Raw genomic sequence first — 102127 nt, forward strand, 5'->3', positions numbered from 1 at the left:
CCAACGACTGCACAAGGAAGGACAGCAGACAGCAGATCTCTCTCTCTCTTCCCCACTCACTCTAAAATCACTCAATCAATGAATAAAGTGCAGCCCGTGTAATTCCAACTTAATGACTTTGGAGAGGGGGAGAAACTCACCGACAGTGATTAAGGATGCTTACTCGGACGGCAAGGGGGGAAAGGCAGAAAGGGTTACTAGGAAATCAGATGCCTACTACTACTTTTGGAAGAGGGAGGGGCTTTGGTGGGAGGGGCAGTGAGGAGTCTCCAAGGAGCAGGAGGTGTTCGTTCCATCTCAATCCTGCGTGATGGTTATAAGGACATTTGTTACTGCAATAATGTGTTACGTTGCAGGCGTACACTTTGTGCACTCTTCTCTGTGTGGTATGCTTCACGGTGGAAGTATCTGAATAAAAGAATAAAAGGATACAGCAGAGAGGAACTTGATACTTATTAGGCACCAAGCACTGCGGACCTCAGATTTTGAACCAGCAGCCTCTGCTCCCAGCCCACACTGCTTCGTGATGCTAAATCATTGCAGGGACTTGCGGGGGGGGGGGGCGGATAGGGGGGTGGTGGTTACCTGAAGGTCAGGCTGCAGACGAGTAAACAGTGGAGACCGAGACACGTCACACCACCCCTAGCATGGCGCTCTGACACTAACCCCCAGGAACAACCATGCAGGGTGGACACTGAATTGGCACCAGCTACCGGGGCAGGGAGAGCCTGGCAGGTGCGGGTTAAAATACACACGTAGAAAATTGTCGGGCGGCCTCAGTTCCTCATCCCTGTCATGTGCCTTTTGCCACGCGACACTGCAGTTCCTGTCACCATGGAGGCCAGGTCAGTTTCTCCACCCGTCACATCTGGGCTGTCCCAGACACTTGGCCAGTTGGATGTGGCAGAAGGACAGTGTGTGGATGCGGGAAAGGTCTCAAGGTCACAGAACCCTGGAGTAGAAGGGAGGGCTGACACTTGAACTCAGACCTCCGGCCTCCCGCCCCCGGGCTTGCTCTTCGATGCCCAGGATTCAGGCACTGAAACACTCCTCTGAAAGGAGGGCATACACCTGATTTTTTAAAACAGCTACAGGGTCAGGCAGAAGGAAGGCCTGTTTGGGTGTGGCTGCCAGGGTGATAATATGGGTGTCGTAATTTATAGTCTTAATTGGAACATTTCACCTAAAATTTCATTCGGTTGCTTGAGTGTGATAGTGTGATGTTCAGAATTACATGCTCATGATTTTGTAATAAAAGCTTTTGTAATTAAAACAGGGGTGTTATCCATACCAGACCCTATATTTAAAAAATGGTGCACTTGGCATTCCATTTAGTCACTAAGAATTGTTTGCTCATCAGGGTCCTGGCTGGTGGAGCTCAGTGGATCGAGCACAGGCTGCGAACCAAAGAGTCACCAGTTTGATTCCCAGTCAGGACACATGCCTGGGTTGCAGGCCAAGTCCCCCAGTGGGGGTCACATGAGAGGCAACCACACACTGATGTTTCTCTCCCCTTCTTCCTCCCTTCCTCTCTCTCTCTCAAAGTAAATAAATAAAATTTTAAAAGAGAATTGTTCAGTCATCAAAGGTCAGGGTCCTATTTATCGCTTTGTCATTTTAGCTTGGGGTCCGCTGGGACCCTGGGATCTTCTCCCTTGACTCTGCCCCTGTCCGCCAGCGCACGGCCCTTGTGTAGCTGGCTCCCTGCAGAGCAGCTGCCCTGGGAGCTTTCCCCAGTGTCTTCACAGGCTGCGGGTGTCTACAGATGTGATGATATGTTTCGGAATGGGCCCCGGGCCCACGAGCAGCCAGAGACACCAAGGGAGGAGCTAGGAGTCATGCATTCATTGTTCTGGGGTTTGCTTCCTGGCTCCTTCTGCAAACAGCACCTGGTTATGACCCTGTGAGGAGTGACCCCTCTGTGGTTCTCCACCGACGTGCTTTGGGTGGGCTGGGCACTGGCTGCCCTCGAGCCCGCTTCTCCACTCACTGAGCCTCAGGGTCTCTTCAGGGAAGTTCTACTAGTTTCTTAAGGAGGCTCTAAGCCATGGCCAGAAGCTGGGTGGCTCAAAACAACAGAACTGTGCCCTAGCTGGTGTGGCTCGGTGGACTGAGTGTCGGCCAATGAACCGAAAGCTCACTGATTCGATTCCCACTCAAGGCACGTGCCTGGGTTGTAAGCCAGGTCCCCAGTTGGGAGCGTGTGAGAGGCCACTCATCGATGTGTCTCTCCCTCTCTTTCTCCCTTCCCCTCTCTCTAAAAATAAATAAATAAATAAAATCTTTGAAAAGAAAAACAAAACAGAAGTATTTCTCTCACTGTGTCAGCAGTGACCCCGCTGAGGTCTCCGGGAAGCATCTGTACCATGCCTCCCTTCTGGCTTCTAGTGGCTTCTAACGACCCTTGCTTATTTGGGGGGGGCTATAAATGCAGCTCTCCCATCTCTACCTCCGTCCACACGTGGCCTCTCCCCCCGGTGTGGGTGTCTGTGTCCAAGTTCCCCTTGCCTTATGAGGACACCTGGGCCCATCGCAACCCAGTGTGACCTCCTGTCACGGTGACCACGGTCTGCTGAACCCAGCCCGTGACTCACGGCCAACTTCCACCCCCCACCTGGAAACCCCCTTCCACCAAGTCCCCTGGAGATGCCTCCCCAACCCCGGGGCTCCTGGGCCCGTCGGCAAACCCGAGCGGCAGGTGCATCCCGAGCTGTCCCGACAGGCGGGTCTGCAGCCTGAGAACCGCACTTCTGCTCTGAACACGGCCCTGGACAGCTCCCCGCCTCGTGCTCAGCAAACCTTCGCTGGCTGTTTTAAAAACTCGCCCTCCTTTTGCTGTGATCAAAGCACCAGCTTGTTCCCCTGACAGGTGACAAAGAAGTCAGAGAGACTCGGGAGAGAGTGTGGCTGCCGCCGCTTTCCTTTCTGCTGGAGGAGGGGTGCTCACAGGGCGTCTGTGCTGGGTGGCCTTTAGGATTGGGGGGGTGTTGCAGAGTTAAGGGTAGAGGCTTCGAGCAGGGGTGGAGAAGGGGACACAGGGCAGGCTGATAATTTGGTGCCGGTAGCCGACATGGGTGGGGGGAGCCTCCCAGCATGCATTTCTCCTTCTTCTGGGCAGAGCGCCCCGTTTCGCTTTAGGGTGGCACACACAGAAGAGGGCGTGGCCCAGGGGGTGAGCGGTAGGCAGGGTTGACCAGAAGGCCTACATATAGCCTGATGCCAGCCAGCTCCCTGACGGCAGCCCTCCCTCTGTCCTGAACCCCAGTTCAGTAACTGCACCCCGTATTCGGCAGGGTGAGGCTGGGTTCAGTTGTAATACATCACGACTCACTTTCTTGTTCTCGTGGAGTCCAGAGCAAGTCGGGGATTCTGCAGGGTGTTTTTCTTCTGTGCGACATTTCAGCAAACCCCGTGGCTTGGCTCTCGTATGCTTTAGGCAGGGGTGTCAAACTCATTGTCACCGGGGACCACAGCAGCCTCGGGGTGCCTTCAAAGGGCCCAACGTAACTTTAGGACTGTATACATGTAACGACTCCTTAACTGTTAAGCAAAAGCTTGGTGCTGGGCAGAAACAAGGTGGGGGGCAGATAAAACCAGGTGGAGGCCGGGTTCAGTCTGCGGGCCTTGCGTTTGCCGCCTGTGCTTTAGGGGCAGACAGACTGGAGGGACGTGCACAGGCTCCTAGGTCCTTCCACAGAGGTCACTGCCACTTGCCACCCACTGGCCTGGACTAGCCATGTGGCCCCGTGTAGCCACCAGGGGCTGGGACATGTGGGGAGTTGCTGATCAAAGAAGTCTCTGCTATCTGCCTGGTGGACGCTCCCCGCTGTGGTCCCCTCTGCCGCCCCCAGGGCATCACGCACTCCCTCACCAAACATCCAAGGAGCACGTCTCCGACCTGGGCACCAAGCGCAGCACAGAGTCCACCACCACAAGCGGCAGAGGTTTGGGCCCAGGCCTCAAGGAGCTTGTGGGCGGCAGGGGCTAGAGGGGGGAGCAGACCCTTATCAACATTCTCCAGGGCCTCGTTTCTGTGCTCCCCCCACTTGGTTACAGCGCCCCCGTCCTTCCTGACTCCCCCACCGAGTTTAGTCAGCTCTCAAGCCCTGAATGAGTCTCAGTTTTCTCATCTGGGCAGCGGGGATAAGAAGAGACCGACAGGTGTGCCCGTGCCGGTGAGAACAGTGAGTCTCGGGTTGGTGAAGCCGCACAGCTTCACGCGGGCGGCAGAACCGGGATGCAAACACCCTCGGCCTCATTCCGCCTCCAGCCTCTCCTCCTCTTCCTCCCCGGGGAGTGGCCCCTCAACATTGTACACTTCCTAGGAGAAGGAGGACGTCTGAGTGCCCACCTCCCAGCCACAGCTAAGGTCAGCCCAGCCGGGCCCTGAGCCAGCTTGGTCCCCTGGAGCCTGCGCATCCTGACCTGCAAGGCACCCCAGCACTCAGGTCCTTCCAGAAAGGCCAGCCCCCCGCCCCCCCCGGGATGTGGGCAGGGCCAGCGCCCAGCCACCGCCCCCACTGCCCTTTCCGCAGACTCAGCTGTGGTTGAAAAGTTTACCATGGGACCAGCGAGGCCACTGCTGCCACCAGGAGAAACCTGATCCCCAGTCGCTGATTGAAACCAGGAGGGGGTTTTAATCAGCCGGAGCCATATGCCATGTAACCAAAGATGAAAGTACTGATGATAGCATCATCTCGGAAAGGATGTTGTTCGAGGAAGAGCAAGCGACATCTCTCATCGTCTCAGCAGCCCCTTCATGACGCTCTCGTCGGGGGCCGTGGTGACCATCTGGGCCCCGTCTTTATTAAGCTGGGGTGCCATTGTGTTTGACAGCATCTCCGTGCCCACGCCACACGCAACTTCTAAATATACAGTTAATGTCTATTAATTATAGTTTTCAAACCAGCCAAATGATCCTTCATTAACTTAATCGCCTCTTCTATTTTATTAGGAAATTGTATTCTCTCTTCTCGTAATCCCGGCATCTGAAGCTGCCCGTTGGCAAGCGGCGCCTGAAGCCAGGCTGATGCCTCAGGGGAAGGCCTGCCTGTGTTCTGACCCCCCTGATGCCCCCCATCCCCCACCTGATCCTCACCACCGCCCAATCTTACCCTCCACCAGGAGACAGAAAGCTACCTCTGGCCTCCAGAGCATTCCACAGGACGTTTGAGCAGGTGTGGGGCCCGCGGAACGGTGGCAGAGGTGAGTCTGGGGCAGCCGGACCCCAGGCCAGACAGAACAGATCTGATCAATGTGGGGGATGGGGGGTGGCATGTGGCAAGGATGCTGGAGTCAAGCGCCTTTGGTGTCCCTGTCCACAGTGCTCGGCCCTGTCCTCATGGCCAGCAGCCCAGGGGACCACCCTCTCAGGCACATGAGCCAGAGACTCATGCGTCACTAACCCCAGAGCAGAGATGAGGACACAGAGACCCACAGAGGGGAAGCGACTTCCTCAAGACCCCAGAGCAGATGGGCAGTTGAGCCGGGACCGAGACGCAGCTCGTCAAACTCCCGGGGACTGGGCACCACCCAACACGTACTCACGGGACAGACAGCACTGTTGTCCCTCGGTGTCCACTCTCCTTGCCTCCCTGGACATGGAGGGCCCTCCCGCCCTGTTGCCCTTGGGCTTGGCTGTGTGACCTGCTCCCACCTACGGGGTGGGAGCGAGTGTGAGGCCCACCACGGCTCCCTCATGAGTGGTTGGGACGTGCTGGGGGAAGAGAGACAGACAGATTGAATTCCACGAGGCACAAGCTTTGCACCCTGATTGGGTCAAAGGGCGTAAAGAAATTCCATGAGCTCCCAGCCTCACCCTTCTCATCTGTAGAATGGACGTGATAGAAAGCTTGCCTCCCTGAGTTGCTGTGAGCGTTGAATAGGCAGCGCGTTGCCTGAAGAGCACGCTGCGGTCTCAGAGGGCCCGGAACCAGGAGGGACTCTTCCTGCCCCTCTCGGTGGCTCCCAAGCCCATCTGGACTCCGAGGAAACCCCATCACAGCTTCCTGGAAACTGGGAGCAGCGCTCCAGTTCTCCCCTCTGCCCCAGCAGCGTCCCTACAGCCTTATTTTAAGCCCCATCCTCCCATCTCGTTTGTGCCGTAAAGGCAGCTCCCCACCAAGCGGGGCGGACAGGCATGTGGTTGTGGTATGGGGATGAACGGGAGTGTGGGGGGGCATCTGTCCCGGATGGGGCATCGGGGAGGGCTTCCTGGCGGAGCTAGCCTTGAGGAGCTAGGCAGATTCGCCGTAAACCCATGGTCACCTGCAGTTTCAGCCGTGGCTGCGAGGGACTGTCCAGCAAGCACAGTCTCACCGCGCCTGGCGGAGTCACACCTTACACTGCACCTTCTTCCTGCAAATCAGGAGTCATCTCCAGTCCTGCAGGAGCCCGACAGCAGGCACACACCCCAGAAGTGAGGAGACAGCAGCACCCCCGGAAAAGCACCCCAGAGACACCCCAGGACCTGAGAACACATGCGCCAGCCCTGGAGGGCTCAGCACACACCTCGAGACGCCCCCCGCCTCCAACCTCGGCAACACCCCCTCACGCCAGCCGCCACCTGCCCTCTCCACCCTTTGCTCTGCCAAACGCCACATCCTCTCCTGCCCCACACCCCCGTCTCAGGCCCCAGCAAGGGGAACCCAGGCTGAGACTGTGCAGGGCAAACAGGCATTTCGGGGAGAAGGAGCAGAGCCCTCTGGGACGGAAGGGGAAGCAGAGGCCTCCTTGAGTGGTGACCACCAGGAGGTGCGGGTGGCATGTGGCGGGCAGGGAGGGAAGGTAGGAACTTACAGGGGTAAGGCGGGAAGTGGGCAGGGCTGCTCCCTGAGGACCGGGTCAGCCTGGCGGGGCCAGAAATCAATCCTCTGGTATCAGCAGGACAACGGTGTGGCCGGCCTGGTGTCTGAAAATGCACTTTCTGTCTGCAATGTGGAGACCAATGGGAAGGACCACGGCTGGCAGGGCAGCTGATCGGGCCAGGGGACAGCTGACAACTGTCCACCAACAGGGCAGCAGGGACAGAGGGACTGGTTAGAGGTGAGCTCTCTTTCAAAGGCAGAACTGCAAGTTCTCAGCAACTGGGTTGGAGGTGAGGAAGGAGGAGGAGAGGAGGGCACCTGGTGTTCTACTTGGCGGGTTGTCTGTCTGCTTACTGAGCTCGGAACAAATTTGGGGGTTGCGTGCCAAGTTCGGGGGCATGAAGCTGGAGCTCCTTGTCAGCAGCCCAGACAAAGCCACTGGCCTTGACAGTGGTGGAGACCCCAGGAAGAGAGACCTTGGAGAAGACAAGGGGGCCAGACCGGGGATGAGGCAATGACACCATCTTGAAAACTTTGTATTTCGATATACAGGCTCACGGGAAGTTGTGCAGAGAGGTTGCATGTCCCCAGCTTCCCCGTGCTGCCATTTCTAAAGGAGGATTAGGCAAAGCTGACTGCTGAAGTGGCCCAGGGAGGCCAGAGAAAATCTAAGAGGGCTGGATGTCAGGAAAGTGATTTCACTTATGATTTCATTTGGCTGCAAGTGAGAGAGGCTTACAAATGAGAACTTGATTTTTCCCCCCTCATCTCATAGTCTAAATACAAGTGTCCAGGTCCGGAATAGATTTCCCGCCCCTCTATGTCTGCTGGGACACAGGCTTCCTCCAGCCACAGCACCATCTCTAGGGTGTTGCCTCGTCCTCATGGTCCAAAATGGTGGCCAGAGTTCCAGCCATCACATCTGCTTTCCAGGCAGCAGAATAGAAGAAGGGATGGAGGGAACCAAGGGGATGATGGGAATAAACAAGATATCTTTTAAGGACAAGTCCCAGGAACTGCCACATGACCAGATTTTGGACACAGAGTACAGTTGCAAAGGAGTCTGAGAACTGTAGTCTTTCTTGAACTGCAGACCAGCAGTCTCTGACCCAGGAAGAAGGGACGATGGATACTGGGGAGCAACTAGCAGCCAGGACACAGAATCCAAGGGCAGAGGGCGTCTGTGGTTGCCATCGAGGAGCACCGCCAAGAACTCAGGAAAGGGAGCCCCTGAAGTGCCCTTTGGATTTAGGGACCAAAATACCACTGGCAAGTGGGTAGTAATGACCACTTTCCACCAACCCCAGAGCCCTCCATCCTGAGCTCTCTACTTTTTCCAGAGCTGGCGTCTGGTGATGGCGGGGAAGGAGTATGGGCACAGCCCCACAGGTGACGGAGTGGAGGGTGTTAGACCGGGTGGCGGGGACACAGGCCAGAAGTGGCAGCAGGGCAGGGGTGGGGCAGAGAGAGGGCAGGCGTGTTGGGAAGAACCAGAAGGGAAGGTGAGAAGGACGGGAGTGAGAACAGAGGGAGGGAGGTGACTGGCAGAGATGAGCCCCCCCAAAAAGAACAGAGGAGGCCCCAACCTCTCTGAATGCGTTGAAGGTGAGGAGGAGGAAGAAGAAGAGGAGGGGAGGGGTGAAAATAAGAACCAAAAAGAAGAAGAGAACCTCGCCTTGGTAACGCCAAAACAACTTAACAAGCTCAAAACCACATATTTGGTTATGTTGTAAATATATAAATAGTTGAAAAAAAACAAGACTGGCTTAGACTAATCACCTGGGTGCAGAAGGGTCATTGAAGTCAACCACAGGGAGTGAACAGCCCTGCCTTCTCTTCCCGACTGCATCTTCCACTGGAGACCCGGGAAGCAGTGAAAAGATAGCGCTGGCTGACCACCCCCCCACGCCACTCACTCATTCATTCACTCACTCACTCATTAATTCACTCATTCACTCACTCATGCATTCATTCATTCACTCACTCATCATTCACCCACTCATTCATTCACTCACTCACTCATTCACTCACTCACTCATTTACTCATTAATTCACTCATTCACTCATCATTCACTCATCATTCACTCGCTCACTCATTCACTCACTCACTCATTTACTCATTAATTCACTCATTCGCTCACTCATGCATTCATTCATTCACTCACTCATCATTCACCCACTCATTCATTCATTCATTCACTCACTCACTCATTGATTCACTCATGCATTCATTCACTCACTCTTTATCCATTCATCCATTCATTCGTTCATTCACTCAACAGCATATATTGAGTATTTACTGTGTCCTGCCCTTGAGCTCACAGGCTACTTGCTGAAGGTGGGGTGGGGGAGACCAGAAAAGCACCGAGGGCTGAGTGTGGAGGCGCTGAGCACAGAGTCAGAGCCCGGCCCCTGAGCCAGCTGCTTCCCCTTCTAGAATACCCCTGCCTGCCGGGGTCGTGCCCGCCCCCCACGGCCACTCTCCTGCAGGAGGTTTCCTGAGTTCCAGCCCCAAAGCCCCTAGGACCTCGGTGTGGGGCCAGGCCCTGGGCAGACGGGGCCTTGGCTGACTCTGAGGTGTCCCTGTGTCCACTTGTGCTCCCCTTAAGGGTGAGGGCTCCTAGAAGGAGGGGACTGTGTCCCCAGGGCTGGCCCACAGCCTGTCCTGACCTGCAGGCCAGGGATGGGGGGCGGCCCCAGCCCCCACACCTGCCTCACGGCCCCTCCTCCTCTCCCTCGTCTCTCCCGTCCGTTTCTTGTTTCATAAAAATCAATATCTGTCCCGTTTGTGCCGTGGACATGAAAGACTCCGGCATCAATTAGCCGTCCTTCTCCCTCTCCCCTCTCCCTTTCTCTTCCTCGTCTTTTTTGGAAACCTCTTTGTAGGGAAAATCTCGAATTTCAGCAATTTGCATGATCCACACACTGAGCTTTGAAGTTCTAAGTTATGGTAAGAAAAGGACCCACTTATCTGCCCATAAAAAATGTTCAAAGCTTATAAATTCCCTGAAACAGATGTACATTATCACTGGATTTGCCTCTTTTTTGCTAGAGCATGCCTAATAGAGTTTCGGCCGCCCCCCGCCCCCGCGAGCATCTTGTCTCCGCAGAAGCCCGCTCCCCACTGGGCCCGACAACTTCAAAGGTCCCAGGCCGGCTGAGAAGCAAAACACAAAGTGGGGACACCGGGGCCTTTTAAATCCCCCACATTGAAGTCAATACCGGGCCTGCCTTCTTCCCCTCCCCTGGCAGAGGGCTGCGCGTCGGCCATTCCTTTCCGCCTCCCGGAACCAGCTGAGCCAATTGCGGGAGGAAAGGGAGGCCTCCTTCTCTCCGGGGCTCTTCCCAACTTTCCTTTGCGTCCCTGCCCGCACTGAAGAAGAATATTAGTCAACGGTCAGGGGAGGTGTTCCCGATCTCCGGTGCATGCCCGGCACTTTTATGGGTAGCCACAGCACAAGTGACTTCTATCCGACAGGTCGCCGCTGGGGGGGAGCCCCCTCTCCAGGTTACTCTTTCTAATCCCTTCTCCAGGAAGTGGCCAGTTGCGTCCTGTCCCGCCCACCCCACTGACCCTCCAGCTTGCTGATGCTCCTTCCCCCAGAGTAAAGAGCAAATGCGCCCCCAAGCCCCCGGGCTCTGCTCCCCTGGGCTCCCCGCCCGCTAGCTGTCCACGCTCAGCCTCACTGGCCTCTGGGGTCCACTCAATGGCCTGCCCACCTCCCACCTCAGGGCCTTTGCACCAGCTGTTTTTTCCAGCTTTTCACCTGGCTAAGTGCCCCTCCTCCTCGAGGTCTCCACCTAATATGGCTGACCAGAGAGGCCGCCTCCAGCGCCCACCCCCATCGTCCTTCCAGCGGTTCCCTCCCCCGTCTCCCCAGGAGTGATCACTGTTGACTATGACGTAATTTTTTGCATGACAGCTGTCCCCACACTGGGCCACAAGCCCTGCTGTTGGGAGGGTGTCTTACTTCACGCTCAACGTGGTCCCTGGCACAGCAGTTGGTCAGCAAATATGGGGCCCGGCGGAAGTAACCCCCACTCCAGTGTGGCTGCTCGGGTAATACGGTGGGTATAATGATTTAGAGTTTTATTCTGAACATGCCGCCTAAAATGTCCTATCATTATGTTACAGAGTGACATGCTTATGACGTTGTGATAAAATAGGGCTGTTATTTGTGCCGGACCCTGTATTTGAAAGTACAGGTAGAGAGAGGGCTCTGGAGATGAACTTGGAACAGGTGCGGCGCACGGAAAGGCCAGCTGGGTCGGGGCAGGACCCCTCTGGGCAGCGAGTTCCCGGTTTGGGTTGTTGCCCTTTGCTCTTCCCAAGCCTTGAGCAAACTCTATCTGGACAGCTTCCTGTCTACAGGGAGTGGTCCAACCCCAGAGACTGAGTATATCTCTACAAGACTGAATAAGATACCCAAATCCTTTCTCCACAAGGAAGGGAGGGAGGATGGAAAGAAAGAAGGAGGGGAAAAGGTCACACGGACCACTCCAGAATGTTCTATGCTGGTCAGGATTTTCTGAGCCAAATCACAATCAGATGCTGCTCTTTGAGGACAGAGTCAGAGGAAATGGGTCAGATGACTTCGGTTCAAGATGGCCAGGGCCCCCTCTGCATCTGGAAAGGATCTAGCTGGGGACTGAGCCACTCAGCGTCACCCGGGACCTGGACTGCGCTGAGAGCCCCCAGGCCGAGCCCAGGCACACCCCCTCCCTGCATGCGCACATTCCAGGTTCCCAGTTTGTCCTGATGAATCCGGTCCGAGGGGCTGTGCCCAGGGCTGAAAGCAGTGCTGAAAGCCTGGGGCCAGGTGGGAGGCCCCGAACGCGCAGTTCGGTCGCTCAGCAGATCCCCAACCCCCCAATCACCTCTCTACGCTGAGCCTCTGAGATGACAAAATAAACTTCGGTGACCATAGTCGGGCTTTAGTAGGGACAGATGCTCACTAAACAACCAAAGGCCCAAAGCAGCCCTCCCAGGCCCTCCGGATCAGTCACAGATTATTTGTGAATTCACCTGCCCTCTCAGATGTCTTTGGAACCCCCAAATCAAGACTCGCAGTGCGTTCGTGGTCACGGGTCTTCGTGCACCCCTCACACACGTGTCCCCAGGTGATACTTGGTGTGGCCCCATCTCCCTGCTTCTGCTCTCAGGTCATTGGCACGTGTCCTGTCTATTCAGTGCCACGTTTTTTGTATGTTTGTGCTTTGTGCCAGCCTGTCCCCCTGTCCCCCAGTGGGCAGCTGAGGCCACAGCCTGAAACGGGCTGAGAGTGGGACTGGGCTCAGCTCCGGGTGAGAGAGACAGTTTATTCTGCACCCCCAGCCCCATGAGCCTCGGTTCTCCAGTCTGGCCAATGGGAGGTGTAAGTTCACCAATACCAGGAGCATCTGGCCAGAGTGTGAGGGACGTGAGCACGCGGAGACTTTCTCCTTTGGAAATAAAGCTAAATGAAGTTCTCGGTTTGCATCAACACAGTAAGACACTGTAGTTTTTCTTTATGTTTTGATTTAGTGAAATTAGAAGTTGGTGAGGCTGCGTGGCTTTGTCCAACTTCTGTTTGAAGGGTGGCTGCCTCGTGCAAGTCCACAGTCAAGGACAGGCAGGCAGGAGGGGGCCGTGCACCCGCCAGCTGAGTAACGGATGGGAAATCCTCCCTCCGCTCCCTCCAGCCTCCTTTAGCTTTCATTCCTTCTCTTCCACTTCCTGACCACCTACTACGTGCCATGCCCGAAGGAGACAGGCACACGGGGTCCACACAAACTTTGCAGACCGGAGGGAAGGAGATGCACCCACCAGGATGCCGCTGACCCCCGTGAACGGCCCCGAGGGTGGGCACCAATGAGGGCGGCTCCCGGAAGTGGGGCCTGGTTCAAAAGGAAAAAATATCAAAGATCAGCTTGGATGGGCGTATCCAGAACTGTGCCATCCAGAATGTCTAGAAAACAGTTATTTTAGTGGAGAAGGAAGTCAAACTTCCCGCTCAGGGTGGTGTGGGGGTGGAGGTTGGTAAGCCTCTTGGTGCTTGGGGTCCGACACTGCTTGTCACCCTGAGAGCCGAGCAGTGGCCCTGGAGGTCAGGGTTTCTGTCCTCTGCCAGGGCTCCTCCAGGGACCCCTGCGCGCCCCTCTGGTTGCCTGTACCTCACTCCTTCTCCTAAGCCTCCTCTCCCCTCCCTGCACACCTCTGGACATGGGGGCTTGGGAAGGACCCTTCGAAGGCTCTGCCCAGACATCACCCCCAAAGCAGGTCCCAGTAGGAGCGGGGCACCCTGAGTCTCCGGAACCAAGCCTGAGTCTCCAGCACAGCAGGGCAGGGCAGCTGGTGGTGGCCCCAAGCCCCAGGTCCCCCAGGCCGGGCTGGGCCACCTCCCCAGCGAGCAAGGGCCCCAAAGCAAAGTGGGAAGACCGGAAAGAGGCCACTAGCACGGTCTCCCTAAAGGGCCACGGGAGGGAGGGGTTAGCTGGACCCGCCCTTGTGGAAGGGCACCCCTGGGAGTCTCCCCACGTTACAGCTGGCTCTCTTCGGGGCTCCGTCACTTCATCACATGGAGAGGCCGGGCAGGTCGAGGAGGGCCCCGGGGGGCTGGGCAGTTGGAAGAGAACTCAGCTCACACACGGAGGACTGCGGGAACTTTGGTCCCCTCCACTGGTGCGGTCATGGCCACTCGCTGCAACCTCATGCAGACTTGTGGAGGTCCCAGGCAGGACAGGGGCTGGCAGGGGGGACTCTCTCTCCCTCTCCTACACCCTCATACATATTCTGCTTGAGGCTGGGCCCTGTGTTCCCTACTTCCCATAGGCGGAGCCCTTTGGGTTCTCAGCCACAGGGACCCCCCAAGCCCTACTTCCTGCAGGGGGAGCTTGTGAGAAGCACTGGCCCCAGCCACCCCCCTCCCGGGTCCAAGTCATCTCACTCCGGGGGTGGGCCTGGGTGCCTGCCTTTAACAGGCTCCCTGGGAGAATGTTGTCACTCTCAAAGTCAGGAACGCCCTTCAAGGGCTCTCTGAGGCCATGTGGGGGAGACTCAAGGCGCTGGGTTCTTGGCCCGGCTGCCCAGGAAGGCACCGGGGGGCCTGCGACATCCGGATGCCTGGACCACATGTCAGGCCAGCATCTCAGCATCATCCGAGGGGAGGCCCCGGCATGGTCTCCCCAGGTGCTTCCGAGGCACCCGGAGCAGGACAATGCCGGCTGGACCTCCCCCAGCTCACGCCCCTCGAGGTCACTCACATCGGGCGGTCTCAGGTGCAGGTGTGGGGCTCTTCCACTTTGTGGGAGGGACGTGGAGAGGAGAAGGCATCCGTGGGCTGGCGGGTCAGTGAGCTGGTGAAGGGAGGCTAGGCCAGCCAGTGCCAGGTCCTCCCGAGTCACTTCGGCTCCTAGAAGATGGGCCTCACCCCCAGCTCCCCGCTCCTGCTCAAGGCAGCTGCTTGTTGTCGAAAGCTTTCGCAGGGCGGTACACTAACCAGCAAAATTACTCACAGGCGTGAGCCCCTCAGACAAGGACTCCGGTTCGGAGGTCTGCTGGTTTGGGAGAAGGTGACGAGACCAAGAGCCAGATCAGAGCCCCAGACAAGGCCACGACTGCGGGAAGGGACAACGTGAACCCCTCGGGAAGGGTGCTCAGCACACCGCGTATTTAGGAGTCAGTAAAGTGTGTGGCTGGGCCATTGGTACTGACGGTGAAACAGCCACACGCACCTCGGGAGAAAGGGCCGAGCCCATGAGCCTTGGGGACCCAGAAGAGCCGGGACGGGTCCCGGGGCTGAGCTGGGCCAGGGCGCAGCCGCCCAGGGGCCGCTGGGGCGTGCAGGGCCCAGGTGCCTGCTGGGTGGTAGGCAGCCCTCCCTTCAATGCGCGGTAAGAAGGGAGGCGCATCATAGCTCACTGACGGGAAGCACAGTCTCAGGGGTCCCCCTTCATTCCCCCGAGCGTTGACAGGTGTCTCAGAAGCCGGGTTATGAGTGTGACAGAAATGCCACTGGAAGTACACACAGCCTCCCCCGTCCCGCTGCTCTGGAAAAGCCTTCCCTCCGGCCCGAATGATGGGACATGTAAATGCAGAGGGGGAAGGGCTGCAAAAGAAACTGCTCCTGGCTGTTTCCTGTGCCTGAAAAGTGTCACTGGCTTGGCCGGGCTGGAAGTGCACCCCCCGCACCCCCCCAGGAGAGGCGGGTGGGCCGAGGGAGCTGCAAACCACACGCCAGATGTCCTCAGGGCCCAGTGACAGGTCAGCGGAAAGGGGCAGCCGGACACCAGCTAGTGCTAGTGTGCAGGTGGGTGTGAGGCCAGAGTCCAGCCCCCCCAACGACCTCTGTGCCCCCGATGAGCCGGGCGCTCAGAGCTCAGGGGCTAGGAAGCAGCGGCATCGCCTCTGGCTTGGGCGTCAGCTGATTTGCCAACTGCACCAAACTCATCCACCCCAGCTGCGGAAAAGTGGGCTGGAAGCCTCACCGGGGAGCAGGGTTGACTCCTTGCAGTCACCCCCACCCCGCCCTCCCCCTCCTTGTCTCTCTCTTCTTCCTTCAACTTCTAATCATTTGGCACAGCTTCTCCAAGAGGTCAGTGAGAATAGCATCAAAACCGAAGTCACACGTGCTCTTGAGCCGGCAGCACTGCGTGGCTGCTGTCTCCTGCTGGCGGTCACCAAGCCCTTGGGTGAGCCCCACGTGCCTGCGGGGAGGGGGAGGGGCAGCTGAGAGCCGTAGGAGTCTGAGCAGCTGTTAGAGAGAAGGGGGCAGAGCCCCGAGACCCAGGGAGGCAGACCTCCCAAGACAGGAGGTCGCAGAGAGAAAGGGCCTAAGTATGAATACGATGCCGCTCCTTGGGTAAAAAATAAAAGGGTGGGACGGGAGGCAGGCGGATTAGGCAGTGGCTGCAACGTTTTCTTTCTTAAAAATAGATCTGAAAGAAACACTGCGAAACGTCAGCGTTTGTAAAACCTGGAGGAGCCCACAGTGACTGTTGTACAATCTTCTGTTTCAAATGGCGTTTGAAACAGTTTTTTAAGTGAACGAGTTGGGGGGGGGGTAAGGGAGAGGCAAACAGGCAGAGTCCAGAGGATGTTTCGTGTTTGCTGAAAATTTTCTGTCCTATGAAGGTGGACACATGTCACCACCCATTTGTTCAAACCCACGAATGTACAACCCGAGTGTGAATCCCAAGGCAAACCATGGGCTTGGGTGACCGTGCTGTGTCAGTTTAGATTCATTCTCGGTAAAAAGAAAAAAACACACCAGGCGTTGATAACGGGGAGGTGATGTGAGTGTTGGGGCAGGGGATAGTCTGTGCCTTCCTCTCAATTTGGTTGTAAACCTAAAACTGCTCTGAAGAAAAAAAAAGTATTTTTAAAAACGAACAAATGTAAATGGGGAGATAGCTTATATAAATGCATTTATTCTTGTAAATAATGGCAGCTAACACTCGGATAACGCTCCCAAGGGCGAGGCACAGCTTTAGCTCACTGAATTTTCACCGTACGTCCGGGGGGGTGGGGATCCCCTTTATCAAGGAGAAACTGAGGCCGCAGAGGGACAGTGTACAGCATCACAGAGCACCCAGAGAGGAAGTCCGGACCTGAACCCAAGCCCCCGCCACAGTGAACAGCCCTGGCAGGTGCTGGGGGGGACCCCTTTTCATGGTGCACCTCTGTACTATTGGATTGGCCAAAAAGTTTCCTCGTTTTTTTCTGTGTGATGGCTCTGGTAGCATTTAGTTGTCTTGAATGTCTTGAGTTGTCGAAACAGTTTTGTTAGATCGGATTGTGACAGCTGTCCCCTATCAGCTGTGCGTTATTTTTTAGAAAGTATCAAAATTGGTGAATTTTTGTGCAGCCGTTTTAAAATGGAAGATGGAAGAAAATACACAACACTGTCGGTATATTCTGCTTTGTGATTTCAAGAAAGGTAAAAAAACACAACCGAAACGCAAAAAAAAAAAAAAAGATCTGCATGGTGTATGAGGAAGGTGCTGTGACTGATCGACTGTGTCAAAAGTGGTTTGCAAAGTTTCTTGGTACTACTGACGCTTTGGCCAAATAATTCTTTGCTGCGGGGCCGTCTTATGCATGGGAAGATGTTCAGCAGCACCCCCAGCCTCTACCCACTAGCAGCCAATAACAGGAGATAGCTGATATACTCAAAGTAGCCAAATCAATAAAGTTATTAGTGAAAATGAAAAACGTGTCTTATTTTACAGGGGGAAAAATTAAACTTTTTGGCCAACCCAATGTCTGAATCTTCTACATGTGCACGTTACTGCTTTCCTAAATTTCTAAAACCCCAGTCAGCATGAAACAGAACCCTGACAGCGGGGGTGGGGGAGCCAGCATGGGGGCTCCCGTCAGAGGCTGAGGAAACGCTCTCCAGCCGCCTAGCCACAGAGAGCTCCTTTCGTGGACCCAATTCCTGGTTCGTTTCCATGGTTGCAGCAACGCCGGGCCTGGGGCGTCCACAGCCCTTGTCCACTCCGCACCTTTCCTCCCTCTCAGGTGCATACCTCGCTCCCTTGCCACAGGTTAGCCATGTGACCCCACTGGGCCACAGTGATTGGCCCAGAGATCGGTATTGGCCCTGAGCCTATCCAATCAGTATCTTCCCCTGGTCCCCTAGTGCAAGATCCTTTTCCATTGGATGGTGTAGCCCAGAGAGCCAGCAGCCCCAACACCATTGCAAAGCACGCTGGCATGGGGGCCTCCCTGCTCCCTCCCTCCCTTGGCTGCATTGCCAACAGCTGGGTGTCAGAAGCCCAAACACAGTGGTTAACATTCAGTGGTTAAGGGGCCACAGGGAAGACTAGAATCCCAGCTCTGCCATCTGCTGTGTGATCTCAAGCAAGTCACTCAACCTCTCTGAGCCCGCCATGCCTTCTGAGCTTCCATTGGCTGCCTCGTAGGGTTGTCCTGAGGATCAAATGTATTAATCCAGTCCCAGGCACACTGTCCCTAATCCAATAATATATGGTGACAACAACTAAGCCCACTATCTTTAAAAATAACTCCTCACCAACCACACTGAACCCAAAGCAGAGGCTCTGGAAAAGGGGACGATGCCGGGAGGCCAAGCGGCAGAAAGGCAGACAGCCGGAGTTGCTGGGCCCAGGAGATGTCCACAGAAGCAAACACTGACTTCAGCACAGGCGCAAAGGTACCTGAGAGTGTGTATTTATAGAAAGATACATAGAAATGGACAGATGGCATCTAGCAATAGAGACAGAGAGCTGTCGCCGAACCCCAACAGGACGCACAGATTTGCCGAGGGCAGGACTCAGGCTTCCCCATCTTCTGGCACAAGCGGCGCACCCCACTGCCCACCCCGGGAAACCCCCCGCTGGTTCGTCTGGCCGGATCCCTCCGCGGAGTTTTCCCCCCGTGAGAAGGCTGGTTTCGGGGGCAGTCTTTAAAAGTGTATCTTTCTACAGAAGCGAGGAGAAGGAGAAGGAGAAGGAGGGGAAGGAGAAGTGTATGTTCCCGTGGTGCTCGGCGGGAAAGAGGGACGCGTTGGGGCGAGGGCATGACCGCCCTGGAAAGGCATGAACGAGAACTCCAGAAAGGACAGCTAGGGGTCCCAGGTCGGGACGTGAAAACACAGCAGCCAGGAAGGGGGCGCGCCCACAGTCCGCCGAAATCCTTGGAGCGTGTTACAGTCAGTTAAGGGCAAAATAAAATCAGAATAATACTAAGAGGTAGCAGCTGTTTATCTTCTCGGAGATTTTGAGGGTCTCTGGAAGAGATGGGGGGTGGGGCGGAGTTCTGGCTGAGGGGCTCCCGGAGCGGAGCGGGGCGGGGCTGGGTAGGGTGTGGGCCTGCGTGGAAACCACAGCCGGAACCGAGGGAGCCTCTGCTGGCTGCAGGCCGCTGCCGAACTCAGAGTCGCCCCCTGGGGGAGTCGCGCAGTCCCCACACTTATAAATAAAAGTTGACTTCTATGTTTCCACAGATCTTCTACATGGAGCCTAGCGGAATATTAGTGGAGTAACAATCATTATTAATAACAATAATCGTCATAATAACAATAATTAATAGAATAAGAATGCCTGGGGGGCCCGGGGCAGGGCCCCTCGCGGCGGGGCACCAAGGGCCTAGGTCTGGTAGAAGTGGTGGTGGTGGTGGTGGTGTTCGTGGTGGTGGCGATGCTCGTGTCTCTGGACCGCCTGGCCGGCCGGGCCGTCATACACCACCACGGTGGGCAGCTCCCGCACCTGGTCCCGCCCCGCCAGGGCGCTGCCCACGGCCGGCGGCCCCTGCAGGCCCCGGCCCCCCTGCTGGCTCTCCTTGGCTCGGTGCCTGTGTTTCTTGTGGCCAAGGGGGGCCAGGGTGGGGAGGAGGGCCGCGCCAACGGTCAGGTGGGTGGACGGGGATGCTGCGGGGACTGTGGGTCCCAGAGGGGGTTTGCTTCTTGCCCCTCTGGCCCCGTGGCCCACACCCACGCTCTTGCCCTGGGCCTTGGGGGACCTCACAAAGTGCTTGCTCCCGTCCTGGGCGCCCCGGAGCCGCTGCTGGGCCTCCGAGACCTTGGCAAAGGGGGCGTCGGGGCCGTGGGAGGAGCCTGGGTCCGCACCCGGGGGCTTTCGGTGTGGGGCGTGGACGGCTTCTGGCTCGTGGGAGCGGGACCGCGTGGGATTGGAGGTGCGGGGGGGCAGTTCGGACTTCTGGGCCGTGGACGGGGAGCCTAGGAACCAAGCAACAGAGAGTTGAGGGGCACCTACTGTCAGCAGTGCCACCCTGTGCCCTGGAAACTGCTAGGTGCCAGCTCCCCGAGACTCAGCGGCCAGCCTCAGCGGCCAGCCATGCTTCCTCAGAGTGCACCCCCCCAGCCCCTACTGCCCCCTCCCCCTGCCTCCCCCAGGCCATGGATGAGACCACTCCAGAATGGAACTTCGCTGTCTGCTAAGTGGGAAGAACTATCTCTTTGCTAGGGTTTTAAAACCCATTCTTCTTCCTGGACAGAGCTGGGAGACAGCAGGAGACAGAGGCTGACGACTGAGGTCTCAGTGGGACGGGCAGGTGCAGGCAGGTACAGCCCTAACGGGTGCGCAGGGGTAGCCCACAGAAGAAGGGAGCCTGGGGGGGAGAAGCGGGGAGCTGGGCAAACTCCCCGGAGCCCGGTGTTCATTTAGTTTGGTGAGAGCTAAGGTGCCAGGGCGGAGGAAGAGAGATCAGCAACTGGCTTGAGTGGAGTGGGGGTCTCCCTGTGGGAAACAGCCAAGAGAGAGGGACAGGGGAGGGTGGGCGGGGTGAGGCACGGGACTGTCGGTTTCCGTGGTGTTTTAAGCCCTCAGATGCTGTTTGACTGGGTTCATTCTGTGCGTGGTTCCAGCACTTCCCTATTTTTAATGCTTTCAGGGTCATCTCCTCCACTGACATCTGTGACCTTGTCCCATCCACACTGCGCCTGCCCCCAGCCCAGGGGGCCGGGGACCACTGCCAGCCTGACCCACCTACCAGCCCAGCCCCCCGCCCGCGCCCCGCCTCACCAGGCCCAAACTGGGAGGTGTAGTTCTCTATCCCGGCCAGATCCAGGTAGTGGTTTCTCCTCTCGATGTTCTCGTCCACACAGTGGTGCTGGCAGCCAGGCTGCTCCGGGCGGCTGTCTCCCTGGAACCTGCGGCAGGACCAAGGCAGGGAGTGGGTGGGCCCGGCCCCCCGTGGGGCAGCTCCAGGGCCAACTGGGAAGCCACAGGACAGGTCCTTCCGGACCCTTCGTTAATTTCCTTCTGGGCTTTGGCGGGGACAGGGGGGACTCTGGCCCATTCCTTCCGCTTCTTCCTGTCAGTGGAGGCAGATGCCTGCCTGGCCTACCTGGGCCTTCTGGGAGGACTGGAGAGGGGCTCTGCTTGAACAGACCCGGAGCAAGGCACAAGGGTTACTGACCAAAACTTACGGATGTCCCAAAGCCAGGCTTCGAGTCACGTGCCTGCCACTCCTGCCTGGTTCCCCAAGGGCTGTGGGCAGCAGAAGCCCCCAGAACATTCACACTGAGGCTGGTGGACTCCTTTTCCTGCTCCAAAGCCCAGAGTGGACCCTTCCTCTGGGGGCCGGGGGCAGGAGAGGGGTGGATTCTGGGTTCTCTGTCCCTCCCCTGGCAGGAACTCTGCGACCTGGCTGCACCCCACTCCCTGCTCCCCTGCCCCCCAGCACAGACTGCACACCTGCAGCCAGCCTGGGCACCTCCAATTGTCGGCCTCCTGCCCACGTCATGCCGAGTCCCTGCATCGCCCTTCTCTCTGGCCCTGTGGGCTGCTTCCCAAAACCCAGACTTCTCCCTCCCATTTCCACAAAAGGCAGTAACTATCCTGGTCTCAGCCAGCACTGTTACTTCGTATCACTCTGCACTGGATGCCTTTTTTAAAAGTCTCTTTCTTTTCTTCCCACCCTCCCTCCCTTCCTTGAAGTTAAGGAAATAACACCAGGTGAACGGTAACTGCAGGCTGATCCACTGCTCCGAGTCCCCAAAGCCTGAAAACAGAGGTTCTTCATGACCGATTCTAAACAATGCCCTAAATGATGAGACGGTCCCCGAGTCTCTATGTCACTCGGTGCGAACATTCATGCGTCTCCCTGTAGAAACCGAATACTGCGGAATTACCCAGACCCCAAACAGAACACATGAGAAATAATACACGGTGAGCACCTCTGCAAACCCAGCAAATGCAGAATTCCAAAACGGAGCTGGTGGAATGCGTTTGGATTCAGTGACGCAAACCCATCCTTAGTGATTTTTAAAGAGCTGGAATCTGGGCGTCTGCCTCCAAACCACTGCCCACTGAAGACAGCACGGATGGGAGCCACCTGCCCAGGTGCACACCCCACCCCTGGTTCAGGCACACTGCCGGTGCTAAACTGTGCTCAGTTGCATGGGTTGCCCCTCCGCCTGATCGCACCCTACCTGAGTGGGGCTCGCTGCTTCTTCTCCCAGCTGCGCAGCTCCTCTGCCGGCTTGGTTTCCGCTCTGGGCCTGGTGGTCTGCAGGTCTGAGGCCCGCCCCAGAAACAGCCTGGTGACACGCAGCTCAATCCCATGCCCGCTGGCCTCCTGGCCATGCCCGGATTTTCCAAGCTGCCTGGCCCCTTAGAAAGCTGGCCCTACCAGCTGCCTTTCCATAGCTCTGTGGCCGGGGTTCTGAGCCAGGACTGCTAGAGGGGTCTCCCAGCTCCCTGTCCTGCTGACCTCCTCTCCATACTCCTTGTCTGGGCTTCAAGGCCCTGCCCACCCACCCCATCACAAGCCAGGCCTCGGTGGTGGCTGCCTGCGCACACAGGCCCAGCCCCATGCTTTGCTTACTCAGGGGCCTTCCATTCAGAATCCCTTCCCTGTCTAAACCCTACCCCTGCCAGAGCGGCTCCAATCCCGCCTGGCCACCAAGCTGCGCCCAGCGCATGCACCTGGGACCCGCCGCCCCTCACCGGGATGGCTGAGAAGGACGCTCTTCTTGCCCTGGCTCCCATCGGGGGCCACGGTCAGCTTCACGCGCAGCGTCTTGCTGGACGTGGGGGAGTGGTTGACGGAGGAGTCGACCACCTCGTAGATGGTGTGCAGCAGGCTGGTGATGTCCTGGGGGTGGGGCAGGAAGCAGAAAGCACACGGGCTTCAGCCACGGTGCCTTTCCAACGGGAAGCAGAGGGCCTACTGAACCCGCAACGCTGAGCGCCTCGGGCTCCCCAAAGCCGAGCCTCAGGCAGTGATGTGGACGTGGAGGTTTGTGTGGGAGGGGCCCTAGAAGCGCGGAGAGGGAAGGGCAGGGAGACCACGGAAAACCTTGCTGAGCAACTCACAGCCAGGGCCCCCCAGGGAGACTGTGTGGAACCGGCCTGGGAAAAGTCTCATCTCAAGTCACGAGCTGCCCTGGGGTGCCCGTGCCCCAGACGTCCGGGCTGTCCAGTGCAGGCCAAGCACCAGAGGACACTCCAGCGATGGGCACTGTCCCCACAGAGAACAAAGCAGCGGGGGAACTTAGAGGCGGGCAGGGGGACAGCACAGCACCTCTGCAGGTCTCTGACTGAGGAACAGAAAAGCGGTGTGTCCCTAACGATAAACTGTGAGGACCGGACCAAACCTCATCTTCTCTCCGGGCCTTGGGGAGCCCCTCGCCAGGCACTGCTCTCCAGTCCGCGCTCCCCCGGCCTCCCAGAGACTCCCCGCTGGGGCGGGAGGGGCGGACCAGGCCCCCTCAGTAGGCCTTTCTGTGCTCTGGGCTCATGTAAGGTCAGGGTCTGAGGGGCAGCTTCCTGCTGGATGTGATGCTGGGAGCCTCTGGAAAAAGGATTGGCCGTCCAGGGGTCACGGCCACAGACAGCCAGCTGTCTGGCCAGCAAGCCTACTACCTGAGCACAGACTCGGCCCTCCCTCACCCGCCGCCCCACCACAAGGCAGGGCTGACAACAAGCTCTGCCCTGGCCTGCCCAGCAGGTGTGTGCATGGGCCCCGCCCCCAGCAGGTGGCAGCCACCTGCTGTCACCATTGACTGACGACAATGCAGGGGCCTCTCAGAGAAGCTGGGTCCGGCTCCTGTTAAAGCTTAAGAACTTTTGATACTGGGGACTGATTTGTCTTTTCTTCTTTTGTTTTTTTAAGATTTTATTTATTTATTTTTAGAGAGAGGGAAAGGGAGGGAGAAAGTGAGGGAGAGAAACGTCAGTGTATGGTTGCCTCTCGTACGCCCCCTACTGGGGACCTGACCCATAACCCAGGCACGTGCCCTGACAGGGAATCAAACCAAAGACCCTTCGCTTCGCAGTCCAGAGTTCAATCCACTGAGCCACACCAGCCAGGGCCTAATTTGTCTTTTCAATTCCCCATTCCCCTCCTCCCCAGCCCCTGGCAACCACCATTGGACTTTCTGTCTCTGTGACTGACTACTCCAGGTACCTCACGGATACGGTATCATACAGGATCTGTCACTTTGTGACTGGCTTCCCTCGCTCAGCCTCGTGTCCTCAAGGTTCGTCCTGACGTAGCACGTGGCAGGAGCGCCTTCCTTGTTAAGGCTGGATGCTATTCCATTATTTGCGTGGAACATGTCTGGTTTATCCATCCACTCACCTGTTGATGGGCACTTGGGGGGCTTCCACTTTGGGGCCATTGTAAATAACGCTGCAATGAACGTGGGTGTGTAAGTATCTCTTCGAGACCCTTTTCTCAATGGGGGAGGATATAGACCAGACGTGGAATTGCTGGATCCTGGGGGAATTCTACGTGTAACCTTCTGAGGAGTCCCATCCTGTTTTCCACAGCGGCCACACCATCTGACGTCCCCACCTGCACGCACGGGGGTCCCAGGTTCGCCATTTCTGAGCAGCCCCTGCTATGTATCGTCTGCTTGTCTTTCTAGCATCCCTCTGAACAGAGGTAAGGCGGGCCTCGGGGAGGTTTGGACTTGATTTCTTGCACGGTTGGTGATGTTGAGCAACTTTTAGTGTGTTTATGGGCCATCTGTATAACTTCTTTGGAGAAATGTCTATTCAAGACCTTCGCCCATTGTTTGATCAAATGACTTCTTTTTTTTTTAATGTTAAATTTTAGGAGTTCTCCATATGCTGTTTTCTGGATATCATCCCCTTATCAGATAGACGATTTGCCAGTATTTTCTCCCATCCTGTTGGCTGTGTCCTTCGATTCACGGACGTTTTAAATTCTGACATAGTCCCACTTACCTACGTTGACTCCTGTTGCCTGCGCTAACTTAATTCTTGACAAAACCCTCCAGGAGCAGGGGTGAGACCAGGACTGAGCGGGCTGCCAGTTTGAGACGCAGGCTCAAGTCCCTGACTCACTGGCTCGCTCGGTGACCCCACCCCTCTGGGGACTACAGAGGACCCCTCTCCCCTCTTCTCCCTTCTTTGCTGGAGCTGCTCTGCCCGGCCACGCCTGCCCCCCACCTTAGAAAGCCCATGAAGGAGGTGTGGTTGTCTCCATTTTACAGATGAGGAAGCTGAGCTCCACCATCATCCTCCCCCAGGCATTGGGCACCAGACCTGGGACCCCCATGTGTGTGACCCCAGAGGGTCCCAGCTTATTTGGGTGTCAGAGCAAGCAAACCTCGCCACAGCCAGCTGGAAGATCAACACCGTGGGCTGCACCAGCTCCTGGCACAAAGGCACAGGTGCAGGGAAGGCTGACTTAACGCACCAGTTAGTGTGTGACGGTGACCAGGCGCTTGCTTCTGATTGGGAGGTCGGCATGTGGACCCAGAACCAGCCGCTGTGAGTGCCACTGACCCACGGCAGACAGAAATGCCTGGTTCGGGGCCAGGCACGTGACTCCACTGAGGCCAGCGCAATCCGGTCCCGGCATGTCTGCTGACATTCTGAATTTGGGGACCCGCTGACGGGATGGGGTGTCGGTTAAAACCGTCAGCTGTCATCCCTCCACTGCCAAAGCCTGCCTGATAATAAAGAGACGCAGAGGAAATAGGACGGTGATGACTTGAAGACACCGAGCCTCGGGGCCTAGCCGGGCCTGCGGTCAGCGCCCCGGCCCTGCTCCCCTGCCGAGAGCTGGCACATTCCTCTCTGTGACAACCTGTGCCGAGATTCTGTCCCTCACACCCCGAAGCCACTCAGCGCTGCCTCCCCTCCCCGGTTCCCACATCCCTGAAACCTCGGCCACAGGAAGAAAGGGGTATGGCCTTTCCAGCCCTGGAGAGCAGAGCAGAGTAGAAGAGCGCCTGTCCCTGAACTGGGTGGGTGACGAGACAGCAGAGCTTCCGAGCTCTCTACCGACGGGCCTGAAGCCCAAACATGCCGGGGGGTGGGGGCAGGGGGTGAGGAGCCAGCCGGCCAGTCTCAGACGGCTGCAAAAATCTGCCACCGGCCCAAGCCGACCCCCGGGCCTCCTGGGGAGGGAGAGGGTGTCTGAGCAGAGCGGGAAGGAACAGCAACACAGACGCCGAAGGCAGGGGCCCGGGGCCCAGAGCACGAGGGAGGCAGCGTCCATCTGCAGTCATTCGGGTTCCATCCCATCCACGGACCCTCCACGGTCCTGTTGCACCTCCACCCAAAGCCTCTGGCCCGGCCACAGGCCCCTCCCTGCTGGCTCCGGGCCTCGGCCTCCTCCTCCTCCTCGAGGCTGCCCCGGACACCCCGCCCATCCCCATGATGCCGCTCTGTTATTTCCTTCACTGGACAGGTCGCACCTTACAATTTCCCTCTAATTGCTGGGGATCTGCCTGCCTCGTCAGACGGTCAAAGCCACAGGCCAGGAACTGTCAGCCCGGATCCCGCTGTGGTCGCACACCCAGTGTGTGGCAGGTGCACACAGTAGGCACTTAGGATGCAGACACGGGCATGGAGAAAGGGTGGAGGAACACAGAGAGGAGAGGGGTGTGGGAGGGAGACCCGGAACACTGGGGTTGGGGGTTTGGGGGAGGAAGGACAGGCCCTGAGCTGAGCCACTGCAGGGCCTCGGGGCGTGGCCTTTGTGTGCCCACCTGCCCCAGCTCCTGGGCAGACAGACGGGCTGTGGGGGGCGTGGCCTGGGCACTCCCAGTGCACCCAGAGCTCTGGGCCACAGAGGGGGAAGCAGCACAGGGCTCTGTTGGGGCCCGAAGCCCCTCCTCTGGGCAGTCCCGGGACACCCCTCCAGCTCCAGCAGAAGCTCCCAGGAGCCTTGTTCCCACCACACCCGCACCCTGCACCACTCCTGTCCCCATTCCTGCGCAGGGACAGGCCCCTTATCCGGAGGGGAGCAGCAGCAGTCAGGTACACAACCAACGCCCCTGGGACCAGGGCATGGCCAGCAGCCGGGGCCAGGTGGGCGCACTGACCTCGCGCGTGACCTTCCCATTGTTGTCAAAGTCATACAGCGTGAAAGTCCACTCCTGCCGGCTGTCCTCCTCCACGGACACGTCACACTGTAGCTCCTGGACACAGACAATACACGGACATGGCCAGTCAGTCGGGGGCTGGATGGGACACCTGGAGGCCAGGTCACGGGGCCGCCGCCTCAACACTGCTGAGTAATGACCAAGAGACCAGCTAGGGAGAGAGGCCACAGTCTGGTCCAGGCGGGACGGTCCGGCCCTGCAGAGTGGCCTGCCAGGAAGCCACCAACTCCGGGTCCTCGCGGGCAAAGGAGACACACGGGAGGGGTCTGCGAGGGGCCTTCGTGGCCTCAGCCTGAGCTTGAACCAGAGACTAGGAGCTCCCCTACACACACATCTACACACACATGCATGTACATGTGTGCCCACAGGTGCACCCACACACGCACTCCTGGGCATGCCCATACAAGTGTGGACACCGGCCGGCACACGGAAACATCTGACCCACGGCAGCAGCTGCTACGGTCTCTGTGGCAGCTCACAGCACAGTGGCCGCCCGGCCCCGCTCCCACAGCCCCAGGGGGCTGCCGCAGGGGCCGAGAGGGCAGAGTGGCTCTGTCCCCAAGCTCTGTCACTGGTGGGGCGTCTGCGGGACAGGCTGAACCTCAGACAGATGGTTCCAGGAAGGATGGCCGTTTTGGGAAAGGGAGTCCACAGTGGCCTGAGATCCGTAAGATGCGACCCCAGACCACCCTGTTCCACATCTCGTCCAGATTGGCACAGCAGGAGGACAGGCCCTGCGTCAAGAGGGGTGGTGCCTGGCCTCAGGATGCTGGCAAAAGTGTGACTGAGCGTGGTGTCCTTGCCCCAGCAGCCACGCCAAGTTCAAAGCCGGCCCTCCCCCAGGTGTGACATGTCTGTCTGAGACCTGCCAAGTGCCCGCTCTGCTCTCTGAGGCAGTGTTTCAGGGGGTACAGCACTCACCTCGCACATGCATGTACATACATATCTACACACACGTCTGCACACAGAACACACTCAAGTGTGCACAGAATCTACATACCACATGCATACTGAACACACTCACACATACACATCTACACACAACACATACATGCACACTAAACACTCTCCTGCATATGTGTGCATGTCCCCACGTGCATTCTAAACATTCATATATCTACATATAACATACATGCACTGACCACATGTACAGTACACACGTCTATGCACATGACACGTGCATGCACACTGAATACACACACACACACACTCAAGCCCGAGCACCCAGCATCTACCCAACCCCCCTCTCCCCGGCCCCTCTACTGAGCTCCAGAGAAAGCTCAGGTCTGAAGCTCACAAACAGGTTGAGTAGCTCTCCCCACCCCCACCTCTGCCCCGTGTGTCTCCCCCCCACCACCTGGGCCTCTTGGGTGAGTGCCCGCCATGGAATGGTCCCAGGGAGTCAGCGGCCCCTGTCCAGAAACAGACCCTGTAGGGCTTGCAAGGAAGCAAGTCGTCCACGCTGGGCCTTCCCTCTCCCGTCCACACAGGAGGTGGGCAGCCTTCGCCTCCAGACAGGCCCCCGCATCTCCGCAGAAAGCCCTCTTCTCCAGGGAAACCCACCTCAAACTTCAGCTGCTTCTTGGAGCCCGGGCAGGACTCGCTCGGCTTCTCCATCCTCTTCTCATCTCCGCTGGCCAGCCCGTCAGTCTTCTCGGGAGGCAGGGCCACTGTGGGCGGAGTTGGGGAGGATGCGTGAGAGAGGCCCGGCCCCAGCAGGCGCCCATGCGGGGCTGCACTGTGCCTCTGTTCCGGGGCCAGCACGGAGGACCGCCAGGGTGCTGGGGCCCCTTCCCGCCCTGCTCGTTGCTGAAGTCAGCGTTGCTTTGCTCTCCAGGGCTGTCCAGGCTGCTCCGGGGGGACCCCCCTCCCCGGGTGCGCCCATGCGACCACCCAGATCACCCCAGTGGGCCTCTCAGGCCTCCGCTCTGGTCTCTGCCCCGACCTGAAGCCCATATACCCAGACTGTGGGCCCCCACAATGGTGCAGGCCAGGGTGGGGGCAGGGCTGACTCTGGAGCCCCAGAGCCACGGCCACGGCCTCACTGACTTCCAGGCTGACACCAGCCTCCTCAGGGGTGCCACCTGCCTGGGCTGGGCACCCCACCCACTGTGGGGTGGTCAGGAGGAGTGACAAAACACAGTTCAGTCAACAGGGCTGGTGAAGGGAAGGGCGCGTGCGCACACCGGCACGCGCGTGTGAGAACACGCATGCGCACAGGCAGATGCTATCTTCAGGAGAAGGCTAACCCTGTGCTCTTCATTCAGCCTGTGTTCGCCTGGGGGTCAGCCCCCTGCCCAAGGTCACAGTCCATTGTGTATCCTTCGAGGAGCGGGGAGGAGGGTGGGCATCAGCCCCCATGACTAGGCACCCCATTTTCCCATGAACACCCCCAAGGATGCTGGGAGCGCAGCCCAGGGTACCAGTCATCACCCTTGACCTGCACCCTGGCCTATGAGGGTCTTCAAATCTTCAAACCAAAAGTGTCAGCCCCTGCCTCTGCCTGAAGAAGGGGATGCGGGTCTGCCTGGGAATGTGCTTTCCTGGGAGGGGTTCCTGGCCCTCGTCCATCTTCTCAGATCCGCTCAGCTGCCCGGGCCAGTGACTGAGCCCCAGAAACACTCAGCATCCCTGATGGGCGGGCACAGTAAGCTCAGCAGGAGGGTTCAGGTTGATGGGGCACATTTGGCTTCACATCCTGACTCCACCATGGACCTGGGGGAGCTGGAGCCAGGCACCTGACTCCCCTGGGTCCCAGTCTCCCCATCTGTAACACGGGGATGAAGTGGGCTCTCCCTCACAAGGCCACTGGGGTGAGGGGACATCGAGGAAAGTGCCTATTGAGTACATTGCATGCAGTAAGTGTTCACTAAATGCTGGTTTGGCAAACAATGAAGAGGAGCCGCGGCCCCAGCCGACAGCCCCAATCCAAATGATCCCTGCACCCCAGCGCAGCCCCCCCCCCCGAGATACATCACGCTATCACGAACCACCACATCCTCAATTCACTACTGTTCCCCCACGAGCACCCCAGAGCGCGGGGTTGGGGGTTGCAGAGGAGAAAAAGAAGACAGGAAAACAAAGACCGGCTCCATCTTCAAAGCCACTGCCTCCCCCGGCAGAGGTCCTGGCTGGAGATGTAAGCCGGCCAGGCTTATCGAAACCAAACTTCAAGTTCAAAGGGAAGTTATCAGAAAACCACCTTCAGGTTCAATGTTGCCTTTCAAGTTCCACTTGATAAAACCCAAAGAAAAGAAACCTCTGTCCCTGCTCCCTCCTTCCCGGGAGCCCCCCCCTGCCCACCGAACAGACAGCCGGTCCTCAGCCAGGTCCCCTGCCTCCCTCCCTTTCTCCTCTCCCAGGGAGGAAAGAATACCCCTCACCCCCACCCTTTCCGTGTCTTCTCCGGAGACCACGGTGGCCTGGACTGTCCTTCCTTCACCAGCAGATCCTCACCCTGTCCCGGCTCAGAAAACCATCCAGACACCCACAGTGGGGGCCCTTCCCAGCACGGGGCTGGGCACACACGGGTGGAGGACTGGGAGCCATCCTGCCCTGGGGCCCTGGGGGCCAGGAACGAGGACAGTCAGCAGCCCCAGCCCTACCAAAGGTGGCCTTTCACCCTCTCACTGTCCCCTGCCCAGTGGCCAGAAGAGGTATCAGAGAACTGACCAGAAAGCCTCGAAGACCCCCATGTCAGAATCAGAGGCTGAGACTCGGGGGCCAGGCTCCCGCATCCACACGGACCCTCTGGAACCAAACAATGCCAAACCACCACCCGCCCACACTCACCCCTGTGCAGAACAAATCACCCCCATCCATCTGTCCGTCCCTCTCTGCCTGCCTGCCTCTATCCATTCATCCCTCCCTTTCTCCCCCCATCCACCCATCACTCCCTCCATTCAAATGTCTATCTGTCCACTCATCCATACGTCCATCTTTCCCTCCCTCTCTCCCTCCATCAATCCAACCTCAGCAGAGCGAGTAATGCTGCTTCGAGATTCCGAGCCCCTGCTGACTCCTGTTCAGCCCAGCGGTTTGTTTTCCCAGAGATCATCTGTGGGGGTGTAATTTCAGGGGGACTCTGGTAACTCTTCCATTACGAGTCACAGCAGCAACAGGAGATACCGGTCATTTGAAAGAGGAAAGGACAGCAGGAAAAAGTAGGAGAAAAAGGAAGAGAAGGGACAGAGTAGGAGAAAAGCAGAGCCTTTCATTGCCTCTGGAGAACCTGTGGGTGACCACAGAGCAGGGCTGGCAAACCACGCCCCCGTGAGCCAAAGCCCGCCCACTGCCTGTTTCTGTAAATAAAGTTTTATTGACACACAGTCAAGTGAACGCACAGTCCATAGAGCCCAAAATGTGTCCTCTCCTGGCCCTTAGTGAATGCAGCCTTCACCCCCACCGGGGTACCTTGATCAGCAGGGTGCAGGCGGGGTCTCACCCGCTGCTCACCTGCTTGGCGGGGAACCCTGACACAGTCCACAGCCTGCCCACCAGACACCATGGCCATGGAGACAGGAAGTGCCAACTCTGCTGCCTTGAACCCATTCTCAGCTCAAAAGAGTCTGGGGTCTTTCCTTTGGAAACCATGCCCCGTCTGTCCCTCCTCACACCGTGGTGTGGCCATGAGGAGGGGCGGGGTGGCTGTGTTTACCAGATGACGCTGCCACCCTGTTCCCCGCCCCCCTGCCGCGTCAGCCCCAGCCTGGCATTGCTCCGCCCCCAGCAACTGCCAGATTAAATGCATTACTTGACCATCTTCACCCGGCTCCCTTTGATGTTCCCTTCTCAAGCTTCAAAATACCTTTTGGAGGGAGATCAGACAGCATTAAACAGAATTACTAATTAATTAAGCAAAGTTAAATTTTAAACACTGTTTGTTGTGTTAGCCAAAAGCCTGAACAGAACAGACATTTTTCCTCCACTGAGATCAAAGACAGTCTCTTCCCCCTCCCCTCCCCCAGTTTAAAAAAAGTGGGGGGAGGAAGACGGGAAGAAGAGAGAAGGGAGAGGGTGCCTTGAGGGACACAGGGCACAGAGAGGGGACACTGGAATGGTGGCAACGTAGGTCCCGGTCTAGACCGCCACCCCCTTCCCCACCTGTGGGCGCACAGGGGCACACTGGGGTCATTTGGGACCACACACCAGGAGGGCCATGGTCACTTCTGAGAACTGTCCACCCTGGCAAAGAGCAGCGACCCAGGCAGCAGGACAGCGCTGCAGACCCGGCACGAGCTGCCGACAGCTGGCGCCGCCCGAAAATCAGAAGAAGGGCTGTGAATCAAACAGACCGGCCAGCAAACCGGCTGGCCAGCCCCTACCCCCGGGGCTTGGCGGGGGAGGCACTGGGGTCTCGGGAAGACTGGCCGAGCAAGGCAGGCTGGGGACCGTCCGACGGTGGCAGGCGCCGTGCTCGCACTCGGCAGCACAGATGTGTGGACTGTGCGTGACATTTTTTGGACAGATGATGAAAGGTGTCCTGAGCGGGGGCCCCTTTGTCTAACGTGCACAGATGGTGCTCGCTGCTAGCAGGGTGCTGGTGACTCTCATTCCATCCAGCAGTCTGTGCGGTCCTGTCTGGGATCTTCTGATGGCCTCACGGGACCCGCCACAGCCACACAGCCACGACGCATGTCTCTTGAGCGCTGGGGCCCCACTGGCTCATAGCTGGGGGGTGCCCACCATGGACGGCGTGCACCACGCACAGACCACCATGGTGTGCTGAACTGCACCGAACCCCGCCGGCAGACGGGAGGAAGGCCACACAACAAACGTGCCATAAATTCTGGCTTGACTGAGCCTGGGGCCTGGGATGGGGAAGGGGATGATGGGGAGGGGGTGGATCATTCGGGAATCTTGCGTTTAGGCTGCCGACCAAACCCCAACGTTGCCGGCAGAGGCCCTCTTCCTTCAACACAATCCAGAGAGGCCTGCTTGACGTTCCACTTTGAAAGAAGAGACAAACTGGAAACCCAGTGGTGACTGACTCAGCCCCACCGAAGACCAGAAAGGACTCCAACACTCAACGCACGGCAGACGCCCCTCCCAGCCCGGGTACCTGGCGAGTGCCCAGCTTACACCGTGTTACGATCTAACACAGGCCAGGGCTTCCTGGCTGGAGCTTGGACACGTGCCTACCGTATCCACAGTCCTTTCTCAATGGTCCACGCACGGATTATCTGCCGCAAACATTTTCGTCTCAGGATGGCTGGCCAGGATGCTTCTGACTCCCCAACCCCCCAACAGCTGTTAGAGGGAAGGCAGATGAATTTTAATATTAGCCTATGCCAAATATAATTAGGCGGGTTAATCTGCTGCTCGTAAAAGGGGAAAGAGATCGTGTGTGCATTCCAGGCCAAATGGTTTCTTGCACTACGTGCTGAGGCCCTCCTTGGGGAGGGTCTCAGAGACACGCTGATCTGCACGGCCCTCGGTGCTGGGGACAGGGGGACATGAGTGGGGACACCCATTATTTCACAGACTCCTTTGTGTTACTGTTTGCATTCGACATAAGAGGAGAGGGAGCCTGAAAAGCAAAATGAGGCCCTTTCGCTCCTGAAAAGGATCTCTCGCCTGCTAGTGCCTCTCAGCCCCACCCCTCGGCTGGAACTGCTTTTCCCCAACCTCTTGACCCTGCCACGCCCTCATGCGTGACCTCTGCCAAGGACCCTCTTTCTGTCTCTCCCACTCCTGCTCACTCCTGCTCGTCCTTCAGGTGTTCCCTTCAGCCTGCGCCTCCCCCACCTCTGGGAAGCAGCTTCCCTGCCCCTGCCCGGTGCTCAGAGAGCCCAGACAGGCCCTGCCGCACCAGACGGAGTCCACCACCACCATCAACACGCAGTGAGAGGTGCAGACCCAGGATGTGAACCCAGACAGTGTAGAAACAGAACCAAAACCCCACCTGCCTACCCGGGCACTGGTCTCTCCACTTTGTCACGCCACCATTGTGGACACCTGTCCCTGCCTGTCCCGCCACCGTTCTCCTGCTGATCACCACATCGGGGCCTCATCTGGGGGGGCCACCGCTTTCCGTCTCAGCCCATGTGGTTTAGGGGGCTGATCCCACTGCGGCTTCAGGGGAGCACTCGGGACCCGAGCCTGGCTTCTCTTCTCTTGTCTTGACGGCCACTGTGGCTGGCCCTACATCAGCACCCAAGTTCATGGTCACACAAACAAGCTCTGTTTCTGTACTCCTCGCTGGCATGGGCCCCTTTCAACTTAGAACCAGCAATGTGCTTCAAGGACATTTTCAAAATCAGGCACTTTTGTCACCAACCGGGGAAGACCGTGGTCCCTTTCCCTTCTGACTTCCCGCACTTCCTCACTTCCCTCGGCACCGAAGCGGCATCTCTGGAATCCAGCTAGGGGGAGGTTGAGTCGCCAATGTATTTATTTAGGTTTAGTGGGATATATATAGTTCATAGTTCTAAAAGAATCGGGTATTCTCTTTCTTAAAGAAGGCCCCCCAGGCCGGGATGAGCTTCGGGTCCCACAAACCTACGTCCAGCTTGGCAGCTAAAGCGAGAACCAAACTTCTGCGGGAAGGATTGGGACTGGCACTGGGGGGTCGCCTTTGCCACCTTCAGGGGAGGGGCTGACAGAGGGCAGAGGGAGAGGCACAGAGGCAGTGGGTACGTGCAGATGGCGCAGTCCGAGCTCTCCCATCCAGCCCGTCCTTTTCAGGAAAGTTCTACCCTAGGATTTTTCAATTCCATGGGTCCAGGCTTAAGCGAATTCGGGTAGAGTATCCAAAAGAACCAAACGAATCCTGAATTAACAATCCACCACTTAGAGCCCCAGCTTTTCAGGATGAACCACCACTAAAACAGTAATTTAACCAACGCAGGGCTCGCTAAGGTGGTTTCAGGCCGCTCCCACCCGTGAGTGCCCACCCTTCCGGGGACCAGCCACGCCACCCCGGGGTCTCTCCAGCATCCTGCCCCCCACCCCCACCAAAAACCGGGCTGCATTTTATTGTAAGTAGGTTTCATTCAAGGGCCAGTTGTGACTGAAGAAGAAGAAAGGAGAAAAAAAAGAGGGGGGGGAACCCTTCCAACAAAACGCTCTCCGGCCTTTTTCCCTCATCAGAGCCTAAGGTGACGGCCACTCTACTCTGAGGTTCAAACAGGACTGAGACGAAACATCTGTTCGGGGCGGGAGGGGGGACACGCCGAGAGAGGCACAGGGAAAGGGAAAAAAAAGCCTTCTTTGGGCTAAAAATATGTCCCTTCCACTCTCTCCCGTCCCCGCCCAAGTTAAAACATGTGATGAAATACAACTTTTAAAACCTAACCCCGAGCTACTTGAAACTATGAAAGCCTCCTCGGTATGTGTCAGGAGTCAGAATTTCCACTGTTCACGCTGAGCTTTTATGAGGAGCAGACTTGAGAGGAGCTGCTGTCACTGCCGAAACCCGGGCTTCTGGGGACTGCCGCGGAGTGGAGTCGGCCGAGCGACAGCCGGCGGGACGGGCTCGGAACGGAGGGGGACGAGGCAGCGGGTGTGGCCCACCTGCCCCCAACCCCCGGTGATGGGGGGGCGCCTCTCCAGTGAGCCCCCCTTCCTCTCAGACTCCAGGGGGCCACCAGCCAGCTCCTTTGGAGGCCCAGCCTCGCCCAGCGGTCCCGCGGGGCCCTTGGCGCCCTGGGAGGAGTTGGTTCTCTCTCCCGACGGCCCACTGAGCCCCAGACTCAGCGATCACCTGTCTGCTAAGCATCTCTACGCGCATGTCCCACAGGCCTCTTGGTCCCAACACATCCAAAACCCAAACCAGTTGTCCCCTGCGAAACGTCTGCTTCACAAGTGACACCAGCGTTTTCTTAGTTCCTTAAGCACGAATTCTAAGGTGTACCCAGGACCCCGTTCTCTCCCTCACCCCCGCCCCTCTCCACCCTGAGGCCTACCTTCTCCTCCCAACCCCGCGCTCCCACGCAGGGCCAACGCCCCAGCAGCCACCCCACCTGCTTCCCCGAGTCACTTCCTGCCCCATGGGCCTCTGCCTCTCTGGTGCTCCCTGGACCCCAAGTCCCTTCCATCTCGGGGTTTTGCTCGCTCCCCCTGCACATCCGCCCATGACGGGCGTCTTCCTGGAATCTGCATCTCAGCTAAAATGTCACCTCCTCAGAGAGGCCTTGTCCCATTCAACCCTTCACGGGGCTTTACCCCTTTGCAGAACGCCACTACCAGACACCTGCACGCTCCCTCCCAGCTCTGCCCACCTACCAGCTGCTTCTGCCACCTGAATGCACCGACACCCACCTTGCTCGTGGCTGAGAACCCACGGCCCACCCAGCAGGGCCCCCCACCCCCGCCCCGGCAGCAAGGGCTCAGTTAACACTCGCCAAACGAGGAGGACTTCGAGGCCTGAGTTCCGTTCTCAGTCTGCTGGGTGACCTCGGCCAGGTTGTGTCCCTCTCTGGCCTCAGCCCTCCAACTACAAATGAAGGGGACGAAAGGCCCCCCAGGGCTCCTCAGCTCAGACGTCTTACACCTGGACATCACACCTGGGCGTCTGGACAGACCGGCCGGGGCCTGCCGGGCACTCCCTGGGCCAGAGGGAGAGGGTCACCTGACTTCAGTGACTTCCTGGGATTCACGTCACTCTCCTAGGAGGACTCACTGACCACGCCCTGCACGCCAGGCCCTGGGCCACGCACAGGGCGTAGGAGACGTTGAGAGACTCTAATAAGATTAGAGGCGCTTTGAAAACAGGCTGTTTGATCTGGACAAGTAAAGGGTCATAACTGCTGGTTGGCCCCAGCCAAGGAAGGTGGACCCCGAAACCGCACAAATCACGACTGCTCACATACCCCGGGCACTTTCTCTGGGCCAGGGCAGCTCTCTGGGTGCACGGAAATGACCTGTCTTCACAGGAGCGCCAGGGGAAGAGGTGCTCTGACTGTCCCCAACGAGGAAACTGAAGCACAGAGAGGTTGAGCGGCTCGCCCAAGGTCACACAGTGAGTTGCAGGAAAGCCCAGCTGGAATGGGGTCTGACCCTCGGATCCCAGACAGGCAGTATAAAGGGGGGACTGTGCTGGGCAGCAGGGCTCGGGGCCTGTGCACTCTGGGACAGGCCCCCAGGTCTCAGTCCCAGCCCCACTGCAGGGCCAGCTGCCCCAGGCACAGCTGCCTTAGGGGCCGGGGAAGCAGAGACGCGGCAGGCTCTGTCTGCCAGGCCCAACCCTGCGAGGTGGGGAGGAGAGGACAGGTTAGCTGGATCCCCAGAGAAAGGGGCCACCTAACTGGTAGCTTTGAGGGTTCCTTCGGGTTTTACGAAGTCAGCTTTCTACAGAAGACATCACGTGGACTATACCCTGCCTGTGTTCACCCCCACGCAAAGAGGTCGGAAGACCAGAACTAGGCACTCTGGGGACACTGGAGGCAGGGGGGTGGGGGGTAGTGGGCAGAGGCAGGAGCGAGCCAAGAGGCTGGGCAGGCAGCACTTGGCAGAGGGGGGGACCCATTTTCCTTCTGAGGGGTGCAGAGCAGTCGCTGTCGCCTGAGCTGGGTCAGGAGGAGACCCCCAGACAGCTCAGAGAGGCATAGGTCTGCCACACAGGCCTGGCACCAACCGTCACCTCAGGTCCCAAGCCACACTCTGCCTGGCCGGAGTAAAGCGCAGGGCTGAGCGTCCCCTCCCCACCTCCCCACCCCAGCCACGGGGTGCCCCTGCCACGCCCAGCCAGCACTGAGCTTGGGACTTTGGGTGTTTACTTTGTTCTCACCACAGTTCAAAAGCAGCCCAGCAGCCCCAGCCCAGCACCAAGCCCGGCCTTAATCTCCCGGCCTGCACGCTCCCAGCCGGCCGGTTAAGGCGGTTCAGACGCTGGATTAGGGCCGGCTTTCCCTAACAACGCAGGAGCTAAAGCCGCCCTCTCCTGGGACGGCTAAAAGACTTCTTTTTATCTTCATGCCTCAGATGGCCTTTTTTCCCCTCCCTTAAACAGCCCTCCAGCCCGCCAAGAGGCAATGAACTTGGCCAACAGGAAGACAAAGAAGAGATTCAGGATTCGAGCTTGCTCTCCCTTGGCCAGTGCACAGAGGGGCGCCCCCAGCACCCCCCACCCCCCGGCCAGGTGGAGGCATCCCAAAGGCCAGCATTCACTGCACCTGCGCTCATGGGCCTAGCAGCGCAGTGGCCTGGGGGTCACAGCCACATCCCCCACCCTGAGGTGGACACTCAGAGAGCCACAGCAGGTCACTGAGCCCAGCCTCACTCCCGGGCAGGTGGGTGGGGTGCAAATCAGAGCAGCCACTCTTGCTGCTTTATTTACTTACTGTTTTCGAGTTTTAAATCTGTCGTTAGTCTTTCATTTCACGAGGAATACATTCTTGTCAAAGTCAGCACGGTATTACAGGTAACGCTGCGGTCCCCTGGGACTGTCTTTTCACTTTTAGGCCCCTCCTCCCGTGTCCAGGACACTGCTGTCTGTCTCCACACTAACACACGTATGTGGTGTGCACACACACACACAAGGAGATACAGAGTCCTGTCTTTGTGACATGAGAGGTCACACACTGTCTGTAACACGCCGCATCTTTCCGCAGCCTGCCCTGACTGCTCCACATTTTGTGCTCCCGGGAAGCTTCAGTGTGAAAAAGGTGCTGGACAACTGGACCACCACGACCTGGTCCAGCCCCCAAGTGGGAGGCTGAGGCGGGTGGTGGCGCCCCACCCCTCCCCCGTCGGTATCCGTGACTGGCAAGGCGCCCAGGCTGCCTGGGAGCCTGGCATGCAGCTGAGGGGTAGGGGGTCAGCCCGATGCCACCAAGCCCACTCCCTGTCGCAGACCCTGGGGCATCTCATATTCACCCCTCATCCATCAGCCCAGGTGGGTAAGCACCGACCCCACCAAGGTCCATCCTCCCCAAAAGGCTCCCGCTTCCTCTGAGCACCCACCGAGTCCAGCTCTGTGCCCCCACCCATCACAGCAGGGGGAGGGGCCCGGGGTTGGCAGGGAGCCAGGTCGATGGGCTCCTAGGCCGGGGTCCCTTCTGCTTGACCACTTCTGGGCTCGGGCCCTGAATGCAGACACAGAACCCAGTGACCCTCCCCGTCGGGGGGGGGGGGCAGGCCATTTCCTGTCTGCGTGTCAGTGGGGGGAGGTGGGGGAAGACACCTCTTCTGAGGTCAGCTCCATGATTTCAGGCTGAGCCTCAGGGACGGAGGAGGGCCTCACTTGGGACATTGCCCCGGGACTCAGTAGAGGATGGACAGCTAGAGAGAAGATGGAGAGGCGGAGGGATGAAATCCGGACAGAGGGATGGACTGTGGGCGCTGGGTGACGGGGAAGGGCCGGCTGATGGCTGGGTGGGTGCTGGAGGGGTCATGCACGGGGCAGTCGGGGTTCATGGGTGGGTGGGTGATGGGATGGCGTTGGGCAGACAGGTGGGTGGACAGACAGAACAGTAAATGGGTGATAGAGAGATGGGCGAACAGGAAAAGGAACTCGCTGGGAGGCTGCCCCGTGAAAGAGCAGAGGAATGGACAAACGCAGTAAGTGCTGGGTTCCAGGTGACCCACGTCTGGGGTCGGCTCGGACCCCAGGGCTCCATCCTGCAGACCTTTACCTGACTCCCCAGATCTTCCCGGGGCCCCAAGTCCTGGCATCTGTCTGTGGGGTCAAGGGTGACCACTGGGGCTGGGGGGAGCACCCAAGTGTGGCCACCAGCTCCACAGGCAGACAGGGTCGAAGAGAACACCCCACAGCCTGGACAAAGCCGTCTGCCCGCGGACTCCTCCTCCTTCACTGAGAACCTGCTCATACACGAGCAAACCTGACAGATACCGGGTCCCCTGCCTGTCTCCTGCCCAGCTGAGAGACTCTCCTAAAACAGCGCTTCTCATGGGGCCGTGTGCACACACATCACCTAGGAACCTAGGAGAGGGAGACTGGACTCCTCAGGTCCGAGTTTCTACCTTTACAACAACTCTCAGGCCAGGCATGGCCATGGCCCTCAGGCAGCCCAGGTGCCCCTCCAGAGCCTGCTGGGACTGGCTGCTCTCCTGTCAAGGCCCCGCCGGACCCCCAAGGCTGAGATTCTCCCCAGCGGCCCCTGGGCCCCAGCCCTCCTGACAGCTGCCTGCCCCTCCCCAGTAGAGGGGGCCACACTGTGGTCAGGCAGCCCCCATTCAGTGGTCCCCTCCTCTGAGCCCAAGCAGAAAGTGGGAAGGCCACCCTATTCAGCAAACACAGGCAGGTGCCATCATTCCATGCACCACCTGAGGCAGCCATGCAGGCAAAGGACCTCGTCCCCCTCCATAGATGCGGACAGAAAGGCCGGGAGAGGCCCCGTGGCTGACCCGGGGCCAAGTGAGCCTGCCAGCAGCGGCGGCCGGCCCTCTCACCCGGCACCTTAATTCTTCCTACAACACGGCGCTCCCCCTTAAAGAGAGGCGGCGTGGCAGCTCCGTGGAGGGAGGTGAGGGCTGGTGGGGTCTGTGAGCACACGCTCTCGTGTGCTCCGGGTGACTGAGCGAAGGGAGAGCTGGGAAACCTCACAGCTCCCTGGGGGAGCGCTGACTTCATGCCCGAGCCTATGTGAGGGGCCTCCACGGCCACCTCCTGGTGGCAAAGCTGGGGACACACTACCTGCCCAAATCCCGCAGCTAACACGGAGCAGGACCAGGATGTGAGCCCGGGTGGCCTGGCTCCACTCGGCCTGGACTGTGGAAGCCACACTTCCCTCTTGCCCCTCAGCCCCACCCAGAGTCCTGTCCTCCGCCTGGCCTACAGATTTCCCGCAGAGTACTCGGGGCATGCGGTAGACCAGATGGCCCCTTCCCTGCTCCACGCCCTTCTAGGAAGAAAGTGATGGATTTCAGTACCTTCCAGGCGAAAGTCTTCCTCTTCCTCCTCGCTGAGTGTCTCTCGGAAAACCTCGCCCACGAGCTCCTAGAGGAAGAAGACAAGACAGGGACATTAAGGACGTATCGGAATCAGCTAGGTGCCTGGTACTGGGACGGAAAAGGTGGCATCGTGAACCTGGGCCTGGCTGGTGGCAAGGAAGCAGGGCCCCCCGTTCTGATGGTTCTGACGGGAATTTAGTCCAACCGAGGCGGAGCCCGTCAGCCTAGAAAAGTCGCTGCCACACTGCTCTGCAGGAAGTACGTTTTCTCAGCCACCAGCCCACCACGAAGCACCACACTTCTCCCCCAGAAAGAGAGGTCCGCCCTCTCCCCCAGACAAAGATGGGATTAGACAACGTCCCTCACCCATCCCTCTGAGCGGACCCACGAGCCTGCTTGGGTGTGCACCCTTCCCCAGCAGAGGGTCCCAGGAGGGCTGTCGGGGTGGTCTGCAGAGAGAGCGGCTGGAGGGCTCTAGGGTGGGCTCCTCCATCTCCGTGCTCTGGCTTCAATCACGCCTCCCGCATCTCCCCCATGTGCCCACCCCCAGTAACTGGCCCGATCCCTGCACGCCCCCCGCCTGGTCCCTTCACATGAGTGGAAGGTGTCTGGTATCTCAGAGGGCAGGGCAGCCCCCCCCGCCCCCGCACCCGTCTGTTCAGGCTGCCACACCAGGCTGGTGGGCGACGCCTGGTTGGTCCCCAGGCTGGGAAAGTTCTGGGGTGTCCACCAGGGTCCCCTCTGTCTGACCCCAGCCCCGCAGGACGACTCCAGACAAGAGGCTAAGACTTGTCAAACCGTCTTCTGTATGTATTGGTTTTCTGCCAGGCAGAGTTCTGCGATCAAAAAAGATTATTTTAAACAAAGTTAAACGAGGTCCCTCACTGTAAGGCTTACTATGGCAACGGACACCAAGCACCCAAACAATGTGGCAGCTTAGGCCACATTCCTGGAACCTCAGGGGACGCAGAGTTTTATGTCTCCGACGCAGCGTGGGGTTTGTCTTCCGAGGAACCCACTTGGAGAACCGTTCCCCTTTTGGGGGAGCGATGCGTTTCAGGGGATCACACTGTTTTTCTCTCTCCTGATGCCCAGTTCTCTCTCCTGAGGTGGCAGCGCTTCTCAAACTATGAAATAAAAAGCGATAAAAAAGCCTCAACTCAGCAGCTGTCACCAACTTCCCCTTTTGGAAAAAAAACAAACAAACATGGAAAAGGAAAAGAAAAAGGCCCTCTCCTTGAAAATTCAGGGGGAGAAAAAACCCTGCACTTCAGATGCTTCAAAGAAAAACCAGGTCTCTTCTTGATTAACAAAAAATAAAAAATCGAATTACACATGTTTCGGTGCTTTGTGTAGTGGAGCTCATCAACCGGACACAGCTGGGGTTGGCTCTCCCGTCCTGCTTTGTTTTAAAGATAAAGAGCTCACGTCTTACGGGTCAGGCCTGGTCTTCTCTGCTTTCTTTCTTCTTTCCGGTCATTCTGGGACACCGCCCTTGCTCTTTCTCAGGGCAGTTAAAAGGTGGTCGCTCGGACCCCTGCTGCCCCATGGACTTCAAAAGCAGGCCAGCTGATTCCAGAGCCAGGATGGCTTTGCTCCCTCCTCTGCCCATTGTCACAGCAGCCGAACACTTCCTGGGCTTGTAAACTGGCTGTTTGTGCTAACAGAGCCGGAGTTTGCAGGGAGCCGGGGAGACGAGGGAGGGGCTCAGGGGGCACCACGAGATGGTGGGGGGCCCCAGCAGCGAATCAAAGCAGGTGTTTTATGGCAGAGCAAGACGGATGCCACCTCCACCAAAGGACTGGTAGGCAGTTCTTGCTCCCAGGACCTGGTGTCTGTCTTCAAGGGAACCGCAGAGTGCTGCACGCCAAGACCATCCGGAGAGCGGGCAGGGCTGGGCACTGACCTTGGCTGCAACTGACCTCGGCCCCTCCCCTGACTGCCCCCAGTAATGCCAGCTGCCAGCAGGATCTCTGAGATCAAGATTTTGGAGTCTTCACACCTTTCTACCAGCACACGTGGAGGAGCTGAGAGACCCCAGACATCACCAGCGACAAAGCGGCCATCTGGGACCCCATGACAATGCCTCACGGGGTGTACGATGTGTCCACAGTCGTCACTCTGACAGCGGCCTCCGTGTCCCCTGCGAAGACTCTGCTGGGAGGACCGAGTTCTGAAACACGTCACAGCAGAGTCCTGGCCGGCGCCAGGGCAGGTCCTTCCTGCCAGGCCACGCTCTGTCCTGTGTCAGCACATGGTCTGTGGCCTCCAAGGGTTGACTCGCTGGGCCAGAGGCTACGTGGGATCCTGAGCCAGACTCAGGATCAGGTCCTGTCTCCATGGCCTTCCTGCCCTGGACTGGGGCCGGCCCCTGCCTTCTCGGAACCTCAGTCTGCTTATCTATTAAATGGGCACAGTGACCAACCACAACTTCAATACTCCGGCAGCTGGCACTTCTGTGCATTTCTTAGGTGCCAGGCACCTTCTTATATTAAGTCCTTTAATCATCCCAATGGCCTGCTCTTTCCATAGCCCAAGGAATAAATGTTCATAATAATGATTTGCAAATTGTAAAGGGACAGGTAGAATTGTTCTTAAGTTTGTTCCTACAGAGTGCTCTCAACCCTCAAGGGCTCTATGAGACAGGAAAATAAAGCTGATGACAGCCACTCCCGTCACTGACCAAGCGCGCAGGGACGCTCCCCGGAACCTCCGTAGAAAGGCCCCCCACCAGCCCAGTGCCGAGGTGAGGAGGGGGTTCCAGGAAGCCAGATGACTGGCTCTGGCTCCCCAGCCAGTGAGGCGCAGAGCCCCGATTCACGCCGGCTCCAACGCCCCGCCTACACCTGTACCGTGAAACCAGGGCTCCTGGTTTCGGGCATGGGGACAGAGGTGGCCAAGAGCCCCGGCCCTTGCCCGGGACCAAGGATCACACTTTAAAAAGTATAGAAAACCAGCCGGGCCAGTGGCTCTTGTGGGTCCATGGCCAAGTCATCCCACCTGTCCAGAGGGTCTCAAGGGTCCCCACAGCCCTTCCCCACCAGGTGTGGGACTGGGCAGAGCCCTGCAGGAAGGCACTCAGGCCCCTGACAGCAAGGAGCTGCACAGGGAGCCAAGCGTGCAGGGGGTGCCGGGGGTGCCAGGCATGGAACCGGGGCTGCTGAGACCGCAATTCAAATCCCAGCTCCGCCTTGCTCGAGCCGGGCCACCCGGGTGAAGGGACTTGTCTCCACGTGTGCATAGGACACAGCGCAGACAAGGTCTCGAGTGCCTGTGAGGGTTAAGTGAGCCACAGGAGGTCAAGTGTTTGTTATGTCTTCTCTTGTTGTCAGGCGGCCACCAGCATGTTCGCTACTGAGAGGCTCGCCAGACACAAGGTGCCCCACAGACACCCGGACGCACGCCCCCAGCCTGGCACGCAGCTCTCGGTGCTTTGCATTTCGTTCTCTCAGCAACCCTTTAAGGCAGCACTGTTACTATCCCCACTTTACAGATGAGAAAACTCAGGCGCCAAGGCGAAGGACGTCCCCAAGGTCACTTGGCTGGTGTCACAGCCAGGACTACAGGCGGGCTGTCTGGCTCCAGAGCGCGCACCCTTCACCACTGCCCTGTAGGAAGCCAACCCTTTACCCACAGCCCCTCCCCACCGGGTCCCAGGCCCCCTCTCCTCGGGCGTCCAGGCCTCGGGCTCTGCTCCAAGTTCTCATCAAAGGCCTCTTGGTTCCCCAGATCCCTGCCTCACCCAGCCTGAGGCCCAGCTGCCCCCTCACCCCCCACACACCCTGCCCGGGGGTCGGGCTAGGTGGCCTCCTTTCCACATCCCAGCGATGGCCTCCTCCGCCCCATGCGGGCCCCAGGCAGAGAGGCCCGCTCCCCTGGGCGCCGCCCCAGCCCCAGCCCCAGCCCCAGCCCCAGCCCCAGCCCTTAGCCCAGAATCGCAGGCACAAGGCCTTATAAGGCCTCAGGGACGGGAAACCACATCAAAGCAGGGCTTTGGGAGTGGGCTGGAGTTCAGTCGGGTTTTTCCTCTTTGTCTTTGCAACTTCATGCTCCTGAGCTTAGTGTGGTCCCCGCCGCCCGCCCCAGCAGCTCTGTCAATCCTTCTGGGCTCTGAGAGCTGACAGACGTTGGGGCCATGGGTTTCAAAGGAAACTCCTGGCACCCACAAAACCTGCAGGACTCAGAGGTCCTGGGAGTGTGCAGGGCTGGGGCTGGTCAGCTGGGGATGCGAAGGCTGGGAGGCCAAACCTGGCCGCCCTGAAGCCCTTCCATCCGAGCAGCCTGCCCTGGAGCTGCCCCAGAAGTTCCTGGAGAGCTCTCTCTTCCCAGCATGCCCTGCAGAGCAGCCTGGCCCGGTCCTGGGGAGCCTGTGCCCTGCAGGCTGGCCCTGATGAGAACAAGCCAGGGCAGGGACCCTGCATTCCCAGAACCCGCTGGACCCAAGGGACAGCGGACGCCTCGCTGAACCCCACTGGCTCCCATTGTGCTCTTCTGTAAAAGGGGGATTAAGTGTCAGAGAGACAGATTGCTGAGGACAGTGTAGGGTGCAAAGGTGGGGGCACCAACTACAGCCCTCTGTCCTCCCCCCGTGGGCCCTACTTCACACACGCTCGGAACATTCTCCCATTTATCCCTGCAAGAGCCCGCTGGGCCGAGGCCTTGGTGTCCACCCTGGGCCCACACTCCCACGTGAGCTGCAGGGAGGCACGTTCAAGTTCAGTGATGTTGAGGGCTACGCTGTCCCCAGGAACCAAGCATCAGAGCAGGCACAACGCTTGCCAAAGGAGACTGCCAGGTGTGCGTGGCGGAACACCTCTCAGGGCTTTGAAAGGACCCGACAGACCTGTGAACGCCGACACGGGGTGCATGCGCCACATGCAAGATGAAGTGCGTGTGATGCTCCGTGCACACCTAAGGAAACATCACACACACCCCTGCACCACGAGATCACCCACGTGTGCATGGCAGCCGTGGTCTCCCCAGGGGCAGGAGGGAGAAGACAGGTGGCGGGAATGGGGTGACGAGGAGATGGATGACAGTCGGCTTTACCAGAACCATTCTGATTTTTAAAATCTCTGCTCCGCATGGCAGGCACATTGCCAAACTCTCCCACGACCCTGTGGGCTGGGGCTTTTCCCCGAGGACAATGAGGCGCAGAGAAGGTGGGTGACTCGGTTTCCTCACGTGAGCGAGGAAACAGCGCCGTGGGGGGCTGGGTGGAGGAGGATGAGAGCCGGCGTGGGCGCTCCGCACACTGGCAGGCGGCCAGTGCGTCACAGACGGAGCTGCTACTGCTCCTCCCTGGCCCACGTTTCATGCCTCCCTCCCCACTCCGCCCCTCTCTACCCTCCACTGTGGGCTGGGATGTCGTGTCCCTGGTCCCGGGGGGCCGAGCAGGGCCTCCACCTCCCCATGAGGCCTCAAGGGACACCTCCAGCCAGCACCATCTGCCCTTAGCTGCCCTCCAGCCTGTCCACTGGTCCACTGCACCTCCGCCTGCCACGCCGCTGACCACACCAACCCTTGACGTGGCACGCCACGGACCCACCCCACCACTGCCCGACCGTGCCACACAGTGAGTGCTGATAACAGGACAGGCCACAGGGGCGGCCACAGGCCTCGGATCAGGGAGCAGCTGGGACAGCCTCTGCCAGCAGCTCCTGGCCTGGGGACAGGCCCCGGGTCTGCTGCCAGGGTCCAGAGCGTGTGCCCTGCTGAGCAGGGTGGCTGTGAGCCAGGCTGCTTGTGACAGACAGCACTATCATCTTTTGACCAAAGAACGGTGTCCCCACAACCACGGGCCACCGCGCTGCGGGGAAAGGGTGTGCACCACTGCCTGGGGCGCAGGCCAGCCCCCCTGGGGGCTCCGTGCGGCCTGGAGCCCGGGAAGCATGATTTATTTCTCAGCCTCCAGAATGCGAGGTTTGGCTTCTTGCTTCCTCTCACTAATGAGGTGGAACAAGCCCCTCTCGTTCCCATTCCCACATCCCAGGGGCCCCGCGTTCCTGAGAGGCCTCGCGCACGGGAGCTGGCTGGAAGGGGTTGGGAGAGGTCTTCGACTTTCCAATGCAAGGGGCCATTTCTGATTCCAGCTGCGGGGGGGGGGGGCGCAGAGGCAAGAGCTTCTCTGCTCCAGGCCTCGCTGCTCCTCCCACAGCTACGCACGTGCACAGGCTGAATGGACCCCGTGGCCAGAAACTGCCAGCCTCACACCACCCCTGGCTGTGCACTCGAGGAAGGCAGGGCGCTGGCAGGACCCTTTTCTGTGGTCATGGAACACAGGCGAGGCTTTGATCCCAACGATGGTGTGAGGCCCTCTGGGCATGTCAGACAAGCTGTCGCTGGGACCAGGGGAGGACAGTGGCCCTCTGCTCCCCACCCCAACACCGCACACTCAGTCCAATGGTTTCCAATCTCAGGCAAGCGACGGTCGACAAAAAACAACTAGTTTTTGAAAAGGGACCTCCCCTGCCATTGCCACAGAGGGGTCCCCTGAGAACTCCGTGGAGGTCTGGGACACCATGCGGTCAGTGCCCAAGGTCTGAGAAGGCGCCCAGGCCCGGGGGCAAGGAGGTGTTCACCGCAGGACTCCATCCATCCCGCCTGAGCCTTGTCCTGCCCGCCTCGGCCGCCTGACTCACCCAACACCCTTAAGAGGTCAGCAAGGGAGCGAGCACCCCTTTCAAGGAGGAGGAGACCGAGGCTCTGCAAGGGGAGGCAAGAGCACTGTAGCTGGGAGGAACCAAGGCCAGGGCTCCAGGGATATGACACACAGTGTGTCCCAGGACGTCGGGGCCAGACCAGAGCCCTCGAGAGGTCCGGCCATGCAGGAAGTCCAAACCCCTCTGGGAGTTCCCCCCAGAAAAAAAAGTCACGCAAATAGAACTGCACGTTGATGCTTTTAGCAAACTTTGGGTAAAGAGTCTCTCAGAGTACAGGTGGGGAAATAGACCTCGGAAAGGGACAGGACGTGCCAGGGTCACAAAGCCCAAGCGTGGCCGAGCCACTGTCGGAACCAGAACAACCAAACCAGGCTGCAAAGGACCAGACCCCACGAGGGGAAGAAACGAAAATGGGAGCCGCTCCGCTGCACGGGAGCCCGGAGCCCGGGTGCCACCCCGACCCTCAGACTGTGGCCTGGCGGCAGTGCTCTGGGGAAGGTCCCCGGTTCTTTTCCGAGGGTCTGCCGCAGACTGCAGAGATTAGCTGCGGTTGAAACCTCCTTCACAGCAAGCAATTCCTGCCAACTTCTCAGGGCCCTGTGATGGTGGCCTGGCCCTGGTCTGGGTGTCCCCACCCTTACCCAGGGGTGCTGCCCCACCAGCAGCCCACACCTGTGAGGTTTCTCCAGAGGACTTCCCTAGGGCTTTGTCTGCAGGTGCAGCAGAACACAAGCTCCCCATCCCCACCCCACCCCGCTGTCCCCAGGAGGCCCTGAGTGACACCAGTGACTGCCCGGAGCAGGACAGCGAAAGCCCCACTTCCTGGCCCCTGGGGGACACCCTATCTGAGGTACAAGTTCTACTCCAGAGCCTCCCATAGGGTCAGGCTGAAGCCCAGACTTTGCCTGAAACCGCACCTTACTTGCCTTCCTGCCCCTCTGCCCGGCTTCCTCCCCGCCCTCCCCTCTGGTCTCCCCTGGGGGCTCGCCCTGTTCCCATCACGGGCACACAACCCTCACCTCTCACCCTGGGCTCTGCTTCTGCAGCACCTGACGCCAGGCAGCTCTCTGCACAAACCCTCGGCCTGGGAGGAAGCCTGACAAATTTGGTGAATTTATAGGGAGCAGACAGGCGGGTGGACAGCAAGCTGGTTAGTCTGGGACAAAGGCATCGGTCACCCCAAAGCCAGTCCAGCTAGTGAGAGGCCAGGGACCCTCATGCCCGTCCGACAGGCCCACAGAGATGGAAGCCCTTTCTGAGCCCTTCACCCTGCCCCCGGGGACCCCACCCACTGAACAGCTGTCATTCTCAGGGCTGACTTCACAGGGCGGCTTCAGGAGAACTCGGGCTGAAGGGAAGCTCTTGGTCCCTCTCTTCGCCTCTGTAGTGCATACCCGTGACTTGGGCAGACACCCCCCGCCTCCCCGCCCCCAGCATCCATCCCTCCTCCTGGGAACACTTGGACCACCCCTGGAGGGCCCCCCTCCCTAAGCTCTCCAGATTTCACCAACAAAAACACGGGACCCTCGGTTCCATTTGCAACTCAGAGTCCATCCTTGTTTAGTGTAAATATGTCCCATGCAGTATTTGGAAGAGACTTCTATAAAAATTGATATTTGCCTGAAATTCAGATTTAACTGGGTGTCCTGCATTTTATCTGGAAGCCCTACCCCTCCTCCATTTCCATCCATGAGGCAGGGCCAGAGCCGATGTCTCCCCAGAACCCCAAGGATGGATGCACGTCCCAGGCTGATCTATGACAGCTCTGTGCATCCCCGGCCAGAAGGCAGGGCCCAGGATCCAAGCCAGGCCTATGAGAGGCAGCTCGGGATGTCAGTTCTCTCACCCTGACATTAGTGAGAGGTGAAGGCGGGAGGAGTCTGACCCTGTGGAGAACATTTTGTCTCTTTATGGGGAGACTCTGTCTAAGAAAAAAGCCAACCCAGAGGAAAGTAGGTCCAGGAAGGGAGACAATGGAAAATACGTCCTGACCACACGGTTGGGGCGCCTGGATCGAACTATACCTGAAGCTAGTATTTCCCTGGACTTTTCAATTAAATGAACCACTGAACTGCCTGCTTTGTTTAAGCCAGTTGGAGCTTGTTTTCTGTTATGAACCGCTGAACGAGTCCTGCTTGGTCCAGCCCCCTCTCACCCCACCCACCCCTGGCACAGTGCTGGGCACAGAGTCTGTGCTCGGAGAATATGCAGGTGGCACATGTCTGCAACTTTATTTTTTACTGTGGAAGGTAGTGTGGGATCATGGAAAAGTCTGGGCTTCAAGGTCAGACAGGCTCCACTCCCACCCCAGCTCTGCCTCCTCCTCGTTCCAGCACCTTACACAACTGAGTCAAGTCTCTGTGAGCCTCAGTTTCCTCCTGCATAAAGCAAAGATACTAGTACCTGTGTCTGGGGTGCCCACACAATTCTGCTGCCCAAATTGGGACACTTTTGAGAGGGAAAGGGGACATATAAACAACCAGGCCAAGACAGCAGGAGTGACGGGAACTGTCATGGGCAAAGGGACCAGCAGGAGCCACACCCACAACCCGCACAACTCCACCTGCCTGCACAGTGCACGCCTTCCACCCTGTGCCCCTGCCCACGACGCTCCCCTCGACTGTGCCCTCCTACCTATTTCCTAATTCCTACTCCGGGCCTCAGCTGGAGAAGCCGTCCCGGGGCCCCAGACTCCGTGTGGTCTGCTGGCCGCCTGCCCTGCCCACTGTGGTCCTCGGTACTCTGTACTGTTATGGTTTATGGAGCACCAGTGTCCCCGGCACGGTTGGACAAACTCATGGGGGACAGGGACCATACACTTCTTCCTCGTCCCTGAAGGCCCTGGAGCGCTGGCCCAGGATCTGGACCAGACAGCAGCCAGAGAGGCAAACAGGTGCTCTCTTTTTCCTGCATTTTCTCTGTGTCGATAAAAACATCCTGGGTGAGATGCAGAGCAGGGACCATGACCAGGGAGGAGGGGCCTGGCAGGGGTAGCATCACCCCTGGCAAGCCAGGACATGATAATGTTCTTGCAGCTAGTACCGACTCTGGGGACAGTGACCCCAGGAGGCCCCGCCCAGCGCAGCGACCCCCAGGAAGTGGCGGCGGCATGCTGGCCCTCTAATGGCTTTCACTGATCTGGGGCCAACCTGCACTGGACTCGGGCCGGGGGTCTATTCCAGAATCCAGTCCTGGCTGCTGCTCAAAACACAAGCCCGGCGTCCCCTGCAGCCCCGGCCAGCTCCATCCTCCGCTCAGCCCAGTCACTGCCCAGAGTGCAAATTGGACAGGTGCACGGGGCCTCTCCAACCTGAGCCCAAGGCCGTGACGTCCCACACAGTCCAGGACACCCACACGTGAGCAGACAGCGTCCCCTTGGGCTGCTCGGCCCCGTCCCACGCAGCTCCCCTGGCCTGCCCTGGGGCAGCCTCCCCGCCTGATTTCTTGGTTCAGCCGGCTCCCCGCCTGAGGTTGGCAGGATGGAGCACTGAAGAACACTCTGCTCACACCCCATGCAAGACGGCACACGTTTTCACAGGATCCCTCCCTGCTCTGCAGCCCCAGGGGGCTCCCCGCTCCCAGCCAACTCAAACCCCTCCATGGTCTTGCCCTACCTTCCCAGTCCTACTCAGGGGACCCAAGCGGTTACGGAGAGGGAAATCACTCGCTGGGGAGCCTCACATGAGGCCTCAGTTTCCCCAAAGGCTTTCCTGCTACAACAGTCCCATGGGCTCAAGATGGGGTCAGTTCATCCAGGCCACGACCTCTGTCCCTCTCGGATCTCAGGCCACCCTGAAGGGCCACCGTGCACTCACAGAGCCACGGACTGCCTGTCTCGGGAGGTGACTCGCACCCCGCACCACACTCAGGATCAGCCCCGCACCTCGCTCCCTGGCCCCAACGTCCAGACTCACGCAGGACGCCGTGGTGACCACAGAGAACCACGCAGCTCAGACTCAGGAGCAGCAAACCCGCCCCTGCGTGGAAGGCAGGAAGAGCACACTCGTGCCTACGGGAAATGCCCAGGGAGGACCCCAGCGGCCTCCACCTCACAATCAGTGCCTCAAACAATGATAATAACTATCGGGTTCGCTTTCAGCAGGTGCCGTGCTAATGGCCTTGAGCTCGCAGTGGGACCACCAGGGGCGCGGGGCCCAGATTCTGCCCCAGATGGCCCGGCGGTGGGCCTCCTCCATGGCCTAGCAGCTGTGTGATGCTGGGCAAGGCGTTTGAATTCCCTGTGACTCAGTTTCCTCCTTTGTAGCACAGGGAAATAACATCTACCGCCCAGAGTTGCCGTGACGATTAAACTGGGTGGTATTTGCAAAGCACCAAGAGCGGTGCCTGGCTCATCAGAAGCGCTGTAGAAATGTTAGTGCAATCGAGTAAAAGTACACAAAGATATCCTTGTAACAGAAGAGAAGGATGGCCGCCCTTCCTTCCCCAAAAAGGGACAGCCATTTGTGACTGCATTCAGCATCTGCCAGTCGGACACGTAGGAGGTGTGAATGCACATGGGCATTTCTGCTTCTGCTGCGGGGCCCCCGCCTGACCTGTATGAGGGGTTGATAGGTTCTGGCGCTGGCTCTCAGGAGCAGTTCCATGCGTGAACTGACCATTCTGGGACGCTTGCTGGGACTGGGAAGACACTAAGAACACCCCAGAGTCCGGCACAGAGTGGGTGCTGTTTCAGATGAGTGCACACACAGCCGGTAGAAGCACCCTCGAGATTCAAAGGGCGGGAGAGCTCCTGGGCACATTCATTCGGTCACCATTCAGATGCGACCCAACCCCGGACACCACAGGCTGGCCACGCCTGTGGCGCATGCAAGTGTCTCCAGAAACAGTAGCTGTCCCCGCTGTTGCTCTGGCTTGCTGTTATTTTTACTACTACTGCAGATTCCGGAGAGAACTGTCATCGGAGAGGAGAGGAAGAGACCAAGGCAGACGCACCGTGCAGCCTGGTGGGCTGAGGCAGTGTCGGGGGTTGAGGCAAGAGACGGGGGATGGGAGCTGCAGGGGAGGGGCGGGTGGGGGCAGCATGGAGAGGAGGGGAGGCCCTGCCTGGGCAGAAGCCTGGCGGCTGGCTGTTGGAGGCAGCAGGGCCTCGGGAGAGCCAGCTCCCCAGGCCTCAGAAGTCAGGCCAGCTTTCAGTTCCCGGCATTCCAGCCCCAAGTCCCCTGCTGGGCCTGCTGCCCAGGGTGCTCACATCCTTCCAGGGCCCGAGATGTACGTCCAAAGCAGCTTCATCTCCTCCGACTCGGGCCCAGAATTCCTTGGCCAGCCAGGACCACGTCTCCCTGAGGCTGACACGGCCCAGCTGCTGGGACGCCTCCTCCCGCTCTCCCCCCGAGAGGCCCTGCCAGCTCCTGAGCAGACGACCCTGACGCTGCCAGGGTCCCAGCCCCGGCCCCAGTCGAGTACTGGGTACCAATGCTGGTGAGGGACACTGGCCACCTCTGTTGGGCCCTCAGCACCAGAATGGCAGCCGGCACCGCGCGCTCCAAATCTGATTCTAATGACAGGTTTCCCCACCCTGGAGCAAAACCCCTGGGAAGGCCAAGTTTGAAGGGAAAAGGACCAAACACGAAGGCTCTCTGTTCTCCAAAGCAGCACGTATGTCCTGAGTGTAGCAGCATGCTTGGCCCTTCAGGGAAGCCAGGGAGACACACAGTGCCCCATGACAGTCCCCTTCCTCAGGTGGCTCTGCGCAGCCAGCCACAGACACCTGGGCCCGGCTGCCATCTGGGACCCTAGGTCTGGGTGCCAGGGGCTTGTTCCAACCTACGGACAACAGCCCAGAGCCCTTGGGGACCCTGGGACTGCAGGATGGGGCTGTGGTACCAGGGTAGGGACAGTCTCGGCGGGGCCACCATAAATAGAGCAGACCCCTTGTCCGTCCACGAAGGCCCAAGAAGAGAAAACAACTGGCCTCTGTAGCGACCAGTGACCACGTGACTGTGACCTAGGGTCCCTTAGAAGTGGGCTGACCGCTGTAACTGCTGACACTTGCCACCTGCCTACTCTGTGCCAGCACCGTGCCATGCACTCTCCACTTGTCTTCCTTTGTCCCTCTGTAACATCCCGTCTAGTATTGCGCCCATTTTATAGGTGGGAAAACAGGCTGAACCACGACATAAGTGCCACCTCTGCAAAGTGGCAATTTCAGGGTCTGTGGGCCAGAACAGAGACCCCTCAGCCCACCGTGGGGGCCCCAGTGTGTTCCCACCCTTCGCTGGTGCCCTCCCACATGGACTCTGGGCTCAGCCATGTGACCTGCCTGGGCCAATGGGACCGGACGGAGCAAATGCAATTCAAGCAGAGACTTGATAAGCCGCTTGGGTGTCCCACTTCCTCTCTGGGACGCATGTCACTGATGGGAAATGCCTGGGCTGGCCTGCTGGAGGGAGGTGACCTGCTCACGGAGGACTCAGCGTGTCCCGGCCAATTCTGTCCCAGACCAGGCAGCTGTCAGGCAGCCTGCCGACCGTCCTCAGAAGCGCAAGCAAGCCCAACCCAGGTCAGCCCAGCCGGGCCTGGCCCCGATCAATAAAAATGCTCAACCATTCTGTAGCTGGGTGACAAACAACAAACCAAAGGCTGTTCCGAGTCACTCAGCCCTGGAGTGGCTTGGGGCACAGCAACAGCAGGCCCGATGTGCACACGTACATATAAAACGTAGCCGGACACACGCAGACATGTGCATGCAAGTACATACGCTGTCTCCCTGGCCCATTCTCCTCTGACGCAGGGAAGGCTGCTGGGACGAGCAGGGTGAACGGTGACGCTGCCTGGGTGGGGGGCCCACTGAAGTCAACACTTCGCCCTCTGCGAGTGGCTGCCAGCGACCTCTGCCCAGACCTCTGACAACACCCGTGAAGGGACCGAGCGCAGCTGGAGTGGTGACCCCAGCCCCTGTCACACCTGTGCACTGTGTCCCTTAAGTGAGACCGTGCCCTGCACTGCCCCTCTGTCTTCCGCACATGTGAGGTGACGCTCTACCGCATGCTGGGGGCGGGTCATCTTTCTTCCGTGCAAGCCGACGCTTCACTACACCTCTGTGTGGTTCTCTGTGGTTGTGAACAAACAGCCCCCATGCCTCGTGGCTTTACTGCTGCCTTCTGACCTCCACTTCATCACCTCTCTGAGGCTGTGGGTTGACTGGTCCAGCCGGTCACCTCTGTTGGTGGCACCTGCATCTCTGTGTGGCTGTCAGCCTGAGGGAGGGTGGCCTGGAGCCCCCAAAACAGCTTACTCTGTGTCTGGGACCTTGGCAGGCGTGGCCAGAAGGCCTGGGTCTCCCTCCATTCTGTCTCGGAGCCTCCCTCTGTCCCTGTGACCCCTCCTCAGGGCTACCCCCACCAGGTTGCCACAGGTCTCCTCTACCAGGAGAGCTCGGGGTTCTCCAAAGCACAGGAGCAGAAGCTGCCAGGCCTTCTTAGGGACTCTTTCCAGAACCTTCTATTGGGCGAAGCAGTTCCTGGACCTGCCCAGATTCTACATAGGGAATAAACTGTACCTCTCAGTGGGAGGGTGACAAAGATGACGCAGCCACTTCGCCACAACCTCTGACCTACGCTCAGCCCACCCAGCCCAACACCCGTGAGGTGGCGGCAGCACACAGCCTAAGGGGGGACAGAAATGTACCTCCGACCTTCACGCACAGCAGGCCCGGGAAGGGCCCGCGGCACACAGACTGAACGCAAATGTGCGTTCCCACCAGGTCCACAGGCAGTTCTGGGGCGAACACCCAGGCAAAGGCGGCAGCCGCAGCAGGCCCAGACCCCAGAATCCCTGCTGGTGCCCAGACACCACGAGGCCCCGTCCAGAGCGAACGTGTGAGCTGACCGAAGAACGGCACGCTGTTCCCCTTGATGCACATACACAGGGACGTCTGGAAGGTGAGGCCACCGCGTGCTTTGCGAAGACCTCAGCCTGGAAGTGGCCACCGGAAAGACCGAGCCTCTTCCGGGCCCTGGGAGGCAGCGGTCTCTCCCAGGACACAGCGGAATCTCATCTCGGCGAGCGCTCCAGGCGGAGGCCCGGGGGACTGCTGCAGGGACGGCGGCCCTGGGAGGGCCCGTAATCGTTTAACTAAAATCACAGTCGAGGCATAATTAGCAGACAGCTCCAAAGGCACGATCTGAGGCCCATCGGCTCTAATGGACTAATTAGCGGAGACATCCTTGGGCGGGCAATGCACTCTGGCCTTCTCGGAGACATCCCAGCGAGCCCGCAGATCAAAACGGGCATCTGGTCCAGAAGCCGCCTTCCTCCGAGCTGGGCAGAGAGACAAATGCATTGCTGGGCAACAGAGGCACCTTATGGCCCCTGCCATACGACCCCACCCTCCCCAGATTCCACGCCTCGAGCCCCGCAGGCTCACAGGCGAGAAGGGGATTGCAAAAGAGCCCGACATCACCCTGGATCAGAAGAACAGGCCACCGGGCCTATGGAAGCCCACAAAGTACCCAGAGCCACAAACCAACCACAGAGAGTGGGTGCTGGCTGTTTGGCCCGCTCTCTCAACCCAGTTGCTACAGAGCAAGGAGCGGGGACCCCTCACGGCACGGAGGACTCAATATCTCATGGAGGAGAGGGCCGAAGACAAAACCAAGTTTGTGTCTCTGAGAAGCCCTGGAGACCTCCGGTGTGAGCGCAGGTACAGGCTAAAACGTGGCACACGGGCTGAGGGAACTCGAGACACGGCGCCCAAGACCACAACAGCCCCGAACCCTCCAGACGAGGCTGGGACACTGGTCGCCAAACGCACGGAACACTGACTTCTACTGCAACCCTGCATTCGAGGTTCACAGCGCCCCTCAGGACAGTTGAGGTTCTGAGACCCCCTGCAGCAAGAGGCTTGTTTACCGGGTGGTTGTATCTATTGTTTTCCGAACTTGTATGAGTGCAGGCTCTCTTCTCCTCTGGAATTCGGGGAGGGGGGGGGCGGCGGGGGGGGTGCTACTATATTTGGGAAACGCCAGCGTGGGGAGGGTGTCACAAGCTACAATCCTCCAGGCGGAGGGGCCAGTGTCTGCATCCGAAGCACAGAGACAGTTCTGCCTCCATGAAGAAACAAGGCTCTCTCTCATCCTTCTTCAAACAAAGAACCATCTCGGCTCATCTCCCCTTCCCACCCCTGCACCCCTAATTTTTAATAGAATGTTTTTCTATGAAAGGAATACAAACATTTATTTAAAAAGAAACCTGTCTCTGTAGGAAAACATGCATAATAACAGTGATGAAGGGACATGAAGAGAGAAACTGGGTTGGTGGGTGCCGGGGACCTGGGGAGGCGGGATGGCGGCAGGGGACACACACCCCGTCCGAAGGCCCAGCCTCATTCAGCTCCGGGTGACCGCCACCGAGCAGGTGGAGACTCTGTTACCAGCTTTCTGATCTTCAGAAAGAAGCCAGAAACAGGGACTTCTAAGTGAATATCACCCATTTTTAAACGTTGGTTCCATTTTTTTTTTAAATGCATGGGTCAAAGAAACCATTCCCGGGGGCCAGATTTGGGCCACCAATTTGCAATCTCTGTCCAAAGGAAGAGAGTGACCTGCGCATTCTCCTGTGTCCCAGGCTTGCCTGGCCAGGGAGCCCTTGAGACCCAGCACTGGTGGGTTTGGCACTGTCTCCCGAGGTCACTCGGCACATGCGGACCAGCTCGCCCTCCCACACACGCAGCCTCGGCCTCTGCGAAGGCCCCGCCCCAATCCCTGGGCCCTCTCCTCTCCTTGGGCACAGGCGAGAAGGGGTGAGCTACGAGCCCGGCACACAGTGGGACCCCAGAGTGGCCAGGCCATCGGGGGACCCACTGTGGTGGATTAACACTGAGGTGCCTTCTGGAAATGAGCTCTGTTCTCCAATCGGAATTAAAAACAAAAACCCACCTGGAAAGACCTACAAAGGCAGGCACCGAGCACCGGGACAGACAGAATGCCTGTGAGCAAAGGCAGGACCACAGGATGGTGTCAGGGAGGCCTCCTGACAGACAGCCCATGTGACCTGCGGCCAGGACTTGCTTTTGTCTTTACTGGTCTTTACAGCTGAGGCCCAAGCATATAAAGGGACTTCCGCAGAGGGACACGGCAGCACCTGTGTCCCCAGACACACACCCAGCCCCTAACAAGAGGAGGCGTCACGGAAGCAAGTGACCTGGGCAGAGCCGGTGCTGCAGCCAGGCCGGCTCCAAGCAACCCGGGAGGACCGAGCCTGCAGGAAGCCACCGCGGCTTCTTAGAACCACAAGACGCTGGTCTCACACATTTCTCAGAACTGGTGCCACGGCCACAGCAGGGTGAGGAGACAGGACCCTGGGAGTGTGTCTCTCTGCCCAGGACCACACTGCTCAAGTGGGAAAACAGGCAAAAGTTTCTGGAACATGGAGCCAGGTAGGACCGGCAGAGGAAGTCGGCAGAAAAGGAGGCGCAGGCACCAGGAGCCTCTCTGCATGGGGCACAGGGACGGTGGGGGCTGGGGCACTGTGGGCTGTCGCAGAGAGGCGGCTGGCTGCCCAGATGGGACTGCATTTCCCAGCACCCCTTGCACCACGGGGCCCTGGGACTACACGCACCCAGGGATCCTGGGGGGTGGGTAGGGTTTTCTGTTCTCTCTTTCCCCTCCCATCGTCTGGAAGCAGGAAGCTCAGACGCCCTGGTAGAAGAACAGCTGAAAGATGGGAGGAGCTGGGCCACTGCATCCCTCCACGTAGCGGCCGCCTTCCAGCCAGGTGAGACACCTGGCTGGTATGTGGCAGTGAACAGACCTCCAGTGTGCAGAGCCGCCGGACAATCAAGGGTCATTTGCTGTCACAGCTAGGGTTACCCCACCCCAATCAGGAGGAGAGAGAAAGAAAAACGCCGTGGGCCTAGAAACAAATCCTCACCAGGGGGCAGCTTGGGCAAAAGCGATGCACCTCATCTGAAGCCCCCAAATAGAGGTCGGCTTGAAGCCCCCTGGGTGCTCCATTATGCCTGCCACCTCGATCAAGAATGAGTTATAAAAGTTTATTTTGGAAAAATTCACCGGGTGTATTCTGCCCACTCACCCAATGAGCTCCTGGGGGGCGTGAGGGCCAATGAGCATCAACTTTGAACCAAAAGGCTGGAGCAAGTCAAGGAGCTAGCCACCCATCTGGGGAGCTCAGGGTCTGCCAGAAGCCAGGGGTGCGCTTGGAAGCCAAAAAGAACCCACAGGCTTGCCACAGGGGGGTTTCTCAACCTTGGTACTACGGACGGAGGGCAAAGTGGGGGACACCCAGTGCACCATGGATGTTTAGCGGCACCCCTGGCCCCGACCCCCACCATTACCGGCAGCAGCACCCGCCCCCAGGCTGCGACAGCTGAGGTTCCCTGCACCCGCCGGGAAGCCCTGCTCTACAGGATGTACCCAAGGGTGGCTGCACCCACAGGGAGGCCTGGTGTTTGTTTTCAGGTCTCCCGTCCTCCCATCTGGGTTTCTATATACAGTGTCGATTTTTCAATGCTGGCAAATGAATGAATTACAAATAATTTTTTTATGCTGTAAGAGCCAAAAACACACGTGTGTGCAGGTCGCCAGCCGAGCCTCTGCCACATCCAGAGGGAGAACAAAGACGGACACAGCCCCCTTCCCGGCGCTGGAGCCCCCAAGCTCCCCAAAGGCCAGACTGGACCCCACAGCCCTGCGAAGGAGCCCCCAGGCTGGACTCACACACAAAGGCAGAGATGGACAAGGACCCCGAGTTGCTGCTGGGGGATGCTGTCAAAACACCGCTGGCTTTTCAAATGCCCTCTTCCCGGGGACTGACCGACAAACCCACCCCCACTCAGCCCCACCCCCCCAAATACAATTACCCTCCTGCTGCGGCTCCTGAGGCCCAGGCCCTGAGGTTCTGGTCTGTGAAGCCAACACGTGTGAACCTGGCCTCTGGCCACTGCGGGGTCTTTCAGAGCCTGCATTTCCCCCAGGTCTGGTCTTGGTGTCTTGCAGCCCTGAGTTAAAGAACTTGTTCTGAGCAAGCTTCCTTTACTTCCAGTGAAAATCTGGGTTACTGGGGGGGGGGGGGCAGTGGAGAATCTAATAAATCTTAGAATATACTTCTTGGCTACAGAAAAAAAAAAAACCCACTTGCCGGTGTCATGAAACAACTTTCCATGCCTCTCTGAAGAGAGCGGGTTCAGAAGTTACTATTGTATTCAAGCTGTATTAAATCAAGCTGTGAGCGGCACCAGGGTTACGCTTTTAAAGAAAGCCCTGCGCCAATTCTGATGTTTAAAGGGAAAAGGAAAAGTTTCCAAGCCTTCCATAAATTCCGACAGGAGGAAGTTTCAAACTTGGGTGTTCGGTCCACGGCCCCCTCGTGGAAACAGCCTGGTTTCAGGTATTGGGTTTTACTGTTCAAACTTGAGGGTCTTTTTAACTTTTTATTTTTACAGGGCTCAGAAGAAAAGGGAGAGGGAGCCATCGGCTCACCGAGTGCCAAAGAAAACGCCGGCGCCTCCATCAGAGGGCCTCGGCCTGCGGCACGGCGGGGAGGGGACTCCCTGGCTCTCAGCACACCCCGAGCGCGGGCCCTCCCGCCTGCGGACACCAGGCCGGGGGGCCAGCTGCTAAGGAACTCGGACAGGATCCACTCAGGATCAATTCAGGTCAGAGCGTGTGAGTGGGGACCAGGCAGGACCGTCCCCTGGCTGTGCCTGAGCTTCGGCCGCCGGCAGTGGGAGGAACAAAATGGACACTTTCCAAAAACAAGACGAGGCCCGGCCACCGGCCGAGGAACCCTAAATTTAGTCCCCGGGGGAAGATGGCTGTGTCAGCTGGGCCAGAGCGCCAGTGGGGCCCAGCATCGCTGGGAAATGTCGACCAAACCAAACAGGCCCTCCCAGGAACCTCAGCCCCAAGCCCTGACTTCCAGGGGCCACCCTGCGTCAGGAGGGGTGGCCCACGCACCCCAGTTCCCACTCCCTGAGCGCTGTCCGCCCTGCAGGCGGCTGGTCCCACCTGACAGGCAGGGACACTGAGCGCCAGGAGAGGCCGGGGAGGCCAAGGGAGCACAGGTGGTCCTGAGGTAGGAAGGACCCAGTATCGAGTTCTGGCCTGGACGCCTGTGACCTGGAGGAAGGTCCCTTGTCACACGGGCCTCACTTTTACCATCTGTAAAATGGGAGTGGGAATGTTTATTTCAAAAAGCTAGGATAAGGCACCCGTAAGATTCAGAAATGTAGAGGTGTGTATACACATGTAACATATATATATATATATATATACATATACACACACGTGTATGTGTGTTAAAGAGACTCCTGGGCCACACCCAGATACAGATAGTTGACAGCTGTCATTGGTGCAGCTGGGACCCTCCCCCTTCTGTGGTAATGACATCCTGACACTCTTCGGGTGCCACCCCTCCCCTCTCCGTCCCTGTGGCTGAGGCGGGCCTGGCCTGTGTCCATGAGGGGCCTCGGACACCTACTGAACAGGAGTCACCAGGGCTGCACACAGAAGTTGTGAGCTTCGCCTTCCCAGGTTACTCTGCGGCCTTGCCACTAGCAGCCCCATACACTCGGGAGGGCTCAGAGGCTGCACTCGGAGAGGCCATTAATCCCCCCAAGGATGCCACCCATCTAAGGGTCTCGGATTCCAAAGGGCTTCCGGGACAGGCCACCCTCCCAGCCCCCAGCCAAGATGGTGGTCCAGGCGGGGAGCTCCTGAGTGGCAGAGACCTGGTGATTCTGACCTGACCCCAGAGAGCACTTGCTGGAGCTGCAGGGGAGGATGGAGGGGCAGATGAAAGAGGCCCAGACTCCAAATGAGCCTCCCCATCCTTCCCCTTCACCCTTGACACCCACCCAGCTACGGGGCAAGTTTGGCATGAGGCAGTCTCCATAGCAACCCAGGGGAGAACCTGAGTTACCTGGTGACCAGACAGAGTGCAGCGGGGACAATGGAGGGACAGGGAAGAGGGTGGTGCTGAGGGTAGGGGGTCTCCAGAAGGAAGAAAATCACCAACACCTTTCCATGGGGGGAAAATTTTCCAGAAAAACACCTACTATTTCCCTGACCCGAAGCAATGGAGAAGGAGTAATTATTCGTCATAACAAGAACAGCCGTATCGAGCGGCAAATCCACACTGGGCCACTGGGGTTCACAAGGTCTGAGGAATTCATACACCAGCCCCATCTCACAGATGGGGAGACTGAGGCCCCTGCAAAGGTTAGGGAAGTGGCTTAAAGTCACCTAACGGGCAGGTGGCAGGATGCAAACTCACTCAGTTCCAGAGTCCACTGTCCGCCCCCTCTCCTGCATGGGCAGGCAGGTCAGTGCCCACCCATCCTAGCCTCGTACCCTCTGGACTCAGTTACCACACGAATAAGTCACTAATGAGGACTGGTGTCTGAGCACCGAGGACTAGGACTAGGACCAGGACGAGGACCAGGACGAGGGAAGGAGCAGGAACAACGGTGAGGAAGGAAACTGCTTCTGAGCAGGGCCTCCAGGAAGCCTGCTTGGAGGCAGTAACATGGAAGCCTGAAGAGTAAGTCAGGACAAAGAGTATCAGGAAGAGCATCTCGAGCAGACGGAACAGCATGTGCAAAGGCCCTGAGGTGGGGGTGTGATGGGTGCGTTTACATCAGAACCCGAGTGGTGAGGAGGAAGGCAGCAGGGATGAGAGGTGGGAAAGTGGCCAACTGTGCTCGGACTGTGGGAGGGGCCCATCACCCCCCTAAAGGTCTCCAGAAGTCACAGCGGGGATTTCCGTCAGAGCAGGGTTCTGCAAAACCCCACTGGATCCGTATACTCAGTCTGGCTGAAGTACGGAAAATGAGTCAGAGGCCACTAGAATCCTCCGTGTGAAACACGATGGGGCTTCAACCAGGACGGCGAGCAGGGGACAAATTTCAGATTCACCGAGTCACTGAACTGGCAAGTTACCCATCTGTTGGCTCAACTGAGGGAGGGGAGGAGTCCCCTCCAGGTTCTGACTGAGCAACGGGTGAACGGAGGGCAGGCTCTGAGCCCCGAGGCCCAGAGCACCCGTGCGTCCCACAGGAAGAGGCCAGGGTACGTTTGAGTGTGCGTGGGACATCAGGAGGGGGTATCATGCAGTGGAGACCCAGGTCTCTAGGCACCTGAAACCCTGGAGACCCCCACCCAGCCTGCCCAAGCTGCCCTGCGCATCAGGGCTGTGCGGCCGGCTACCCCCCAGACCAGCCTCTCTCCATCACCTCGCCCCTAAGAAGTGGGAAGCCTGGGCATCTGTCTGTCTATCCCGCTGCGACCTCAGAAGAGGGAATTTGGTTTTCTTATTGGAAGGCTGCCGTCTGCGGTCCCCAAGGCACTGACAATTTCCGAGTCCTTAAAAGGCACCTTTAATCCAATTGTCTGTGTCGAGCAGCCCCCCGGTCCCCTCCACCTTCCTCCCAGCTCTCCCTTTGAAGGAGGCCCCAGGGAGGCGATGCCCAGTGCAGCCCGGCCCGGCCCGGACAGCTGGGTGCCCGCCCAGCCAGGAGGGTCTGCCGTGAGCCCAGTGAAGGCCGCCACGGCTGGCCCTGGGGGCAGAAACCCCCAAGTCTCGGCACACCTCCAGTCAGCACAGAGCGCTACATAGACGTATAATCGTCCCTGGCAACGCACTTTCCAGATGGAAAAACTGAGGCTGCCAGACACTGTGGTCACCATGTCCGTGACCTCACCCGAGAAAGCGGGTTCTGCTAGTTGCAGCCCATTTTATTGATGGGGAAACCGAGGCATGAGCACACGGATCTTGTCCAGGGCCCACCTATCTGAGTTGGCCAACCCAGAGCAAAACACAGGAGTGTCAGCAAAGCGCTGGGAAGGCTTTTAGGAACCAGGGGGCCGCCTTGGGGGAGAGCCTCGGGGTGGGGTGGTGAATGGATGTTAAAGGTGCGTGAGAAGGAAGAAAACAGGCTCCAAGGATAAAGAGGGGGCAGGTGTACTGACTGGCAGGGAATGGAGAAGCTATGAGCAAATTCCCAGGGTGGGGCGGGGGGCACAGCAGCACAACACAAGGGGGTCTCAAGAGGCAGGAATTCTAGGTGCTAAGGTGTCTCAGCACATCACCCCCGTGCAGGGCACTGTGTGAGCAGAGTCCAAGTTCAGCCACCTACTCACAGAAGGGCACCCACTGCCCAGCCCAGGGGCCCTAATGCCGGCGGAATCCAACTTCCCAAAATATTTACCCAAAGGCTCTGGGCACCAGGCTCCACTTTGTAAACTTGGATGCCGTTCCCAAGCTGAAGCGATAGATCTCCCTGAGACCAAGATAAACTCTCCCTCTCATTCCGTAGAATGAAAGGGAGGTGAGCAAGAGAATGGAAGAAATCAGCCCTCTCAACGGTCCGACGTAAAAGGGATCTCGGTCAGCAGTGAGAAGAGGGAGGGACGCAGGCTCCTTATCAGGCCGAGGGCTGCTCCAGACGCAAACAAAACTACTGGCATGCCCGCTTCCTCCACTCCAAGGGCCGGAGCAGAGAACAAAATCTTAATCCACAAAGTCAAACGCACACTCCTTGAGTTCGAGCAAGCCAGTATTTCCCCTCTAACTTCCAAGAAAGAACAGCTCCTTCCATGGACTGAAGTACTGACGGCAGCTGGAAGAATGAGGCCCACACGTCTCCCCCTTGCTGGGGTGGCCCAGGTCTCCAAGCCCACTGTGTTATCCGGACGGAAGTCTTCACTTGGGACTCAGGAAATAGCCCCCTGCACTGGAAGGCTCCAGCCACGGGAGGAGCCGGCTCTGGAATGTGGATGAGGGAAGTCCCCCCCACCCCCCACCTGCACTGGACATGGATGACCTCATTTAACGCTGACAAGCCCATGCGACAGAGAATTGTTACCTCCAATTTACACGTGGAAAACGGAGGCTCAGACAGGTAAGGACCCAGAGTCACACTGGTAGATGGCAGAGCCAGCTCTGTCCCCAGGCCCACTGCCTCTCCGTGGGGACCTCACCTACTGGGAGGAGCCCTCCCTTTTCTTCCTCTCTCCACCCTACGTGCGCAGGTCACGGCCCGGCTCTGACTACCTCCCTTCCCTGCTCCGCAACAGAACAAGCCCCGATTCCCTACAGAGGGGTAAGAGAAGGTGGGTGCATGCTCAGGGTCCCGAGACCCCCACACCGTCTCATGTCACCCACTCCCAACTCCAGAAAGGCGGCCTGGCCTCCCAGACGGCCCGTCCAAGGAGCAGGCGTCCTAGCATAATATTTTCCTCCGACAGAACGTGAGAATAAAGAACCCTTTGCTTGTCTCCCGGAATCACTGGCTTTCGCTATAAAGCAATCTTCTGCCCAGTAAAAATATTTCTGCAAAACGTGGTAACTCTATCTGTGGTTGCTTTTCTGAAAGTCAAAAATCTTGGGGAGTGAGACACGGCTGGGGCAGACTTTAAGACAAGCTCGTGAAGTCATGTCTACTCAGACGGTCCCTCCTTCACTTGGTGATTAGTTCGCTGCGAGCCCCAGGGACTTTGTCTCAATACTCTCAAAGCGAAGCGCCGGTTTGAATTTCTACAGAACAGTACCCACCCCTCTGGACCCAGGGTCTGCCAGGAGGGCGGGGGAGCCACCGGCTAGAGCTCAGGGCCCAGGGAACTCCGTCAGGCAACTGCCTACCCAGGTGAGCTGTCACCTGTGGCCTCTCCCTGTCACCTGAGGCACAGATCGCATAAGAGAGGGGTGCTCTCCAGTCAGAGGACAAAGGCTTGCACGACTAACCCCGAGACACAAAGCCGCTAAAGCCTCCCAGCCTCTGTGTCCCCATCTGGAAATGGGGGGAAATCATCACAGGGCAATTCCTGAGCAAACAAAGGTGGTCCCTCTTCATCCACCAGCGGCATCCGGGCTCTGCCCAGGCGCTGTCCTGGACCTGGACGGACAGAGCGGCTTCACCGGGGATGGTGCAGACACGTGGGCAGCCCCAGGGGCTGGCCAGGGCGTTCACCGAGTGCTCCCTGTAGGCTGAGCCATAAATCACCGTGTGCATTATGAGTTCATCCCTTCCTTGCAAGGACTCCCAAGGGACAGGCATTCTTTTCCTCGTTTCGCAGGTGCGGAAACGAGGGCCCGACATCAGCACAGCCTAAACAGACCTGAGGCCCAGGTTCACAGCTCCGTGCCCCCTGGAACTGGGGGGAGACCACACAGGGAAACAAGGTAATAAAATGAGGCTTCAGACACAGCCGTACAGACTAAGTCAGGAGTTCATTAAACTTGGGGCTGTGAGTGCCCTGAAATTGGGGTTAAAGGTGTAAGAGCATGTATTTGAGGAGAGGGAAGGAGACCATTAGATTAGTGGGCTCCCCTAAGGGTTGGTTACCTGCCTGCTGAGGGTTAAGAATCAACCATCTATGACCCTCACAGAAAAGCCAGGAGCTTGAAAGAAAGGCTGTGACCCATGTGGGCTGCATGGAAGAGGTGGCAACCCCCCGGGCTCTTCAGAGATCCACTGCCACAGGCCCAGACCATGCCACTGGTGGGCTGTGCTCCTGCTCTGCTCCGCGGTTTGAGGACCTCCTTCCCAGCAGCGTGCAGTCCCTCACCTGCTGCAGAGAGTACCATGGGGCGGCCACACCCATGCGCCTGTCCCCCTGTGGCGGGCATGTGAGCTGTTAGGCAGTTTTCATTCCTCCAAATAACGCCGCCATGGACGCCCCCGCAGTATGTGCTCCTTCCCACGCCAGCATTTCCGCGGCGCCCTCCCGACCCACTTCAGGCCGACCTCTGATGTCACTCCACCAAGACAGCCCCTGCCCATGCACCTGTGACCGCCAGGATCCGAAATCCCACCAACACTGTTTGGTCCTTCTTCTTCCCCCACCTCTTGGCGGCTTCTCTCCAGGGGACCACGCCCCGCCCAGTAGATGACTTTGACGGCCCCCAGGGATCCTGCTGGTGTAGCCCCTTCCCCTGCATCTGGGCCGGACCCGGGACTGGCTTTAACCAAGAGAATGTGGCACCGCCAGTCCTCGTCCCTACCTTAAGGAGGCCCGGCAGGGTCCATGCGGAGTCTGGTCACCCTGAGGCCGCCACACGGTGAGGAAGCCCAAGAGAAACACACGCGGAGGCCGCCTGGGAGGAACCCCCAACACACGACCCAAGTGGAGCTGCTGCACTGGGCCCCCAGCTTTTGAGCCACCGCAACACCACCGCCGCCACATGGAGCCACATGCCAGTTGCCCCCGCCAAGCCCCATGCAGACGGCACAGCCTCCAGCAAACTGTGAGATGATTAAGTCACAACGTTTTGGAGTAGTTTGTTCTGTGGCAAAACTCTCCCTTCCTTCCATACATTCTGAGAGGTCACCATGGACGCCTGCTCGCCCAGCCGCCCCGCACCCCCAGCCAGGCCCGGGACTCCCAACACAGTGCTCTGCAGTCCCCCAAAGACCTGGCTGTGTCCTCCGCCCGGGGCGCTGCTCCGTCTGCTCACACTTGGAGACTGGCTCCTCTGCGTCAGGACGCGAAGACCCACAGGGGACATGTCGCTCTCCAGAGGTGCCTAAGCCAGCGAGTGTGCACCCACGACTGTCCTGGGAGAATTCACCCTCACCAAGAAGTCAACACACCAGAAGGCCCTGCAGCTACCAAAAAACAACAGTTTGGCAATGAGAGGTTGGGGAGCTTGCCCAAGGTCACACAGCTAGTGAGAGGCGGAGCTGGGACTCGAAAGCAGGCATCACGGGCAGCCTGCAGCAAGAACTGTGTTTCACAGTGGCCTCCGTCCGTCCGAGAGGGACAGAGGGGCACGCGGGTGGACACCGAGCTGGACCAGCTGGGTCGATCTAGCTCGTTAGCTGCAAACGTGGACACCTGTGGCTACAAACAAACCAGAAAGAGCAACACGTACTCTCGTTCTATGTGACGTCTGTCACAATTCATCCTTTCCTGTGGCATTTTTTAAGGCTGGTCACTACACTGATTTTTGTGAGACACCAGTGGAGTTATAACATAGTTTAAGAAAAAAAAAACTGGTCATCTATTCTGATTTAGGATGGCTCTCAAATCAGACGGGCCTACATTTCAATCTGGCTGGAGCAAGATTCCACTTCCAAGTCAGGTGACTTTGGATGAGGAACAGAGTCCTTTAAAGCCTCAGTTCCCCCATCAGGAAAGTGGGCGTGAAAGCAGCCCCAGCCTGGTGATGATGCTGTGAGAACTGAGTGGCAGGGACAGCACCCGGCCCCCAGCCTGGCAGACGGCAGATGCGCAGTGCCACGCCCACGGGCTCAGCTCCCAGGAGGCAGCAAACACCACAGCGAGCTGCACCACGGAGCACGGAGAAAGGACGCACAAGCCCAAGACTGACTGAGGCAGTGCCCGCCTGGGTTTGCATGGCAGGGGAGCAGGAGGAGAAGCCACCCAGGGCCCACGGAAAAGGCAACTCTGTCCCTGGTTTGTAGTAGCTTCTTCTGCTTTTGAAGTCTATGTAGATCACTGGGGGAAGGAAGGGTAAAACGACAAAGTCAAGGTCAAAGAGGGCTGTGACGAGGCTCCCTCTGGAAGCCAGGCACGGAGCGGCACCCCTAACCAGCACCCCCAAGGCCCTCAGGGGAGCCATCAGAAGCCATGGCTTCTGTGCCAGGGGCCAGCCCATGTGGCTCTCTGGAGTTAGAAAAACATCCTCAGAGGCTGTGGTCTTCCCTAGGCCGCACCTGCGGCCTGAGGGTGGACGGGCCCATCCTGGTAACAGGGGCCCTTTATGCCCTCTGCCCCACCCTCTCCAGGGCCCCCACTCTGCAGACGAGGCCAGCGTGAGGCGGGCCAGGCAACCAGTGCCAGGCTGATCCCACGTCGTGAGACAGACCGGCTCTCCCCAACCTCCCAGCCAGAAAGGAGAGAAGCCGGAGTGAACAGACATCAGTCAAAAACCAGTAATGAAATCACAGAGGAGGACCTGCAGTGGGTGGACAAGGGCTCGCGATGGGTCACAGCGCAGAACAGCGCCCTCTGCGCAGACACCACCAGCCCCTCTGCGGGACCATGGGTTTCTGCCCTCACCTCTCAGAGACGGCAGCCCATCCCAAGTCAGACAGCAGAAGTGGGCGGAAGACCGTCTCTGAGCACCGAGCGAGCTCCTCGACCTTTGCCCTTCCCAGACCCTTGGCCTGAGACGCTCTCACCAAGCCTTCCATCACAGGGCTGGTTAGCATTCTCTGGGTCCCAACAACTCGGTCACCGCTCCCCAGTCCAAAGCAGAACCCTCCCTCTACTCTCCTCCACCGCACCCAGTTCTCTTTTCTCCTGTCTGGCCCAGAGGACCGACGCCACATCCTGGGTACCACAGTGAGAAAATGGTGCGGCCAGAATTTGAACCCAGGGCGTCGTGCTCCAGAGTCCTTGCTCTTTAACTACCACCCTGTTCTGCCTTGTGTCCTATTTGAATTCTCTAGTCCGTCCTCAAGGGTCCCCTGGGTGACCACTGAGCACTAAGTCCTGTGCCTGGGCCAATGAGACATTCCAGAATTGATCACGCAGCCCAGAGAATGCAGGCACTCGATTCTTCTTTACCCTCCAAAGTATTTTCTAAAATGAGGAGCCACATGACGTTCCTTCCTTCCCCACACAAGAGCCTCCCCAGATTGTGGGGCTCATCTCTGCCCTGCTGGCCCCTCTACCCAGGGCCTGACCTTTGTCTCCCCTGCAGACAAAGACCAAGTTCCATAAGGTGACCGAGAAAGCCCCCCGGCCCAGGCCCTGACCCCTCTTCAGTGGGTATCTCAAATGACACACTGTCTTCACCATGCACTGCTGGTCCGTCCAGCAAATACTCACGCTGCTATTTCATACCCCCTCCCCGTGCCTTGCTCACCACCATCCCCCCACCTCCCCACTCACCTTAGGGCTTAAATCACAGACCCAAAGTAAAACATTAGTCAGTCAAGCACAGAAACACTTTAAAACTGCAACCTATCATGACAAGGAGGTAGTTCAGGAGCGCAAAAGGAAATCTAGTGATGCAGACCATGCATACAAATCATACATTACCAAAGGGTGGGCAGCTCCAACCCCACACCCCAGCAGCTGGTGAGAAAAACTCCATAATCATTCCTGGGTTTAAAAACCTTAGCAAGCCACCCATTGAAGAAAGCTTTCCTAACTGGACAAGCAACAAACATATCCTTAATGGTTATTAAATAGTATAGGCAATTGTGACCAATGCAATAAGATAAGAAAAATCAACGAGAGGCAGGAAGGTTTAGTTCCACTAAACGCACAGTTCTGCCAGGCAGGAACTATGTCTTATTCCTCATCGTTTCCATAACACCCTAAGCACAACCAGAGATTTGTGGAATGAAGAGCCTCCCAGATGAGGTCTGATCCCCACTAAATGTTCTCAAAGCATAGTACTCCTCCTCTGAGGCACAAATTATCACAACTTAGACTATGAGATTTGTTTTTAAAAACACTTCCTACTAGAGTGTAAGCTCCATGAGAACAAGGACCATCTCGATGGACACAGCAAAAGTGGGCCTAACGTAGGCACTCAGTGTGTACTGCAGAGACTCATAAATGACTTGAACAGAGCACATTCAGTAGATAGTTACTGAACACTAATCAATGTTTTATCCTGCTTCTCAGCTGGAAAATGAAGACCCAAGGAAGGGAGGGATCCTTTTCCTGATGCCACGTCATGATGAAGCCCACCCAGCAACCTGGAGCCCTCTGAAAAGCGTCAGCCACCCACAAGGCCACACACACAGGCCACAGCCCACGTGGCTCACCAAGCAAGGAAAGGGAAACCTAGAGCAATTCATGGAGCCTTCTAAACACACACACACACCCCCAGGGCACACCCAGTGGGCAGAGCCCGTGGCAAGAGCTCCTGAGTGCCACCTCTCTGGGACCGAGGGTGACTTCGGTGAAGGGACTGGAGGCTTTCCTTGCAGAGCTCCGTGACCGGTGCCCACATGGATAAACAGCCCCCTCTGCTTTCCTGGGAAGTTATCAAAGAATTACTTATGTCTCTGGAAATGCTTGTTTGGAAAAGGTTCTCCACCCGACCTGGGCTTGGCAGCGGCGGCGGCAGCACCAGGCCTGCCCTTCGGGGCTTCGGGGAGTGACCAGGCTTTTCCTCCCCCTGAAGGAACGCGGCCACTCTTCACGAGGAGAGTCTGGAGCCAGCCGTAAAGGAGCAGGCAGCTTCCCAGGATAAACGGAGCACGGTGACATCAAAGACCGCCGTCCAGATTAAACAACCGAGGCCTTCAGCTCTCGCTGGCATTTCTTCCAGGATATTCTGGGCTCCTGCCTCAGTTCTCCCTCAGATGGAATGGCAGATATTTTGTTTGTGAGAGTCTGAATTTTTTCCTTCCTCGGGGAGAGGGGGTGAGGGGGAGAGGGGAGGGGGGAAATGAGAGGGAGAGGAAGAGAAAGAATGTCTGCGAGAGACAAGAGCCACAAAAAGAGCATATGTGAGTGAAAAGAGAGGGAAGTCAGGGAGGCAGCCAGAAGTGCCTGCTTTGGAATCCAACAAGCGACCTAAAAATTCCAAGAGTTTCTGAACCAAAGCACACTGTGAACCCACAGCCAGCCAGCGAGGCCACAAGAACCCCCGAACCAGGAGGGTGGTGGAGCCCCTGATGCCAGAGCCAGCCGGACCACTGCACTGCCCACTGACACGTGGGCCCCTCAGCACATCCCTTTCTCGGACACATCTGGGAAACCAAGGCAAGGGACCCCGTCCCCTCAGCCACAGGCTCACGGAAGTTCTGGGGGAGGATGCGCTCTCTCTGGGATTGGCTTGTACCTGCCTCTTGTCCCCGGGCCCCTGGGCAGCCAATCCCACCCCGCAGGACCCCCACATCCCGCCAGAGCCAGGCGTCTGGCCCCTCAGCTGACCCTCCTCCCTGCACAGGGTAGCAGGGGCCACCAATCCACTCAAAGAGCTGGAGAAAAGCCCCCAAGTTCTTGACACTCCACAGTAATCAGCTCTAAGACTGCCCACCAGCTCCACCCCGCACACCTGTCCAGAGGGACAAGTAATTCAATGTGACAAGTGCCCCAAATGCACAGGGCTTCTCCAAAAAGACTGAGTACCAGGGGAGACATGCGGTCCCCACTGGCTGTGGAGCCCCTGGGACCCAGAGTCCCTTCAGAACGACCCGGCCATCACCACTTCCGCAGACGAGCACAAGCCTGGGTGCCTCCTTGCACATGGGCCGCACCCTCCGCCACCCTTCTCCGTCACCAGATTCCAGGTCTCGGCTTAAACGCCGCCTCCCACGGCTGCCCCAGGGTGTTGCTGTCGGCTGACCCGCCCATTTACCTCCTTACTCTTTTAGACAGGAAGCCATGGGAGGACAGCGGCTGCATATCTGGTCTTTGCTACTGTGTCTTCCACGCCTGGCACAGCGAGGGAACTCGTAATGAGTGACCACCCATTACGGGTCACAGTGCATCAGCAGCTGAGTGCCCAGAAGGAAGGGCCTGATCCATTCGCTCCTGCAGGCGGTTCCATCAGGTTAGGGAAGGGGATGGGGGAGGAAGAGGCAGGGCTGGCGACCTAATCCATCTCCATGTATTCATTCACTCACTCGTTCATTCCATCATGCTTTTAGCAGACAGCTCACGAGTGCCCGCTGCCTGCCCCGGGGCTGCTGCAGGGAAGGTGCATCACCCAGAAGGGGCATCTCGTCTGGCTGAGGGCTCCACCTAGATGTTTTAAGCCCTCCAGGGGACCTCCTGGTCCCTAAGCATGGAATACCCTCTGTCCATCCATTACCCCCTTCTCTCCTCACTTCTGATGTCCCCATTGGGAGAGGAGATGGCACATCCTGCAGTTTCTAGGAGCTAGGGGGACAGGCAGTGGTGGCCACATGGCTTCAGTTTGGCCCTGGGCTTATTCCTGTTTGTGCAAAATGTGGACACGGGGGACCATCCCTGAGTTCAGGGGCTAAAACAGGCACAGAGCCTGACTCAGGGACCCAGCCTCCTTCTCCAAAAAAGAAGGACGAGACAGCTCGCAGCCTCCACAAGAGACGGCATCTCGGAGATAGTGGCCCTGCCCACTGTGTAGCAGCCCAAGGGACGAAGGCCTACTGGAAACCAGAAGCCCCGCCTGGCACTGCGCGCCCGGTTCAGGTGGCCCGCGGCCCTCCTGGCCACTCTGCGGGAGTACAGCAAGCTCCCGGGCAGGGCAGGGGAGCTGATCTGGTGCCACAGGCAGAGCAGACCCTCCGGGGAGAACTCGACGGTGCCAGTGAGTGGAGGCCCAAAGGCCTCCGCCGGCCTCAAAGCAAATCATCTTTTAATTCCAAAACACCAAATATTTAATTTATGCTCTACCTCAAATGTCAAGTGCACCTCCCGGCACATAGCTTCGAAACCACGTAAGGAGGCCTAACACTTTCCATATGGTGAAGACATGAGGCTTTTTAATTGTGCCAACTGGTATCAGTCAAGGGTAATTCCCCGGGAATCTGGCGCTCGGGCAGCAGCTGGGCCAGCCTCCAATCTCATCGCCGGGCCCTGCAGGGGCCCGCGGGCTCCAACCGGGCCTGCGCCCGCCCCATCTTCTTCCAGCACCGAAATGCACTAGGTGTCCCCTCATCAAATTTCCAAACCAGCTGGTGGCCACCTTTACTCCAAAGACTCCCTCAGGCCTCTGAGAGAAAAGAACAAAAGGGCCAAAGGGGGTTAGGGGGGGCCGCTGTCTCAAATGCATTTGCTCACACGTGTCCACGCCACATGAGTGTGCACACAGGCTCGCTTAGCTGAGTACTGTCCCACCGCTGTCTCTGTGCCAGGAAGCTTCCTGATTTCGCCCATCGTACTTTCCGGACCCACATTGTCCACCTGGTTTGCTTTTGTAACTGCCGGTTGCTGCCTCATGTTTCCAAGACCAGCCCCCTCCATCCTTCTGAGATTCGGATGCTTGTTTTAACCTCTCCCTGTGGAGGACATTGTTGTCGGGGGTACAAACAGTTCCCTTTGCCACTCTGCTTCCCTAGTACTCGTCCACCTTCACTTCCTCATTAGTTTTCTCCCCTGAGCTCACGTTCCCGTGGCGCTCATCCGCCTTGAGCCCACGGAGAAGAGAAGCCATAGCTTTGGCCTTGGCCTGCGTCCCTCCGAGTGAGTCTAGGGTGTGAACAAGGTGCTTTCAGAGTCGGCCCCTCGCTCCTGCTGCACGGGCATCTCAGCAAACCCCGCCCCCACCCCGCCCAGTTTCCAAGAGTTATCAGATACAACCAGTGCCTGGGATGATAATGTTCTTATGCCCACTTCACAGACGAGCTCATTAAGGCACACAAAGGGAAAACAGCTTCTACAAGGGGACAAGGTCTGTAGCAGATCCTGACCTCATGTATGAATACAGACGTATTCAGGGAGACAGGCTCAGGTCAGTGCCAGCGAGGTCACCTCTAACACCCTAGGACCTTGCGTGGGAGACAGACCCACCCTGAACATTTACTAGGCTACTCATACCCATCAGGGAGGACGAGGGCAAGAAGCAGACCCTCCTGCTTCAGAGCACCCCAAAACCTGCCTCACCCCGAAGGGCTCACAGCTGCTAGGCTGCCACATCTCCAATGAGGTACGTGCACCGCCCTCCGGACAGACGCTGTGGCACAGGGCTTTGCCATGCGTGGCTTCTGTAGACCTAGAAAATGATCCAGAAATGGAGAATAACATCCCCCACCAGCTGGCCGGTAACGTTACGGGGTTCCACGGAGGATTAAGATAAGGTAAGCAAAGTGCATGATACACACAGGCAGTTAATAAACATTAGTCGTCCATATAGTAATAATAATAATAATAATTGATGTGCCACTAAGGTGTCTGCAGCCACTTCGGTGAAAGGCAGTGAAGGAGTTGAGACAGAGGCCACCCCAGAGACAGGCCCTGGGCTGCTGGGGGGACCTCCATCGGCCCTTGGAGTGGGCAGACTTTGGAGCCCTCACCCTCCTATGTCCTGATGATGTCACAGGATGATGTCACAGGAGACCCTGCCGCTGGGAGTTGCAGAGCACGAACCTGCCTGAGGGCTGCCCAGCCCGGTTGGGCGCAGGACCTCGATGTTTCCTGAACGCCGGGCACTCCATTCCCATGTACACTGTTTGGGCCCCTTGCGCTTCATTGTTTTTCTTGGAGTCAACTTGAGACTCTCTCTTTTCACAAAGCGTCACCCTAGGCGACAATGCCTGTGAAATCATGGGTTTTGCATCCTAGTGCTTCTTCTCCTGATCAGAGGAAAAGGGAACTATTAGGATTAAAAATGATCCTCCGGGTGCCACCTGAAATTGCCTTGTGGGCCCGGGCAGGGGGCTCACCTGACCTCCCCCAGGGTGCACTCGCCCCTCTTCAGACTGAGCAGCTGGGCCAGCGCTGGTGGGAACCCAGGCGTCCAGGCCCCAGTCACCAAGCACAACTAGAAGGAAGCAGAAGTTCCCTCCCCTTAACATCTTGAAGCGCAGGGCCCACCCTCCAGCAACCAACATATGTCACCCTGATGGCTGTCTCACATCTTCAAACGTGCTTTGAACAAACATTAACGACCCCTCAGTGTGTCTCCGAGACAGGGGGCGAGGAGGGGGGGCGAGCCTCATCCCATGCTGCCCTCAGCTGGGGGAAGGAACCGGGCAACACAATCCCGTGACTTCACCAAAGCCACCGACTTAAGCTGGGGCCCCCTCCCCACCCTCCCTCACTTCCCCCCATGGCCACTTTTACTGGCTCACATTCCTTTCGCTGGGAACACTACTATTTAATTAAAAACGACAGACTTTTGTTTTTCTCTCCTTCCTTCCTCCTCCCTCCCATCCCGCAGGACTGGATGCCAAGGAGACCCACCAAAAACATGCGGGTAACATTTGTTACGGCTTTGAAGATAAAAGTCAGTTGAAGTAAGCCCTCGCTGTATTTCAAGTTTCCCCTAAAGCATGGAGTGAGCTGCCTGGCAGTTTAGGAAAGGAAAAAAGGCTGGGGGGGGGGGGGGGGCGGGGTGCAGGGAGTAGGGAAGACTGCAAAAAAAAAAAAAAAATGTCATTCTGCAGGAATACTTTGTAAAAATAAACAGGCTGAAAAAACCCCAAACGTGATTAATGGAAATCCACTCAGCTGGCCTCAGTCTTGAGCCACGAATGTATTTATTTGTCCGTATGGCTAAATCGGATCATTTTCATTGCGCTTTGAAAACACATGTAGATCATAAACTAGAAATGCTAGGGGAAGACTGGGACAGCTGGAGGTCTGTTTTCAAAGGACCCTAGAGTAACTCCAGTGCCCCGCCCACCAACGTTGACCCCTGCTAGGGGCAGCAGCTCCAATTCCACCCCAGCCTACAGGTGAACGAACACACGTGGGAGAGAAAGCTCCAGCTAAAGTAAGTGGAGGCAATGGAGGGGCAGAGGGGAGCTTCTCCCAGACGCAGAGGTTGTTTCATACGTGCACAAGAGACGGCTTTATCCACAGCCTCACTGCGTGATGTGGGCCCCCGCCACCGAGCTGCACCCAGCCCACCACTGAAACCCACCACTCAAACCCACACGCACACATCTGAAAACTCCACCGGCCCCTCCCCAGCCCACGGACAAGACCAAAGAACTACCCAGACCTGAGACGCAGTCTGTTCACCTCTAAGTTAAAAAAAAAAAAATTAAATGTCACATCAAAAAGTTGATTCATCCTTTGATCCTCCGCTTGCTTGAGTTCCACGCAGACCTTCTGAGAGCCCGTGCAGAGTTCCAGAGCTCAGAGGACATCTGTGAACACCAGTCCCAGGCCAGGATCTGGGGCTGGACTCACTCACTCCCCTGTCACATCTCTCTACTGCTCCCCCAGACACAACTCCAACCTCGGGGGCCCTCGGGAGCGGGCCCAGGCTACAGCAGAACGAGGTGCTCGCTCTTCTCATGGGCCTAGCTAGGGGGGTCTAGCGGGTCTCCTCAGTGCCCCCAAGCCCTGCCACCCAGATGGCAGTCTGCTCTACTGGGGTCCCCAGGCTGCTGGTACTGACTAGTGCCACAGGCACACGGAAGGTACTGGGAGGCCAGCACAGTCCCCTGCTCCACCCAGACACCCCTCCACGCCTGTCTCTCCCCTGAGAGGCACCCATCTGGTGCTCCCTCTCCCAGGCCCACCTCTCAGCCCACCTTTGCACGCTGGCCACTAAGACAAGGGAGTCAGAGCAGGTCCCCAAACCCCCGGTTCCCCAGCACAGATAAGCTTCCTCATCGACTGGACCTCTACCACCTCCCCACCTAGGACCTACGCCCCCAGGCAGTCCTCTGCCCCCAACCAGACGGGAGACTGCCACCCGTGTCATCTAAGGATCCTCAAGGCACGGGGTACAGGGGTATGATGGTGGGGCAGAGGCAGCTGAGAAGGGATTTCTGGACTTAGAAGCTGTGCCAAGAGGGTGCTAAAAGTTGGGGCGGGCGGGTTATGGAGACTCATCTCTGAGAGTGGAAGAGGGTCGCGAGGGGATCGTACCCGGGCTCCTCTGCCGACGGTGCCCGCCGCCCGCAGCTGTCGGGGTCCGGAGCTGCCGCCCGGGCAGCGCTGCCTGCCGATCCACTCCTCAATGCCTTTCCGGGCCCAGGCGGCACTCACTGCGAAGCTGTCACCTGGGGCGAGATGACAGGAGTCCCTGAGTCCGGCCCCCGGGGCGAAAGTTACCGGAAAGAGGAGGGAGAGAGCAGACGCGGCCCGCGGAGGCTACGGGGGCCGGGAGGGGGTCGAGAGCCCGGGTGCAATCCCAGAGGGGGACGCGGGCAGTCCGGAGAAGGGGTTCCACGGAGTCCCGAGAGCAAGAAGAGCAGTACCCACTGAGGAAGAGTCCGGGAATCAGAAGAGCGAGCCCCGGAGGCCAGGACTGCCGAGGAAACGGGGTGAGGGTCTGGAGACCGGTGCGTTAAACACGGGGTGAGGGGAAGTGGGGAACTGAGGGTCAGGAGAAGGGGCGCAGTGGGCGCAGGAGCCAAGATCGAGAAAGAAGGGCCTGAAGGGCAGAAAGAGAGGGGACGGAATCTTGGGGGAAGGAGCTTAGGAGTCTGAACAGGGGGCGCAGTGAGCGCGAAAGGCGGGGACCGCGAGATGAGGGGTTGGGGCTCAGAACAGGGGGCACGGGACACCGGGGAGAGGGTAGGCGGGACAGAGAGGGGTCACGAAGGCTGCTCCAAGAGCGGGTTTGCGGGGCTAGTGGTCAGCCAGAGCTGGGGGTGGGGGTGGCCCTGGTAATGAGATCCCGCGGGCTAGGCCATTCCATCCATTCCCCGGGTCCATGCCCCGCGCGCCCCTACCTTCCGGGCTCTCCCTGCGCTTGCACACGGCGGCTGCAGCACATCGCGCGCGGCGGCGGCGGCGGGAGCCGGAAAGAAAGGAGAGGCAGAGAGTCAGCAATCGCCGGGGCGAGGGCGGCGGGGGCCCGGGGGCCCGGGGGCCGGCGCGCGGGCGGGGACACTGACCCGGCTTGGAGTGAAGTTTCCCCATGCTGGGGGCGCGGCGGGCGGGGGCGTCCCTAAGCCATGCGCCCGGCCCGCGGGCCCCGCGGCTCTCCGCCCCTCGCCTGACTCTCCTCCTCCGGGAGCAGCCCCCCGAGCCGAGCGGAGCCCGAGGCGGCGCCGGGACCAGCTCCTGCCGCCGTCGCCGCTGCCCGACTGACGCCCGGGCGTGCGGAGCCCCCAGCCCGCCGCCGCGGCCCGCGCCTCCCCGCGCACCCATTGGCGGGGCGCGGCGCATCAAAGGCGAGGCGGGCTGCCGAGGGGGCGGGGTGGGGCGTGGCCAATGGGCTGGGGGCGGGGCGCAGCAAAGTGCTGCAGGTCCGACACAGCGCCCCCTCCAGGCTGCACTTTACGTCCCCCAGCCGGGTGCCAGGAGCTGGAGACCCTAGGCTGGAGACCGGGTTTGGGGGCTCTGGCCAGCAGGCATTTTGGGACAAACACCCTCTTGGGTCCTGCCGTCTCTAGGGCAACCGCTCCTGTCGCTACGTGCCTTCTGTCCGCTCTATTCTTCCTTCAAGCGCTCTGGGCGGGACTCAGAGGCTCCAGTTCACATGTGATGAAACTGAGATGTAGAGGGGGCCACTGCCCTGGCGCTAGCGCCTGCTGCGTCGCCCCTTCCCAGTCTCCCTACGACCTGCCTTCACAGAGAGCGTTCACTTATTACTCGCCGCATGCCCCCTGCCTCACTCTCTAGGTTTTGGTTTGAGAGTCCAGGAAAAGCCCCCACGACGCCACCAGCCAGTTGTGGACCCAGCCCATTCCTGGCGGCGACAAGTGTCCGAAAAACGGGAGTTGCTAGCCAGTCGCTGGGATCCCATCGCCAGGAGGCCTGTGGGTGCCCGCCTGGGGTCACGGCGCGCTGCCAGCTGCGCGGCCCGGAAGGGGGTAACCGCTGGGTCTTTGATCTCCCTTGGTTTCCGCTCCCCGCTGCACTTTGCCAGACCCAAGGGCTTGTTTGTTTTGTCTGGGGAGGTCTCTGCAGAGGGGAGAAAGACATCAAGGGGTTCCACCCCACCTTAGAGGTTCTCAGAGAGGATGCCTGCTCCGCTGGGGACATAGTGGGCCTGTTGTTAAGCTCATCCTGGTCGGGGCAGCCTGGGTGTGGGAAAAGAAAACCCTAGGCCTGGAGTGAGACCAGCTTGCCCCTTGGACCAAATTCTCCGTGACAGCCTCAGTTTCAGCATCTGTAAAATGGAGGCTCGCAGCTTCCCTTTGAGAGCCACAAACGTGATTCTAAGTTTTCTGAAAGTTAGCCACAGTAGGGGGGGAAAAAGTTGAAAGAAATTAATTTTAATAATATATTTTATTTAACTTGCTATATCAAAAATACTCAACATATAATGAGATATTTTAAATTCTTCATTTTGCACTGTTTGAAATCCATGTATTTTACGCTTCATGTACATCTCCACCCAGACTAACTGCATTGCAAGAGACCAGTAACCACAAGGAGCCCATGGCTGAGGTTCGCCGTGCTGAACAGCACAGGTCAGGAGCATCTACACGTCTGAAAGGACGTTAGGAGCTGCGTGGCCATCTGGAGTCATAGACATCTTCATCCAACAGCGTCTTAGCTCCATCCTCCAAAATTCCCTTCTTTACATCCTTTTTAGTGGGAATAAAGGCTAATCTCATAAGCAGGTACATGCTTGCCTGTTTTATATTGCAATTCTTTATTCAGCCCGGGTCTAAATCAGTAATTTTCACCGGGTGTGCCAGGAGAATTTGTAAAACATCCAATTACCTACCCGACTGTTTCATCAGGGGCACTGACCTCTTATCCCTCGGATGGTCAAATAAAAAAATGACAATGGGCAATACAACAATAGCTGTCTGGTGTGAATGAATCAAAAGTATACCTGTTTTGGGGTCAGATTGGCAAAAAATATGTCTTCGGTGTGGCACAGAAATTTAGTCATTAGTTTATGTGTGCCGTGAGATGCAAAAGGTTGAAAATTGCTGGTCTAAGTCACATGTAGACCTCACAATGAACCACTCTCTGAGGCAGGCTTGTGTTTGGTCTACAAAGGAAGGAAACTACTAGGCTCAGAGAGGTGAAGTCACTTGTCCAAGGCCACACAGCAGTCAGCAACCTGGTCAAGAACAAAAGCCAAGCCTGTGGACTCCATTGCCACCCTGTTCCACATCAGGCTGTCCTACCACAATCTGAACGTCACATTCCCCTGCTAGAGAAAGAGTCCCCACTCTAGAAACAAATAGTGAGTCAGTGCCAGCTGCGGGACAAGCCCCGTTTTAGGCACATAAGACACATCAGTGCACAAAACCAAAAATCCTCACTCTCATGGAGCTCGCTCTCCGCTGGGAAGCAGACAGACAAGAAACAGTCGAAGCGACACTCGGGCAAACAGTGTGGGCAATAAGGCAGAAGTCACCAGCAGCCATAGCCTCAGTGGAGGGCAATTTTGCAACCACCCTCCCTCTCTATGGAGGACATTTGGCACAGTCTGGAGCCATGTAGCAAGAAAAGACCAGGACTGCTGCTAAGCATCCCATGGTGCACGAGACGGACCCCCCCAGAGAAGGATGAATCCAGCCCAACATGTCCATCACGCCACCGTGAGAACCCCGAGCTATAGGAAAAGGCCAGAGCAGGATGATGGGTTCAGGGTAGGAGGGAGGTGGGGTTCAAGTGTCTGAACCAGAGTGGGAGCCTTCCTGCAGACGCCCCTCTGAAGGAAATGGCCCTGGGTTGGGATTGCTGTTTGTGTCTCTCTCCCCTACCCCCCACCAGGGCTGGCGTGGTGCGTGGAAATCAAAGCAGAACTCCGAGTGTTCTTTCTCACAGCGCTCAGAAAGTTGGTTACTTCCTTAAATCGGTCATGGCTTTCTTCTTTCATGAGAAAAAAGTATCCCCCCTTCCCTTCGGGAATTTCTTTTTACAGTTCAAAAAGAGATAAAAGCAACAACTAAAACTCTGCAGTTACCAGTTTGAGCCTTAGGGGAAGTAAATCCCAAATGTCCACCCAGACACAAGGCCCCTCCACCTTCAGCCTGGCCCTTCCCAGTCCGGCAGGCGCCAGGGGCTTGCTGTATTGGAATTGAGACACCCCCACTGCCACCACCAACGTGGCCCTGGGCAAGGCACCAAGGCCAGGCCTGTGGTGAAACCCTAGCCTGCCCGGGGCTCCCAGGAGGGGCTCCCCAGGGGACACGAGCCCACCATCCACCTGGGGTGGCCATTCAGTCTCCGGCGGCTTCCCCGAGTCACGACTCACTGTCTTTTCATGCGTTTTAATAATTTATCTGGCCCACTTCTTGGGCTGTATACTTCCAGTGCCACATCTTTTTCTTTGAAGATTTCCCATCCTTTGGGGGAGGAGAATGGGGAAGGAAGGCAAGGAAGAGATAAGAGAGGGAGATTATTACAGAACCGGGTTTCATGGGGCTGGAGGTTTAGCAAGGCTGGCTTAGGTGAAATCTGTCAGATGTGCAGCTGGGAAGCTTGGGGGCAAAAACACCACATCGCCTGGACTGGCCACCCCCACGCTTGTGCCCAGGTTCAGCCATCTGATCTGGTCCCCTTCAAATGCCACTTCCTATAGGAAGCCCTCCCTGACCTTCTAACCTGAAGAGCTCTGACCACTGCGAATAGGCAAGTTCCCCTCCCCTCTTTCTTCTCCTGGCACTCCTTTTTTTTTTTTTTTTAACACTGAAGCTAAAATTTCCTCCTAGAGCCTGGGTTTTCTGGGGCAGGGGGTCTTGCGGGCCTTGCATCTCAGGCTGCAGTACCCAGCACTGCCCACAGGAGGTGCTCTGTGTGGACGCAGAGGAACCCACCCAGCTTACCCTCCCGCCTTGGGGTGGGTTGGGGTCAACAGGAGACTGGGAAGGCTGCCAAGAATGCGATCGGGATATACTAAAGAAAAACATAATACCCAAGTCTCTGCTGGTTGCCACTCGGTGCTCAGAGTTGCTTCTTTCCACAGTCCCCTGGTGAGTGTAGGCATTGCTCGGCGGCTGGAAACCTGGTGTGGCCGAGGGGGGAGTGAAACTGTCCCACGGGAGAAAGTCACTGGGATTTTGGAGATGGCAACCAGGAAAGGGAAGAGAGACATAAACACGGCCTCAGAAGGGGCACAGCAGTGAGGAGGCGGGGACAGCCGGTTAACGCGCAGGGCAGCGATGACTAGTGTGTGATGGGCGGTCGGTCACCTGCTCAGTTCTGTGCCGGACTTACCCTCAGTTACCCAAACCTCAGCAAAACCCTCACCGCACCTCTGGGTTAGAAGGAAAGGAGAGAGGACAGAATGAAAGAATTAGACAGACGGCCCCACGCAGCTCCAACAAGGCAACAGGTCACGGTCTTGAACGGAGATGTTCCACGGGAGAACAGATGGGAGCCAGGAGGAGCCCCGCCCCCAGCATCGGCCTATGGAGATGGGGACAGAGGGTGAGGGCCCAAGCCAGTCTATTCAGGTATTAGAGAAAGGGGGCCCCAAAGATAGTTAGTTCCCGGAGCCTAAATGTGAGCTGATCTGAACTGGACTTTTGTGCTACTGACTCCTCCAGGGTCTAGGGTCTTTTAGCAAGTTCAGAGGGCACACAGGCTTCCCGGGTGATGCTGGGGGGGGGAGAGAGGCCACCCGGCCCTACCACACCCCTGCTCCCCTCTGCCACTGCCCCTCTACCCCGCTTCTCCCAGCTCGTCTGGGAAGCCCTTCCAGTCATGGTGCCAGTCTGCCCATTCACAGGCTGCTTTTACAACGAGGAGAAAGAAACTCCCATCTTGTCAAGCCTTCCCTTTCCAGTTTTGTGCAGTAAACCGACACCTCATCAACACACGCAGCCTCCCCATCTACAAAGCAGAAGGAAGGGTTGCGGAGATCAGCATTTCCCAAAACGGGTTCTGCTGCACTCCGGTTCTGTGCGAAGAGGCCCCACGGGAGACCCAGGGCCACCCTGGCTCGGCCACAGGGAGACGTGTCACCTTCCTGCAGGACGGGTCAGGGCCGCCCGTGGGCAGCCGAGCTGTGCCATTCTCCGAGAGGAGACCGTCCTAAGCGGGGGTTTGTGTTTTGTTTTGTTTTCATTGATTCACCAGACTGAGGAACAGTTTTTAGGAAGTTCAAGTGAAAGCGAGTGGAGCACACTTCAGCAAATGCCCGACTGGTCAGAGATGCCAAGCACTGAACCCAGGGACCCAACCAAAGGGGCGGACGGAGGAGAGCTCAGTGCAGACAGGGGGGGGAGGCTCCCCCAAGGGGCAGGCCCACCTGTGTCTGTGATGGCCGTTTCACTGTCTTAGGGTGCATTTGCCCACCTCCAGGCCGCTGAGCGATTAAATACGTACTACTCGTGAGGATCCATGTGGGGCCAGAGGCTCCTTAAAGCCACAGCTCAAGGCACAAGGAAACACCGCCTCTGTGGTGATGTGCTCGTGGCCAATTTGCCTGTCTCACCTGCCTTCCCTTCCAGCTCAGCCTCTTCCTCCCCCTCCTTCTCCTCCTCCCCTGTCCCCACCCCACTGGGCACAGCTTCAAGGTAACCTTCAATGTACTGTATTGGTACCACACGACCCCTTCACTCTTTGGCCACAGCTGATTGGATGCCTGACCCATAGCCTGACCAATCAGCATCTCCCTGAAGAATTTTAGTAGAGAGGCCCAGGGCCTGGGGTCTGTTCCTTGAAGGCTCCACAGTCCCAGGGCGTGGAGCAGCTGACGGAGTCTGTGAGGACTGATGAACAGACAGTGGAAGTAGGGACAGTCAGAGAGCCGCAGGCTAGCAAACCGAGTGGGGAGAGACAGAGAGACTGCCTTGCCCCGGACACTGCCTGCTCCCAGGCCCAAACCTTGTTAGTTGTCACCCCCTTTCTTGCCCAGGGTCAAACAGCCTAAATTAGGGCTGCTGGGAATGTACTGTGGCTGCCCCAGGAGCTTGTTGAAACGCAGTCTGGGGCAGAACCCGAGACTCGGCATTCCCAGTAAGCCCAGATGGGACAGACACCGCTGGTCTGCGGACCACACTCAGAGGCCCTGGAAAGGTAAGCTTTCTCAGCAGCTGCTGGGGTGATACACTTCACCGCCTCATTCAGTAACAGTCCTGGGGGGCAGGCAGGGCAGAAGAAACCGGGAGGCGGGACCCAGGAGATAAAGGTGTTTCTCTTTTGTTAAGTCCTTTAGCCAAGATTTGTTGAGGGCCCAGCTGACGCCAAGCTGTTATGTTACCTTTGTCTCTTAAACAGGCAGAAGTAAGCCAGTGAAATAAGTATGTGGTGTGCCCCTGGGGGGAAAAAATCAAGTGGGAAAAAGGAGAAAAAATTTGGAGGGTTTGCAATTTTAGGTAGAGGGTCCGAGAGGGCAGCGCTCTGAACACAGGCTTGAAAATCCCAGGGGAAAGCGGTCTGGGCAGAGAGAGCAGCAAGTGCAAAGGCCCTGAGGTGGGGGGGGGGGGGTGAATGTTTGCGAAACAAGGAGGCCAGGGCCCCTGAGGCAGAGAGAGGCAGAGGGCCTTTCCAGAGGAGATGATGAGGTTGGACAAGGCTCAGTTGTGAGAACCTTGTGGGCCTCAGGGAGGGTGTCAAGCTTCCGTGGAGGGAGGTGGGAGCCGCTGGAGGAGACCTGCTGTGTTGAGACCTGAGCACGGATTTGGGAGGGGTGGCAGGAGACCAGGCAGAAGCAAGGAGGCGGGGGGGTGGAGAGGTGACTGCAGCATCCAGGCATGACATGACAGTGGCTCAGACCTCGGTGACAGCCACGGAGAAGGTGAGTAGTCCGCTGCTGAGCGCATGTGGAAGTTAGAGGGGACAGGCTTAGCTCATGCATTGGATGCGGGGTGAAAGGGAAAGAGGGGAGTTAAGAAAAATGCCTTGGTTTTGGGCCTGGGCCTCTGCAAGGAGGGGCTGCCATTAACCAAGTGGAGGAAGCCTGCAGGGTGGGGGCGGTGCGGGCCCAGTCTGCAGGGCAGACCAGCTCAGTTCGTTATTCTGAGAGGCCCATGGAATATGGGAGCAGCGAGATCAAGCAGTCAGCTGGAGCTCAGAACCAAGCTGCAGGCTGGAGAGACACACCTGGGAGTCGTGAGCATGTAGGTGGAATTTAGGAGACTGACAGGGGGTGAGGCCCCCCGGAGAGTGAGTGTGGACACAGGGCCAAGGACAGGGGCCTGGGGCCTGCGAAGCCCAGCTCAGTGGGTGTCTGCCTATCTCCTCCCACTCCCAGCACCGTCATGACCTCCTGACCTCCACTCAGTCCTCAGGGCTCCCTCTTAGTGAACCCCCTTCTCAGTACATCCTTCTCGTACCTGCTCCCCCCGCCCCAGCGGGCAGGATTCCTGGTGCAGCAGCTGAACTCTGAAAGCCCTTCTTTGTTCCAACGGGCCCTGGAGATGAAGGAAACAATGTGTGTGAGACACTTAGTGCTTCCACTCCAGCTGATGCAGGACTAGGGCTGGGGGGGGCAGTGCCGCTGCCCCCAGATGAGGTGGGCAGAGCAGAGTGCCCCTCCCTGACCCCGGGTTAGTTCTGCCTATACCTGCCTCACACCACTCAGCGCCTGGCACACAGTAGGGGCTTTAGAAATGTTTGGTGCAGGCGGGAATGGCTGAGCAAATGGGCTGTCTGGCCAGAGGCGACTCTGTCCGCCATGGTGTCTCTGGCCCCCTCCAAGTCTGAGTCATTTTTCTTTCCTCTGCTGCTCTGCCCAAGGGAAGGTCACTGCTGCCTCATCGCTCTCTGAGGCTTTTGCCCACGTCACACCCACCGCCAGCTGGGGCAGACAGAGGACCCGGCCTCTCGTCCCTTCCCCAGAAGCACGCACAGGGGCCGCGTATTCTTCCTCGCAGAACTGACAATTCTCCAGCTGCATCTTCCAAGGGCGAGCTGGGGTGCATCCTCCACCTGGCGCCGCTTTTAACCTCATCGTCCGCTGTCTTCTCCGGGAGACAAGTATCTTTGTGCTGAGCCCCCTTCCCCAGCCCCTCCCTCTCTGCCTGGGTCCTAACTCCTCTCCAGCTTCCATCTGCACAAAGGGACCATTGAGAGGCAGGCCGTGGGACGCCGCCTTTGATCCAGGGTTCTAATAACGTGTGGATGTTTGCATCCCCAAACAATGTCCGCCTGGCAGGCTGACTGGAGGCAGGGGGAGGAAGGGAAGGCGGGCAGGAGGGTGCCAGCGCTGGCGGGCACGCTGGGTGAGCCCTTCCGCAGGTCCCCTCTGGTGAGCACACTTGTCACACAGATGAAAGCCCTGGCGTGGCCAGGATTTGCCAAACTGAGACCTGAAGGGTCAGCGAACGGCCCGCAAGCTCCATAGAAACAGGGGTCACACCATCACTGGGGGAAGGGCAGGAAATAAAAGAGAGGGTCTTGGAGTGGGTAGACCTGGGGGCATATGCCTGGCCTAACGGGGCACATGCAGCTCAATGCCAGTGACTATTGAGGGCCCGGAGTTGCCATATCTTCCAATTTTTTACGAGTAGCTGAAAATCCAGGTTTCTAGATGAAATCTCCAAATTTTCATATTGGCAACCAGTTTCAAATGTTAAAGTCATGGTCTAGAAGACCAAATGAAACGTATGTCCCTGTGGAGCCCAGCCTGTGGTCACCGGTTTCACCCTCTGCTTGGGTAAAGTCGTCCCAAAGGAAGTGTCCATCAGGGGCAGGGAGGGGATGGGAAGGCAGTAATCTGACCAGGCCCCCAGCTCTCACCCAAAGGGAAAAGGACAGGGTGCTGGGCCAATGGCTGCTGCCCCAGTTCTCCCACATACCCTCACTGCCCCCAGCAGTATGTGGGGGTGCCCCAGGCCCTAGGCAAGTGGGTTCCAAGCCCCCCCCCCAACGTGCCAGGACTGGGCTGGGCACAGAGCACACAGGAAGGACCCAGACAGGGCCCCTGCCTGCCCTCAAGTCCCGGCACAAAGGCAGGAGCAGGAGGAGCTAACCTGTGCTGAGGGCTCACCGGGGCCAGACTGCCTGTGAAGGGCCGGGCACACTTTGCCATCTCACCGGCTCCCCAGGCCAGCGGCCTTCTCCTGTCTGAGCCACTAGCCGGAGCCCTGGGGAGCCCGGGGAACGTCTGACCCTCAGCCCAGGTGGCTTAGCAGAAACAATTCCTTTCCCCGCCACGCGCAGCCCCCAGAAGGCATTCTGGAGCCAGCCGTTCAGTGCTGGCAGGAAAGGAGGAGCTGAGGCTGGGGTTTGCAGGGTGCGTAGGAGTAGGGATCCTTTCCACAGCCACCTCGGTCCCCAGCCAACTCCTGGCCACGGGACTGGCTCCATACGGCCTGTGGAACCCATGTGGTAGCGGGCAGCCTGCACTGACCACCTCATACACCTCACAACTGGATCCCAAAGTGACCCATCGAGGGGTGTCGCCAGACTGCCCTACACCCAGTTCAGGACAGGCACCAAGCTGGGTGCTCCCAAAGGATTGGGACAACCCCAGCCTCAGGGCGATGGGCACACAATAACACAGGCCGAGGTGACTCCTGAGCCACTGTGTGGAAGCACCCAGAATGAAGCCTGGGAAATGGGTGGAAAAAGAGCCTCTCAGTATCATTACTATAAAAGCACCCCAAAGCAATGTTTTTCTCTAGGACTTTTGGTTGTAAGTGACAGTGACAGAATGCAGCTAAAACTAGCCCAAATAGAAAGGAACCTCCTGGGTTCACGTAACCCAGGCACTGGGAGGACAGGACAGGAGCAGCTTCGGACTTATAATCGAACAAACTGCAGGAAGTGGGAAAGAGAATTATTCTTCCCCAGCTCCAGTGAGAAAACTCCTGGGGAAGGATTTTGATTGGCCCAGCTTGGGTCGTGTGCACATTCCCAGGCCAATCGTTAGAGGAGATTGGTTGGTCCAACTTGAGTTGGTTGCCCAATCCTGTGGCCAAATGGAGTTGATGGCAGGCCGCGGTTTTGGATGGCAGGCACAAGTCCCCCAAAGGAGAGGGGGAGGAAGAGTGGGAAGGGGGACATTATCTTACCTGAGCAAGACAGAATGTCCTCATAACTCCACCCCTCCTTGAATAGAACTCAGGGCCTGTGAGAGAGGCATTAAGCCCACTTTATGGAAGGAGCAAGGAAGACTCAAACCTATGAAAGAGCTTGCTCAGGGTCACATGATCAACAAATGGTGGCCTAGGATTCAGTCTATGACTTCTGCCTCCACAGCTGTCCTCACAACTAACTCCTACAAGCCTGGCATTCAGAGGAGGAGAAAACTTGACCACACCCAGGCAAAAAAGTTTCCCCAACTAAGTCAGCTACCTGCCTGGGCCAGTCCCGCCACATCCAGAACCAAGCCAGGTCTTTGGAGATGTCTTTAAATGGGTGAACTTGACCTCTTTGAACTGGCCACTCCTGACTATGACTCACTGTGTATCATCAGACAAGAGTCTCTCCCTCTGGGGCTTGGCCACCCTTCTATAGAATGAGGGGGCATCTCTAGGGTCCCTCCTACATCTAACAGGCTCGGATGTTTGGGGAAAATCTGAGAGCACATGGCCTAGGTCACATGTACAGATGGACAAGGTGAGGACAGGTGGCAGTGCCTAGGGGCTGAGTCCATGTCAGCTTCTCTGGGATTTCCCCCGAGAATTTCTTTGAAGTTGAGAGCCAACAGGTGCCACATGTTTGCCAACATTTTTCTCTCCTGATCCTACGCCACTCCTACTGTAGTAGAAACAGCTATCTGTGCCCCAACATCCACTTTCCCCTTATTTGTTTTAGTAATAGAACAGCCACATAGCCAGACACTCCATTTTCCCACCTCCCTTGCAGCTACGTGTGGCCATGTGTGCATGGGATGTGAGCAGAGTGTGGGCTTGCCCTTCACCTTGTGCTTCCTCCTTTTCACAGGCTAGAGCATAGACACGGTACAGAGGTCCAGCTTCAAGCATGAGGATGGGCAAATAATGAGATGGAGGTCGCTCAAGCCATAAGCCACTTTATGGAATCAAACAGCACCCTGCTCCTAGACCAACTCTTAACCTGGAGTTTTACACAAGAGAAAAAAAACTTCTATCTTGTTTAAGTTGCTGTATTTGGAAGCACAATTCTTATGGCAGCTTACCCTGTGCCCTAACTAATACCTCTTTCCCAGTTCATGCAAAATTCTCAGAGACTTTGCCAGCCAGGACCCAGCAGTGTGTCTCCACCAAGGAGAGAGGGAAGGAAGGTGAGAAGTGGGGGTGGAGGGAAGGGAAGGATAACACTTATCAAATGCTCATTCTGCCCCAGACATTTACCACCCTTATTCTGAAAGCTTGAATTTGATCATTGGCAATAAATACTCCCATTATTTTCCCCGAGGTGCCAAGCACATCTTACTTCTTTGCAAGACATTATCTGCCAATACTCAAGTGTAAATAACCACAATTTCTCTGCGAGTCTTTTTTCTTCTCCCAAACGGAAGTGACACTCAGCCGAGTCAGCTCACAACTCAAACAGTGGCACGGGCACTTTTCCTAAGGTAACCACCGCATGTTGGCTTTCGGTTGCACACAGCTTCTCGACACCGAGGATGGAGAAATCAGCAAATCGATCAATGGCTCCTGCTTTAAGGACTTCCTGGGTGATGCTGTCTCGCTTTCTGGTTTTCATCCCATGAGTGCAAGTCACAGCCTCACGGTGCTCCTCGAAGCAAGCACCCCTGCCAGCTCCTGCACCATTGGTGTGAACGTCCACACAGAGAAATGGGCATGTAATGCCTCTGCGTCACTAGGAAACAGCTCTGACCTTGGAGACCCCCTGAAGGGGCTGGGGGGCCTCCAGGCATCCTCAGACCGCATTTTGATCACTATTGAGCCTTTTTCTTCCATAACATACAAACATGCACACACACTCAGCATCTATAATTTGATTTTTAAGGGCACTTGAATGTCAAAAAGAAGAACCATGTCATCTCAGAAGAAAGTGTAGCCCGTTACCCTGAATGCACTTGGACGCACAAACAACTCACTGTATTGTCTTTACTGTTCTGGGTCTGCCAAGGCCAGAGGTCAGAGGGCAGCAAGGACGAGGGTGTTTGGAAACCGCCTACAGCCTGACACACCCCTTCCTGTGCAGATGGCAGGAGGTCATGCCCTGAAGGACCGGGCCAGGCCCAGCAGGGCGCACAGCTAGAAACTACCCGGCAGAGCTGCACCCTGGGTTTGCCTGGTGCCAGTGGCAGGAGGACCCAGGGCGAGCTTGCATACCTACCCCCCGCCCATCTAAGACAACTGGGGGCAGAGTGGGCCCCCTGCCAGCCCCCATGAGGCGTGCACGGACGGGGGAGTGTCTGCAGTGGGTGGTGCTCTTACTCCCCTATTCGGACCCCAGAGAAGCAGTTTTATTCCTTAAATATTAGGCAATTCCAGGAGGCCCCTGTCCGACTCCCTTGCACCCACCCCCCAGTTCGGCATCCCCAGCCCGGGGTCGCTCTGCAGGGCCCACACAGACCCCACACCTATTCACATGCACAGCACACACACCTGTCACATATACACTCCCCACCCGTAACCCATCACCTACGCCCTGTCTCCCCATCACGCCCACGGCCTGCACCTCACTCTGCCCCTTGGGGACACACAAAGATGGCCAGGGCCCGAGGGCTGGGGCAGCCACTCAGACATGTCCCTTCTCCTCTCTGGGCCTCAGCTTCCAGCTGTAAGGGGAGGAGGGGGCGGAGAAGATGCTCCATCTCCAAAGACGCTGCCAGTCCAGCATCCTACACACGGTGACAGAAGGAGAGCATTTTGAAGGCCACCCCAGCAGCCGCGATGGGGTGGGGAGAGAGTGGCCTGAGTGCGGCAGGAGGGGATGGGGTGTCCACCCTGAGGTGCAGGCAGCTGGGACCAGCCAGGGATGGAGGTGAAGGTGAGGGGGGATATGTGGAGGTGAGGAGTGTAATGCAACTCTGGGGTGTGTAGGGTGCAGCTGAGGGCGCTCATCAGCGAGGATGGGGTAGCTGGAACATGGTCACATTTACCCGAGGGATGCCCTACAGCGGCCCACCCAGTGACACGTGGCTTCCCTTCTGTGTGCGCAGACCTTGCCCCAGCAGTGCCGAGCCGGTGGGTGTAGGACACAGCTCTGTCTCTCCTTCAGGGACTCGGCTTCTGTGGGAGGTGGCGATGGTGAATTTCACGTGTCAACTTGCCTCAGCCGTGGGGTGCCCAGACACTGGGTCGCCCATGATCCTGGGTGTGTCTGTGAAAGTGTTTCTGGACGAGATTAACACTTGAATCTGTAGACCAAGTAAAGTAGACGGCCCTCCCTGGGCTGGCTGGGAAAGCCAGCTGCGATTCGCTGAGAAGGAGCCGGCAGCGCCCCGGAATCCTGGGAAGGCCAGGGCCCCTCCCTGCTGTGCTCTGGGTCCTGGTCAGATTTACACCTGGTCACATGGCCTGCCTGTTAGTGAGCACAGGTAGGACTTCATGATGGATTTCAAAAGTCTGTGACCAGAGAGAAGAAAAACACACAGCTGTCTCTAATGCTGCCTCCAGGGTGCCCTCCTGGATTGGCTTGTCCGGGAACTGGCTCCACCGCTCTGCGAGCTCCTGTTCAAGAGCTGAGTCACAGTTACCACTCTCGGACCACGGTCCTTGGGTCCTCCCCTCTGCCTCCTTGGAGCCGCCTGTCTTCTTTTAAAAAGTCGCTTCTCGTGTCCCTGAGTAGACAGGAACGAGGCTATTATCCCCGTTACACGTACTCACTGGCAGTTCAGAAGCAAGAGGTGTCAAGTTGTACCAAATTAGCTGAAGCGAACGGAAGAAAGAAGAGCTGAAGGAATTCCACCTCCAGGAAGGGACTACCGTCTGCTCCTACAGTACAGAACGGATGCGGGAAGTTCCCACGTGGAAATGACAAGGATCGGGCCAAGGAAACCGCCCCCTGGGCTCTCTCAGGTGAATGGAATCACCAGGTTGAAAGGGGGGAATCCCCCACGTCAGCCCAAGTAGCCAGACCAAGGGACGAATAATAAGGGTAAGGTCGTGTGGAGGTGACATCCAAGCTTTGAAGGCCCTGCTCCTTGATTTCAAACGTCTTTGAGCAAATTACCTCCACCGAGTCTCTACTCCACCCGGCTCCTTGCCCTTGTACAACGGAGGTGACCATCAGTGCGGCCACCTCCTCGGGTTGTGCGAGGATTCGACGGGTTCACGTACATGAAAGCTCAGACTAGAGTCCGCTCGACACCTGCTCTGGTCTGCCACGTTCAGGGTCACCTCCGGGTGTGCTAACATGAGGGCTTCCTGGACCAGCAGGATGCATGTCCCCAGCTGGCCATCTTGCTCGGGGGGATAGTATTCAACCCCTCTGAGCCTCAGTTTCCTCACTGCAGGAGGAGCACCTGCCCCGCCCAGACCTTCTGGTGACCGTGAAGAAAAATGGAGTCGTGGCAACAGCGCCCCCCTCAGCTGTACACAGCATCCCATGGTCATGCAGGGCACTTTCTGGCAGCAGCCCGGGAACGTGCACAGAGCAGGTGGCGGATCCCACCCTGTGCCTCCGTCTGCGACAACTTGCGTATCACCCCACTGATGTTAGGTCAGTATCCCCCCCCCCGTGTCCCCCCCCCAGACCGAGTGCCTGTCTACTCTGAGGAAGACCCGCCGTCCCAGTTCATGCAGTTTCTGCCTCCAAGGAACCAAAGCGTCTCGCAGGAAATCGTCCCAGGTCTTGACTCACTTGCTTTGAATGAAGGGGAACAGTCTGCCTCCGGGAGGAAGGGGTGGTGTCTGCAAAGGGGAGGGGGGCACGCTTCAGGAAATGGGGTCTTGCTGCCTTTCCCAGGCACCCAGGATGAGGGCGGCAGCCCCTGGTCCCCTCTCCCGTACCCTCAGCTAATCCACTTCAAATGGGCCCGCTCAGAGGGAACCCCAAAGTGACACCAGTTCTCTGTTCCCCTTCATTACTACCACTTAGATCTCCTGTTTTATGACAAACGTGTCTATAGCCCAGTGCGGGCCAGTCTCCTCCTCCGAGCTGCCCTCCACCCCGTCCAGATCAAAGCCGCCCTGTTTGTTTGTGGAGGACAGAGGATGAACCATCTCGCCCGCCTTTGAACATGAAGGCCCCTTTGTGTTGCAGCTGAAGTCATCCCTGGCACCAGGCAGGGTGTGAGCTGGGGGTGGGGGAGGCTTGTGTAGCCTGAACAGGGGCTCAGACCAGAGGCTCCGGCCGGGACGCATTCAGGGTAAGACCCCAAGCCTCCCTGCCAGCCTCAGGGGAGGGTCTCAAACGTGCAGCCGCACGGTGGGTCTTATTTGACCCCGAGGTGACTTTTGATTTAAATACTAACGCAAATATGAAAAGATTTGAAAAGTACACCAGATATTTAAATGTTTCTTGAAGAAATAGAATGTTTTATTCCTAATTTCTCTTTAAAAATCAGAATATCTGACAAGCCTGGGTCTCCACGGAAATCAGGAGCTGACCACTTTCCTGAGGGTTTTTCTGTGATCCCCAGGGCATCTGAGTTTTCAGCCCCACTCAGGTATCTTTTTTTCTTTTTAAGAACCCTCTAAATGATTTTTTTCCTTGAAGTTCCTGCTTTCGTCTCCCTGGGCCCACCAGAACCTCAGCCCTCCATTGCAGAAGGTAGCAGGTAGTGGGAGACTGGCGGCACCCACTTTACAGATGGAAAAACCGGGGTCCTGCAGCCCTCCATTAGCCACGCAGAGATAAATTAAAGACTCAACAAATAAGAATTGCAAGACCAAAGGAACTGACATGAATTTTTCCCTCTTATTTTGATATTATGGTCCATACAGCTATTTTTTGGCGGAGGCGGGGAGGGTGGGTGGGCACATTGAGGATCTTTCTGATGAAGACCGTCTCACATGGTCCTGGCCAGAGTTTCTCTCATCATTGTGGTTGTTGCCACTAACAAGCTTTAGTGGTCAGGAATACTAGCAGCAATCTTTGTACTTGAACAACAATTAAAAAAAAACAAACTAGCAGCAATTTCAACCGACGCCTCCACTTTGCAGGTTATGCACAAACTAACTTGTATCATCTGATGGCTTCTTCCCACCATCAGTTTGTCCAGGCTCAGGAAAGAGAATCATTTTATCGTCGGCTAAGCCCCTGCACTTTGAAGATGAAGGTGCCTATCACTAAAATTATGTGTAGCAGGTACGAGGCCTGTCCAGAAGGGATCCAGTCATGGACCATGAAAAATAAAGACATTTAATAAAGAGATACAAGAAACATTGTACACGGGACAAGGATGCCTCAGTCCCCTTCAAAGCAGGCACCTGGGGACCTCACACGGTTCTCCCAATCGCCGCCAGCTGCCCCGTCATATTTTCCTGAATCTCATTGATGGTCTGAAATCTCTTTTCTTTCAAATGTGATTTCAGTTTTGGGGAAAGCCAGAGGTCGCAGGGCTCCAAATCTGGACTGTAGAGGGGCTGAGTCACCTGGGTGATTTGATGTTTCACCAAAAAACCCTGCACAAGATGTAATGCGTGAGTGGGCGTGACTGCAAGAAGCTGCCACAGTTGCCCACAGCTGCGGCCTCTGAATCATCTGAATAGTTTCTGCAGAGGAAGGTTCAAGGTCAATGCAAAATCTGATGCAGATTCGTTGCTCTACTCGTTCATTTTGAATGCTCACGCAGTGGCATCGACCGCCCCCACTGCTGGTACAGTGACGTCGTCATTGTTCACACGTGCACACTCCAGTCCACTCTCCTTGGCTGCCAGGTGACAGCCCTACTGAGCAAACGGTTCTCGTTATATTAACAACGGCTGGACTTTTTCTGGACAGACCTCATATGAATTTTACTCCACAATCCTAGACGTGTTCAAAATAAGTCCTTATTCATATTTAGAATTTTGTCATTGAAACCAACCCCCCAGGCACCCCCCAGCAGCATGGCTAGAATGTGCCCCCGGTCTCTGTTGACGGCCCCCCATTCCAAGGCTGAGCTGGCAGCCCCCCAGGGCCCCTGGGAGCGTGCCGCTCAGAAGCCTCTGGCCACAGCTGGGCGTGGGGTCTTCGCTGAGGCCTGGGTCTTGGTCCAGCCATTTCTCTTGGAGGGTCTACTCCTCCCTTGGCCCCCCGCTCTATCCTGTTACTTTAGGGGTCTCGGAATTCCGCACTGCTTTCCTCCTTCAAGGAATGTGCTTCTCTTCTCCTGACCTCCTCTCCCTGGATCAGCCTCTCCCATTCGGTCACTGCCCCCTCCCCCATCCCCGCTGGGACCAGGCAGGACAGTGGTTCTCTAAGCTGGTCCTGGACCAGCATTCCCTGCATTACCTGGAAATTTGTTAGAAACACTCGTACTCAGGCCTCTCCTGAGACCTGCTGAATTGGGTACTCTGGGGGTGGAGCCGGGCGATATGGGCTCTAACAGGCCTCCCAGGTGCCCCTAGCGCACCCTGAAGCGGCTCCAGTGCACCCTGCAGTGTGAGAGCCACTGGGCCAATCTTTTCCGCTCAGTGAATTGACAAACTTGAACTCAAAAGCCAAGACAGCTGAGACAACTTTGGGTTCTAGTCTACTAGAACTACATAGCATCTTCCCTCCTGGTGAGCAGAGAAGAAACACTTGAGTCCTAGGCTAGGCAGGGACAAAGGACCAGGCTGGCCTGTGTGGTAGCCTGGGTGGTGCGCTGCACAACTCCAGGGGGCGCCATCTGCGCAAACTACTGCGTGAATGGCACAACGTGGTGGTCAGGTGGGGAACATCAAGGAACCAAGAGGCCTAAGGAGGGGCCTAGCGGTCCTTTGAATAAGTGGGTTTGGAAAGGAACAATGAGGAAGATGGGGGGAAATAGTGCGAAATCTGAACTCAGCCCCAAGGGGCGCTGTCGATGTGGACGGCACACATCATGGTCAAACAGAGAATCCTGCGTTATTCAGAGGGCCCCAAATTCAAACTCCCAGCGGGCTGGCTCGTCAAGCGGCCGGAGGCTGAAAGAAGCGGCCACGGGAAGACGCAGCCATTGCTCAGCCTTCACCGCCGCTGCCACGTGGGACGCTGGGCTCAGCCTTCCCAAAGCTTCCAGAAATCCAACCTTTACTTAGAATCTCTTTAAATATTATAAACAGATTCCAATTTAAACACACGCACACACACACACACACACACACACACACACACACACACACACACACTTTGTATTTTTTCCAGAATATCTAAATTACTTTTGAAGCCTAATTAAAAACAACCTAAACAAAAGATTTGGACACGACATTAAAGATGCGTGGACGGCAAACAGCCACACGAAAAGATGTTTAGCGTCGTTAGTCATTCAGGAAACGCAAATTAAAGCCATAGTCAGATAACACTACGCCCCCCCATAAGAAGGCTAATTTTTTAAAAAGTTGACAATACCAAGTGCTGACAAACATGAAACTGCAACCACCACGTGGGAAACAATTTGACGGTTTCTTATAAAGTTCAACATGCAACCCAGCGACCCCACACCTAGGTATGAGCCATGAGAAAGAAAAATGTCTACGCACACAGAAATCTGTATGTGTGCGTTTACAGTAGCACTATTTACAATCGCCAAAGGCTGGGGACGACCCAAACGTTCTTCAGCTGGGAATGAACAGGCTGTGGTATATCCATGTACTGGAATATCGATCGACAATAAAAGGAAAGAGCCACCCACACGTGGACCGACACCACTGATCCTCACGTGTACCCTGTTTAAGTGAAAGAGGTCAAAAGGCCCCACGGTGTGGACTCCATTTCTGTGACCTTCTGGAAAAGGCGAAAGTGTGGGAAGAGAACACTGATCGTGGCGCCAGGCGTGGAGGGGGGCCAGGGACAGACTAGAAGGGGCTGGTGGGGAATTTTGGGGGTGACGGAGACAATCCATATGTTGCTTATGATGATGGTTTACCCAAATTCACAGAACTGTCTACGGCAGTCCCTCTTCTCCCCGGGACCCCGCAAAGCTGCCGGCAGTCGAATAAATGCCTGCCCAGCCCCCCATGCCAGAGGTCACTCGGGCCCTGGGGTGTCCAATCCAGGGGAGAAATGGGACCGTTCTCTAGCCAGAGGTCTGGAGGAGTCAGGCTGGGTGGTTGCACAACATTCAAAGGAAAGAGATTCTGACCCATTGGATCTCGTCTGTAAAATGGGGATAAATAACATTCACGTTATTTATTCATGAAGATTAAACGATTGTAAAATATCAGTCACACAGTTGATGTGCAGAAATGCCAGTGTCCTCACGGACTGCCCCCACTCTCGGCAGCCACTGGCCCGGGTGACAAGTCGCCCAGATCCCTGGGAAGCTGTGCTCTGTCTCTCCCTAGCGGATCAGCCATGCCCAGAAGTGGGAGAAAGGCCTTTGTCCCCCAAGGATGTGCTAGAAGGACGGCCACAAAGAATGGAGGTGAGAACTGGGAGCCGGGCTCACGCTCCCCTGAGAACTAGAGGGACAGAACACAGAGGACAGGGGAAGAACGAGGGTCCCCAAGATGCTGCAGGAGGAGCTGGCGGGAGGAGAGGAGAGGTTGGGAAGGACCCAGGAGGACAAGCAGGAGTGTGGAGCCTGGATTCAGGAGCAAGTGACCCACGGCACCCAGCCCCTGCATCAGCTGTATTTCGCTCCGTTTTTCAGATGGAGAAGCAGATGCCCCGCCACACACGTGAGCACAGACTTAGCTTTCCAGAGTCACCTGGCTTGAGGGCCCCGCTCTACTGTTTACTCATAAAGGAGCTCGGGAAAGTCCATGCACCTCTGTGGGCCTCAGTTTCCCCTTGTTGTTGATGACTGGAAGGCCCTAGGTCCCAAATCCCCAGGTGGCAGAATGACCCCTGGTGGGCCGGCACCAGCTGCTCCCAGACCCCAGGATTGGTCACCCCTGTGGTGAACCCCACAGCCACACGCTGGCACTGACCCCCAGGCAGCCCTGCCCTACAAACGGTGGCCAGGACCCCTGCCCACGAGAGCTACCCCAGCTCTATGCACTCAGCCTTCTAGAAGAATGACCCCATTCTTCTTGCTCATCTCTGTCCCCGGCTACTCCAGGCCGCCTCCTCCCTCCGAGCCTCGGCAGACAATGCTCCAGGCCCAGGACAAACCCCCACTCCCTGCCCGGCCTGCCCTGTACCCCTCACACAGGCTCGCTCCCCCCTGCTCATTGGCACCAGGCACCTGCAGCCCTTCCAGAATCCGGGTCAGGCCGAGCAGAGCAAACGGGCCTCCGGTCCCAGAGCCCCTGCCCAGGTTGCTTGGGAAACCGTTTCAGGTCATTTGGGATGATGAGGAGTCTTAGGTCTGTTGTGAGCTAAACGACAGGCCTAAGGGACAAACCCCTGTCAGAGTCCGTCCACGCAGCCTCCTCCAGCTGGCCTTCCCTGGCCGCCCTCGGACGCTGCTCCACCGAGATGTATCGGGAGAGCTCCTGGGGGGCTGGCGTCAGTGTCCGCCGGGGAGATGGGGTGACAGGTGAGCACAGGACAGGGAGGGGAAGGAACTCCCAGAGGGGACAGACTTAGTCCGGCCCCCAGAGCTTCTCAGAGCAAAGGTGTTTGATATCCGAGCTGACTGCCTCATGTCCATCGCTTCTAAGTGTCCCCAGGATGGACAGCCACGTCCCAAACTGCCTGCCGTCCTCTTTCTCAAGGGAGCGGGACGCCTCGGTCCTCCCCGGGGGTCCGAGTGTGCACCGAGGGCAATTTATTACTTTTAAGATTAGAGGGCAAAGGCTTACAGGCTATATTCTTTTTAATACAAAGTTGATTTACTGGAGGTGGCTATAAAAGTTATTCTGCTCATTATAAAAATTCCGACAATAGCCGAGGAAGGGAAAAGTCGCTCCTCATCCCCTGTCCTTCCTTTTCTGACCCTCAGGGATGTAAGGCCTCGGGAAGCAGAACGGCTGGGCTGGGCGCTGGGTCCCGGGGTGGGGGGGCTCTGGGTCCACCTGCAGGCTCAGCCTGGGCTGGGGGAGGGGACTGGGAACATTCCCTCAGCCTGTGCTCCCTGGAACCACCATCCAGGACAGGTAGGGAGCTCCCCGTCAGGAGAGGAGTTCAGCAAACGCCGGTGTGCGCCTTCTCAGTGTGCTGGCAGCCAGACGTTCCCGGGCTTTGACCATCACTCAGCAGTGATATCTCCCCCAAACGTGGTCTATCAGTGGGACGGTGCCAGTTTTTAAAACCCGTGCCTTAGCCAAGCAAGGAAACTTAGAAAGGAGATCAGCCGCTATTCCCTGTCACCGGGATTTCACACCAGAGCGGACCTGCAAGCACGAACGTGGGGCGGACGGACTCCCAGCACCCAAGGCTTCACGAGAAGACGCAGTGGGCTGCCCTCGCTCTTGCTGTGGCTGCGCCCGCTGGGTGCAGACAGCTCGCTTGTCCCCCAGTGTGGACATTTCTGAGCAGTTAGATTTTTCTCTCCTTCCCGGCCCCTCCCCCCTACTCCCATCCCTCCCTGCAAATGGATAACAGGAAACAGCCAAAGCTTCTTAACTTTTCTTTAATCTTCCCCGCTTTGGCAAACTGAAAAATCAAACGGTAATTGTCTGGGTGATCTCATTATTGTCAACAAAATCCGAGCCTTGAAGTCCGAATCCGCTGAAACGCTGACACATGAAACACGAAAGGAAACTTTCGTGTGCACAAGGTTCAGTAAATAAATAAGGCTGGCGGGAGTTCGGGCAGGCCTGGCACTCGGCGGGCCGGGCTGTCGGGACAGCGGGGAGGCTGAGCCCACATCTCGACCTGGGAGCCGTGACCTTCGGAAGAGACTGGGTCCAGGGGACTGACGTCCCATCCTTCCTGTTTGTCTCCGTCCGGGCCCGGCAGGAAACACACGGCATCTTCCAGCTGAGGGGAGTTCATGATGGGGCCGTGTACAGAGGAAGGGAACGGGAAAGGGGTGGTAGGCACCCTGAGGTGGGCACCAGTGGGGAGCCCGAAAGGACGGGGCACAGAGGGGGTACCAGCACCAGGGAGGGCCGCATCTCGAGAGGCCACCAGCTAGGAGCTCTGGACTGGCAGGGAGAGAGGCAAAAACTCACAGCCTAACCGTTCTTTCCTGTGCCTTCTGGCCTCCCATTGACCAAACCCAAGCAAAAGCCAGAGGGCAAGGGGGTGTGGGCGGCAACACAGAGGGAGGAAGCTACCCGAGCACAAAGCAGGGCCTGGAGGGCTGTTCTGGCCTCGAGGGACACCCCTGCGGCAGGCTGCACCCCTCCAACCTCAACCGTGCACGCCCAGGGGTGGGAAGCGCACCCCACCTCCACCTGCAAGCTGCCCATCTATGTCTGAACATTCCAAACCTCAGCTCCTGGCAAAACCCAGTTCAGGGTTTAGAGTCACGTGCTTACCAAGGAGCAGGCTCTAGTTCAATGTCGGGAGGGCAAGCCTGGGAGGGCCAGGGCGGGGCCTGCACGGCCTGCTTCTCCCACGCATTGCTGTGAAGCGACAGCAAACAGAAAACAAGCTGTCCCCGCCTCATGCCTCTGGGTCTTGATCTTTCTGACATCTCCTGAGAATCCTAACAGATGCCGTGACAACATATCACCGATCACCTTATGGGAAAAGGGACGTCGGGGGACTGAAGTGTGGTGGGGTGTCACTCCCCTGCTTTGTGCCCACGGACTTCCCTTTCTTTCTGCCCCCAGGACAGCTGTGTAGGGAGAGGGTTGAGAGAGGGACTGGCATCCAGACACGTGAGTTGTCACCTCGCTCTGGCACTGCCTGCTTGTGTGACCCTGAGCAAGCTCTTCCCCCCTCTGGGTCTCAGCTTCCTCATCTTACAAGGAAAGGACATTTTCACCCTGACCTTGGCCAGCTTAAAACCCCAACATGGAGAAGAACCTCCCATCACTTTGCAGAATTTCCCCCGCCCTCCCCAAGTCCCTTTCACTCACAAGGGACCAGTGCCTGCTTCTACACTGAAAAGTTCATCTTATTTTTAAATTTATCTTAAATGAATTAACTTAGGTCACAAGAAACTCCTGTGAGCACCCTGGGTTTTTGCAAAGAGTCCCTCTCGTGTTGCCACACTGGGTGTTCTGCAGACAGCTCCCTCGGTTTTGCCATCTTGGCTGTGACGTGAGCAGAAGGGATGAGGGAGGACCCAGCATGCTTGACCCCCTCCTCAAGCCAACCCCCACCCCCCACCCCTCCCTCTTTGCACCATGGCTGCCTGACCTCAGCAGGAGAGTTCACCTCTGAGCCTCAGTTTCCTCATCTGGAAAATCAGTGTGCAGATGATAGCCCCATGAGTGACGGCACATACAGCACTTGGCTTGAGGCTTGACACACAGTAGGTCCTCCTTCCCATCTACAAAGAACTGCAGAGGGGCCAGCCTCACGCGCTCTGCCCTCCTCAGAGGCTTGGTGCGGGGGACTCCTCTGCAGAGTCAGGTGGTTCTGACCCTTGCCCATCCAGCCGCCACGCAGGTCCCAGCCCTTTATTCCCTCTGCTCATGTGCCAGGGGTAACATCGCCCCCAGGAGGCTATGCAAATGTGGTTGAGGACTCTGCTACAAGATGCAAAGGGCAGCCTGCTCCTAAGGATTGAGAAAGTACGTTTATCTTTTCATCTCCCTATGCCTTGTGGAAAATAAAGGCAGGAAGTTCATGGGAGGCACCACGAGGGCTCCCCAGTATCTAGTCCACTTCTCCTTCCTGGACATAAAGAAAATTATGTAGCTCAACGCCCCTGCATCAGATGGAGCTAAGCGATCGTTCAGGCCAAAAATCGAGGGCAAGAGTGCTCTACCCAATTTTTTAGTTAATCTCTTTCTCTGTCACAGTGAGGCCTCTTGATGATGTGATAGAAGCAGAACATGATCTTCTGGATCATGTGGGGGGAAAGCCACCTGAGATGTGGCCTGGACCTACAGCAAACTTTGTAAGAGCAGAAAAGAAACTTCTGTGGTGGTACGCCACTGACGGTCAGGGGATGTTTGTTACTGTGGCATAGCTTCATCTGGGCTGACAGATACAAGCACTAGCAGGTGCAAGTATCTCCTGGGCATCGTTATCTCGCCGCGCCATTCCCACAACCCTCAAGGAAGGTATGATTATTATCTCCACTTTCCAGGTGAGGAAATGGACTCCAACATCTTGGGTAATCGGCCCAAAGTCCATAAGAGGTAAAGCCTGGGAGAGAGCCAGGCCTACTTGCCTCCTCAGCTCTGAATCTAACAAGTAGATTGGGTTCCACCACCCAGATGAAGAAATTTTGGAGGCAGGCACGTACATAGCCAACTCGGGGCAAAAACGCCCCTAGTCAGTTTGGGGTCTTTGTTGAGTACATCTTAATCCCTCACGTGTGGCCTTTCTAGAGTCTGGGAAAAAAATGTTCCCAGCTAAAAGTAGCTGCAGCAGACGGTCCCAGCCAAAGGCCAGCTCTAGGCTGGCAGACTTCTCGGATGGCCTGGAATTCCTGCTGGCCTCCGCTGGCACGGACGTGTTTACACTCGCCTCAGATTAGTTCTCCCACGCCTTCCAGAGCCCCAGCCCATATTTGGGATGGAAAAGGGAAAATGATTCCCGGTGGGGATTCAAAAGCATCAGAAAAATGCCACAGGGGCCGCAGGCTCTCTGCACATGGGCCAGGACTCTGAGCAGTCTCTTCTTTGGTC

The 102127-nt window shown here is 57.6% G+C and overlaps 1 protein-coding gene across 1 annotated transcript; it reads right to left on the bottom strand.

Moving 5' to 3' along the window:
* Nucleotides 1–16229: 16229 nt before the first annotated feature.
* On the bottom strand, nt 16230–77749 carry NKD1 (NKD inhibitor of WNT signaling pathway 1). Its single transcript, XM_037141439.2, has 10 exons — nt 77567–77749; nt 77402–77434; nt 76593–76726; nt 40472–40538; nt 28202–28308; nt 26579–26674; nt 22221–22368; nt 21704–21788; nt 20292–20419; nt 16230–19486 (listed from the first exon to the last, which is right to left on the bottom strand). The coding sequence occupies exons 1-10, from the start codon at nt 77589–77591 to the stop codon at nt 18897–18899; spliced, it is 1413 nt and encodes a 470-aa protein (XP_036997334.2). The 5' UTR covers nt 77592–77749; the 3' UTR covers nt 16230–18896.
* Between the last annotated feature and the right edge of the window lie 24378 nt (nt 77750–102127).

This window comes from Artibeus jamaicensis, unplaced genomic scaffold, assembly GCF_021234435.1.
Source record: "Artibeus jamaicensis isolate MK-2021 breed Jamaican fruit bat unplaced genomic scaffold, CSHL_Jam_final contig_3152, whole genome shotgun sequence".
NCBI classification, from domain to species: domain Eukaryota; kingdom Metazoa; phylum Chordata; class Mammalia; order Chiroptera; family Phyllostomidae; genus Artibeus; species Artibeus jamaicensis.

Coding starts and splice junctions, on each gene's coding strand:
- NKD1 (XM_037141439.2), bottom strand. CDS start 77,591: ATGGGGAAACTTCACTCCAAGCCGG. Junction 40,539..76,592: donor CCGTCGGCAGAGGAGCCCGG/GTACGATCCCCT, acceptor TTCTTCCTCTAG/GAGCTCGTGGGCGAGGTTTT. Junction 22,369..26,578: donor ATGGGAAGGTCACGCGCGAG/GTCAGTGCGCCC, acceptor CCCCACCCCCAG/GACATCACCAGCCTGCTGCA.